At 34.0% G+C, this 113,145-nt stretch overlaps 11 protein-coding genes and 1 pseudogene across 15 annotated transcripts; 5 read left to right on the top strand and 7 right to left on the bottom strand.

The window, feature by feature from the left end:
- Nucleotides 1-251: 251 nt before the first annotated feature.
- On the top strand, nt 252-6,948 carry LOC145597784 (uncharacterized). Its single transcript, XM_081654030.1, has 5 exons — nt 252-2,130; nt 3,120-4,106; nt 4,661-4,886; nt 5,844-5,986; nt 6,416-6,948. The coding sequence occupies exons 1-5, from the start codon at nt 577-579 to the stop codon at nt 6,677-6,679; spliced, it is 3,174 nt and encodes a 1,057-aa protein (XP_081510156.1). The 5' UTR covers nt 252-576; the 3' UTR covers nt 6,680-6,948.
- Nucleotides 6,949-9,085: 2,137 nt separating this feature from the next.
- On the bottom strand, nt 9,086-12,361 carry LOC145598396 (uncharacterized). The gene is made up of 8 exons (XM_081654743.1): nt 11,109-12,361; nt 10,802-10,835; nt 10,466-10,690; nt 10,229-10,318; nt 10,059-10,124; nt 9,884-9,975; nt 9,722-9,769; nt 9,086-9,518 (listed from the first exon to the last, which is right to left on the bottom strand). Exons 1-8 carry the CDS (start codon nt 11,480-11,482, stop codon nt 9,401-9,403), a joined length of 1,047 nt encoding a protein of 348 aa, XP_081510869.1. The 5' UTR covers nt 11,483-12,361; the 3' UTR covers nt 9,086-9,400.
- A 5,550-nt stretch (nt 12,362-17,911) lies between these two features.
- LOC145597804 (uncharacterized) lies at nt 17,912-24,067 on the bottom strand. The gene is made up of 6 exons (XM_081654048.1): nt 23,533-24,067; nt 21,970-22,083; nt 20,018-20,098; nt 18,886-19,058; nt 18,695-18,791; nt 17,912-18,597 (listed from the first exon to the last, which is right to left on the bottom strand). The coding sequence occupies exons 1-6, from the start codon at nt 23,857-23,859 to the stop codon at nt 18,487-18,489; spliced, it is 903 nt and encodes a 300-aa protein (XP_081510174.1). The 5' UTR covers nt 23,860-24,067; the 3' UTR covers nt 17,912-18,486.
- A 9,923-nt stretch (nt 24,068-33,990) lies between these two features.
- Nucleotides 33,991-37,619, top strand: LOC145598505 (E3 ubiquitin-protein ligase BOI-like). Of its 2 annotated transcripts, none has more exons than XM_081654868.1 (4): nt 33,991-34,438; nt 35,214-35,317; nt 36,072-36,430; nt 37,049-37,619. In XM_081654868.1, the coding sequence occupies exons 2-4, from the start codon at nt 35,218-35,220 to the stop codon at nt 37,583-37,585; spliced, it is 996 nt and encodes a 331-aa protein (XP_081510994.1). In that variant the 5' UTR covers nt 33,991-34,438; nt 35,214-35,217; the 3' UTR covers nt 37,586-37,619. The 2 variants fall into 2 exon arrangements, with proteins under 2 accessions (XP_081510994.1, XP_081510995.1); XM_081654869.1 differs by lacking the exon at nt 33,991-34,438 and adding an exon at nt 34,478-34,822.
- Nucleotides 37,620-38,824: 1,205 nt separating this feature from the next.
- LOC145598227 (phosphoenolpyruvate/phosphate translocator 1, chloroplastic-like) lies at nt 38,825-44,254 on the top strand. Its single transcript, XM_081654559.1, has 9 exons — nt 38,825-39,480; nt 40,999-41,121; nt 41,220-41,372; nt 41,548-41,633; nt 41,751-41,835; nt 42,031-42,150; nt 42,249-42,317; nt 43,558-43,687; nt 43,877-44,254. The coding sequence occupies exons 1-9, from the start codon at nt 39,064-39,066 to the stop codon at nt 43,951-43,953; spliced, it is 1,260 nt and encodes a 419-aa protein (XP_081510685.1). The 5' UTR covers nt 38,825-39,063; the 3' UTR covers nt 43,954-44,254.
- Nucleotides 44,255-46,333: 2,079 nt separating this feature from the next.
- LOC145597174 (transcription factor MYB98-like) lies at nt 46,334-51,414 on the bottom strand. Its single transcript, XM_081653330.1, has 3 exons — nt 50,765-51,414; nt 50,213-50,339; nt 46,334-46,924 (listed from the first exon to the last, which is right to left on the bottom strand). Exons 1-3 carry the CDS (start codon nt 51,412-51,414, stop codon nt 46,334-46,336), a joined length of 1,368 nt encoding a protein of 455 aa, XP_081509456.1.
- A 6,489-nt stretch (nt 51,415-57,903) lies between these two features.
- Nucleotides 57,904-62,837, bottom strand: LOC145598030 (GDSL esterase/lipase At5g62930-like). The gene is made up of 6 exons (XM_081654317.1): nt 62,682-62,837; nt 62,470-62,547; nt 61,150-61,290; nt 60,671-60,747; nt 58,336-58,500; nt 57,904-58,213 (listed from the first exon to the last, which is right to left on the bottom strand). Exons 1-6 carry the CDS (start codon nt 62,787-62,789, stop codon nt 58,045-58,047), a joined length of 738 nt encoding a protein of 245 aa, XP_081510443.1. The 5' UTR covers nt 62,790-62,837; the 3' UTR covers nt 57,904-58,044.
- Nucleotides 62,838-70,849: 8,012 nt separating this feature from the next.
- Nucleotides 70,850-77,423, bottom strand: LOC145597488 (putative boron transporter 2). 2 transcript variants are annotated; one of them, XM_081653669.1, is made up of 12 exons: nt 75,917-77,423; nt 75,667-75,749; nt 75,371-75,563; nt 75,140-75,278; nt 74,755-74,920; nt 73,370-73,536; nt 73,057-73,230; nt 72,839-72,934; nt 72,218-72,355; nt 71,811-72,130; nt 71,456-71,726; nt 70,850-71,366 (listed from the first exon to the last, which is right to left on the bottom strand). In XM_081653669.1, the coding sequence occupies exons 1-12, from the start codon at nt 76,018-76,020 to the stop codon at nt 71,055-71,057; spliced, it is 2,163 nt and encodes a 720-aa protein (XP_081509795.1). In that variant the 5' UTR covers nt 76,021-77,423; the 3' UTR covers nt 70,850-71,054. The 2 variants fall into 2 exon arrangements, with proteins under 2 accessions (XP_081509795.1, XP_081509796.1); XM_081653670.1 differs by lacking the exon at nt 75,917-77,423 and having other exon boundaries at nt 75,654-75,748.
- A 5,552-nt stretch (nt 77,424-82,975) lies between these two features.
- LOC145597725 (iron-sulfur cluster assembly protein 1-like) lies at nt 82,976-87,825 on the top strand. Its single transcript, XM_081653966.1, has 3 exons — nt 82,976-83,397; nt 86,508-86,562; nt 87,425-87,825. The coding sequence occupies exons 1-3, from the start codon at nt 83,097-83,099 to the stop codon at nt 87,585-87,587; spliced, it is 519 nt and encodes a 172-aa protein (XP_081510092.1). The 5' UTR covers nt 82,976-83,096; the 3' UTR covers nt 87,588-87,825.
- A 1,576-nt stretch (nt 87,826-89,401) lies between these two features.
- Nucleotides 89,402-99,773, top strand: LOC145597794 (pantothenate kinase 2-like). The gene is made up of 22 exons (XM_081654040.1): nt 89,402-90,082; nt 91,242-91,454; nt 91,658-91,716; nt 92,050-92,166; nt 92,896-93,015; nt 93,101-93,195; nt 93,284-93,377; nt 93,463-93,594; nt 94,114-94,226; nt 94,407-94,599; nt 95,635-95,843; nt 96,046-96,090; nt 96,197-96,245; nt 96,398-96,480; nt 97,305-97,421; nt 97,603-97,666; nt 97,808-97,954; nt 98,146-98,304; nt 98,712-98,795; nt 98,883-99,077; nt 99,311-99,382; nt 99,495-99,773. The coding sequence occupies exons 1-22, from the start codon at nt 89,830-89,832 to the stop codon at nt 99,582-99,584; spliced, it is 2,703 nt and encodes a 900-aa protein (XP_081510166.1). The 5' UTR covers nt 89,402-89,829; the 3' UTR covers nt 99,585-99,773.
- Nucleotides 99,774-100,201: 428 nt separating this feature from the next.
- On the bottom strand, nt 100,202-104,450 carry LOC145597646 (large ribosomal subunit protein bL12c pseudogene; annotated as a pseudogene). Its single transcript, XR_014103380.1, has 2 exons — nt 104,306-104,450; nt 100,202-101,130 (listed from the first exon to the last, which is right to left on the bottom strand). The product of XR_014103380.1 is annotated as a large ribosomal subunit protein bL12c pseudogene (transcript).
- A 2,170-nt stretch (nt 104,451-106,620) lies between these two features.
- LOC145598190 (dof zinc finger protein DOF5.6-like) lies at nt 106,621-109,161 on the bottom strand. 2 transcript variants are annotated; one of them, XM_081654507.1, is made up of 2 exons: nt 108,955-109,161; nt 106,621-108,335 (listed from the first exon to the last, which is right to left on the bottom strand). In XM_081654507.1, exons 1-2 carry the CDS (start codon nt 109,006-109,008, stop codon nt 107,247-107,249), a joined length of 1,143 nt encoding a protein of 380 aa, XP_081510633.1. In that variant the 5' UTR covers nt 109,009-109,161; the 3' UTR covers nt 106,621-107,246. The 2 variants fall into 2 exon arrangements, with proteins under 2 accessions (XP_081510633.1, XP_081510635.1); XM_081654509.1 differs by having other exon boundaries at nt 106,621-108,332.
- Between the last annotated feature and the right edge of the window lie 3,984 nt (nt 109,162-113,145).

Raw genomic sequence — 113,145 nt, 5'->3', positions numbered from 1 at the left:
AATTCAAATTATATTAAACGCATCCAACCCAACACAAGTACACAACCCATTAACTCATTAAGTAACATAGGCCAATCCTCTTTCAAATTCTCCGAACCTAATCTCAACCGACTCGATTGTCATCTCTACTTGTAAGTTAGGCAACCGTAACTCCGTAAGGCCTTTATTCTGTAAGCCCTACACCAAAAGGAAGTGCACTTTACATACGACATACCAATATACCACGATAGTACCAAATTAGCAAGAATTAAATCAATGATTAAACAAATAAACACATTCGCACCATCTTCAGGTTCTCCTCCCCATCATCTCACTCCTTCAAATGTCAAATCTATCGATTGCATCCCCAGGTTATCTTTCTGTCTCAAATTCTCTATATTTCAGGTAATACAATTAAACCCACTTTCTGATTTCAATTATTTTGCTTAACTATACATAAAATAAATTAGGCAGTAGAAGTAGATATACTATAAGAAATTACCAATTCCCAGATTAGTTTAAATCAGGGTATAGCTTTAATTTCTGAATTATATACATGTTGTGTTGAATTTTGGTGAGTTTTAAGTTGAAGATTCAATGGAGAGGGGGCTAATTAGTGATGAAGTCACCTCTCCAGAACAATTGGATGGTGGGTTTCAGAAATCTGATGATGGGGAAATTGGGGATGTGTTATCTCCAGTTTCTTCACAGTATTCATCGTGTGGAGAGTCGGAGTTTGATCGATATTGTAGCGCGAATTCGGTTATGGGGACTCCTAGTGTGTGTAGTTCAATGGGGTTTTACCATGATTCTTTGGATTCTGATTTTGGATCATTCAAGAGTTTGGAGGGTTTTAGTTTGGGTGGTGAGAGGGTTCCTAGAAAGTTTGAGGGGGTTACACGGTCATTGTTATCGAGGGAATCGGGTTTAGGGGATAGTTTGAGTGATGAGTTTTGTAAGTCGAAAGGGGAGGGGGGAGGGTTGAGTCCTGTGGTTGGTGGGGTTAAGGGGAAGATGGAGGATTTGGATAGAGGGGGGACTTCTTCGTCGAGTGGTGGAAATATGCCAGTGTTGGGGGGTAAAGCCGAGCTGAAAGGGGCTAAGGTGTTTGATGGGGAGGTAGGGAATAAAGAAAATTTAGCTGTACTTCTGAAAAATGTGGAGAATGTGCTATTACAAGGAGTTGTTGCTGCAAGAAGTGCTGCTGAGAACTTGTTGGATGATAATCATGCGGATGAAATGGAGGATGAGAGATGCAGAGAACAGGATGAGTCGTCTTCAAGGTATGATCACTCAGAGGGTGAGGATTCTATGTTTAACTATGGTTCGGATGAAGAATCTCAGCATAATGCATATTATGTGAGAAATGTAGTGGATCGTAGTGATGTAGATGCAGGATGTGGGAATTCGGTGCTTATGAACTCGTCTGTGGCTTTTGGATCTAATGACTGGGAAGACTTTGAATTAGATGGAATGGAAAACACGACGCAACTTTCTGATAGTTTTTGGTTGCGGCAGCAATCAAGTGAAAAAGTAACTACTTCTGAAGATTTGACTTTGAGGAGGTCAATATCTAATGAAAATTTTCATTGGCATGAGGAAGAAAGGAATGCAAGGGATGTTGCTACAGACTGCGATGATGTCCTGGAAGTTGATAGATCATCAGACTGTTCTCTTAGTTGTTCGACCACTAATACTCATTCCTCGAAAATTATGGAAGCAGGGGCTACAGGGGGCTCAGGGGACATTTCAAGGTGCAAACAGATTACCAGTAATGATGAACTGGATGAGTATCTTGATAATTGTTCTGTGTACAATGTATTTCAAAAGCCATGTACTCCATTGCATGTTGTGGCAGATACTGAATCCATGCAAGATGAGAAAGAAAGGAAGATCGTGGATAGTACTCGTGATACAAAATGTGGCCATGATGACCACCCAATTCCACAACAATCCTTGATTCCTCTGCCCGATGATGGTGCAGGTGAAGCTTATGATCACGGAGATTATAGGTTGGATGTACTTCAAGGTGCTCAAGTGGAATCTTCTGAGGGATGTGTGTCAAAATCAGCCTTGACGTGGCTTGAGAGTGAAGAGGGGAGGACTCATGGTGACTTAAATCTAAGTGGAGGGCAGACCACAAGCAGCAAGGTATGCCAACTTTGGAAGAGATACAGTTTCTTTTAGTTTTAAGTTTGCTTTGGCTTGACATAGTTGTTTATTTGATGAATGCTGAGTATGTCAGTTGCTCTGATTACATTGCTGTCAGTGGTTTAATAGAATTAGCTCTTTGATAATATCTTATGGTGCATTACTTTCATGAGCAAGGGTATAGACTTCACCAAGTCAGAATGTTTCAGGAATTTTTTTATAAAATCTGACTGTACTTTTAGGTTTTAGCTAATTGATTTATTAGAAAATACACAATATGTGTATGCTTTCTGTTCTTTGAATTTTCTTTCCACAAAGATTTCAGACACTACTGTTGTAAGAACATGATATGTTGCTATTTTGCTATAATTGTTTTCCAATCATCTTTTAGTTATCATCGCTGCCCTAGGAATGTTGACACAAGCCAGCAATTTTTTCCAATTGATGCATATGCCAACTGCCAACCTCAAGTTGCAAAACTACTAACAAACAGAACAGTCCTACTGTTGCGAAGTTTGAAATTCAATTGGCTCTTCTTAATTTGAGTAATAGGAGGGATTTGATTTATCATACTAACACATAAATTTTGTGGACCATGTAATTGATATTATTCAAGTTAATGAATGACGTATGGAATGAATGGATGATATGACTGGGAACTGGTATAGTAATATTTCTGGTGGAGGTAAATAAGCTAATAAGTCATTAAAACATTTTAAGTTAACGATGGCTCATGGCTAGTTTTTCGGTCCTTTCTCCCTCTCTCCTTTTTGTTTGTTTGTTTGGGATAGGGATTCGTTGGTCTTAGTCTTAGAGGTAATCTGATTCTTAGTTCATTAATTTCCCTTTTACAATTCCACTCATCTAAGGATTGGTGTGCTTTATCCAATGATTCTTAGTTACATTTATCTTTGTCATATTATCTTACATTAAAGAGCATTTCTTCCTCACCTGCTGAAATTTAGACTTGAATTGATATTGTTTTATAGGAAAATGATTTGGAGATGAATGCATTTTATGATGATTTTGTACATGAAATGGAAGAGATTTTGTTAGAAACGCGTGAATCTCCTGTGGGGAGGTTGAAGCAGGGAAATATTGAGTTCCAATCTGAGCACTTGTCAACTTTAAGAGATGGTGAATCCATTGCTCGTACTTCTGGTTTTGATGCTGGAAACCCTGGTTTTCGTCATCCACTTAGGATTGATGGGATTGAGGTAGTGGGTGCCAAGCAGGTAAAGGGAGATATTCCCCTTAGTGAAAGACTGGTTGGGGTGAAGGAATACACTGTATACATAATACGGGTTTGGAGTGGCAAAGATCAATGGAAGGTTGAGCGTCGATATCGTGACTTTTATGCACTTTATATTCAGTTAAAAACACTATTTGCTGCTCGAGAATGGAATCTTCCACCTGTGTGGCTTTCTGTTGATAAAGAAACCAGAAAATTCTTTGGTAACACTTCTCCAAATGTCATTGCAGAGAGAAGTACTCTTATCCAAGAATGTTTATGTTCCATTCTCCAATCCAGGTATTGTTCCAGTCCTCCAAATGCTCTGATTTGGTTTCTTTCTCCGCCAGAAGCTCTTCTGAGTTCCTCTCGGTCAAATGATGTGATGCGGCAATCTAATGTGGGTACATACACTGAAAGAGTTCCTAGTTTAGGAAAGACCATATCACTGATAGTTGAAATTCGATCCCACAAGTCCGTAAAAGAGCTTCTGGATACCCAACATTATACATGTGCTGGGTGCCATACACATTTTAGCGATGGTAAGAATCGCATGCTAGGAATTGCGCAGACTTTTGGCTGGGGTAAACCACGACTTTGTGAATATACTGGCCAGCTGTTTTGTTCTTCATGTCATACAAACGAAACTGCAGTTCTGCCAGCCAGAGTTTTACATAACTGGGATTTTACTCCTTACCCAGTTTCTCAGATGGCCAAGTCGTTCCTCGAGTCAATTATTGACAAGGTTAGTTGAGAATTTTTGTACATTTCAACAATATCAATGTTACCCTGCACTTTTGAAGAGGCTCCAATTGAGGTGGGATTTGGAATAAAAAAAGGCTAGGAGAACAACACCTCCCCCCCCCCCCCCCCCCCCCCCCAAAAAAAAAAAAAAAAAAAAAAGAAATAAATCTTACACGTAATTTTTATTTGTCCAAAAATGTTGACCTACAAAATTATGAATTGAGAATGGACTCTTGTGTTTTGTGTTATTGAGTACTTTATCAAGCTTATAGTCTATACTAGAGTGCTTTATGTAGCCTATTCTACAGCAGTTTCTTTATTTCCTCCATTAATTTTCTCCTCACACTGTTTGCTATTTTTCATTGTATCTGCTTATAAAATTGTAAACTTTCTTACTGCTTGATAGAGAATTTGAAATAAAGCTCAGAGATATGTCTGTATTTTTTTGTTGCCGTTGCTTGAGTATCTGCCGCCAGGTTGTTGTTGACAGTTATATTCAACTTATGTATATTCATATTGGGATTTGGGCTGAATGATTTTTTCTTCAATTGGCAGCCTATGTTGTGTGTGAGTGCAGCAAACCCTTTACTCTTTTCTCGTGTCCCTGCACTGCTCCATGTTGTGGGTATTAGGAGGAAAATTGGGGCAATGCTTCCATACATTCGTTGCTCTTTTCGTAGATCTATCTATAGAAGACTTGGATACCGGAAATATCTTCTTGAAAGTAATGACTTTTTTGCACTAAGGGATCTTGATGATCTATCCAAAGGAGCATTTGCAGGTACTTCCACCTTCTTCCCCTCCCCCACCAAAAAAACCCAAGAAATGGGTTCTTGCTGTGAAATTGCAAAATGTGTAATATTATACTGTGATTTCTGAACTGTTTATTACTCAATTGCATTTATCATAATATGTATATTGCATGAGACCATGGGCATTCCAAGCAACATCCTTGTTCTGCATTCTTCTATGTGAATTTTTTGCTTAGGTTTCACTTTTTTCTGGATTCTCAATATTTGGAGTTTTTGAATGATTACTCTGCATCTGACTAAAATTAAAATACGATGGATGTGAGGCATAAGTGTGAGTCTCGGTATAATTTGACATACAAAGTAATTTGAAAATAAAGATTGGTTTGATTGAAAGCTTTAGCATATTCATATTAGCCACCTTGAAGTGTGTATTTCACTTGGAAAGTGGAAACTTGAATTACTCTCTGTGGAAGTTTGGAATGTCTTTTGGGAGTTTTGGGAAGATGTGAAATTCTAGCATTGTAATATTTATGTTTTCTAAATTCTCGACTTGGGTATAACTGCACCTGCCTGATTAAGAAACAAGAATTTGAGATTTTGATTCAGGTCTTTGGTGATAAATTATGAATGTAAGCTCCCAATACTCCATCTCACATGTGTCGAAATTCTATGTGTCTTGTGCATGTTCTTTTCAGTTGTATCATAATTTTACTTCATATATATTTGGGCATGATCTTTCCTTGTGACTTAAGTTACACATTCTGAAAGATAAATTCGTAGTACTACTAAGCCTGTGTTATTTCCAACTTATGGGCTACAGCTGTGTGTGTATAGCTGGATGATTCTCTGATTTTGAAAATTATATTTCTTCTATCCCCCCGCTTTTTGTATGGTTTAATTTTTGCTGCGAGTGACTTTTGATAGAAAGTCTATTATCCTCCCTGCATAACTAAGTTGAGCTGATATTTGACTTTGCACTTATGTAGCACTTCCGGCGATTCTAGAAGCTGTGTCGAAGAAAATCCAGGAACACATCACAGAATTATGCCTTGAGTGCTGCGACCTTGGTGTTCCTTGTGGTGCTCGACAAGTTTGTGATAACCCATCCTCTCTTATCTTTCCTTTTCAGGTATAAATGTTTGTCACACTTTGATTATCCCAAGCAATTTCCCTCAACAACATATTTCCGCACCTGAAATCTCGCTCTTATAAAAAATATAGGGGAAATAAATGTCGATAGTAAACTAAGAGAGGAGCTTATTATCAGCAGATATATCTTTTGATGACCTTTCAACTTTCAAGCATACTTCGATCTGAATATTGCTTTTCCAAATCAGTAGATGGCTTAGTAACACTTATTTAGGACTTGATTGAAAGTATGCTGAGATCTAGCAATGCAAAAATGTAAGAGAGCTATCAATAGATTTGTGTCTTTGACTAGTATAATTGATATCACAAAAGTGAAATGACTTATTACTCTTTTTGAGTGTTCTCCGTATTCTTGTTACGATGACACGATTTCTTACTGTTGCTAGTCATTCTGTAAATTATATTGCAGGAGGAAATTCAGAGATGCAAGTCTTGTAAATCAGTCTTTCATAAGCATTGCCTCAACAAACTCCAGGAGTGCCCATGTGGAGCAGTTCTCAAACCGCTTGTAAACGCTGGCAGAGCTTCAGGATCTTCGTCTCTGTCGGTAAAGATATCTGATCCTAAATCCGGACTCCTTTCACGTATGTTCTCAATGTCGAGACAAGAAAAGGGACTTAAGGATAATGATAATGTGATCTTGATGGGATCGTTCCCGAGCACCTCCCTTTGATCCCTTGTAACTGTAACCTATCACCAGCTTTGTATAAATCTGTTATTCACTAATTTGTAATGTAAAGCTGAAGACGACCCATCATAAAATTTTGATCATTCTTTTGTATAGAAATTGTGGTTGTAATAAGTAGAAAAGTACGTAGTATGAAAGATAGAGAAGTTGGAGCTATATTATTGTAATATTGATACTGAGATTGTGAATCTCATTCCTTAGTGTGATTTTAAGAAGCATGGTTGCTGTATAGTATGAATGAATTCTTCTTTTTATTTTGGCTGTGTCAAATAGTAAGTTTTGGATCCTCTATATCACTTTTTTTTTTTTCCATAGGACTTTAATTGATAATAGACCGAAGATTACCCAACTATTTAAAATGAATGCGTAATTATTCTATTTTTTTTTTATCAATTTGATCCACCAAAATCCTAAGAGTCTCACTTATTTGTAATAACACAAAGAATATGTTGTATTGAGTCACTTACAAAGTCTTTGAAGAGTAACTGAGCTTTTTACTACTACCTCCGTTTCATATTATTTACAACGATTTGACATAAAATAAAGAGGAAATATGTCTAATCGTTGCAAATAATATGAAACGGAGGTAGTATTTGCATAAAGTGTGAATGCTTCTTAAGTAGTTGTATATGTATCAACATTGGGAAAGAAAAATGAAGTACGAAGAAGAAAGAGCGTAGCCACCATTGACATCGTGTCATAAACTTTTACACTGCACTAATTTAGTGTTGCACAATCAAATGATAATGCTCCACTCAACTGGTGAAAGGGAAGCACAATAGAGTAATGCCTTACAGAATCAAAATTAAATTCAATATGATGGTAATACACAATATTCAACAAATTATATTCTTGATATAATGATACTACTAAGTTCTACGTAATACTTAAGCTTTGTTTTCTTTGTTCTAAAGATAAATAAATAAATAAATAAATAAATAAATAAAACCCTTTGTTCTCTTCATCTGAAATAAGATGTTTTGATTAATCAAAAATCAATACGTTATGGTTTGTCACAATATATATTCACAACATTTTTTTTTTTTTATGATAATCTTTACTATTACTACATTACTAATGAGTTGTTATAAATGATCATAGTTATGATCAAACATAATATAGGATCAAAGTTATGCAACTATTTTAATATCGAGATAGTTCTTAATGCGATACGCGTGTACCTTGAATGAAATGTATCATATACACACAACATATCACATTCTAAAACCCTTCAAATATGTCATGATTCCTTCCCTAAGCTAGTTTAGCCATAAACCTTCATGTACATTGTGCATTGCACCCAAAAAAAAAAAAAAAAAAAAAAAAAAAAGCTGTCGGTGATAACTACTATTTAACAGTATAGTAACATGATAAATTAAGCTTCTTTTTTTTCTTTTCTCCTCCATCAACATAACTTTATAAAGCTCAAAACTCTCCAATCTTGACCTATCTTTATTTCCACCACTATATTAATACATGTAAAGCAAAAATTACAGACAATCATATGGCCCATTTACCATCACTTTGGTTACCTCTCCTTAGTCATTACTCACTATAATTTACTCTATCAATATTTCTAATAATGTACTTAATTTCTTATATGTTCAAATTTCCAATCATTTTACCACAAAACATAATTTCCCACATGCTAAAATTTCTAAAATATTGAGTATTCAATTTAATGATATTATCCATATAGATTCGGAATAGAAACACTCATGCGATTTTAGTTAAAACCAACTATTATGATACAGTTCAATTAAACGTTACTTGTACCTTATTATCTTACGCAATCACCAGTCGATAAAATGAAATTAACTTTAAAAAGTAAAGATGCACTCAAATTTTATATTAGTAGTAATTTTATCTAGGAATTTTGGTTGGGCTTTACTCCTTTTAGCATGCCAAATATGCCTTTTCACCCACCACCCACCTGATCATCCTGATGTTTTGACAATATCTTCCTGGCTTTCAGTTATACAAATTTTGAAATGATGAGAATCTTATTTTGTTATTTTTAGTTGGAGACATGATTATTTGAATGCCTAACTTCACCTTACTTACCCCCTTTAACCTTTCTATTTACAGGATTTAACAGTTATAGAATCTGATTCCCCTTTATTTGATCCACTTTTATTAAAAATACAATTCTAGGCTTACAAGTTCCAATAATCCCATATTCCCATGCCTAAAGTTTCAACCATTTATAAAGTATAGTCACCAAATTTGACGCTCCAAATAAAATAAAACAATTGACATTACAAATTATAAATGAGGAAACGGGATTTTGAACATGTAACATATCGAACACAGATCTTCACTCTCACAAATTCGAACATGCAAAAATATTAATGTACATATAAGTAATGTAACCAATTTGAGAATGTGAGTATATATACTTGTAAAATCATCATTTTTGTATATGCAACTTTACACAAAACCTATAATATGGTAACTACAATTGTTACATCCACTATATGTGAATGTTTACTTGATCACAAAGTACCACATTTCTAAAAACAAAACTTGCCAACATTTTATCTAGTATATGTATATCTCCTGATCTGTATACTTAGCTCTGAATTCCTACCTCTCTTAAACAATCGAAACGAACGAAAATTAATGATGTTTTTTTAAAATCTGTTCAAAATCATGAAATCTTTTTCGGGTTTAGGCTGCAATTTTCGACAAACTTTCTTGTCTTGATCACCTAGAGCATTGGTAAGACATAGGAAAATGTTTTGACAAGAGATTATGCTTGAGCTTTGTTATCAAGAAGAAGATGCCATAACATGGGAAATGCATTATTGCCACTGAAGAATACCTGCATTGCACAATTTCAGCTAATTAGATTCTTATAATGGCTTTCTCTCTATCCGGCTTTTTACTAATTCTACTTACGGACATTCTAAAATAGTATATGCGACTTTTCTTATGACTCATGAGGGAGAGAGTGTAGTTTTCAACAGACAAATGACTACAACATTATTGGAATCATGTAGGGGTTAAAGAACAAGGAATTCTTACCATAAAGGGGCGAACGAGGAAGACAAGTCCAAAAATGGATATGGCCACCTGTTTGTATGATTTGAGTGAAAACAAACCATTAGAGAATGAGACACAAAGGGAGGAAACCCGAAAATTATTGCTTCATGAAGAAGCATAACACAACAAAGGAGTAAGGCTTACCAAATAGATATACAAGCATGAAGGACCCATTGGAAAATGACAAAGAATGATGTCCAAAGGATGAAATATGCAATTCGAAACCAAGGAAACCTCTGAGATTGAAAAATTACACAAATTAGTGATCGAATATGTAGCTCATTTTCATTAGAGAATGAGGATATAATGATCAACTTACCAAGCAATTCAACGCGGTATCACCAAGCAGGAAAACAAGGTTGATTGTGTGCATATTAATAATGAACTGCTCATCATAAGATTAGGAAAATAATGTCACATTCTTATCATATAAATTGTAATATTGAATTTAATCTATGCAAAGTTTTAAGCTAGAGATTAGTAGCTCACAAAATTGAGATCATAATTTTTGGTTGCTAGGAATGGAACAATTATGAACCAAAATACACAATCTGTGAGTATCACTGCTCCTGCATTCATCTGCATTACAAAATCATACCATAAATATTTGTTACTTAACTCAATCATTCATACAAATAAAATTATGCAACATAACATAAAATCCCCTGCATCAGAACAGAGCAATAATAATACACCAATTTCTTCTACTTTGATCATTCTTTTTACCTGAAATATAACCTGAAAGACATAGCCCCAGAAACCGGCAGTAGAGCGAGGCTGGTGAAGAACTTGCTGGGTGCTAAAACTGGCCTTAATTGCATTCGGAGTTCCACCATTCGTAGAGACTAAATAACCACCTCTTTCTGCATCAACCCCTTCACTATGAACTCTATCACCACTAATTTTTTGGTGGTAATCATAGCAGCCATACATGGATAGCACTGATCCTAACTACAATCAACAACAAAATTAAAGCTAATTAGCAAAATTATCCAATTTGAATAAATATATGTTAATTAGCAAAATAATCCAATTAGAATGTGGTTCAAGATAATAACCTACCGCAAAATATATGGTAACAAGTGTAAAAGTCCACCTATCAATCATTATAAGAAAAAACATAAAATGAACCCATTAGCATCATCATCATGTAATTAACACCCATTTATAATTACACATTTAAAATCATAATTTGATTAAAAACCCATTAATCATATGCTCAAATTTGCATGGATTCAATTATACACCCCAATATACATTCATGATTTATCATCGCAATTTAATAAAAAAAAACCCATTGTCAGGTACACCCGGGTGTATAATAGAAATCCTCGAGGTGAGGTGAAATGGCATAAAATTAGAAACTTACTGAGTGTAATAGTAGAAAATGGAGCCACCATCAACAATGGCATTGACAATGAGGAGAATTAAGAGCACAAAGAAAGCACAAACTCTGAAAGCTAAAAGCCAACCAGGGTGCATTCCTTTAAGACAAGGCATCCAAACTTCATCTGCATATAAAATTCCTGGCTTTTCTTTTGAATCATCTTCATCCAAATTTGGTTTAGAAGATTTTCTTGGGCCTTCATGTTTTGATATTAGAAATGAGGCAAAAATCATGGAGATTAATACCAAGATTACACATAGCAAAACCCTCCAATTTAGCCAGTACTTTGAAGTTGATGTATCACCTGTAATCACTGGTTCCCAAGTTGCTCTTAGTGTTCCTGACAAAAAACCCATTTTTCTACTACTAATTTTATGTCTTCTACTTCAATTTTATCCAATTTTTTTGTGATTTTATAGGGGGGTTTTGGTACTCTTTTTATGATTTTTTTATTTTTTGAAGAAATCAAATTGGTGGGTGTTGAAATAACCAAGGAAATTTTGGGTTTTTTGATAGCTTACAAGTGAAAGAAATGATTTTTATAGTGTGTTTTTCATTGATTATGGAGAAATTGGCAAAACCCAGGAAAGATTCAGAACAAAAATTGATAAAAATTAGGAAAATTGAAACAAAATCCAAGAACAGAGGAGACTACAAAAGCAGGGGATTGAAAATGGGGGGTCTTTCAATGCCATGAATTTGGAAAGAAGATATTATTAGAGACAAACATTCAACACTTCCCACACTTAACCATGAATGAAGAAAACAAAGCTCTTGAAAACCCCCAAACAAAATTAAAATCAAAAAAAAAAAAATTAACCCCACAAAATCTAGAGAAAAAGCTCAAATTGGGAAATCTAGAACAATGATGAAACTTGACTAGAAAGTTGGTGTTTTTTTGGGGTGTTAAGCAAATTTTATGGGTTATATATGACTAATAAACCAAAACCCTCATTGGTTTAATTGTGAAAATTGAGCAAAGATTCCAAACTTTTAAGAGGGAAATATTTTATTTAATTTTTTTTTGTAATTTTTTGGTGCAAAAAGTTTAAGGATTTACAAAATGAGAGGTTTTTTTAGGGAAATAATATTTGTTTTTGTGTAATATGAAGAAGAAAGAATTAGAATTAGAGAAGAAAAAAGGTCTAAATTGTAAGCAAAGGAAAAGCTAGATACTTGCATGGGATGGAAAGCAAGGCAAAGATGGTCATGTGTAATGTGTGGAAGGGAGATGCTTTGCTTCTTCTTCTTCTTTTGTGTTTTTGGTTAAAAATACAAAAATGAAGACAAGATTTTAAGAAGGGGAATATAAAGGAGGGAATATTGTATAGGAAGATGATGTGCTAAGTGCTAGTATTATGCTTAATCAACAAGCTTTTTCCTTTTTACTATTGTTTGCTACGACTATATAACTCGAAAAAGGTCGACAATAAATTAATACGTAGTAAGCATATTATCGTTAATATACTAGACAATAGGCATTTTATTGTTGACTTTAAATATATTGCAATTTTGAAAATACAGATATTATCACTTGAATTTCATACTACTAGTATTATCAAGACGTGGTATATGTATACTTAATATGTAGTTAGTATAAATGTATAATAAGAAGATTGTAACACATTGTGATTGTCCTATCCTAACCTTAAATGTTTAGTTAGTAATTAGTATTTTGATTAAACTTAAACAAAGTTTACAAAACCAAACTATTCTACTCGTAGCTCATAAGATGTTGCCATGTTGGAGGGAGGTGCCATTGTGCCAATTCATATGCTTGGACCACAAGCTTCTTCCTTTTCAATAAAATTTTTTTTTTTTACAATAGTAAATATTACTCCGTAAAAAAATTTAAAAACATTAAACAATCTATTGTCGCAATCTCCATAAGTTCATGCAGATTAAAAAAAGTACTCTTCAACATATGAACGTCTTGTCACCTTTTTCTTTCTTAAGATGACCAGCCTTAGAAAACTGAGCAAAATTTAGAGGAGAGATAAAGTTTTGGGTGGGGGGACAAATATTCTGTTTTCAATTTGGATTTTGTGCTACTAATAAGCCTTTTAAGATGCTTCTTTTTTACCTTAATATTAAATAATTTACTAAAAAAATATATTCATAATCGTACAAAGTAAGAAAAATAAAATATACTCATATAGATTGCATATCAAAAGTTATAATTGAAAATATAATACATTAATTATTATTCGTGAATTTTAAGAATTGCATATATCATTAATCAAATTATATGAATAATAATTGAAAATAAGTAAAAATGTTCCTTTCACCAAATAAAAAAAAATAAAAATAAAATATTTTTTTAAAAAAAAGGCAAAATTCATAAAATTGAGCAATATTCATGAAATTGTAGTGGTCAAATGTTATGCTGAGATAGCTTTAAATGTATCTGATCAATCAAATATAAGTAGTTAAATAATTGTAGAAAAATGTGTAATGAGTACAACTTTTACAGCATAAATATCATGCATATGCATGACATTTTATTGGGATTCTGGATAATAGTATACATGCATGAGATCCTTTCTATGTTTTGGATCCAAAGGTGAGGATTGGGCTGTCATCTACAAAAGGTCACAGCTTTCATAATTTTATTTTATTTTTTATTTTTATTTTTTTGGACTCTTTCTATGCATTATATTGGCACGTGAATATCAGAATATGTGATGAAGTTGGGTTGTTTTGTGAGGAGACAAAGTGTAAGAGAAATGCGAGTGTGGTACAATAAAGGTCAAAAGCATAGCTGCCATTTACTGCTTCACGCAAGGCATACAACTCTTGCCTAGTTGCCTTGTGTAAGTACAACGAGTATAACCTACGAAGTATAATCCTATACACATATTATTAACGTCTTTTTCATTTTAATTTGTAGGCAGTGTTTAACATTTGACAACCCTTTTTTTTTTCTTTGTGCCTAAGGTATATAGCTAGTTTTTTTTTTTTTTTTTTTTTTTTTTTTTTTTTTTTTTTAAAAAAAAAAAAATTAAAGGTAAGGAGAAAATACCCTGATGACGGCCTGACCGTATCTCAACCATCACGATTTTTTTGGTCCAGTATTAGCGGGTCAGACACTTTGAGAGTGAGGGGGAAGGGTAAGGGATCCCCACCCTTAAAGTGTCCCTAGTGGGGATTGAACCCCCAGCAGCCTGAGGTGACAATCTTACCACTAGACCAAACTTAGCTTAGTAAGGTATATAGGTAGGTGGTTATGAAAGGGTTTACTGCAAATACGCCAAGTAGAACATTGATCGATCACATAACTCAAGATGAGGGAAATTTTATTTAAAATTACCATTTCAGTTCAGAAAATACATATAAGTTCAAGAAATAATTCTTATAAATAGCTCGTTCATCACATTAGATGACAAATCACATGCATCTCTAATCTAACCATAGCATTATTTATTTGTTAGCTGGATGAACAAAACGTGAGCAGAAAGGCAGCTCGTAGATAGACGTTCATACTAGCTCGTGAGTAATTTCCATGCAAGGGATACGTACGTAATATGGCACCAATGCACCATACTATAAAGTCGGTGATTATTGACTTGAAGAAGACCTCATTTATTAATTTTATATTTATATGGAGTTTGTCACTTTCTTAACACGGTTAAGTTTATTGGTTGGCTTCTCTTAGACGCCATAACTAGGCCCCATAACATAACCTAGTTGTATTATATTATAAGCTACTACTAAAAATAGAATATATGTATGTAAATAATAATGAAATTGAACCATATAAATTTGCCATTTTATGTCCTTAATTAGATTCTTAGTTAGGGTGGTAACAGAGATATACAACCATGATCTCAACGAATATTGCAGATTTCATATTTGCATGGTAGGTCCATTATACAAGTATTTTTTTTTTGGTATCTTTGTTTTTACTATTACGTGTATATAGAATAGTAATATGAGTAGGGTTAAAATACTTTTAATATTGTCAAAGTTTAAATGGGGAGTGATTTGAATATTATTAACACAACAATCTTTTATTTTACATTAGCAAAAATTGCAAGACACTATATTGAATAATACTTCGTAATTGATATGAGTTGGACTTGATAGCTAACAACTTAGGGCTGTTCACTTCAGCTTAATTTCAGTTCAGTTCCAATTAGTTCAGTTCAGTTCCTAATTTCCTTCTCTCATAAAATATTCAGTTCAGCTCAGTTCAGTAAATGTGTGAACAAGCCCTTAGTAGTCTAGCTATATCATGTAGATATAAAAGTGTATTTTAAACGAGTACTTTTAAATAATACGTAACCTGTAACTCATTAAATAATAATATTTTTTGTTATGATATTGTCATAAGAACGGGCCGGGGTAAACAAAAAAAATTCCTCAATAATAGTAACAACTAAAAAATGAGTATATTGTTTCTTCAAAAAAAAAAAAAAAAAAAAAAAAGTATATTGTAGTTGTAGAGATTTTCAAAAAAGCTAAAGGATTTTTCTCAAAACTTTTATACATTGTACAGATACAACTAGTACAAAGAATTACGTATAAAGCTAAAGAGTTAAAAGGTCATAAAAGCACTCTTAATCCAAAAAAAAAAAAAAAAAAAAAAGATCAATTAGTCTTCCTAAGCTAGTTCTCTACATTTTTTATTTTATGTTGTTCTCTCAATTATAGACGCATTTAAAGGAGTTTGAAATCAACTTATTTCTCATAAATGATTCAGTAATATATAATTGTAAATGTATAAACTTTTTTTTTTTCAAAATCTTTTGCTAAGTGAAATAAACTAATTAGTCAGCTTAAACTAAATCTATAGAACAGTCATATTTAAACAACATATGCCAATGAGTTAGTATACATTCTTGCATTGAGTATAGACGTATAGTACTATAGTAAGGATAAAACTATAAATCCCGTCTGAATCGTTATTTATCACTACTCTTGTAACTCTCTAATCCCGCCTTATGAGTATATTAGCAAAGCAAATTTTAAAACAACAAAATACTTTTAGATCATACAACTGTTTATGTCCTTTTTTCTGTTGCAACATAGCATGCTTCTAATAAAAGCTAAAGTCGTGTGAGTAAAAGAATGAAGGATGTCGTATTAAATAGAAGAATCTTTGGGTTGTTACGATAATGTGGCAAGTAATGCGTGAAATAACAAACATGAAAACCAACATCCCAACTACTACTTTTTTAAGCAATCCTTCGTTTAGACTCTATTAATCATTAATATTATCCAAATTATTCATTTTCTATGACTGAGGATTATTTGTCCACGCTTGAGAATCTTGTACGTCTCAATTTTCTATTTTAAACCCTAGTTAGTGTAACGGGCATATTACTTCTTCGTGACTGATTGTTACTCCATATTAGTCGATTTAATTACACATTTACACCCTAGTTATTATAAGTCCGAGGTATTAGCAGAAGAGCCATCTATTGCAACTTGTGTCTTAGTACTTGACGCCTTGATGGCTTATTATACGTAGTATATCATTGTCTATATGATTACAGAGGCTTTTGTTTTTTTTTAATATGGAGATTTTATAATAAAATCGAGCTTGCGTTATATTAATTTGATTTACCATTCATTATTTTGCTTAGAACCTAGCAATTGTTAAATTACTCGCATCACTAATTGGAAGTTATTTTAAAACGGAGGTTTTTACTATGTACCATAAGGTATGTACATCATTTTGTTTAAGCTACATGATATAATATTTCACAAGCTTTGAGTTATGGATTTTTTTCACTAATCCGTGTTAAAGGTATCATTAGAGAAGTAATATATACTACGTATTAGAAAATTTAGAAGTTTAAATTAAGGGGGGAAAATAGAGCTGCATGCAAGATGGTTAGGCTAAACAGAAGCTAGCTTGACAGGTTCAGACCCAATTGTTTTTTGGGCCCAAATAAAAAAGCTAGGTTGAGCCTCTTTTAAAGTAATAGCCCAACTTATTAACCTTTTTGATGAAATAGTCAACTGACCACATTGTACCTTGTTTTGTTTTAACTAGGAATCTGTATAATGTAATAGCACACATAAGAGTATAAGACTTTTTTAAAACAATGTATAAATAGAGAAATTTATGCAATAAGATGATAGAAAAATGATCATATAATTATACCGTCGTAAACATATCCAGCCATTGAATAGCAATCGAGCAACGTTCAAAACGATTCGTTTAACTCGCCTACACAAAGGAGTTGAGATCCCAAGTATGTCACCAAGAGAAATGAAAGTAACACGATGTTTATTTTTTATTTTGTTATATATGTTGAATGACATACAAATGAAATGAAGAAGGGCAAAGGAATTTAATCAATTTATGTATGTAAAAAAGACATGGAGTTGGAATGAAGTGAAGTTAGAATTGAAGAAAAATGGAATGTTATTTAGCTGAAAAAAGAGCAAAAATTGAACATGCATGCTAAGTGACAAGGTTCTAACTAATTTCATGTCGTTAAATGATATAGGCAGGTATAAATTGTGTTGCGACTTGGGAGTACTTTCAGGTGGAAATTTTTAGCACGCGCGTAATTTTTGAGACGCAAGCAATAATTATTTTTAAATTAGAATAGAGAGATTACAAAACTTATACTTACGTAGTATTATATAGAGTTGCACATAATACTAAGCATTCTTGTAGTTAGATGGGATACCGGTAATTTTTTGGAGTATGTACGACTTGACTCTTTCCCCCAAAGTGTCTTGACTTTGGTGGGATTAGATTATGCTTAATAAATTTGCTCTATGGTTTTCTTCAAAAAAATAAAAAATAAAAAATAAAAAATAAAATATAAAAATAAAAAAAATAAGTTGTATTTTTTTCCATATGTACCGATTATTCGCATTCATGTAACTATATTACATTTTGCAAACCTTTTAAAAATTTATATTACAGGGCATTCATAAGTAATGCTACATACAAAAGGGCAGAGATGATCGGGTAATTTGCTTGGTTGCAATTTGAACAAGGGTTCAAGGGTTGGTGAAGAAGGAAAGAAGAATTGAACAAAGATGATCGGGTAATTTTTGTGATCTAAATAGCACTTCTATGTAATTACAATTATAAGGAAAGTTTTGGAGACGGGTGGTGTATGCACTATGCAGAATAGGGAAGAGATGACAATATTACTACTGTAATATAAACTGTAAAACTTCCTTCGACGCAACATATACACGACATTGTGACAGTAATTGTGCATTCAATGGCTGCTTCATCTTTCCAGCACTTGTGAGGACATACTCTTCGCTTCTCATTCCGATAACAAGGTCTAACGCGACAAGCTAAACATAATCACTTCATAGAGCTTCAATTATACAAAGTATATGTAGTGAGAAACACTTAGTCCTTTCATTTGAAGCCCTCAGTTCAGAAAGGATCACTATCATCACCAAGTGTGGAGAGCGAAAATGGAGCAATAGCTACATTGAACGTCCTTGATCCTACTTTGTCGATATGAATCATTTCAAAATCACCTTCCTGCAAAGTAATTAAATAACCATCGTATTACATTTCCTAATGGAATACATGTGTATAACTAACGACTTTGAGCCGAATTGCAATAGCAGAATCTCACCATTCTTCCATTAGAAGTAGTTAAAGGGCATGCAGAAGAGTATTCAAAGCCAGTATTTGGAAGTATAACTGGTTGCTCACCAATGACTCCTATACCCCTGGAAGGCAAAGAAAGACATTGTAAGAACAAAGAAGTACACGAATAGACCAGAATAGACGGGAAGTTCTCAAACGTGATAGGAGACAACTCACCAGACATTCTCAATTTTCTCATTTGCATCAGTTATTATCCAATGTCGCCTCAATAATTGTACAGGACGGTCTGAATTGTTAGTTATTCTAATCCTATATGCAAAAAAGTATTGCCCTTTGGAAGGTTGACTACGCCCCTCGATGTAGACACTCCTAACTTGGACACGAATCCCCTAAAATATAACAAAGTAGGCATTAAACTAAGTGATCCAGTTGCACACGAGCTTACTCATGGAAATATCACATAACAATATAAGAGACTGAGCATTCCCCTTCCAAAAGAACAAAGACCAGACAAACAAGCGAGAAAAATAACCCAACAAATAATTATCAGAATACAGCCACTTTCCGGACATAAAACAATTCAATAATTTTCTTTTGTCAACTCATTTTCCTCATACTTCAATTTCCAACACGTACCTAAGGAAATTTATAAAAATTAAACTGACCTCGCATGTAGAGCTATCTTCTTATAGACACTCTGAAATGTAGAAAACTAAGATTTAGCACCCCCAAAGTATTGTCAGTCATCTCACTGACACACCTCACTCATTTTCACCAATCCAAGTCACCTTAAGAATTGCTAATCTTAATTAACATAAACTTACTATCTTAAGTAGCACTTGAAGTTATCTCTTACAAACTGACAGGAATGCTTGGATCAAGGCTTCTTGTTGACAGGCAGGAAAATAAAATATTGATCACTCATTTTATTTGGTATTGTAGTGAGATTATTTTCTGTAGAACTGTAGGTATTTGGTATTCGTACACCTGATATTCAGGGAAGCACCATGAAATCTCCCAATAGTCTACCACACCAACAATAAAGAATAGAAATAAGGCAGGGAGTAGGCATCAACTCCGAGAAAATAATGAGCCACCAGCTGAGATCACAAAGTAGAGGGCGTAAAAGAAGATTATGCACTTCTCTAGCTCTATATCATGTTACAGACATTAAAGCTAAAAGTTCCCAAAATTAAAAGCAAGATCGGCAAAACAGAAACTGCAAGAACTATTAAAAGTAAGCACTAAACTCTCATTTGCTCAAAGTTACAACCGAGGCACAAGCACAACCGCAAAAATGAATTACACCAATACAAAGTATATATAGATATAAAGCCTAGATACGTACCAAAGTAGTAGCATCACTGGAACACTTCAAAAGAGAATGTGGCGAGAGCTCCTTGAGTTCATCCCTATACCTTGCAGCATCCTGTGGATAGTAAAACAATTATTTATGTTACTAGTCAATTTAAAAGTAGAAACAAAACAAGGGTACAGAATAATCAGCTCCCAGGCAATAAATTACAATCATTCAGGAGATGTGCATATAACCAGGACTCCAGGAGTATAGCAAATGCCAATTGCAACAGACTCCTAAAACCTTACATTTGAAACTAAGGTTAGAATGTCAGATCATGTACATCAACATACTCCAATCGGTAACAAACTGTACACTTGAAGAGCTTAGTACTTATGTTCTAAAGTCTGAAGTGAGTAATTAAGCAACAGGAGCATCTAAGAAACCAATGTCTTGTCCGAATCAGCATAAACTATATTCTATTCTGGCATTTCAAATCTAGCAGTTTCAATTTGGGCATGCACATCAACTTGCTTAACCAAGAACAAACGTTAGGACTTAGCAGTTGGTCCTAAAAATCTATTCCAAGTCAAGTTTGGTGAAGTGCTAATATAAGTGAGTGGCTTTATAAGTTCGTAAAATTCTCCCTTTAGAGTGCGGCAAAGAACCAATCTTTTACAGTGTGTTTAGATAATGAAAGGGGAAGGAAAGAAGGGGAGGGAGGTGAAGGGGAGAGAAGATTGATGAGTTTTCCTTCTAAATCTCTCCATTGTTGGAGAGATCAATTTCTTACAATATTCCTCCATTTCTCTCCCCTCTAATTCCCTTCCTTTTTGATTCATTATCCAAATGAAAGATACTCCATCCCTCCATTTCCCTTCCCTTTCATTCCCTCCATTTCCTAAAATCCACACAAAGTGTTAAGGTCCTCCTCCATCTTCCCTCTTAGTAAGGAGCTAGCAGCCCCAGCCTTTCTTACCTTGGTGGAGCTCTCTATTCCTTGTTCTACTGGGTTCTTCACTTTTCGGTACAACAGGAATCCTTCATCAAATTCGATACCAATTTTCAAATAATTGCCTATTTCTTGAGATATTGTTTTGCAGTGAGAATGTCACGGATGCTCATAGTCAGGGTCAAGATCAAGATGTTCAACCAAGTCCTATCAAGGTCTATACAAGGAGGAGGCAAGTCAACCAAGATCAAGGGAGAAAGTTTCAGCAGCAGCAAACACCATTTGGGAAGGTTACAAGCTCCAATTGAGAAGATGACAAAATTAATTAAGAGGAAGAGAAGGAAAAGAAGGCAACTTAGTTTCTTTGTGCTATGTTATGTCTTTCTATTTTAGCTATGTTTCACATGTATGCTTCAAGGTCTCTATGACCACCTTAGTATAAGTAGTGTAAGTGTTAATTTAGAGGGTATCCAGAAATTGAGTGAACACTTGTGAGAGTTGTAGCCTCAAGCTACTAAGGAGAGTGATAGCCTCAAGTTATCGTTTTGTAATTTCCCCGCGATCGTTAATCAATCAAGTTTAAAGCCTTCCTTCCCATTATTATTCGTACAATATTAGCATTAATTTAGTTACAGCAAGTCGGTACATCACAAATATCACAGTGACAATTTCAGTGACAGAACACAGAACCATACTTGTCCAGTTGCCCAGTCAGTTACAACTACATTTCTGTTCTATTCTTGTGCCATGCCTATATATGTACCTAGGATACTATAATATATGGCAAAATCATACATGCATCAAGTTTCAATGCCCATAAGATAGTACTTTGTGCACTATCGCATCAGAATTCTTTGTTAACAGTTCCATTCAATTGATCATTTCAAGTTAATAACTCTAGAATTCTAGATATGCACACGGTAAATTGAACCTAGGTACAATTTTCCAGGGAATTCCCATCCCGGACAAAAAAAAGTGTGAATGAAGGACTGGAAAGGAAAGGGAAAAATAAATAAGTATATAAATAAAAATAAATATAAAAATAGAGCACCTGGAACCTCTCCTCTGCAATAGCATCTTTCAAAAGTCTCCTCAACCGCAAAACTGGCTCTTCATCTTCAAATAATCTCAATGAATCACGTATTCTCGCGGCTTCTTTATAATCCTGAAAGCAGAGCAAGCAGAAATCAAATGTAAAGCCCACAGCAGAGAACTGCTCTTAGTAACGAAGTAAAAACAATGATGAGCCAACTCCTGCAAAAGCTATCCACTCATAATGTATAGTTAGAATGTTAAAGATGGAATGCATGATTTTTTTCACCTCACCCTCTGCCATAAGCCATTTTCTAAAATACATTTTCGAACTCATAAATGTATATTTCTTTGACAAAAATAGTGTTGCATCCATTCATACCAATTCCATACATATACAAGTCAAACAAAACATGAAACTGCACGCATATATGAAGTCTGGCAATGGCTTTCTACCAAAGTGATACAACAATCTACATCCAACTCAAATTTCATTATGCAAACTAGTGATACAAACATATAAACACTCAGAAGTCACAATATTCAACCAAGTCAGGTATCCATCTACAAATCACTGTTTTTGACATTCTTTACTTGAACTTTAAGTTATTCAATTAACAACAATCAATCGATGAGAATGGGAACAAAGGTGCTCCTTCTGAATTTAATGCCCACATACCAGACATATGGCAATATAACATCACATAATTCCCCCATTTTACTTCCACTAAAGGCACTAATTCCATTGCTTCACATCACTTCAACCATAAAAAGGTTAAAAGGCCAAAATCCTTTGTACAACAAAATATACATCCAAATCATTATGCTAATTAGTGTTATCTAGAACCAATTACATACTTTTACCTGTAGTGATCCAAACATATAAATACTTGGAAGTCATAATATTCAACCATGTCAAGTACTTCGTATCTATCAACAAAACACTGGTTTCGACATATGCTTTACTTAAGCTTTAAGTTGTTCAATGAGCAACAATCAATCGATAACAATAGGAACAAAGGTGGTCATTCTGAATTATAATGCCCACATTACCAGACAAATGAATAGATATGGCTATATAAAATCACTTAATTTCCCCATTTTTACCTCCACTAATCCATTGCCTCGCATCACTTCAACCATAAAAAAAAAAAAAAAAAAGCCAAAATCCTTTGTACTCAATTTCACAAGAAAACCATATACTCCGTACAATGAATCGTTTTTCGATATACACAAGTGATCGAAACTCGAAATTATACCATACAGGATAATTAACATTTATATACACATTTCCATCCACTACATAATTAGTAACATTGATCACTCAAGTAGCATCACACGACAAAAAAGGAGCATAAGTTTGCCTTTTGACCTCTTTCCACAATTACATCCATAAAACCTAACAAGTTCCACAAATCAAAAAAAATAAAGCCAATATTTCCCTAAATTTCAAAATTAAAGCCAAATTCAAATAACCACCAAAACCCAATTCCATTAACTCATAATCAACCAAATTACCAATAAAATAATCAATAAATGCAATAAATAAATCATTCAAAAAGTAAATAATTCCATTTTTTACCTCAGACTTGGTTGCAACCTCCATTTGTTGCTTAAGCATGGCATAAGTTTGAGTCCGAGAAAGAAGACCGGGCTGACCCTGATCCTCAACCGGGCCAGGAATCGGGCTTGAACTCGGGCTACTCTCTCCACCTGCATTTCTCTGAGAAGAACAAGCCACTATCCTACAATACCCTCCACTTCTACCTCCAATGGTGGAACAACCCCAACTTTTTCGGGTACCCATTTCATAATCCGACAACCCATTTAAGTTGGTATTTTTTAAATTACATGATTTTTTTGCTACTACCCCAAAATCAGTGAACACTTTCAGACCTAAAGATTGCATTTTTATTATTAATTTTATTGCTAATCTCTCATAAATTAGCGTAATTTTTATAATTATTCTGGCTTTTTGAGGATAGAGTATGTTTTGGGTGATCAAATAGAGGACAAAAAACAGGAAAGAGATTAAGAAATGAAGATAGCGAATTTTTGCAATTTTAACAGAAAGGCCAGAAATGCCGCTTGAATAAATGAACAGGATAGGGTAGTTATCAGTTTTGGAGAATGGAGTTGACTATATTATCCCTGATAGAAGGAAATTTTTGCATCAATTACCCAAAATTATTTATTCTAATCTACCAGTCTATTTATTTGATCTTGATAATCTTGCTTGAATGTTAATCCGTGATTGGTAAAAATGTTGAATGTGATATCTTAAACTTAGGATCAAATATACGAAGTAAAACGGTAGATTATTCTGATAAGCTTAATGGTAAAAGGTTCGATAATCTTGTGCGGGACCAACTCAAATTATTTTGGGGTTTAAGATGAATACGACATAAATTCTATTTATAAGTTCAAAAACATTTGAGAATGTTTGGGTAAGTTTTTATAAATTGCTAAAAGGAGAAGACTTATTCATTATATTGAGCGAATTTTTTATTTTTTTTAGGAATAACCATATGCATCTTAATTTCATGTTCTCACTCTCACATTCATATAAATGAACATGTGCGATGGTTTTACATTTAGGTTAGATTAGTCTGCGGGGTTATTGATCTAGTAATTAATTGATAATGACTCACACATCCCACTTAACAAATTGTTAGCTCTATGAAGTAAATTTGTTATGTTTAACTATTGTTCATTGAACAAATTGTCTAAGCTGATTATGAATTTTTGGGGTAGGACAAAAAGCTCAATTCTACCACAAATAATTTAATTATAAATGGGTATTTTAGACATTGTTTGAGGTATTTGGACTATTTTTGGTGTAATATTATGTTGTGGTCCTTTGGATATGAGGCAAAGCCACATATAAAATGGATTGCAGTGAGATATTTGGCTGGTATGGAAGAGAAGATTCCATGTGTTCACTTCCATATACATTATTCTTTTGTTTTAGAGGCATTTAAGGTTTGAAAGGGGCTATTTCCTTGTGATTCGTTTAAGGGCCTAGGAAATGAGTGATTCTTCAATCTTCATTGTTATATCAACATCTTATAGACTTATACTATAATGTGGTGTGACAAATTGAGAGAAGTTTGTGATTAGTAGCTTTATTAGGTGCATCTTTGTCAACATTAGCTTGCATCAATTTTAAGCCATGTTGATGATGTTGAATTTGATGGATTGATTCCTTTTTTATATATGAATTTGACAAAACACGAAGAATAAAGGATATGATTGGCAAAATTAACTATATATTGTGGTAGATGATGGTTGTGTGAATATTATTAAATGTTGTGGTAGATGCTGGTTGTGTTATTAGCAAATTTAACTTTTAATTTTCGATTGTTAGTGTTTCATACAATAAAAGATCATTTTTAAAAATAAAAAAAAAAAAAAATTATTTACAGCAGTGAAAAAGCATAAAGTTAGACGAGTTATAAATAAATTTTGTTGTTAATGTATATAAACTCTTTCCAAAAATTTACGAATGCAAATGTTATGTCACACAAATTAATTTCATGTATACATGAGTAAATGCTTCAAAGTTCCAAACATCAAACCTAAAAAATGTTTAAAATCCAAGCAATCAAAATAATTCAAATATTGTTTTAAACAAATTAACTTTGTTGTTTCCTGTCAAAAAAAAAAAATTAACTTTGCTGTTTTAAACTTCATAATTAAATGATCGTGACCAATCTACGTACTACAATATTATTACGGTGTCTTCAACCTCCTTTTATCATTGTTTATATGAGTAGTTGTTAAATAAAATAATATATCGTCTATTATGTGTTAAAAAAAACTCATTTTTCCTCATAAGTCATATAATAATTATATATATAATTATAAAATAATCATATAACTCAAATGATTCAAAATAAAATTCTACTTATAACAATTTTGATGATCTCCTGTTATCGTTGTTTATATGGTTATATATACAATAATAGTGATGAAACTTGTTTTTTTCCACAAGAGTCATATAATAATCATATACTCGTAGTTATCAAGGTTTATTCTAACCTAATGAAAAAAAGAGCATCTTCTAAACATGATTAGATAGTTCAACCTCATTAAAAAGTCAATTTGAATGAAGGGATTCCCTTACCTTTAGCCCCACTCTTACAAATTGGTTAGCCCAATAATTTAAATTGGTTGACTTGTAAAAGATTATAGTCCGGTATGATCCTGTATCCAATTAAGGAAAAATAAATAAATAAATAAACAAACAAACGGAGTAGTTGATTGATTATTTAAGGCCCAGCCAAAATGTCTCAGGGCACAAAAGGCCACATAAAAACGGGGTGTGAATCAATTCAAGTCCAGGTGTCCCTTGGTGCTATGGGACCATTGGGCTGATGACAGGCCTACATCATCAACCAACATGTCAACTTGCCAACTATGACATGATCAACAATAAGCCTCAAATAGTTTGGCATATAATCTTGAGGTTGGGCTTGGCATTATAAACGTCATAATCATAATAAAAATTAATTACTGATCTATTAACTATTACTAAAACAAAACATGCTGACATCATTAAGAGACACATGTCACCTTCTTATGAAATTTTTTCCCGCCAAAATTATTTTTGACATCATCATGTTTATTTTCTATATTTTTTCCTCCTAATTTCTAAATATAGTACTTCTTTCAAAATATTAAAAAGAGATTATGATTATATTTTTTCGGATAAAGAATATTGACAGCTATTTTAAACAAATAATAACTAAGCTTTCTAATATTATATCCAGATTTGATAAAATTGTCTTGTTTTAGCATCAAACCAATTATAAGATCACCTAGAACAGGATAAAGTAATACTCCATATTAGCCTTGCTATTTTGACATACATGAATTCATCATAATTTGACAATAGACTTGAAATGGATTCATCTTACTCGATTCAAACGAAATATGTAATGAATCATTGGCTCATTGCCCAAATGCAATGTAAAATGATTTGAACCTAACCCCAAGTAGTACTTGTTTGATATTCCCTATTATATTGCTTTGTACATCCTTCGTTTATATTGCAATTGTATAATACATATATTGTGACTAATCAAACCACGTGTTACTCATTATGTATTAGTAAGAGAATGTGGTCACATAAAGGTAATATATATAAAAGTCAAATTGTTGTAAGTATTTTGAAGTGAAAGAAGCACATGTATAATAGATATGAAAAGTAATTGATTGATTGCATTTGAGGATAAATTAATTACTTTGGAATTCATGTTACTCATACTCGTGGTCCTAGTTGGAAACACCTAATCATATATAATTCACATTATTATAAAATTAGTAAATAGTTTTATTATCAGGATGTTATTTCAATTGTTACATAACGCTTCCCTTAATTTTAAGAGTCTCAATTTTATATCACTAAATTGTGTTGTCTTGCACGTAGGCCTTTTCAAAACAAATATAATGACTAATTGATTATTAGAGCAAAATAATATGTTGAAATAGAATTTAATAATATATTCATATGGATAAAACTTGTTGTGTTGTAATACACTAATACCTCACTAGCCCCAGCTGGGATGTCATAAAAGTTCATTACAAAAGAATATTTTAACTCTAAATACATCTTCCGTGGACAATACACCCTTCATGCCTTCACTATTCTTGAGGATCTATTCTTCCAATCCCCTTGGAAAAATAAACACATATTAGGTGTTATCAATATGAATTCTAATTAGAGACTAAGGGTGTATTCACTTCAGTTTAATTTCAGTTCAGTTCAATTCAGCTCTAATCAGTTCAGTTCAGCTCATTTCAGCTCCTAATTTCATTATCTCATAAAAATATTCATTTAAACTCTATTCAGTTCAATTCAGATCCAATCAGTTTAGTTTAGTTCCAATCAGTTCAGTTCAATAAATGTGAACAGACCCTAACTTCTATGTAATCCACTACTATCTATCTATGTCTATATCAATCTATCTATACTTTATACTTAGTACTTAAAAACACAAACCATCTATACTTAGGGCATGTTCATATTTACTTAATTTCAGTTCAGTTCAGCTCTAATCAGTCCAGTTCAGCTCCAATCGATCAATTCAGTTTCAGCTCCTAATTTCCCTCTCTCATAAAATATTCATTTAAGCTCAGTTCAATTTAGCTCCAATCAGTTGAGTTCAGTTTAGTTTCAATCAGTTCAGCTCAGTTCAGTAAATGTGAACAGGCCCCTTAGTATCACATGTAAACTTTAATTTTCACCAATGTCACATGTCACCTTATTTAACCTTTTTTCTTTTTTTTTTTAAAAAAAAAATCTTCTTTTTCATATTAAACAAAATAAAAATAAAAGCATTAGCTCTAATTCAATACATGTATGAATGTTGTTTGGTTCACTTTCCCCAACTAAAATTTTCTAGAATTACATTCAACGTCCGCCCCTCCTCCTTTATAAACTATTCAATTTCCAATAAGAACATATTATAAATTTAAAATTGATATTGTATATTATAAACAACTAGAAGACTAGTTCAATATAAAAGTGTATGCTAATTTAATATGGTATCAAATCTTGTTTACATTACTATATTTAGCGACTTTATCTACTCAAAAAAAAAGGAAAAAAAAATAGAAATACAATCCGTATTATAGTCTCGTTAACATTATCAATATGATTATTATTTCAATGCAAGCCAAACTAAGCTTGGTGTAATGGAAAGGGTTGTATTTTCTTACCCTTCCCCCTCACCTTTAAAGTGTCTAGCCCGAGCTAGAAGGACTTGTGAGAGGTATTCGAATTGAATAAAACCAAATACTCTCTCAGTTATATATTACTCGCAATAAAAAAATATTTTACAAAGAGTATCTCACAAATAATACCCCTTTGTTGTGATTAATATGTAACGGAAGGATTATATTAACCTGATCGAAAAGGCTGTAAAATCAAAAAAGAGGTAAGAAGTACATGATGGTGTGTTGCGAGAATCGCGGAGACGTTGGAGTAAAATGAAGTTGGTTTTGATGGGGCCAATGTCAATTGTCAATTGCCAATGCCAATGGTGCTGGTTTTATTTGTGCAGGTGATGTTAGTCTTTGACTCTTTTCTTTGCAGAGTAGAGTGTAGTGTACTGGTGTGTCCCAAAGATCAAGGCACACAACGTACGCCAGAATCAAAGCACACCAGCACTTGCTATAACTCATTAAAATATGGACCTACTACAATATATATATATAAAAATTAATAAAAAAAATTAAAAAAAAAATTAAAAAAACGGTAAATTACTCTCTCTGTCCCTTGTTATTTGTCCTACAGTATAACAAATCTCTTTTGTTTTTTTAAGTGCCCTATAGTAATATGATACATATGTTGATGTAAAATTTTGATTGATACGGGTAATATCTCTAATTATCAATAAATATAAATTACAGCAATTAAATATTATTAATTTATTCATTAAGATAATTTTAGCAAGTATTCGCAACATTATAATATTTTTTTCATTTGAATATACTCCTTTCATTTTTTTTTTAATGTTTCCCTCATTTTTACTGACATAATTTTTTTAAATAATAATCGATCTGATTTCGTGTTATTTAAGCCTCTTATTAGAATATTAGATATTTTTATATGGATTGAGGGTCTGTTCTGGTTTACTGAACAAAGCTAAATTAAACTAAACTGAACTGAATTGTTTATGAGAGATGGAAACTAATATTTAATCTGAATTGAACTGAAATTAAGCTGAAAAGAACAGGCTTTGAGTCGATACGAAAGAAAATAGTTGAGATTTATTGTCGGTTATGATATGAAAATTTCAAAAGAGAAAATTTTGAAAAAAAAAATGTGACAAATTAGTGGCCTGTTCTGATTGACTGAACTGAGTTAAACTGAAATGAACTGACTTATTGGAGCTGAACTGAATATGAGTGAAGGAAATTAAAAACTGAGCTGAACTGAACTTATGAGAGTTGAATTGAATTGAAAATAATCTTAAGAGAACAGACCCTTAAAAAGACGACTGTGTTTAAAGGAGTAGGTACTGGAATCTGGATGGCTAGTTGGTGCACAAGCATCAAGTGTGGTGCGACTTACCGTACTGGGTTGATGGGTGACCCCTTTGATCACTCCTGTCAGCTGCCTATTTAATTTATGTAGTACGACTGAGTAGTCAGTCACTTGTATCATTTCATTCTTTTTCCTACTTTCTTGCTTTTCAGTTTCCCTTCCCCTTTCTTTTCTTTAAGTTATTTTCAGGAAATACTTCTCTTTTACTTGACTTTTCTTTTTTTAGCCTACTCTATTTTATTTTAACAAGAAAAAAGGATGCAAGGAAAATGAAGGAAATTATAATCACTGTCACTAACAAAATTAGGTCAAATTAAGCATAGGAGAGTTTAATTAAGTATTCCACGTGTATTGATTAATGAATTATCATTCTTTTATTTCGGAAACTGAAACTCGTATGTTGTTCACTTAAAATTTATTCCATACATACAATAAGTTATTGAAAATGAGATCGATGAGAAGCATAGTTGTTTAGAGAATCTCTAGTGTCTACTCTACAACCCTTAATACAAGGCACTATCGTAGTATTGTGTGGTACTCAATTGTCTCCATATATAATATTGTTTGATTATTACATGTTGCTAATGATGATATATGCTCTATGTTGTCTTGATTGTAGAGAAAATTGATATATGCTTGTCCAATTATGTTGTTTTAAGGGTTGCATATAAAAAACTAAATATGAAACTATAATAAGTACGTGATCACTTAAATTGTTGTAAATATAAGAGTATATGTTAAATATATATATATATTCACTGCTTATCTGTAAGTTATTAACCTTTAAAGGTGCATGTAGAAAGTAGAATAATCGGAGCGATAATCTCTTTTAATTAAGTTGGTAAAAGAAAAGATTATACTAGTAATTGAGATAGATGTTCATGTTCCAAGTTCCAACCGACACCCCACCATACGAAAGAGAAATCAGAAATGAAGCACTAGTGTCCACGCACGCTCCCCCCACCCGCAAAATCATGGAAGGCATAATGAATGACATGAAAATAGATACTACCAACTCTTTATACTACTAACAAGCTTCTCGTGATCTTATTAAGTCAAGAATCACTTTAAGTTGCCCCATTCTTTATATTCAAACCTGCCCCACTCTAAATTCCATCAACTTGCATTGCTCGACGGACTATACATATCGATTTGTTGTAATATACGAGTACTTTCTTGGTCTCCTTTTGTTTACCGAGATATATTTATTGTTTTATTTCTTATCGTATAGAACTAATGAGAAAGAAGCTCGGTGTAATTAATCAGAGTGTGATGAATGCGAGTGTTAGATTATTATGGTCATTTATAGTAGGGGACATTTAAAAAAAAAAAATATCCTAAGAAAATGCGACATTTTTAAAGAGGGGGATGGATGGGGTACTTGTATGCGTGTAGGGCATATTGTTAGGTCAAAAACTAAAAATTCCAGCCCTGTGCTGCCACCCCAGGCCACAATATGAGAAAAATGAAGCAAATACCAGTTAGCATTTAGCAGTTAGGTGAGATATCCAAGTAAAACCAATTTATTCCAAAAATTAAATAGAATTCCTTAAACATATACAAGCATATAAAAGCTAGACGTAAGATAAATATGGAGTTGTATTGTATGTAATTGTAAAACTTTACTACAGCATATATGTACGAGCACACGACTGTAACAAATCGACTTTTATAAAGAATTTTAATTTATCCTGAACTACTACAACTTGCGAAAAATTAAGTTAAGTATAAAACAAGGGACTCAATTCTTGCAAAATGTGGGAAAAGGGGACTCTATTTATTTTATAGAGAGAAAAGGGACTGGGCTAGAATGGGTTTGGGTTTTCGGTGGGTTCTAATTAAATAAGGGAAAGAATTGAGTCCCCTTGGTTAAACAATTGAGTCACTTTGGTCAACTAAAAAAAAGGAGTATGTTTTTTTTTTTTTTTTTTTGGTAAACATTTTAATTTAAGACCACTAAAAAAAAAAGATTTCCTTCCTCTTTTTGGAACAAAAATAAAGCATAAATTACAATACTTTGAATGTTTATTTTCTTCATCATCTTCATTACATCCCGAACTTCTAACTCCACATTTCTCTTTAATTAAAATCATGACCATCTCATAAACTAACTCTGACTCACGTGGACTGTCAACCAACCTACCACCTAATATAATCACACCCATCCACTTGTTTATAGTTTGGGCATATTATTAATCTCATAAAAGGATGCTTGACTTTCTTAGAAACTCTCCTTAATGACCTTCTGTTGCAATATACACTAGGCTTATCGATAATTTTTTTATTTTTTTTTTTAAAAAAAATAATTTAGGGCCCTACAAGCCTTCACTAAAATTACGATGTGTGCTTCTACTACAAATGCAAGACAAATAAGCTACAAACCAGAGAGATGAAGAACATTAAAAAATTATTGAAAGAATTTTTTTTTTTTTGGATAACAAACATTAAAAAAATTTCAAGAACAAAGCTTTTGTATTGCTGTTGTACTTTCTTAATTTCAAACAGCTATATTTTCAAAACAATCAGCAGAAATGATTAATGAAGGGATTGAATTTGTCTGGTTTAATTAAGGCAATAATGAGGGGACTTAATTCTTCTTGGGTTAAAGGTGAGTTAAGTCACCAGAAAAATACCCCCTAACACCAAAAATTTAACCCTAGTCCCCTTTTCCTCTATAAAATAAATAGAGTCCCCTTTCCCCACATTTTGCAAGAATTGAGTCCCCTGTATTATACTTAACTCCATAGATATCGGTATTATTTTTTCCAAATACCAATGGTTAAGTACTTAAGTGTATAACATTGATCACTTGATGAGAGACTTGCCTTAGATTATAAGGCCTCTCCAATTTTACTATTCTAACCAAGGCTATTACGAGTACTATTCAAAAAATATAAAAGTAGTAGAAAGATTGATCGGATTATGTTTTTAAAAAAAAATCACAACCGATGGAGTATAATTTTATGATAGCTAGCTTTATTGCACACCTATTTCATTTAAGAGTTTGTGATTTTCTTTTTGACTTTTTTTTATTTTATTTAATTTTATTGCATTCAAATTGTTTTTCCCATGATGTTGCAATTGACATTGTTTCCAAATCTGTGAAGATTTTGTTCACATTATACATCCAATGGCCTTTCCAACAATTATCAATGGGCTTATGGGCAATCACATGGATTTGTATAGATAATTTTTGGGTTGCTTTGCTATCAAAATAAAGGATAAACCCTACAAGATTGAGTAAAAATAATATAGGATGATGTCCTTCAAAAAGAAAAATTTGTAGGACTGTGAGCACAAAGGGAAATTATTTACTCAATTTCTATTGACTTGTTAAAAAAAAAAAACTTATAAAAACCATCTCAATGTGTATTGTCAAAAAAAAAAAAAAAAACAATTTATGTATGAAAAAACCCTTATAAAAATCATCTCAATGTGTATTTTTATATATGACTTTTCTTCTAAAAAATATTCTTGTTACTTTTTTTTTTTTTAAATACTTACGAAGTTACGAGTATACTTGTTCAAATCAAAGCAAATTAGAAAAATTTAGACCCGACTAGAATAGATTTCCTTAATTTCGTTTGCTTATCTCATATATCTTTAATTTCATATATGTAAAAATTATAAAAATACACGTTGAAACGAATCAATGAGATCCCCTTAATAATTTTATTTTCTTACAACATTGATGATTTGATGCAAAATTAAAACTAAATTTTAATCAAATCAGACAATCTGATCAAATAGAAAAATTCTAACTAAATTAAAAATTCAATTCAAACCACTTTAAATTAGGTGAAAAAAACATAACCTAAAACCAATTACGGTCAAGGTTTTTTCAAGATCAACCAAAGGCGTTTATGACAATTAAATTAAGACGGGCGGGACCATGGGACACCCATCATGTCCAAACGTTTCTCCATAGCAGTTAATTTCTCATTAGACAAGAAAAAAAAACGGATAGTAACTGCAAAAATAGGAAGAAAAATGAAAAGAAAGTTGCACAAATAAAGATTTCATTCAAAAAAAGAGGAGAGAGAAAATTAGATATGGAGCGAATTTGCTTCTTCTCCCTTTCCTCCCGTACTGTGTGTTGTACAACTCGGATTTTCAGTTTTTTTCTTTTTTTTTTTTTTTTTTTTTGGGCACAATCAAAGCCCACTCCCTCTTCCCTCAACTTTTGCTGCTACATTCTGCTACTGCAGACGACAGTTTTATTATAATTTATTTATTTATTTGTTCATGAATTTGTTTAACGTTTTGTTCTCTCTTTTTCCCTGAAATCCTCCCTAAAAATCCAAATGATTCTTTCTCACCTTCCCTAATTTCTCTCTCTTCCGTACTATTTCATCCTTAATACTTTAAACTACTCCTTACCCACTTCTTAAATCATCCATTTTCATCATCATTTGGTTGGTTTTTTCATTTTAAGGTGAACTTTTTCTTCTGTTTTTCTGGGTTTCTATTGAAATTATTGATTTTGGTTGTGTTTTTTGATGAAATTATCTTGTGGGGTTGTTTTGTTTTGATGTTTTTTCTGATGGGTATCTTCTGTTTTCCTGTTTTTTCTCCTTAATCTGATTATGGTCTGATTAATATGATTGTTGGACCATAAATTTTTGGTTTATATTGTTTTGCTTTGATTTCATGTTATGGTGTTATGAAATCCTGCAAATTTCGGAAATTTCATGAACATCATCAACTTTTGCATAAGCTTGATGGGAATGATGGCTTTGAGAATTGTGAGAATGCTTGTGATAAGGGCAATCCTGCATTTTTCTATATTTCTTGAGGTGTTTATTTTCCTGGATTCTTAGTAAGTTTACTTGTTTTTTTGTTGATTGGCTTTTTATTGACCTTAATGAAGTTGTTCATATTTACATTGTTTCATATGATATGTAGTTTTTGTGTTGGATTCATGATATATGCCATGCTTTACTTATTTCATGGTGCTAGATTATAAGCACAATCAAAAGGTAGTGTGCAAATGTGTGGTTTTTCTGATGGAAGGGAGAATGGTGGAGGCTGAGAGTTGTTTGACCAGTACTGTTTTGGGTATTATGTGTTCTTCTGAATGTGGCACATGAATTTGCAAGTAGCTCTTTGTCTTCCATTTGGTGTAATGTCCTTGGAATATATTATAAAATGTGCTGTGTTATGTCCTTAATAATTGAGTTATAATACTAGTTTGGATGGATTTCATGCAGGAGCATGTTTGGAGCTAATGATACTAATCCTATGCTTCCTGTTCATATGGAGGGTGTCCGGATGCCATACCATGCCAATGTAGTGCCATCAATGCAATTGGATGGTCAGTCCTCTTTAGTCGAGTTCTGTTTGCCTGAATGCTTATTGGTGTTCTTTGTAATCGGATTACTAATACTCTAATAGTACTTGTTTATTTGGACTCCTGATATATGTGGTAAAGCGGTTGGGATTTTTGTCTTCTTCGTCTATTGAAGATTTGCTTCTGCTGGTGTTTATGTAGGGAGTTGGTTAAGGAGATAGTGGTTTTCGATAGTTTGCATACTGCCGTTGAGTTAATGCTTGTGTTTTTGATGTGATTTTCTTCATCCATGCTTGCGTATTGGGAGTCAGTGATTGAGTAGTGAGTTGTTTTTGTCAGTTTGCATACTTTGGTTGGGGTGTTGGAGAATGCTTGACAAGTAACCTCTAATGCACAATTATCTTGTAAATCTTGTTGACGATTGACAAGTAACCTACCTCTAAAGCACAATTATCTTGTTGTTGATTGACAAGTAACCTACCTCTAAAGCACAATTTTCTTGTTGTTGATTGACAAGATTGTCACAATTGATTGTGTGTTTGCCCCTGCCTCATAGTTCAGTATAAGAACCAGTGGTTTCCAGTGTGGTTTTGCTGAGGTCGATGTAGTTGGTTGGAAGACTTGCAATGGCTTTTCATATTTTTCATCAGTGTCATTTACTTTTCATTGTCCTGCTCTAAATTAGACTTGCAGTTTTATGAATAGTCCTGTTTTAGTTCTTCTGGCTGTTGCAATTTTGGATTAATACTGGAATGTGTTGCATTGATCTATATGGCAGCTCTCTTTGGCTGTAATGCTGATATAATGAACATGGCTGGGGACAAGAACTTATCCTTTGTGAATCAACCTGAGAAATTAGGAAGGGGTACACCTGTGTTCAGCCAGCATAAGCTTCCTGTGACCTCGTACGACAATTTTTGCCAGAATGAAGCAGGGCAAGCCAGGAATATGTTGAAGCAAATCCCTGTCTCCACTGGGCTCAAGCTTTCATATGGAGAAGAGGAGCACAATTCTTCCATCACATCTGCTGGTGAAGGCGTAGTTGTTAATCTTTCATCGATGCTGTCCCATAATGACAGTCTGCAAACAGAGTTTGTGCGGCAGAGTGATGAATTTGATCAGTATATCAGGATCCAGGTACATTTTGCTATTCATTTGTGTGTATTTAGTGGTTGCCAAATGCTTCAGCTTACACCACATCCCCCTCCCCCCCCAACCTCCTGCGGAAGAAAACTGTCACGTTATCATCTTGCTTCATATTATATTTAGCTGAACATATTGTGTATGTCTATTAAAGTCACAGCGGATGGTATACACTCGTTTTGTCTGGTTGAACAAAGGTAATCCCATCGGATAGTGATATGTAGTTACTCAAGCTATGTGTTTCTTTGATTATTGCATACTGTTACACAATTAATATCAAATGGAAATAATTGACCAGATTTGTTGTGTTATTATTGATTACACAAGTATTATCAGAATATCAGATGAAGACGTTGTTTTCATTAGTTTAGGTGCTTTAGAAACACGCATGTACAATTTTTCGTCAGACCATTTTTTGTTCAAATAATCTGATAGTCTTACCTCTAAGTTTCTAACTGTTAGCCATTTTGAAAATCACATATAAGTTGGTTTGTACTTCAGGTCAGAAATTTTCAAGAACTTGGGTGCTAAGTGCTAGGTTTATGGGAATGCATTATATTAGGTGTTGTGTGACTTGTGTCAACTTATGCCTTATCTTGCCATTCAAAACAGGAGGAAAACATCAAGAAGGGCATTGCAGAACTGAAGCATCGGCACACAGTTTCTTTATTGAACACTCTAGAGAAAGAAGTCAGTCAAAAAATACATGAGAAAGATGTCGAGATAGAGAACTTGAACCAGAGAAACAAGGAGTTGATGGAGAAAATTAGGCAGATAGCTTTGGAAGCTCAGTCGTGGCACTTGAGGGCAAAGCAAAACGAGTCTCTTGTAAATCTCTTAAGAAACAACATCAATCAAGTCGTTCTACAAGGCGCCACCTTGTTGAAGGAAGGTTGTGATGAGAATATGGCAGATGACGCTGTTTCTTGCTGTAATCAGAGTCTTCAAAATCCACCAGCCAACCATCAAAACCAAACCCCCTCAGGGAAAGAGCTGGTGCATTGCAAAGCATGCAAAAGTATGGAGGTTTCTGTTTTGTTGTTACCTTGCCGGCACTTGTGTCTTTGTACAGATTGTGATGTTTTCATTGACTATTGTCCTGTTTGTCGAGTGAAGAAATCAGGAAGCCTACAAGTATACATGTCTTGAAACTGAAAAAAATAGATCGGATGAATTTGTTGATTAACCAATTTATATATAAAAAATTCTTGTAGGATTTTTTCCTTACTGTCTTCTCATATGGCTTTATCGCGGTCTAGATCTTCATTTCGACTGATTTCTGTTTTGCATAAGCAATGAGGAAATACTTCTGGTGGTATCATCTTGTACAAGGATGTATTAAGTATCTTAGGTACAAATACAAGTACTCAAAAGTGAGTGTCTGATTTGGTTCTATTCATCATTTCTTGCTAGTTGAGAGAAATGGAAAAGGGTCTGTTAAGCTGAATAGGGAAGATTGAAGTACTTTTAAGCTACTTCTGTGATGGTTTATATTCGTGTCAATTAACAATTTCAAGGTAGTATTGAGAATTAGATTTGCCCTTAATATATCAAATTTAATTCCCAACAAATATGAGACAAATGACAATAGATTATTTTGGGAAGGTTTTACCATAATAGAAATTGTGTTGTGCATTATGAATTTTTATATTTCGTATTATAGTTGGAAAAAGATAGATGAAACGTGATATTACTAAATGTTCAATAGTTGTTATATTTATAATATACACGGTACTATTCTAGCATAAAATGAATCATTTTTGTAGCATATCATTGAAATTCATCAAGATGCTATGTGTTAATTTTTTTAGGAAAAAGATGCTATGATTTTAAATGAAACAAGTGTAATATTTTCATAATGGAAATACATTTAACATAATATTGTAAAATGTGATCCTTGTTATAAGATACGGAGTATACAAGTATGTCATGTCACTAGATGTTGTGGTGGAGTCCAGATAAAGCCACATTCAGGTTTTTGAGGAGAAAAATGATAATTCTACATTACTTATGCGGAGTAAAATGTTACAAGCTTATTACATTCGAAAAACCACCTTTCTTGTAATCCATAATATCACAAAATATCCTCTAAAATCAGCCAAATTACTTTATTTAGAAGATTACTTCATACTTCTTTTTAATCATAATCGAATGATTAATTATCAAACTGTTTTTTTTTTAAACTCCTAATTTACCCCATTTATTTAACAACATTCTTTTTAATCAAAATCTCCACTCAAACCTTATTTTACTACACACCAACCCACCAAAAAATCCCATCCAACTCCAAACCAAGAAAAAAGTTAGGAGTATATTCCAATTTCCATATTGACAACTCCATTCACCAACCTCAACAAAATAGAACCAAATTCATTTCATTCCTTCTTTCCCTCAAAATTAAGTCAAAATCTTACCAAAATATTTCCAAAAATACATCAATTGATCCCACAAAATTTGGACATTACCAAATTAATTAAATAAATTAAAATAATAATATTATTGTCATAAATAAAAGCACCAATAAAAAAGCAGAATAAACACACCATTTTCCATACTCTCTCACTCCTCTTCGGCGGAGCCTCCAACGCTTGTTCTTGTTCATCTTCGTCTTCCCCAAATCTCCCAAAATGCAGAGTTCTGCAATTTCAATCTCACCTTCAATTTCCCACCTTAAGCCTCTTCAAAACCCTAATTTTCAAAATCGTCGTCTTTTTTCGATCAATTCACTCCCAATTCGACCTTCCGCCGCCATTTCAGCTTCACGAAGATTAACCCTTGTTAGCAGTTTGAGTGATGAGTCCAGTTTCAATCTGAGCCGTCGATCTTCTTCGTCGAGATTTGATGGGTTGGTTTCTTTGCCGTCGTTGAAGGGGAAGAAGCCGTCGGAAAAGGAGGGTGAGAGTGTTGTTGTTAAAGCGACGTCGTTGCCTGAGAGTGCTGATGCTGATGAAGCTCCTAAAGCGATTTCTCGGACTTTGGAGCTTGGGATTTTGTTTGGGCTTTGGTATCTTTTTAATATCTACTTCAATATTTACAACAAGCAGGTTGTTATTTTTCGCCATTTTTGTTTGTTTTTTTTGTTCATCTTTATAAATTTTCTTACAATATGTTGATTTTTGTTTGTTTTTTTGTTCATAATTATAAGTTTGCTTACACTATGTTGATTTTTGTTTGTTTTTTACCTGATCTTTGTCTAGTATATGCTAAAAGTATGAAAATTTAGATTTATTTTGATTGGCCAATAAATTTAATCTAAATATATTATAAAAAAAAGTGAGAAAAACAAAATTAGAATTTGATTAATAAGTAAATTTAAGGTTTGAAGTTGTTGTAATAGAAGGTGAGAAGAAAATGATGTGGAGGTTTAACTGTTTGATTGATTTTTTGTTTTTCCCTTGTAATTTGGGCAATGGAGTCAAATGGTATATGTCATACAGTGATACTAGATTGATGGATTACAAAGCAATTTAGGTAGCAATGATGGGGTTTGTTGATTGTAGCATCGTGTTCGGTGCTGCTCCCATGTGTACATCTTTGATTGTTCTTTAAGTTTTGAAGCTTCTTGATAAGTGCTTAAACCCTGTTTAGGTGTTGGGGTGCTGTGATCATTTAGGTTGTGTAATTAATGAAATATAGGATTAGGATTTAGTCATTGTTTGTGGGAATTTGAGGATGTGGACTGCGCTTATTTTGGAGGATATTTTCTTTGAAGATATGGGGTATTAATGTGTTCATCGTATTGTATTTGGATATTTGAGAGTGCGGTGGAACTGTGGAATTATGTGGAGAGTGTTTGAGGATATGGTGGAGCTGTGAAAGTATGTGGCATTTAAAGTGCAGGAGGCGGGTACAGTAGAGGTAGTGTACCTGTGTAGGTGATGTTTCCTACCGCTTCTTTTGCGTAAGGTGATCAACTGAGGCATCAAATTTTAGTGTTATTGCTCAAATTTTGGAGCATGGGAGTATATTTAAAACTTCAAATTTTGGCATCTTTGCAAATTGTACTCTGCTCTATTGTACTGCCTCTTTTTCATGATCAAGGCACCCTCACCTTTGGAAGTCAGGGATTGATGAGTACTTCGCTTAAGCCACATACCTAAAATTATTAGTGAAAATATAGAGAATTGATTTCAAGTGTTAATCTAATCATAGATATTATTAAAACTTTTGTCAATATATTTTGAGAGAAATTTATGCTCAAAGTTGTCCTTCAGAATTTATGGGTGCCTTGTATCATGAACTGAGGGTGCACTTTACAACAGCCAGGTATTATGGGATTGTTCTACACTAACTCATTAAGTCATTTGGAGTATAGGTTAGATTGCTGCTTTTCAATGAAATAGTTTTCTCTGAGTGAGAGTGCAAGGATGCTTCATTCTGTTTTGCAGACTGTAAGGTGTCTTGTTGCATGTATATAAAATAGGTCTTAGTTTATGTCTCATGGAGAAATGTATTGATCTGAGGCACATAGGTAAACATTGGTACAATGGTACTGTATAAAGCATTGGTTCTCTACTTGCATCAACTTTTGCTTTAATGATGTATGATGTTCTTTCCTGCAGGTTCTCAAGGCATTTCACTACCCCGTGACAGTCACATTGATTCAATTTGCTGTTGGGTCAGTGCTTGTTATCTTCATGTGGATGTTCAATCTGTACAAGAAACCAAAAGTTAGCGCTGGGCAGGTAGTTCATCAGTCTGTTTGTAAAGCTATTCAGGATACTTTTTTTTTGGGCTGCAGTTTGATGATATTTAAAATATTTTTTTTACTGCTCTTTCACAGCTAGCTGCTATCCTGCCATTGGCAGTTGTACATACCCTGGGCAACCTCTTCACCAACATGAGTTTGGGTAAAGTGGCAGTATCATTTACTCACACTATCAAAGCTATGGAGCCATTTTTCTCTGTTTTACTGTCTGCTGCCTTTTTGGGAGAGGTACATTTCACATGATTTTCATATGTTCTTTTTTACATACATAGAATTGTTGAAATGTGGAAGATTCTCTGATGTGTTTGATAAGCCATTGTTCAGCCAGTGGTTGAAGTATTTATTGTGTTTTGCTACTGATTTGGTTTATGTGTGGGTTAATTTTTAATATCCTTCATTGCAGAATCCCACTCCTTGGGTTGTGCTTTCACTTCTTCCCATTGTTGGAGGGGTGGCTCTTGCATCTGTGACTGAAGCCTCTTTTAACTGGTTAGTGAAATAACTTTCTGACAAGATTTTGTGCTTCCTATTTCCAAGGATCCCGCTGGGTTTTCAGCATGAGTATTATCTGAACTATTTGCTTAATATGTTTTTGTATTCATGAAGGGCTGGATTTTGGAGTGCTATGGCTTCTAATGTGACAAACCAATCCCGTAATGTCCTTAGCAAGAAGGTCATGGTAAAGAAAGAGGTAATTCCTTTTATTTTATTTTGTTGTTTCTGGATTGGTTTTTCTGAAAGCTTCATGATGGGGAATGTCTGACCTTTTCCTGTTGCTTGGTAGTTTTCTTTATTTTGCACCATACATACAGCACGTTGATTTTCTTAATCATTTGTTTGATTGTTGTTTGAGAGTTTAAGTTGATTTCAATTATTTTTTTGACAGGAATCAATGGACAATATTACACTCTTCTCCATAATAACAGTAATGTCCTTTATACTTTTAGCCCCAGCGACTATCTTCATGGAAGGTGTCAAATTTACTCCTACATACATTGAAGCTGCTGTAAGTATACCCTTCTGTAGCGCTTCGTTTTTGCCTGTCGGATATTGCAGACTAATCCTCGTTATGTATTTGCTTATACATTTTTTCTGTTTTGGCAGGGATTGAATGTCCAACAACTATATACAAGGTCCTTGCTGGCTGCTCTTTGCTTCCATGCTTACCAGCAGGTAATCCCCCCACCGCACCCCCCCCCCCCCCCCCCGGATGTTCTAATTGTGTTGTTTTTGCTATTGCAGAACATTTTCATTATAAACTGTACTGTTATTTTGAATCTTGACATGCTTTCAGCATCATATCTTTGCAATTCCGTGTCTCAATCTCATGCAATTGATGATTTGTTGTTGCATGCTTATTGTGCTTTTTGTGTCTGTGGAATTAGTTTTACATGGTAGAATGTAGGAGCCTATGCATTGTTTATATATGGGAGCTGTTGTCAGTATCTGCTTGTCCTGTTCTCCATCTCCCTGTAGGGGATTTATTCCCCATACTCCTGCCTCTCTGTATACCAGGAACCTTTCATTGTTGTCAATGATCATAAGAGTGTCATTGCTGCCATTTCCGTCTCTACTTCCTCCAACATTCTCTCCCCACCTTCTTGTTAGTTCAAGCCACACATATTGGCCTAGGCTTTGAAGGGGGCTTAGATGCCAAATCGCAATGCGTGTTGGTGATTGGGATAGGGGTTTTGCATCTAGTGGGTCTTTCCTTCTGCCCTTTGGTGTTTTGTAGTATCTAACTAGTTAGGGTATCTGGTCCAAAAGTTTATTATTTGATTTTTGGAGAAAAAGAACTTTAGAAAGAGTACGCAGAGTATCACTACTTTTTTTGGTCCCTACAATAAAGTATCCCTTTTATTTGTTTGTTTGTTTTATTTTATTTAATTTTACTTTATTTATTTATTTATTTATTTATTTTTAATCGTGGATGTGTACAAGAAGCAAGTGATGACATTCTTTCTTGCAATTTTTTTTGGCAACTTTACAGTCTTTGGTAGTACATTGGTGAAGCCTAATTATAATTTGTAATAAAATTTTCCATTGGGTTAAATTTTCCATTGGGTTAAATGACATGACATTTACTTTAGTGTCAACTTCAAAATTTCTATTTATTTTGTCATCAAACTTGTGAGGGGTGTAGGGCTAGTAGGAAATCTTTTTAATGTTGGAAATCTCTCGTCATTGGCAGTTCTAATTGTTGTACAAAGGAGATTTATCTACTGTATTGATTAACGATAAATGTTGAGTGATCCCCTGGGATAGTTCGTTTGGAAAAGTATTGTGAAGCCAAGTCTCAACGAGGCTAAATTTATACTTGACAAGTTCCAAAGTCTAATCACACCCTGCTTTAGAGAGACTATCAATTGTCTTATTTTGTTGAAATGTCTAATTTTTTGTTTGAATCTTTCAGGTTTCTTACATGATATTGCAAAGGGTTTCCCCTGTTACCCATTCCGTTGGTAACTGTGTGAAGAGGGTGGTTGTCATCACCAGCTCTGTTTTATTCTTCAAGACACCGGTTTCACCTATCAATGCTCTGGGTAAAGTTTTACTTTTTGATGTGTTTATCTTTGTTCCTTTGCCTGTTTACTTTTATAGCAGACACCATAGTTCCATTCACATTCCTCGTTCTTGTTCCTGAAAAAGGCACTTGAGTTTTCCTTTGTCCAAATGTTAATGCAATGGATTTTCCAGTACTTACATGCTCCACTTTTAATTCTTATTTACAGGCACTGGAATTGCACTTGCCGGGGTTTTCTTGTATTCCCGGGTAAAGCGCATCAAGGCAAAGCCAAAGGCAGCTTAATTTTGACTACTGGGAATGGTTATTAACTTTGTCTCATAATTTCTTTAGGCAAAGAATTTCATTTTCCAACTGGAAGGATTAAGTTCTAGGTCAGATTAGGCATTTGAATATCTTCCTAATATTTTCCATTCAAATGCTTACGAGTTGTGTTTGATCGATCATTGAGAATTCTTGAAATTTCTTATTGACAAACAGTCAATCCTGTAGTTTTTGTTATTCTTTTTAAAGTAGTTTTGATATGTAGAGTCCAAGTCTTACATCCCACTATCAATCCTAATCTGTTTTTTGTTTTTCTTGCTTACTCTTTGCAATCTGTTGATATTTAGTTATGTTTGAATGGAGTTTTAATTAATATTTGTATCACTATCATGACAACAGAAAAAGACATAGACCGTATGTTACACTTAATGCAAATCAAAACCTAATCAGGTTATTGGAACGTGTATTATCTGAAGGCCTGAAGTTGTGTACTCGTGTATATGCCTGTAATATATTTACCCCAATTTGTATTTTGTTTTAAGATTTGAGGTATTGCATGTTAGTTTTATTTACCATCTCTTGTTCGTGGAGTCAGATAGACCAAAAGAGGGACTATTTTCTACATGCATGTAGTTCTGAGTATTGTATATTTGAGCAAATCAGCAGGGAAAAAAATAGCATTGGTCGCACCTTGCAAGGTACAACGAGTTTACAGGGCTAACCAACTACTGTCATTAGGCTGCTCTTACCCTGTCATTAGGCTGTTCTTACCCCTGTCATCAGGTTGTTCTTCCCTGAAACTGGGACTATAATCTTTGTTCCCTAAGTTTGAGGTACTGGACGCTAGACGCCTAGATGTCCAGACCACAGGGGGCAGGATTGCAGGAAGCACAATTTGGGCTAGGTTGGTATGGTTTAGGGGCTTTCAAATTTTTGGGTGCTAGTTATCTGTAAGAGGCACTGGGCAGTTGGTTAACAAACTACGTAATACAAGAAATACGAGTAACAAACATACTTCGTATAAGACTACATGACACACACTTTTTTTTTTTTTGGAAAGAAAGACTGCAAGACGCTCTTCATTATGATGATTTTACAAATTAGTATGAAAAAAATTCTCGTACAGTCGTACTACTATAGTACTCTGTATACTAGTTAAATTTTAGTTCCTTCATCTTTTACTTGCTACGTACCTTTGGACACATGGTTTAAAGAAGAAATTATAGTGGTAAACAAATAGCTTAAAATCTTAATATTCCAATTCTTCTCTAATTCAAGCCGTATTTGCTTAGGCCTTGTCAAGGTGGTGCCCGTGGTGGTCAAAGTGGCTATGGGGTAGAGTAGCAAAAGGGAATATGAAACCCAAGAGGGTGTGGGAGGGGTGGGGGGGGGGGGGGGGGGGGTGGGTGGAGAATGAGTGTAGAGGACTTTGGGGGTATAGAGAGATTAAAGAGAATTATTGAATTGGCCTAACAAACATGAAAGGAAATCGGCTCAGTTGATTACCCTACCCTTTCCTAAAGAGCTCGAAACAAACTATCTCTTAGAGGTATATACTATATAGGCAATAAGCCCATATCCCATTATCCTTAGCACCAAAAAGGATAATGAAGATGATTTATTGAGCATCTAATTCTGCGGATTTCTGTCTTTAATTGGCTAATTAGTGCTCCTATCTTGGCTGTGAATGAGGCACTTTGACTCGCTATTAAGTTGGGGGAATAGAGCATAACAAAGTTAACTTATTTATTTAACTTAATTAATATGCAATTAGTGCCACATTTTACATTTTTGACTGATAAATTAACGTGACTTGGTCAAGTAATAATAACATGGGAAAGGCTAATTCAAAGAGGGAATTTAGTATACAAGTGTATTCAAGTGTGTTGAAACAAAAGGTTTAATTGTATTAACTGGATTTAGTGCAGTCTTAAAAGAAAGAATCCTAGTCTCTTAAAAGTGTTACTCATATTTGTTAGTTTAAAGTACTAATTTACTCTGTTGTGTCAATTTTAAATACCAATGCAATAGCTAACATCTTCTAAAAACTTGTGCATAACCTTAAACGATAATTAATATAACCGAAAAAGTATCCCATTACTACTCTTATTTCATAGACTGCATCACAAATTCACAACAATAATCTTTAACAATATTATATATGATATTTTTCAAGACAGCTACAGTCAAGATTCAAGAACCATATAACAGAAATAACAACCAACAATTTATAAAAGTTTCCCACACAAAACAACACAATACCAGTCAACAAGACTATCCCTTAATACATGGTGATCATCAACACCACAAAATTCTAGAAAATACTTATAAAAATAAAAAGTTTTAATACTATTTTTTTTTGACAAAAACAACCCTTAATAATATAACATACTCACTTCATTTAGAGATTAACCTGATTAATCATGTCCACCAAATCAAACTCCATCTTCACACCATGCTGCATCACATTTGGACCAAAATGACCCTGAGATCCATTCACAATCTCAGCCAAGCCCTGCCCATCACTGCCACGGTTGTCGCCGGGTGATCCATAGTCAAGCAGGGAGTCAATGCTGCTCTCCTCAAACATCTGAGCATCAAAGTTGAAGTCAGGAACTTCACTGAAGTCATACTCTGGCTGCACTAGCTCACCCAAGCTCGAGTTCGAGGACCCGCCAGTTGGGTGATCATTTGGTGATTCAGAATTAACAGCAGGAGGATTGGGATAAGCAAGTGGCTTCTTCCTACAACCAGCATTGATTTTTTCAAGAGTTAAGCCTTTGATGTAGTCTTCCAACAGAAAACTGTGATTTGGGTTCTTAGTCTTGCATTTTCTCTTGGAAAATTGCCTTCTTTTGGTTGCATTCCAATGGTTTTTGATGGAGTTTTCAGTCCTTCCTGGTAGCAGCTTTGCAATTTCAGCCCATTTGTTGCCTATCTCTGTATGGGCATTGATCAGGATCCTGTCTTCATCTTCTCTCCACCCGTCTTTCTGTACAAAATTAATATTCACGTGTGTTACTTTAGGATGTCCAGAAAAAGATGTTACGTTTTTTAAAACTATTGTTGGAGTATAAAATTCTGTAAGTTTATTTATGTAATTAATTTGTTAACCTTAGGCCAAACCAAAATCTCTCTGTATATATTGTGAATAATGTTTAATAAGAAACATGGCAAATTATGTCACAAAAAAGTATGTGAATGGTCCAACTAGTACAAAATATGTCCAACTTCGGGTCGGGTTGGTTCGGGTCGGGTCAATTTCAGTATCGGGTCAAGTCCGGGTCAACTCCACTTCGGGTCGAGTATAGTCAAATCGGATCATCTTTGTGTTCAGGTCAATTTCAGGTCACGGGTCGGATTTTTCGGGTCGGGTCAGGATTACCGGCTCTATATTTAACTGAATTGTATACCTTACTAAGAATCTAAGATCGTATCACAAAAAAGTATGTGAATGGTCCAACTACTATATTATAATAGTCGTTTAAAATTATGTCATCATATATTTATATGCTATAATATTAGATCGATATGATCATTATTATTTCCAAAATATAGGGTTATATGTTTTTGGGGTGAAAACTATCATGTTTCCTTATCTTGCTAAGTATGGTGAATCAATGTTTATGTCTCTTGGAATGGGTTTGTTTGTTTGCTTTAAATGCCAACTTAAAAGCTTGTCAACTTTTGCCATTTAAATTAAGTAGAAGTATTTTATATCGTTTTGTAAGGGCACATTTTTTCTATATCGTTTTGTAAGGGCACATTTAAATTTGAATAATATATGTACTTGCATTTTTGTTATTGCTCTTAAGTATGATGTGTCTTAGAAAAATAAGCTTTAGAGGAAAAATAAATGGTAGGAATACTACAAAAAATTAAAATGCTTTTAGCTAGCTCGACGGAAATACATGTGGTTGGCAAAACCAGTCAAAAGTCGGCTGTTAGTATTGGAAACTAAAATGCTTTCGTTTTTTTTAATTCCATTTACGGGTATAATAATATTAATAATAATAATTATAATCTTTTGAGTTTATAATAAATTCCTTTTTATAATAATAATAATAATAATAATCCGTGATAATAATAAAAATTATAAATAATTCTTAAAATAAAATTATAATAATAAAAATCATTTCGACGATTTATACCAATTTATTTGGTTAAAATATTACGGGCATATGGTATGAAATAGTACCTAATCCTTTTTTTTTTAATTTATTTTTACGGTTAAATTATATAGATTAATTCGTTAGTTTACCTTTTCTAATTACTTCTTTTATTAGTGTATCAAAAAGATGTGTTAGAACTTGTAATTATAATATAGAGAGAACAATTTAAATATCAAATCACGTTTGTATTATAATTTTGTCAATATTTATAATACATTTTGTTTTGGTGAAAACTATAACTTCTTTCGTTAATTTTTGTTAATATGTTTTGACTTTTGACATAATTACAAACTCTAATTTGACAATTTTTTTGTATTTAGAAATGATAGAACGTAGTCGTGCATTGATGACAAAAAACATAAATCGTTGAGCTTGTGACAATAGAAACGTGTCAAATATAAAAGAATGAGAAAGTACGTTACTATACAAAAAAAATGGATAAATTTATTATTGTGCATTTACATATTTACATTTAGCCTTAAGATCTATATCATGTAACGATCCAAATTTGTTTGTATTTTAAGGTAACTTTTATGATTATTTTTTCATTAAATGTAAAGGAAGACTAGGTTCATAAATAATATGGCAGTCTTAGGATGTAAAAATAATAATAATAAGGAAGTGTAGTTCACGTTTTTTCAATATTTATTTTTAAATTTTTTCTTTATATTTTTTTTGCTTGTTTGTAAGAATGAAATTATTTAACTTTTACATTATATTATCAATAAGTTCACACTTGGCAATATTAAGGTAGAAACCAGCCACTAATTGGTTCACATGATGATGTGTGCATTTAAAAATTTCATGTGAGATCGTAAAATTGTCACAATAATGTATATTTTCATAATATTAATTTTCGTAAATTTTTACTTTTTGAAGTCATAAATTGTTGAAGTTGTACATTGACAAATGCGATTAAAAAAAAACATGTCAACTAAAAAAAGTATCAAAAGTATTATTTAATTTATTATTGTGCTGTTACATTTAACCTTAAGATCTATATCATTCAACGGTCCATATTTGTTTTTATTTTAAGGTAACTTTTATAATTATTTTTCATTAAATGTAATTATGTAAAGGATGACTCGGCTCATGAATAATATGCCAAGTCTTAGGCTGTAATAACAATAATGAGGAAGGATAGTTCATGTTTTTTTTTAAAAAAAAATAAAATAAAATTGTATAACACTTTTCAATTTATACATTTTATTATCAGTAAGTTGACACTTGGCAGTATATGAATAATTTCTGGCCTCTAATTGGATTACATGATGATGTGTGCATTTTAAATTTCATGTGAGATCTTGTAATCGTCACAATAATGCATATTTACGTAATTTTTACTTTTTGAAGTCGATAATGTATATTTTCGTAATTTTTACTTTTTGAAGCCATAAATTGTTGAACTTTTACATTGACAAATGCGATAAAAAAACTTGTCAACTAAAAAAAGAAAAAGAAAGTATCAAAAAATATGGTATAAATTATTATTGTGTTGTTACATTTAACCTTAAGATCTATATCATTCAACGGTCCAAATTTGTTTTTATTTAAGGTAACTTTTATAATTATTTTTCATTAAATGTAAATTAAAGGATGACTCGGATCATGAATAATATGCTAGTCTTAGGCTGTAATAACAATAATGAGGAAGGATAATTCACGTTTTTTTTAATAATTTTTTTTTAAAACAACTTTTCAGGTTTTACATTTTATTATCAGTAAGTCGACACTTGGCAATATTTGAATAATTTCCGGCCTCTAATTGGATTACATTATGAATTGTGCATTTAAAATGTTTTACTAAATACCAAAATGCAAGGTTGTAAACATAGCATGCATAGATTTATTGCATGTATATTCAAACTGTTTTCCTCTTCTATGCTCTATATAGTAAAATCTTAATTCCCTAAGTTCCCTAGGATACCATTTTTGACACTTGCACTTATTTTTTTTTATGGGTTTGTAACGTTTGTTGGACTAAATAAAAGGCGACATCTTATGTAGGAGGCAACAAATTTAGCATACATTCAAAAAATATAAAATAATAGTACGTAATAAATGATTAATTAATTTTTAGTAAAATAAATGGTGAGGAATTAATTTACCTTAATATCTGGTTTTAAATGATTATGCCATCTCTCGCGACATTGTTTTCCTACTCTCCCATGGAGCAATTGAGCAATCTGAGACCATTTCTTAATGCCATAGCGGTCCACCAACTCAACTAAGAGGCTACATTTGCATGCATAAAAATTCATTAAAAATGATAAAAAAAAAAAATAAATAAATAAATTAAATAAAATTAATACTCGTACCAAGAAAGAATGTATAGAGTTTAAAATTCGTATTCATTTCGTAAAATAAAAGCTATATACATGCGAAAAATCGTAAGACAATTTTATTAAACTGAGAATAATAGATGTGAACTTTTTAAATCGAGTACGTATATTTTTTTCCGTAAAAGTAATTAACGTAATTTTTTTTTTGAACGATAATCAAAAGTAATTTTTTTTTAAAAAATAAATAAATTATGCTTATAACAATTGAATAAAAAAAAATGCACATTTGTTTCAAAATATATGCGTGTATAAAAAAAAAAAAACAAAAACAAAAACAAAAAAAAAACAAAAAACATAAAAAATGTGATTGCTACTAACTCATCCTCTTCCTTAGACCATTGGCCCTTGACTGGAGTAGACTTCTTTTTGCGTTGCTCCCTTCCTCCTTTTCTCACCACGGGTGTCGTAGAGAGACGGTCCGAAACCAAGGTGGTTGTGGTCACCGGAGTTGTGCATGAGACTTCATCTGAAGGCCGATAATTTGTTGGCCCTAAATACTCATAGTAGCTAAAAGGGTTATAGCTTTGAGCATTAGGACTTATCATGTTCATGGGGGTGATTATAGGAGAATGCCCTAAGACACCAATTCCCCCTTCATTTTGATTGATGTTGTCTATGAGAGGAACCAATGCAACATTAGTTGTTGCATGATCCATAAAGGGTTTAGTCTCATAGAAATCAAAATTTGGTACACACTCAAAAGGAGAATTATCATAGGACTCCAAACAATTTTGTTGATGAATGGGGTAAAAGGTATTTTGGTTTGGGGATGATCCATGGAGATCGAGGTTGAGATCGAAATTCTCAAGGGGGTGATGAAGATCTTGGAGGAAATTGGTACCACCCTTTGATAGCAAAGCATTCTCTAAGGTGAATTGATCATCTCTTGGGTTTGAGTGATTATTTTGAGGAATGAATAATGAGGGATTAGGGGAAAACTTTTCCCTAAAATTTGCCTCAAAATCCATCAAAGATGGTGTAAAGGGGTAAGAGAGGGAGGAAGAGAAGGAGCAAAAGGGAGAAAGTTTGGGTTGGTTTCAAGAGTTGGTTTCTACTATGCTCTTTTAATTTCTCTCCTTTCAGCTTAAGGCAGAAGATATATAGAGGTATTTATCTGTTGTGTTAGGATTGAAGAATTGTGACTGTTGATCTCTAATGCATCCAATGGCTTAGCATGCTTGTCATATGTGAACACATTGAGATATCAGAGTGATACTGAATCACTTACAGAGCCTATAGGGATACGGCACGTGGAAAAATGGTCTATATATTGATATTTAAATATAAACAATTGATTACTTTCTATGTTAATAAATGGGATGATATAAATGTAATTTATGTTATGATCACACTAATTTTTATTTTTCCCAGCATTATGGTAATATTGGTCAAAGAGAGACCTTGACGAGATTAATTGCATTATTAAAGTAATTAAGGATGAGCTTTGTTAAAACTGGATGCATTTTTTTATAGCAGTCGTTTGAAATATGTCTATGACAGTATTTTAATGATAAAGCAATATGATCGGTTCATTTTTTAATATTATAAGATGGACCTAGTTAGTCTTTTAATATCTATAACGCAAATATAATTTCTGAAAATTTAATCAAAGAAAAAAAAATTCAAAAAAATATTGATTATTTTTTTTTATAAGAAAAAAAATATATAAAATTAAAATTACATAAATGTAACTAAAATTTAGACAAATAAAAAAATATAGTTAATACTATTTTATATCAAAACTTAAGAAATACGAAGTATATTTTATTACTTGAAGAAAAATAATTCAATTATAAATTGCATAATCATTAAATTATTATGATAGATTGATAGCTATATTTTAATTCACCACTATAAAATTTATACCGATATTGAGGTCGGTCTTTGCCTCTTTACATAGCAACACTAGCTACATCAGTGCAATTATATTTAATTTGCCTCTTTACAATAAAAAATAAAATAATAAAAAAAACGAGCACATTGTTTAAACTATAAAGTACTTTTATTGCTCTCAATTTCCAAAATCCGAGAAGCAAAATCATTATTTGAGTTAGTGCCACAAAACATGAGCATGGAGTTGAGATAAATTACGTATGACATTTAAGTTTTTACTCAAAGAAGTCTACAAAACATTTCATCACGAGTATAATTACAATTTTACCCTTATTTATGAATTTAGTGGGACTTTAGAAAGCTCCTTTTTATAGGGTAGGCAATGGAAAGAATACAGATTGAAGAAGTGAGCACGCACGCATAATAAAGATGGAAATACCATACAAATAAAATTTAATAAATAGAGGTATATTAAATACGAGTACAAACATAAAGTAATATTTCAAGTTTAATAAATGATTTATGTTGTCCCATAACAACTTATTTTCTTTTTTTAATGTCTTTTGTTCCTTTTAAGATTTGAGCCTTCTAAAATAGGAAGCTAACTAGCTAAGCAAAATACTTTTAGAGACGGTTTAAAGTTAATGTCACTTACAATTAAGCAAGCAAAATGTTAGAATTTGTGTGTTTTTTTTTTTTTTAAAGTACAAAATAAATATAAGTACAAAGTTCGTTTTATAGCTAACGAAATAATCTACTCCGGACTAGTATATATAATTATATATACGCACATAAATTTTTAATATTCAAATGCTAGTAGGCTAAAAAAAGGTAATAAATAAAATAAAATTGGTACTCCCTCTGTTTTTTTTCTATGCATCAGTTTGACCGCCACATTTGCTGAGACACTACTTTGACATAAACATCTTTAATTGTGTATTAGTAAAAATTGTAACAAAATTATATTATGAAACTAGACATTATGACGAATCTAGTGATATATAAAACATTTATTCATTTAGAGGTGAAAAAATTAAGTCAACCATGGTATGTGAATAGTGCAATTGTCAAAGTGATGCATAAAAAAAAAACGGAGAGAGTATGTGCTAAATTTGCAACGATTTCGTGAACTCAAGCCTACCATGGACATTTATGATAACATATAATGGTCATATATGGTTCCAAATGACATTATATGACCCTAAGATTTATCCCTTGAGGTCTCAAGATTTTTCGCCACCGGACCCCGTAACCTCATCAATTCCTCAAAAAGCGTGGATAATAGCCTTCAATTTTGGAATTTTTTAACCTTTTTTCGCCCGGAAATAAAAATTGCTGAGTTGTTTACTATAGTCCCTAATATTCTCCGGGAGTCCAATTGGGTGGGTGGAACCATCCAATATGCCTTAAAATGGTCAATTTACCCGTTTCAAACTTGCACCGATTTTGTGAACTTAAGCCTAACACGGACATTTTTGACAACATATAATGGCCATATATGGTTCCAAACGTCATTATATGACCCTAAGATGTATCCCCTAGGGTCTAAAGACTTTTCGCCACCGGACCTCGTAACCTCATAAATTCCTCAAAAAGCGTGGATAATAGCCTTCAATTTTGGAATTTTTTGACCTTTTTTCGCCCGGAAATAAAAATTTGCGAGATGTTTACCATGGTCCCTAATATCCTCCGGGAGTCCAATTGGGTGGGTGGAACCATCCAATATGCCTTAAAACGGTCAATTTACCCGTTCTAAACTTGCACCGATTTCGTGAACTTAAGCCTACCACGGACATTGTTGACAACATATAATGGTCATATATGGTTCCAAACGTCATTATATGACCCTAAGATGTATTCCCTAGGGTGTAAAGACTTTTCGCCACCAGACCCCGTAACCTAAAAAATTCCTCAAAAAACGTGAATAATAGCCTTCAATTTTGGAATTTTTTTACCTTTTTTCGCCCGCAAATAAAAACTGTCGAGATGTTTACCATGGTCCCTAATACCCTCCGAGAGTCCAATTGGGTGAGTGGAACCATCCAATTTGCCTTAAAACGGTCAATTTACTCGTTTTCGTACACGCCTCTTGTATTGGCTATAAGCTTTCATGTGGCCTGTACGTAGCTGGATAATGGTCATACATGGGTCGAAACAATATCATGTGACCCCTGGATGCATCCCGTAATGTTCCGTGAAATTCCGACATCGTGTCCTGACACCTCCTAAATCGCTCCGATTTCGTGTATTATAGCCTTCATATTTTCATCTATATATCATTTTTTTTCACTTGGAGAGATTATGCATCCAAGTACTTTCAAGGTTCTCAAAGGGCTTTGGGAGTCATAAATAGTGCCCGGAAACATATAATTCATCCTTAATCATCATGTCTTAAGGGCCTTGGGAGACAAATAATATTTGATTAGACCCGTCTCAGTTAGCTCGCTTATTTGTAATACTTAAACCTTTTAGTTATATACTTAATTTAACTAAGTCGCTTAATTGTTATACTTAAACCGCCTTTTTAGTTATATCCTTAATTTTCGTATAAAAAAAATAATAATAAAAAAAAAGTTTTATCTTAATTAAATATAAAAACATGCCTATGTTTTTTGCATGGACATTTTCCAACTAACAAATTTTCTTTCTTTTTATATACTCTAACTTCTAGCTATTAAGTAACAAAAGCTATCTTCAGTCTTTCCCATTTTTGGTGTAGGAGAATCCAACATATATTGTTTCATAAATGAGAATACAAGCTTATCGGACACATAATTCTTACTACGAATAAATGTCGAATTTACTAAATTAGGTTGTCATTTTCATGACCACCTTTGTCTTAAATCAGCAAACATGTCAACAAAAATTAATGATCTCATTACATACTTATTGAATCAAATTTAAGAGAAATTAATAATCCCATTGCATACTTATTGAATCAAATTGTAATGAATCCTTTATATTTTCTGACGTTACATACTTACAATTCTATGAACTTCAATGCTCTATATATAGTATCTAAAATGTGACAAATTATATTTTTGAATCACTTTCTTTAAATTGTTTTAAAACATTATAACATTATTTGTAACTTGTTAATGCACAACTTTGAACATATTTATCTTTGAATTCTGTAATTTTTTTTTTTAATAGAGGTATATGGTTATTTTTTTGGGGGTGCAAATTAAATAAAGGTATAAATATTGTTATTGATGTATATAGAAAGTATGCCTTGAACAAAGCTTAGTGATGAATTGAAGAGGATTTAGTATTTGATTTTGTTGGTCATGGTATTTTTTTTTAAAAAAAATACTGCAGAAAATTGATAATTCCTTTGTTTATAAATAATTGAACGCTACTTTAATTAGGACATTCGTCAATGCAAATTTAACCTTAAACATAAATATATTCAATACTTATGTACTAGTTAAACCATGGAAAAAATTATAGTTATGTAGTATAAATTGAGACTAATGCAACATTATATCACACGGTAGCATCTAGATTTCTATACTTCGTAGTTCAAAACTCGAGCCTGGTCCAAAATAGACTGAAAAGCCCACTTTAGTCCGATAAGTCTAACATTATTTTATAGGTTTGGGTACAAGATTTTATGCATAGGTCTGGCCTGATTTTTTATACATCTAAAATGTTGATATGGGAATTAGTCTTGTGCACCTTAGATAGGTGCAACAACATAAAAAAAAAAAAAATAAATAAATAAATAAATAAATTCAACACTACGCTCTACAAAATGAACATTTAGTAAAAAAATATGAACATGAAAAAAAATGAACATTTAATAATAGAAAATGAACACGTAAAAAAAATGAACATTTAATACTTATAATGCATATGTTTCATAATCATATTATTTTTTATTTCTTTAAATTTTTATGTTCATAATTAAATGCATTATATTCATAATAATATTTTATATGTTCATATATAATTTCAAATATTCATAATGTAAATATGTAGTGTTGTTCATGAAATATTAATTAAATCTGTTTATACATAATTTTTTTTTCTTAAAGGTTTATGTTCATATTTTTTTACATATATGTTCACCTTTTAAATGCTTATATTCACTTTAAGAAAACCAATGCTTACGCTCATATTTTGAAATGTTATGTTCACATTCTGAAATGCATAAGATCATATTTTTTTTATACCTATGTTCACTTTCTGAAAAGCTAATGTTCACATCTAAGGGAGCCTATGCATATGTTCAATTTTGCATGATTATGTTCATTGATAAAAAAAAATGCAGAAAATCAAATAAAATTCAATTCGTTAGAATTAAGAAAATCATATACTACCTCCGTTAACATATAGTTGCAACTTTAGAATATTTTATGTCTCTCAAATAATACCCCAAAGTTGCTACTAAATGTTAACGAAGGTAGTAACCTAATCAATCGAAGTTAATCACAAAGTCACCACATAAGATGATAAGAAATCGAAAATCACACATTTTTATGCCTATGTTCACTTTCTGAAAAACTAATGTTCATATTTTTTTATACCTATGTTCACTTTCTGAAAAACTAATGTTCATATTGTGCTGTTGTTACACCTATTTTTAGGTGCATGAGTGTGCACCTAAGAATATGATGTTGTACACCCGGTATCTTTTTTTTTTTTTTTTTTTTTCACCATGAACCCGCTTTATATGAGAAAGTATATCTTAAAGAGATTTAATAAATCAGCTATGTACCTATGTTATCGGAACTACTTGATATGATCTTCGTGGCAGAAGCAATAACTCTTCATCGTGACGTACATTCGAAAAGGGTATTAAAAACCTATCTAGACGATGATCTACTTGTCACAAAGATTGTTTGAGGAATTTGGCTTGTGGCCCACATTATAGATGAAGTCTGGTTCTAACTGATTACTCATTAATTCCAAACTCTGGTTTTAGAATCATTAGGTATTTGTTGTATCCCATCACATTTTTATTTGATGTGCTTGTATTTCACATCAAATTGATGATTGTGAATTTGTGATCATTCTCCCTTACAATTTCTGGCATTGGGCTAATTTACGTATCCGGAAACGCTTGTTGAGTGAAGTGTCGTTGTGTCGATCTACTAGATTGTACGTCTACAAATCACCTTGACCTTATCTAGATAAAAGATTAAGGGTTTTTCTAAGCTATGCACCTATGCCCCTCAGGTAGTTGAGTTTCTAAGATATGCCTATGCCTTTTCATCAACCTCAATTAACTTGTAAACACCCAAGCAAGGTACACTTAATTACTAACAATGAGTTGAGGGACACATCTTAGAAACTTGATTACTTAAGGGGCATAACTTAGAAAAACCCAAATAATAAAGAGTTCTCAAATTCAATTTTCAATTACAAGTTCTAATATGGTCTTATAAGTAAAAATAAGTTCAATTAAGTCTAAATTTTAAAAAGTCGATGGTGCATCATAAAAGTGATGATGTTCTAGATACTATTCAAAGGTGGTGTTGCTTTATAATAATGGCCAAAGTCCTCCCAAAATTGGTAGTATTAAGGAAATTTCAAATTACACACAAGAAAACCATAACTAATTCTCTTTCAACTCACTTATCATCGTCAAGAGCATGGTAAAAATATTCATGATCAGAAGTCGTAGTACTAGAACCTTATAATGGCCTGTACAAAGAATATAACCACGAAATATCCATAAAAACTCCATACGCCTTTCTAATTGATCAGTGAAAAGAAAAATAAAAATTAAAGTTGTTGCAAATGAATGCATAGATATTGCATTATGAACACTGTATGGTAAAAGCTTTTTCAGGGTTCTCTGAATCAATTTCCGAATGATGAGGGAAATCATAAGGCATACTTGGAGCAGATAGACCAGCCTGGTTAAAGACGCTAACCACCTCTTTATACACAACTGCATTGCCTTCGGATGTCAGATGCAACCCATCACTGTCAATGAGAGAAACAATGAAGATCAAATATTTGCCGTATATATTTCAGATATAAATCCTCAATGAAGAGTAAGAGGTGTAAGCACTGGTCAAAAGACAAATTCTAAATGAAACACAGACCTCAAGTATTTTCTTTGCCAGCCCTCATTTTCTTGCATCTTGGACCATAGATTTATGGATGGAATACTCAGTTCCTCCGCTAATGTAATACACTGATTTGCATATTTACCTGCTGTTTCATTTGTTCTTTCCGGAATCTTCATTGCCTTTTCACCATACATCGACCTAGCAGAAAAGTAAAAGTGCTGCTTTCAGATACTCATAAATTTACATGGCAGATACATTTGCACGACTTGAGTATAATAAAATTAAAAATAAAATAATAAAAGTTGAGCCTAGCCGAGGAACAGGAGAAACAAAGCAATACACAGTCCGAAGATATAAAATACACCATTTCACCCTGCATGTTAATGATCAAACCACAATTCAAGATCAAGCCACTAAAATATTAGGAAATTGACGTTATTTCCTTCTTCTACTCTTCTCTCTCCCGTAACTTGGCTTACTTCTGGTAGCCTGGTAGGTCACCACACAAACGAGTCTCATGCAATTAGCCCTTCTTCACAGTCATGTAATCCCTCCATCCCACAATAAATGTTAAATCTTACCTTTTGGAAATTTCCTAATATTTGTCCACTAGCTTTTATTCAACGTCCTGTCTTCCCATATCACCCTTAATTTTCCTTAAAAAGTGGTTCATATAACTTGACATACACCTGATGCCTCAAACAAAATCACACAAATCTATACAAATCAGGGCGTTTTTGGCATGCGCATAAAACAAGACAAGTTATATTTAACTGCTGTTCCAACTACAGATGCAGATAAAATTACCAGCCTTTGGATGGGCTTCTCAAGCATCACTTGTGGCCTTATCCACAGAAAACTAATTGCGGGTTTGGTTCACTAATTGTTCCTGGAATCCATCAGACAATACAAGGATTTCTTCCAATTTTCAACAACATTTCCCACAGCCTCATAAAGAGCCATACAGGTGTAATTCAATCTTTAAAAGTAGCTTCATGTTGCGGACTTCAAAACCAGTTTCATCAATGGCCCAAATGATCACCAATTTTCATTAAATCCTTAAGATTTATCTTAAAAGTCTTTCTGTAATTTTCCATGGGCAACCATGATGTGTCTCCTATAATAAAACTAATGGCCATCATAGAGCCAAAAAATTAGTAGGCCTTCCCTGTTTCCCGTCATTAATGAGTTTGGTAGACATCAAACAATCCAAGAATCATTCAGCTTTACCTTCATCGAGATATTTAATCTAACGTAAGAATCACAATGGTATAAAAAAACCTTCAACATGGGTAATAAGATAGAAAATGGACTCCACACAGCCTTGACAGGCTACACATTGGAGCAAAGGAGGATTCTCTGTGATATATATGGGCATTTTTTAACAGCCAAAGAAAAATCAAACAGTCACCTTAGCATGCAAACTTTTTAGGGTAAGTAACATCTTTAGTCAGATTGGTCATCGATCACAATTCAAATTCCATTGAGACTTTCCCTTGACAACTTGAATACCTGCAACTCTGCAAGGGGCGATTTAAAAGTTTCGAAATGGATTTTGAAGCAAAAACTTCAGATCTAATGTCTTACACTCCCCAACAGGGGAATATCAAGAAGACTTCCTACCATATTTCTTTAGACATTGTATCAAGAAGACTTCCAACCATATAATTTCCAGGACATTAACAGCAGTAAGTACAGCCTACACTTTGACATGATACGAAAAAAAAAGCTAGAGTTCTGTGTTATTTACAACCTTGATAGCCATCATTGGTGAAAACCCCAAAGCAAATCTATAGCTCTATGTTATTAAAAACATAGATAGCCATCATTGTTGAAATTCCCAAAGCAACCATTGCTGCCCATCGAGTCATTGACAGGGTAACACCATTCAACCTATACTCTCCAAAGTAAATGCCTAAACAATTTAATTCCTTACATTGTCAGCATCATCTTCTGTCGAAAGGATTACATATTTGCTCTCAGACTAAGACCCTATAATTTGGCTGCTTAGCCATGGTAGAAGACAGTAACACATTTAAACTACAGATTTACTCAAGTAGTCTAATGTGCCAAATCACAGGTCACAACTATATCGAATGGGCCATTAAAAGGAGTCTCCTTAACGTACCATATCAAAGAAGCAAGATTAGAAGACAAATTTCCTTTTGTCTAAGGTGGGGTCATACGTAAAGGGCTGTCCCTGCTTCTGATAATTATTCTAAAATGGCCATTCTGCTAAAGTAAAATGGCTGCATAAAAGGTCATGTATAGTTTCTGTTATTTCAGAAAACAAGTCTACACCTAGAATTCTAGAAAGGAATGAAATAACAAAAATCTTCACAAAAATGTAGACGATTAGAAGACTTACTGAGCATATTCCATGCGGCCTTCCTCGTCAACGGGAGGGGGAGTTATAAGCACCACTAACATGTTAGGTGAGCATTTCTGCAATTAAATGAGATAGATTATAGAAGTAGACAGTAATAAATCATACATACTAGTTGGATCAAACAAAGGGAAAATAAAGAAGCAACTTTATGAGAATGTCCTAAACAATAAATGACCATTTGACCTGCGTTAATAATTCCCCATCATGGAATTATAAGAACTGACTACTCATTGTAACCTAAAATGATACCTTCTCAGAGGCAAGGATACATTTCTAGTGACAGATGTCACATATCTAAGTACTAAGGAAGATAGCACTATCCCTTCCACACAAATTAGTTAAGACAATCAACTAAAACTTAAAATGCAAGGATGAGTGCTTTCTAAACAGACAAAAGAAAATGAGACCAGCTGACTTGCAACAAATAAGTAAGTTCATCAAAGTTAGGAGAAAATAACCTTCAAGTGAAGAACAATCTTTCTAAGGTTCTCCTTGAACTCCGCAAGAGGAACATGTTGCCTTTCACTATTCCTCCCAAGAAGAGCTGCATCATTAGCTCCAAAGAAAATGGTGGCAGCAGCAGGAGGATTAGCCAAACCCTGCAGGAATAATGGAGGCACAAAAAAATAAAAAATAAAATAATAAATTATGGTCATTATCAAGAATTGAAACAAGTTTTAAGCTCAATCACAAAGTGTAACTACACCTTCAACCAAAGAGTTGGTCGATTAGGAAGCATTATGTATTAGGAGCCACTCCATTTCCCCCATTTAGAGTAACAAACCCCCTTCCCCTTCCCTCTCAAAATCAGCTCATGATTAACTAACACCCACTTTTCACACATATTATTGACTACTCATATTGTTCTATGCTTCTATCTCATCTTAATTCTCATGTATCCATGATAAGTGCTTTACATTCCAACATGAATGTTAACACCCCAGGACTTCATTTTGGGTCAAAAATGTGCAAACTTTACATAAACACTCAATGTTACTAGTGGTAGTGTTACATCTCAACAGAGAGTCAGAGAGCCCAAAACTTATAGACTTATTAAGTTGTGTGCTTCAAAAATAGCATAGTAATTTGGCATCGTTACGTACACAATTCACATTCCAGTATTTCCAAGTCCTCACCACAAGCTCCTACTTTAAGGAACTGCTACTTTCCAAAACCACAACATTTATCAACCAATTGACACAAACACTTTCAATTACACCAAAACCCAAAAAAGATCAAATGACTTTTCCTAATGAGCCCTATTGTCTAAAATTCTCAACCAATTTTAATTATTCTCTAATCTAAAAATACCTATTGACACTTAAACACTTTCAATTACACCAAAACCCAAAAAAGGATAAAGGGTTCATCCAAAAACTCGGTAAGGTTCAATCCTATCATTCGGGTCCAATTATCATAACAAAACTCTTAAATTTGGGCACATTAACATAATTAAAGTCATAAAGTTCAATTCTTTCACTACACTTGTCCTACTCAATAACATGAAAACATAAAATTTAATTTGGGCACATTCAATTGTGTGCAAGTTTTGGACATACCCACATTTTAATGTTTGTAAATAATTTTACTCTTCCAAAATTAATCCTCCTCCTTCACCAACTTCCACCATCATCATTATTACTCTTCTCTATCAAAATTTCCATTTCTTGTTTTAATTAGGTTATTCAAACAAAAATGATCACCACAAAAGATAAAATTAAAATAAAAATTACAAAAAATTAATAGAAACCCAAACTAAATCTGGGTTAAGAACATACCAGTGGAAAAATGTGATGCAAGAGAAACAATGCCCATCTAGTGTTGTACCCACCATAGCCTCGATTCAGTATATCAGCCTACAAAATTAATTCAATAAAAACGATGAAATCTGAAATGTAGAAGACAATGTAGAGAAAAATAACACAATTAAAAATCAGGGAATTGTGCAAGAAATAAGGAAAATTATTGGGAAAGAAAATAAAAATAGAACCTTGCGAGAGAAATTGTCAGCAAGAGCAGAACCCCAGCCATTAGGAGCGAAGGATTGTTGTGTGATGGAATCCCCAAATAGTATGATCTGCGGCCTAATTCCCATCATTTTCACTTCACTTTAATGGAAGTTCAACACAATTTAATGGAACTTGGAACTGTACCGACAATCTCCTACGTGGGTAATGTAACTAATGTCAATGCGTTGATTGGATTAATTGGTTTGAGAGCTCAATTGAACTAAATTGTTTGTTTATGAGAGAAGGAAATTAGAAACTGAGCTGAATTGAACTACAATTTAGCTTAAATAAACAGGCTCTAAATCTATAATACTTACCAAGTAACTCTTGTAACACTAAGTGAGTAACCCCTATAACACTAATCGAGTATAGAGTTGTCAATTCGGGTATTTAAGTCGAGTTTGGGTTGGGTCAAATTAGGTCTCTGGTTAAATCAAGATCAGGTTATGTCGGCTCAATCTAGTTTTAGATCAAGTTTAGGTTCAGGTAGGGTCGATTTCAATTCGAGTTATAACGGTTCGTTCACCTTTTCGGATATAGGTCGGGTTCAATTCGAGTTAAAATCAGATCGGATTCAATTTCAGGTTCGGGTTGTGTTGAGTCGGGTTTGGATGGGTTTACAAGATGGTACATTCGGGTTCGGGTTAGTGTTGAGTCGGGTTCTGGTTCAATTCTAATAAATATCGATGTGGCCAAGTTGAACTATATAATTACGTCTTCCATAATTTGATCAAGCATCAATAAGATTTTATTAGACCTATATACGAGTAATAGAGAACATAAGTTATATAAGCTGAACAAAAGATTTTATTAAATCGGATTGAAGGTTTACAGAATTATACCAGTTATATAAGCTGAATAAAAGACATATAAAATTTTATTAAACCTTCCATGACTCGGGTTTATGTTTTAATTAAGTTGGGTACCAGTTCAGGTCCTGATTGTTTTCGGGTCGGATTAAATCAGTTGACGGTTACTATTAGGTCGAGACAGGTTTGGGTTTAGGCCATAAAATATTGGACCAAATGGGTTTTCGGTTAAGATCAGGTCAGGTTCAAGTCAGGTTACAAGTCACTAGTTTCACCCCATTGTTCGATTACAGGTTTGGTTCAGATTTTTGTCTGTTAAGATCGGGTTCTCGCGTAGGGTCAGTTTTTGATAGCTCTAATTATAATCCACACTTTTTGAGGAAATTTTGAGATTTCGGGCCCAGTGGCAAAAAGTAGTTGAGACCCTAGGCTTGAGTTTACGAAATCAATGCAAGTTGTGAACGGGTAAAATGACCAATTAATGGCATAATAGATGGTTTCATCGACCTAATTGGACACCCGGAGGGTATTAAGGGCCATGGTAAACATCTTGGAAATTTTTAGTTTTGGGCGAAAGAAAGTCAAAAATTTACAAAATTGAAGGCTATATAATCCACTCTTTTTGAGGAAATTTTGAAGTTTCAGGGCCCGGTGGCAAAAAGCCTTGAGACCCTAAGAGATACATCTCGGTATCATATAATTCCATTTGAAACCACATATGATCATTATATGTTGTCATAAACGTCCATTGTAGGCTTGAGTTTACGAAATCACTACAAGTTGTGAACAGGTAAAATGACCGTATAAGGGCATATTGGATGGTTCCACCGACCCAATTGTACTCTCGGAGGGTATTAAGGACCATGGTAAACATCTTGGAATTTTTTAGTTTTTCAGGCAAAAGAATGTCAAAAATTTACAAAATTGAAGGCCATAATCCACGCTTTTTGAGGAAATTTTGAGGTTTCGGGGCACGGTGGCAAAAAGCCTTAAAACCCTAAGGGATACATCCCGGGATCATATAATGCCGTTTGAAATCATATATAATCATTAAATGTTGTCATAAACGTTCGTGGTAGGCTTGAGTTTACGAAATCACTACAAGTTGTGAATGGGTAAAATGGCCATTTAAGATCATATTGGATGGTTCCACCGACCCAATTGTACTCCCAGAGGATATTAGGGACCATGGTAAACATCTTGGAAGTTTTTAGTTTCGGGCGAAAGAAAGTCAAAAATTTACAAAATTGAAGGCTATAATCAACGCTTTTTGAGGAAATTTTGAGGTTTCGGGGCAAGGTGGCGAAAATCCTTGAGACCCTAAGGGATACATCTCGGGGTCATATAATTCCGTTTGAAACCACATATGATCATTATATGTTGTCTTAAACGTCCGTGGTAGGCTTGATTTTACGAAATCACTTCAAGTTGTGAACAGGTAAAATGACCGTTTAAAGGCATATTGGATGGTTCCACCGACCCAATTGGACTCTTGGAGGGTATTATGGACCATGGTAAACATCTTAGCAATTTTTATTTCCGGGCGAAAAAAGGTCAAAAAATTACAAAATTTAAGGCTATAGTCCACGCTTTTTGAGGAAATTTTAAGGTTTCGGGGCACGGTGGCGAAAAGCCTTGAAACTCTAAGGGATATATCTCGGGGTCATATAATGTCGTTTGAAACCATATATGATCATTATATGTTGACATAAACGTCTGTGGTAGGCTTGAGTTTACGAAATCACTACAAGTTTTGAACGGGTAAAATGACCGTTTAAGGGCATACTGGAAGGTTCCACCTACCCAATTGTACTCCCGGGGGGTATTGGGGACCATGGTAAACATCTTGAAAATTTTTAGTTTCGGGCGAAAGAAGGTAAAAAATTACAAAATTGAAGGCTATAATCCATGCTTTTTGAGGAATTTTGTGGTTTCGGGGCCCGGTGGCGAAAAGTCTTGAAACCCTAAGGGATACATCTCGAGGTTATATAATGTCGTTTGAAACCATATATGATCATTATATGTTGTCATAAACGTCCGTGGTAAACTTGGTTTGCGAAATCACTACAAATTGTGAACGAGTAAATTGGATGGTTCCACCTACCCAATTTGACTCCCGAAGGATATTAGGGATCATGATAAACATCTCGGCAATTATTATTTGCGGGCAAAAAAAGATAAAAAATTACAAAGACGAAGGCTATAATCCACGTTTTTTAAGGAAATTTTGAGGTTTCGGGGCCTGGTGGCAAAAATCCTTGAGACCCTAAGGGATACATCTCGGGGTCATATAATTCTGTTTTAAACCACATATAATCATTATATGTTGTCTTAAACGTCCGTGGTAGGCTTGATTTTACAAAATCACTTCAAATTGTGAACGGATAAAAATGACCGTTTAAGGGCATATTGGATGGTTCTACTGACCCAATTGGACTCTTGGAGGGTATTAGGGACAATGATAAACATCTCGGCAATTTTTATTTCTGGGCGAAAAAGGTCAAAAAATTACAAAATTGAAGGCTATAATCCATGCTTTTTGAGGAAATTTTGAGGTTTCGGGGCATGGTGGCTAAAAGCCTTGAAACCTTAAGGGATTCATCTTGGGGTCATATATTGCCTTTTTAAACCATATATGATCATTATATGTTGTCATAAACGTCCGTGGTAGGCATGTGTTTAGGAAATCACTACAAGTTGAGAACGGGTAAAATGACCATTAAGGGTATATTGTATGGTTTCACCGACCCAATTGTACTCTCGGAGGGTATTAGGGACCATGGTAAATATCTTGGAAATTTTTTGTTTCAGGCGAAGGAAGGTCAAAAATTTACAACATTGAAGGCTATAATCCACGCTTTTTGAGGAAATTATGAGGTTTCGAGGCCCGGTGGCGAAAAGTCTTGAGACCCTAAGGGATACATTTTGGGATCATATAATTCCGTTTGAAACCACATATGATCATTATATATTGTCATAAACGTTCGTGGTAAGCTTGATTTTACGAAATCACTTCAACTTTTGAACGGGTAAAATGACCGTTTAAGGGCATATTGGATGGTTTCACCGACCCAATTAGACTTTTGGAGGGTATTAGGGACAATGGTAAACATCTCGGCAATTTTTATTTTCGGCGAAAAAAGGTCAAAAAAAATTACAAAATTGAAGGCTATAATCCACGCTTTTTATGGAAATTTTGAGGTTTTGGGGCCCGGTGGCGAAAAGTGGCAAAATTGAAGCTATATAATCCAACCCATTGTTCGAGTATAAGCTGGGTTTAGATCATTGTCGGTTAAAGTCTGGTCCTCGGGTCGGGTCAGTTTTTGACAGCTTTAAGGTCTCAACACTTTTCGCCACTAGCCCCGAAACTTCAAAAATTCCTCAAAAACTGTGGATTATATAGCCTTCAATTTTGTAATTTTTTTGACCTTTTTTCGCCCGGGAAATAAAAATTGCCGAGATGTTTACCATTGTCCCTAATACCCTCCAAGAGTTCAATTGGGTCGGTGGTTTCATCCAATATGCTTTTAAACGGTCATCTTTATGGATTATCTTATTTGTACAGATTATAAATTATAATTATTAAATCGAAATTAATTTCGGTGACTTATTTTCACTAAACATCTGTGATTGAATCTTGTGAATTGTGGAAGAGATTTTTGGGTTTATGCTTAAGTGGGCATTCTCCCTTCATATGGATCAATCCTCTTATTATCGAGTGGGCTTGGCCTAGAGTGGAAAACAGTTTTGCGGGGATTTCAAAACATTGTCGAAGGTACCATTATTTTTGGATTTTTTTTTCAATATTATGTACTCCATATTAATACAATAAAGTTTGTTCTCTTACAGTCTTATTTTAGGCCATTTCATGTTCTCCAAATTGCTCGAATGAAGATGCTGTAATTTATACTGCATGCAATATCAACACATTATTAATACTAATATCTTTCGTCAACAGAAGCAATGAGTGTATTCACTCAAGTTTAATAAGGTATGAAATAAATTATGAGTAATGGCAAAACTGAAAACTCTTTTCAATGGGATACAATTCATACAGGTATAGAGTCAAATTTGCACATCAAGTAAGAAACTACTTTTTCCTATGTAATGTTCATTTTAGCTTGTTCTTTTAGTATAGAACAAGTCATAAAAAGTATAACAGAGACGGAATTCGACCCTTGAATGTCACTCATAATACTTCTAGCCAACTAATTTAGTTGACGTCAACAACTTGTTTAAATATAAGTCAAATTGGAAAAAAATAAATTATGGAGGTGGCTTATGTGGTATTCTTCCAACTATCTTTTTTAAAAAAAAAAACCTCTTTAGTAGGTCTTGTATACAACGAGTGTATTGTATAAGATAAGCTTAGTTACTTATCAATTAACACAAATATATGATACATACATCTATTGTATGCAAATCTCCTTCACTTTCATGGCGTGTTTCTGTTTTGCAAACCTCACACGAGTTAGTTAAGTATGTCATCAACAATAAGCAAGTACATAAGTTATTTTGTCACAAGGCAACACTATTTCAACTCAACAAGCATTATGTCCTTATAAAGAATATTTTGTGATACAATTTTATCATATATATTAAACCTGTAATCAACAACTATATAAGTGTAATAACTATTGGTAGTGAACGAACACCATAGGAGTATAATGGTTGAAGCTTGAAGGCTTTAAACTCACATCACTCATAAAAAGGCAATTCCTATGGCTAATGGTAACTTATGGCATTCACAAAGTTTAAAACTTTCTATCCTTGGAATACTTTATTTTGGCCAAAACTTTTTCCACAATAGGAAAATAGTTGGCAAAGATTTTTTTTTTTTAAAATTTTATCTTTTTTTCCCACGAAAAAAGCAGCAATAAATCATTGCATGTATTTTGGAGTAGCGCACGTACAAAGGTTAAACAAAAAACATATAAACATGTATACACATGCCTTTTTCACACGTGCACGTCTTGCACACATACCAGCATGAGAACACCATTCCCGATACTTTAGGATGCACATTAGACAAAGACGAAAACTATGAAACCCAATCAACAAGGAAATGGAAATCTAGCAAGAGGAACATAGCTTAAAATAAGTAGCAAACCAAAGATAGGGGTTTATCCTACCTCACTCAAAGAAGAAACCAAAGAATGACAAAAGAAAGACAGTTCACCAAAATAAGCTCAGCAAAGACCCAATAATGGGGCTTCCTTAGTGGTTACCAATCTTTATCACCACATCAGAAAACTATAGAATATAAAGCAATTTATGGTGGGAGCAATGACATACGATGATACAATCATGAATCATATTCCACTATTATGTGTTTCTATAGTACGATGACCCCATTATTTATCTTTTTTGGACATGTCAAGATCTTTAAGATTAATGTGACCCCTCTTTAATTATGTGACCCCTCCTAGATAATGGACCGTTTTGTACGGACCACAATCTTAATCTTAATCCTGCATCATGACAGGATTAATGCACTTCAGTACCTACCAAACCCCCTAGATGAGGGATGATCTAACTTTCCGAGAAAGGGGCCGATGGGAGTAGATTGTAATAACTTTCCCTGCTAGAGAGTGCTGTTGCGGCAAAGCAGTGCACAATTGCTGCAACTGGCAAGATCTGCGGAAGTTTAAAAAGTATGAACGATTGCCTCTAACCGGTCTTAGCTGTTAAAAGAGACTAAAAATTGGATAAGATATATCACAAAACAGAAAGAAAACTGGACTTCTCTAATTATAGCATGAACATCAGTAGGCAGTAGCCACTAGCAAGAAGCTATCAAATTTAAAGGAATTCCAGGACCAGCCATTTACTGGCATCCCCAAAATACAGATTCATGTATCACTCATACTAGATGATAATCTATACGTCAAATCATGGATACTTCAACCAACTACCCTGTATTTATTGGGATCATGTCATCAGATACGAGTATAAAACTGAAGGAACTATGACCACATATACTCTGTACAACTACAATCATACGTTCATACTCCTAGGTGTACCTGCACCCAGGGTGGCACGTGGCATGCAGTTGCACGCGCTGCACATGACATGAGTGAGGGCATACGCCGCAAGTCTACCTATCCTTAAGGTATTGTCCAGGTTCATGTAGAAGTTTGTGTTACAACTACATTGATCACTACTACATGAAATCAATCATTCTAAGGTAAAGACAACTGCAACACATTCACCAGAGAACTATACATTTGTAATCATGCTAGTATCAATAAAACAAACAAACCAAACAGAACAAAATAAAATAAAATTAGGTCAGAAGAGAAAGGAACTCTCAGCACATAGCTAAGATCAGATAGGTGACGGATGCAGTGCATAAATGTCATATTCCATAACATTTGTCCTTTGCTTGTAATCATAGAAGGCTTTGTAGTTGTAGGGCATTTTGTACGCCCTACTCTCATACCTGGATGGAAAAGTTTCCCATGGTGTAGCTCATAGCCATTATTGGATAAATCATTCAGCAACTTGAAGAAATTTCGCCTTCCCAAGCACTCACTACAAAAGGGAACACATAGTCTTAAAGAAAATATCAAAAAAGCATGGAACAAAACAGACAAGTGATGAGTAAAGAGGCGTGATAAGACATGAACAGATTAGGACATGTGTAGGACAATAATTTATCAGATTCACTGATTAGCATACCAACTTGCGGATTCCATGATGATGTTCCGAGTTTCGGGCTCCAAATGTTTTCTCCACCTGGAATTTCTCATTTGTCAGTTCACTGATTATGGAATTCATAAGAGTGCAGATAAATACAGTAACAGCAATAAACAACAGGAAGTACCAATGATTAATTAATTACCTGAGATGCAAGTACTGAGCTCATCCGAGTATTTACCTAACACAAGGAATCTGGTCATAGTGCAATCCATTTCATGATCATGTTCCTCTTAGACTGCAGCATTTTTTAAATCATGTATATGAGAGTAACGATTTAGATATTCAATCAAATCTTTAAATAAATTTAACGTATCTGATAGAAAAACAGAAGCTAATATTCTATTACAGCATCTTCTATCATATCTTCTATCATTATCAATGCTGCTTACAGAGTTTCCAGACAAGAGATCATGTTTTTCTTTACATGATTACATCACAGGAGATCTTTTTAAGAAGTGCTTCTAGTAATACACAATGCATATTTGCGCATTAAAAATGATTGGCAGAGATTCTGATCTGTCAATCTGTGATATGTTATGCTAAAACAATGGTCAGAAATTTTGTAATGCAACTGCCACTCTCATTCTTCAATTCAATGATAGCCAAACAAGAAAAACGTAGGAATTCAGAATTCTTAGTAGAGGTAACTTGATAATTGCTTCTTCATTATCGTAATATTGACTATCCATCATCCTTTTGACACAACATTACAACAGACAATCTACACAAAATGATTGGTTAGAATCAGAATTACTAGCACAAAACATAAATGTATATCTATGTATATTATAGGCCTCTCGAGCACTTTCACAAACAGCTATACTATCAAGGGAAATAGACTTCTTAGCTTGAAGATGAAGCATGACCATTCCTTCCAAGTGGTGAAGGTCGAGAACTGGGAATTTCCATTATCTCAACCCCTTCTGGGCTCATTCCAGGACTTTTCCCCTTCCTTGCTTCAGTATTTCGAGGACTGTATACTCTATGAGACAACCCTGGGCTAGAAGCATGCCTTAAATTCTCTTGGGAAACTGGGGTAGAACTGCTTATCTTTGGACTTTGAATGTGGCGGATTTCACCTCTGCTCCTTGTCATAATATCATCAAGGAATTCTACTGATTCCATCTTAGTCACTGCAGCCTGGGGATCTTGATCCTATGCAGATAGTAATTAGCAAGCAGAACATAAGTGACTGTTCAATTAGTCTGAAAAGGAAATCAGGTAGAAGGATTGGGAGAGCTTACTTCAAATGACATTTTGTAGGAAATGGCAGGTGCCTCTTCGTATTCAGCTGCATCCAGATCCTGAAGATGGGCTCCCTTGAAAAATCTAGGCAAAACATACTGTCTTACTGGGACAAGTAGCATAATCAACAAGGGAAAAAGAACTCCTGCTATTGGGATCCATGTTATGCCAAAACACAGCAACAAGTATACAGTCTGAAAAATCGTGAAGAGTGCAATCGTTTTGAAGGGAACTGTCTCAATGAAAGTTGCATGCTGCTTGTCGAGCAATCTAGAAAATGTCAACAGAAAATAAATGTAAGATAGCAAGGACAATGAAACATTCTGCATGAAAGTTAAAAGTTAAAGGGCATACTTATATCGTCGACCAGGAGCAGTGAAGAGTAACAATATTCTATCCCAACACTGATTTCCAGGTAAGCTTTCAATGGCCATGAAAGCAAAGTATCCCCAAAGAACTGCTGTTGGGATTCTCTTTATGACAGGCATAGCTGCTACACAGCCACCAACCATTACAGCTTGAAGCAAATTGCTGAGGCGTTGTTCTTTTACTTCAATGGGTAAAAGGTCATCTACGTCCTTGTCTACATCAAAAACAGTTTCATCAACCGGTGCGTCAATGCTGCCACCCTCTGAGAACTTCTGAACTGTTGATTCTTTCAACTCCTTAAGTCCCTGTCAGGAGTTCTGAGCTCAACATAAAGGAACCAACACTAATATCCTTATTAATACTAATTAACAAATTTAGGTCAGCTATTTTACCAGAGAAGATGGTATCTGATAGACAAGAGGTGTTTGCATATCTTGGTAAGCGTCTTGCATGTTTCTGTAGAACTGACCCAAGTTTGAATTCTTCTGTATGCTATCTTTTGCTGCGGCTACAAGCTTGTTCCTTAAAAGCTGTTTCAAAAGCCAGTAAATCATCTTAGAATTGCATCTCTTAGATTTGAAAATCTACTTGTATAAATGTGGGAGTTCTACTCATGCATGAGAATATGAGATGCTTGTTGACTTCAGATTCAAAATTAACTGAGGTTTTTGCATAACAGTTGTTTTTGGATCCCAATACTTGGGCAAAAAATTAAGCCATTTACATATATAAACATTTATAGTCGCGTTAATAAAGTACCCTGCGAGTGCCCAACTTGAAGTGATTCTAACTAGTCCTGTATGCTTTATTTGAAAAAATACATAGCAGCCTGTCATTGCACTTGGGGCCATTTTTATTATCCTGCACTCCTGCTAGGCTGCTAGTCCATTTTTCCAGCTTCAGTAGGCAATGGCGTGGATGGGTGGTTACAAAGAAAATGCATTTCATATAAACAGGTTTCAAAAAATGTTTGTAGTAGTATAACTATTAGCCAAGTCATAAGTGAATGATACCCGGTGTTTGAGAGTAGCCAAGCTTCTTGTATGCATGGGAGATTGAGGAATGACTCCATTTGAGGGGGGAATACCAATCAGACCACAGAATATGACCTGTGGAATGTCAATTTGACAAATAATATTAAACTTTATAAAACTTTAAACTAAATTAGACAATCAAATTTTACTTCAAACATCATGAAGAAATTAGATCAAATGCTGGGCTAGTATCTTACCAGAAAACCAAGGAGAAGGAGATCATAATGATAGGAGGAAGGTTTCTTCAGGTTAAACTCCTTTTGTTGAGCCAATTGAGAAGCAACGCTATGATCAAAATAATAGAGGACAGCAATCATGGTGGCTGGGATAAATGCTCCAACAATGTATAATGCAGGCACTTCCAGCATTTCCTGAAAGACAAGAAAGATGTACTTCTTACAAGGATCGGCAGCAAGGAAGCAGAGATAAAAACTATGTCTTCATTCCGTAGGTAACACACACTTTAAGCATCTGTTCTATGAAATATAATATGCAACACACGATAAACACCTTGATGACAGTCCAATTTGAATAAGCACCAGGAGACCATGGATTTGGACTGAAAAGACGCCTAGGAATCCCATCTGGAACATTATGAGTTGGTATGTACGATATAGCAGTCCATACCAGCACCATAAGTGGCACACCATAATCAGCAATTAACCCTCGTAACCAACCTGTTCATTTTGAATCAAGCAAAGATGTAAAGTTTAATATTACATAAAGGTCAAAGTACTTTCCACCAAGCTAAAACACCCTTCTCTATCCATGGTATAAAGAATAGATCCAAAGAATGAACAGTGCGTTTCTGGTGTGGCCAGCCACACGGTGTGGCAAGGTGCCACATTAGTAACCCCTGAAATAACCCCTCTAGTAACCCCCGAAGTAACCCTTGTCTAGTAACCCCCCTCTAGTAACCCTCGAAGTAACCCCTGTCTAGTAACCCCCGAAGTAACCCCTGTCTAGTAACAACCCCCCCCCCAGTAACCCTCGAAGTAACCCCTATCTAGTAACCCCCGAAGTAACCCCTAAAGTAACCGCTCTAGTAACCCTCAAACTAACCCCTGTCTAGTAACCCCCAAAGTAACCCCTGAATTAACCCATCTAGTAATCCTTGAAGTAACCCCTGTCTAGTAACCCCTGAAGTAACCCCTCTAGTAACTCCTAAAATAACCCCTGTCCGACCTAGTAACCCCTAACCGGATCTAGTAACCCTTGGCCGAATCTAGTAATAACCCCTAACCGGATCTAGTAACCCCTGACTTAACCATCAATTCCACCGCTAAAGCCGCCACGAAACCACCAATTCCAACCACCACAACAATCAACCACCACCCATTCCAACCAAAATTACCAGAAGAAACAAACTTAATAAATAATAACCAAATAATTAAAAAGAAAAGGATCAAAACAACTTTATGAGTTTGAAATCAACGACGATCATCAAATCTGGGTAACTATAAATCAATGCTTTTAAACGTAATTTAATGTTCTTGCCACCAAAAAATACAAATAAAGAAATGGACTAAATTATTTAACACAATGTTACTGTAAATAATTGGCCAAACCAATGCTATTATTGATGGGTTGGTTTGGAGCTTTGAGGACCTTCGACAATGGCAAACTTAAAGCTGGTGATTTAAATCTGGGTTGGTTTGGAGCTTTGAGAACCTTCGACGAACAAGAAGACGACGACGGCGAACAAGAAGACGACGGCGAACAAAATCAGTGCTCCGGCAGAAGACGACAGTTAGAGATAGAAAGTTTGAAAGAGAAGATGAGGAGAGAGGAAAGATAGAAATTTTATTTTTTTTTAAAAAAAAAAAAAAGAAATTATGGCTGATCACACGGTGTGGCCAGCCACATATGAAAGTTTGTGAAGAATGAATGTATACCTGCACCATAGCGCCATGATCTAGCTTTACGACTTTTTAATGCAGTTAATAGAAGGCCAAATGACAGAACCAACGCAAACATTCCATTGCCAAAGCGCCAAGAGGGAAGAAATGCAGTCTGATTAGGATTTTCTCTCTCGGGTAAACGGAACTCCTCCACCGCTCCCTACAATGAAAAAATTGGTCGAAATCAACAAAGGTGCTTCCAATTGATTAAAGATAAGTGGGTTTTGTTTTAAAGATGCCCTAGAAAGTCAGAAAGGATCAGTACAGCATTGAACATGTCACAATTCAGAAATTCTGACAGAATGTATATCTATACACTTTAGATTGATGATGCTGTTAGAAAATCAATAAGGAGATATTACAAGCATATCACACTCACACGAATTGCCTGCTGCATGAAGAGCATTGCTATAAGCAGGCCGAACAGCTCACCAGCTATTCGTGTAAATCTATTGATAATAGAGCATGCTCCCAATACAGCCAACAAGAAAAGCAGAAAGGCTGTCCACACACAAACCCTGCATACACAAATACAAACATTTAACAATAATTCAGCAAAGCTCTTCTCATATACTCCATATAGTATAGTTGAGTCTTCAGAACTACCTACCAGGCGGTCCAAGCCAAGTAAAGCTTGTGTCCCAATTCTTTCCTCTCCTTGGCAAAGTTGTACATAAATGTATACATAATAACTGTTGGTTCAGCAACGCCAAGAATAAGCAGTGGTTGTCCTCCAATGATTGAATGGATGATGCCACATATTGCTGTTGATGCTAGAGTATGAACTGCAGTCAAAGATCCATCTGCAACAATAATTCAACAAATCATGTCATTCTAAAGCTTGATTGACACAGCATCAGTAAGGAATGCATTTGTTCTGCGGATAACTTAACAGTATGCCAGTACCAGTAGTTCTTTCCAGCTGTTCCCCAAAAGATATGACTGGAATTGAGGAAGCAAAGAAAACAAAAGTTGTTGGAGCTAAAATCCTGAACCAAGAACATGGGCAGAGTGAATATAAGCTTCCTATTGAGTTATAACTAGCATGTCTTTGATAAGTAGTATACTCAGACAGATCTTGGTTAGAAAAAACTATTAAAAGCTCAAATAAAATGGCACTAGATAGTAACTAATGGCAAAGAATGGTGTTACAAACCTAATTCCAGCACGAAGTCCCCCAGTCCAGTCTTGCTTGTAGCAAAGAAGTCTTGCTTTAAGATCATTCTTAATTCCGCGAAAGGGAACAAAAGTTTCTTCCATGATCGATCAATTACGTCTACAAGCCCCCCCTCCTTCTAAGGATATATTATAATATCCCAACTAGAACAAGGACACTTATGAAAGGACTAAACTCACTCAAAATTATCGAAGTGACTCGAGAGGCAAAAGAATAATCAAGTTTTCATAAGAAAAGATAGGCTCAAGATTATTATGGATAGAAAGCTAATGGTAGGTGATCATTAATCAAGAAGCAAAATATTTGGTTCATCTTGCTCATTGGATGTGATATAAGCGGTGAACTTTACATCTTAATGAACCTAAAACCTATGCTCAAAATAGATTTGGTTAGTTGATATACAGCTATAAATGAATGAAAGAATAGTACTTGATCAAATTGATTTAAGAGCAAACAAGTATATATTGCTTACTTGAGCTCCATAACTATGTAAACAAAGATGACTAACGAGTCGAATCCATAGATATACAAGATAGTAAAATTTAGCGGAATGGACCAGCAAATTCCATCAACTAATATACCAACTAGCGGCTAACTGCAACAGATTTCAGATCCATTCTAAAACTGATACTGATAAATCATCCACAGAAAGCCCTCATCAACAACCACCCACCAAAAAAACACTCAAAAACCAAACAATCAATTACATAATCAAGCTTGATACACTCACTTACACTGCCTCAAGTTCAAGAACACGAGGTTATAGGCAACAAATTTAACGAAACCCTATTATCTCAAACTCAATTAAGAATGGATTATGACAGCTTTGAACAAATGAACATCCCACAAACGAAATGACAACTCAGAAAAGAGAAATTAACGAAACCCCATGACTGAAATACAGCAATAAGGCTGATTGATTAAGGTAAATGGGATCACTCCAAAGTAAAAATTAGCGAAATCCCATGATTATAAACTGCAGAAAGAGTGTTCTAGAGCAAGTTAAGGCAAATGGGCATCACCTAAACAAAAGAAAGACAACTACGAAATCAAATTTAGCGAAAACCCATGATTATAAACTGCAGAAAGAATGTTCCAGAACAAGATTAAGGGCAAATGGGCATCATAAAACAAGTCACAAAATGATAAATTAGCGAGAACCCATGTACGGAAACTGTGTAAAGAAATGATTTTGAAGAGAATTTGGCAACTGGGTACTAAAATTGACTGAAAATGAAGCAGGAAAATTACATTTGACAGCAAAACTGACAAATTAGAAACGGCAATGAAGGCAGAAAAGAACAGGGTAACACAGCTATGCAGGCAATAAATGAGGAGAAAGTGAGAGTGAAAGAGAGAGAGATTTGAGGGAAATGAAATGGGGATGTTTGTGTTTGTGGTGAGAGAAATAATGTGAGCATAAATAAGAAAAGAATTTGAAAGAATTGGGACTTTGAAATTGAGTTTGGAAAAGAGGGGTCAAATTAAACGCAAGCTTATTAGGCGGGGAGAGAGACTGATTGAATTATTAAATTAGAGAGTACTAAGCATAACAGAAAATGCACAACCAATGTGACATCCACTTATTTTTTTATCATTTTTCTTAGGTTTAGCCTTTTGTGTCTAGCCTTTCTAATCACTTGGCTGAATCATTAACAATTTTTTAAACGATGATGTCTATTTTGTACGAAATCATCATCTTGTATTTATAAAGTATGAATGGTGCATTATTGTGGATCGGGTCCATATAAGATTTATGATATTTAACTGGTGTGATATTGTATGATATTGGCAAGAATTGAAAAAGTAAATGATGTTTACGAAACTATCTAGATAAGTAAAGACTTATTCTCTTCAACTTATTTCAGATACTTATTACTTATTCGGTTATTCCTTTATAAATTCATATTAGACTAGATCAGAACTTTTGATTATCATTTACTTATTGTTAAATATCGTTAATTGCGTATTAAATTTTTTTATAAAAATTACATATTTAAAAAGTTCATAATGAGACAAATCTAATAAGATCCATTTTGATAATATTTTTCTTTATAGATTAGTATTACAATGCGGTCAAAGTTTAGTCAAATTGTTAAATCAGATCAGACCAGACCAAATCAGAAAAATTCAGATCAGATCTTAAAAAATTCAGACTAGATTTACTTGTTTCAGGTGAAAGAACAAGTCTTAACATTGATACTTTTTTTTTTAACAAAGATAGTGTCAGGTCTATCACCCTATGTTTATATTGTTTGCAAAGTTTTGCTAGCCTATATATCTTGCCATGAATTCGACTCGTTAATCATCTTTGTCTAGCATAGTTGTAATCCACCTTCTCTTTTTAGAGAGAAGAGAGAAAGAAAGGTGGTACCAATGCTTGAATCCTGGACCTAGACTTCAGAGGTTTCATTCTCTTACCACTAGTCCACAAGGGAAGCTGGTTTGTTGAAGTTTATGAAAAGAACTTACACACTTTTGTTTTGTAATTTTATTAAATAGCTTATTGAAAAGTTCAAAAATCACCTCTTGAAATAATTCATATATATAGTAAACGCCTTTTGAAATTAGGTTGTAGAATATTTAGGGTCTGTTTTCATTGACTGAACTGAGCTGAATTGAACTGAACTTACTAGAGCTAAGCTGAAATGAATATTTTATAAGAGAAGGAAATTAGGAGTTGAATTGAACTGAACTGAACCTATTAGAGCTGAGCTGAACTGAACTGAAAATAATCGTATGAGAATAAACCCTTAAATTAGTTTTTCGTTATTACATAAATTGAAACAACCAACAATTAATAGATATTTACCATAGTAGTTCGTACAATATATCACCCTAGTATTGAGTTTGGGGGGCGGCCAAAGGGCGGGGGATATGCTTATGCGAGTTAGTAGTATTCTTATTGTTTAAAATTCCCAAAGTAAGTAACGGCTACCTACTCCAATCATACTAAACACCGTACTTATTAAAAATATTATCGCATTAATACAAATATATGATGTAATACTTGATCCTCATGCAAAACTATCTTCTAACTTTCGATTTCAGAATTCTTATGGGCTCGTTTAATATTTTAATGAGTTAATGATACGTACATCTCTTTAATGATAATTGATAAGTTGATTTTAGCATAATACAAATAACAGGCTAGCTTAGATAGTTAGTTAGATACGTTTATACACTTCAAACCAACTTATCTTATTACATTGTCATTGTCTTTCTCCACCTCCTTCTCTTTCTTTAATTTGCAATTGGGGTTATTTAATTAAGGTCAAATTATGATCATGCATCTTTGTTTTGAAATAGCAATTTTGTTGTCGATCTATCATTGGGTGTTCAAGGTTTTGTTCTCCTCAATTTATTTCTATTAAACTTAGGGTCTGTTCATATTTACTGAACTGAGCTGAACTGAATTGAACTGAATTGATTGAAGCTGAACTGAACTGAACTGAACTAAACTGAACTGAGCTGAAATGAATATTTTATGTGAGAGGGAAATTAAAGGCCTGTTCACATTTATTGAACTGAGCTGAACTGAACTGATTAGAGCTGAACTGAACTGAACTGAACTGATTGGAACTGAACTGAACTGAACTGAACTGAATTGAGCTGAAATGAATATTTTATGTGAGAGGGAAATTAAGAGCTGAACTGAACTAATTGGAATTGAACTGAACTGAACTGATTAGAGCTGAACTGAACTGAACTGAAATTAAGTAAATGTGAACAGGCCCTAAGAGCTGAACTGAACTGAACTGAACTGATTGGAACTGAACTGAACTGATTGGAGCTGAACTGAATTTAAGTAAATGTGAACAGGCCCTTAGTTTGTTTCCGTTAAAGAAAAAATGGACTTAATCAAAGAATGAGTTGGATTTGTTCCAAACTCGTTACTAGGCTTGAAAAACAACCTATCTAAGCCAATAAATTGACGCCCAGCTCTAATTTAAAACTTATTTTTATTAAACTTTTCTTTTATTAGACTTATTATTTTCATTAGACTTACTTATTTTAAAAAGATTTTTTTTAGCTGACACAAAGAACAAACCCAATTTAGGGCCTGTTTTTGTTCAGCTTAAATTCAGTTCAGTTCAGCTCCAATCAGTTCAGTTCTTAATTTCCTTCTCTCATAAACAATTCATTTCAGCTCTATTCAATTCAGTTTAGGCCCAATCAGTTCAATTGTTTTCATTGAATCAGAACAGGCCAGAGTATTATTATTGCCACTATTGTGGGCCCTACGCTTAAAATTTGGTCAACTATTATTTATGTCTACACCATAACATATGTTTGGTACCTTCTAAAACACTCAAAGTCAAAACAACATTGTTAAACTCATAAATTAGTGTTTATATCATATAGGATATACGTAGTAAATATAAAAATAAAATGAGGCAATGCATACAGAGAGACTTGTTCAAGTTGAATTCTTTTTCTAATATCTAAAAAAAACATGTCATCGAAGTATAAGTATGAGACATAGACATGTTGCATGAAGATAAGATTGACAAAAATACGTACACGAATAACACAATGTGCACATATATCTATGCATAGTTTAGGTCTTAGGCCCTCTTAGCCATTACATCTTTCAAAATTTGCAACTCAAAATCTAGTTTAACCTCGATAAAGAAACCTCTAAGGATAAATAAAAGATTTTTTTGGAATTGTTTAAGATGTTGTAAACTTTTTTTTCTCCGTGATTGACTGAACTGAACTGAATTGAACTTATTGGAACTGAACTGAATTTTTTATGAGAGAAGGAAATTAAGAACTGAACTGAACTGAAAATAAACTGAAGGAACATACCCTAAATATAAACATGAATTGTTTTAGTAATTTCTTGGTACTAAAAAGAAATTAAATGTGAGAATTTGATATGATGATGGACAACCACTCCTTGTTGGTTAAAAAAAAGCTATTTTTATGGCCGTGGAAGCCACAGTATGGTATCTTATTGAGCATGTACAATTCGTTTAATTTGATAACTGGTTATAAATAATGGTAATAGAAATAAGACATGATCACAAAACCAAAACCGTGGACCCGTGGTTCAATATAATGACAAAGAACCTAACTACTCTACGTACGTCAAGTGTATACCTATTTGCATCTCCCTTTTCTCAAAGAGGATTTAATTAAATTCAAGCATACATGCATAATAATCAAGATTATTATAATCAAGCTTATGTAAGTCCGATGGGCAAAGTGAATAGTTTATGATAAATTAATTAAATTGGTGCTATAAGTGGGAAACATTAAAGACCACAAGCTTGTTGATAGTTTTTGGAGGTACATACGTATAACAGATCGATATGATAATGATTTATGAATTGAATTAAATGAAACCTAATATTCTCATCTTCATCAACTTGTACTGTAAAAGTGGACTACCTTAACTTAGTTTATCTTGAAGATAAGAGGACTAAAAGTGTATTGGTGCAAATCCCATCTAACCATCTAATCTATCAAATTTTAAAGAGCATATGATAAACATTAAGCCCATGCAATTTCATCTAATAATTGATATTATGCATGAACCTAAAACTTTTATGATGCATATATAAGACAAGCCAACTACTTATATTGAGGTTCTTCTAATCTTCTTACATCATTCTTGTTTTTTTGGTAGGTTTCATACCTTATTGTTATCGATTGTTTAATGAGTGATTATACATGATTACATCTTAAATATAATACTTTTTTCATTCCACAAATATTGCATCATAGAGGGACAAGAAATTTGATAGGAGAAGGAGAAAGGAAAAATGACAAAAGTACGTGTCCATATTGCAAAGAATTACTCTAATTAAAATGAAGTATATGCTAGAATTTACTCTGGATGTAGTCGGAGCTAAGCTCCGGTGAACCGGATGGAGCAAACTCAAAAGTATATGCAATGAATAATATGCAAGTGGGGTGAGAACACTTCATATTTCACATGCATTATAATAAGGGTGTATTGGTAAATGTATAAGGCAAAAGTTTCATAAAAGAGAGATGGTGCAAAAAATATGATACGAACCAAATATTTTCTAATAAGGTAAACAGTGTAATATTTGTGTAATGAAATTAAAGAAGTAATCAATTTATTAACTTAAAAAAAAAAGTAATCAATTTATTATTTTAAATAAATACATATGGTCGTGAATGTACCTATAGGTGATCATGGACCAAGTTTGCAAACAAATGTTATGTTTCAGGTCAAGCAATCGTGTTGGCCTTGCTGAGCCAAAATGCATGTCTAAATCAAGTTTTTTGCCTAGTTGAGCTATGTTTCAAAATACTTTTAGGTTTATTCTAGAATTGACTTTTGAGCCTAGTTGAGTTTTGGTTCAATTTTTTTTTTTTTTTTTTTTGGATTACCTAAAGCCTTATTTTAGATCAAACCTTGCGTGAATATCTCACTCAATACACTTAACTTTTGATATAATATTTGTCAAAAACTAGCAAATTTTCTTTTAAAATACCATTAATTATTGCACCGAGAAACTAATAGTAATGAAACCTTGACAGTTAGAGATAGATTTGAATTTATGATCTCCAACTTTAGGAAGGCCTTACACAAGGTTGATGCCAAAGACTCTTCTTCTATCCTAGTTAAAAAAGGACTTGATAAGGTCTAGTATATAGGTTTTGTGGTCTCATTTTTCCTTTCGTAGAGCTTAACCTATTTTTCTTTTATATGAAAAAAATCATTAACAAATCATATATACTCCTTCAATAACTAGTTTAGATAAAACAAATTCAAACTTTCTCCAAACAACTACTTTAACAGCTACCTCTAATAATTACTAGCAGACCACTAACATCAACTCTAACTTCTAACATCCACCTACATTGCTATCGTATTCAAATACTTTTACAACAACTAATTTTACCAAACACATATCGACCCAAATTTAATCTACCAATGCCTACATAGATTTAACAAAATTCCAATTTCCACAACTCCAAATATTTGGGCAACATTTAGACACTTGTAACAATATCCACAACCCTCAACACACCGCCAAATTTCCTTATTCTTCCAAACAACCGACTTACAAATATCTTCTTCTATATCCACCCAAAAACCCCAAATTTCTCTCCTCCACTCTTCTTTCCACCATTTTTCAATCGACAAAATCTTGCACAAACCCTAATTCCTGAAAAAATGTTGCGTCAAACTTGCAAGAAGATCCTCGCGAACACCCAATTGCAGCCCCAGCTGCGCGCATCATCGTTGGGAATCGCGCGCCATTACCATGAAAGGGTGGTCGATCACTACAACAACCCTAGAAATGTTGGGTCTTTCGATAATAACGACCCAGATGTGGGAACGGGTCTTGTTGGTGCTCCTGCTTGTGGGGATGTTATGAAGCTTCAAATTAGGGTTGATGATAAAACTGGGAAGATTGTTGATGCTCGTTTTAAGACCTTTGGTTGTGGTTCTGCTATTGCTTCTTCTTCTGTTGGTATGTTCAATTTCATGATTTGGGTGTTTTGTTTCTTGATTTGAGCTAATTTGGGTTGAATTTGTTGGGATTATTAGCTTGATAAATGTTCGTTTTTTTTTTTTTTTTTTTTTTTTTTTCCTATGTAGTTTTATACTTGATTGTTTATGATGTTATGTTCAAAGATTGATTTATGCTAGTTATTGACTTATTGTAGATTTAGCTTATTTGAGATTCAATTAGATATTTGGTTTGCTGTGTTGAATTGTTTTCTAGGAACCTGGCAAGGGATATATATCATTTGTAAATGGTAACCCTTATACTTATGGTTGCTTCTTTCATAATGATTTTCGGGAGTTATATCTGTAAATCGTTGTCGTGTTGATTGAGGCTTGGTATTCATAGCTATTCCCATGGATTTACTCTGTACTAGTAAATTTCCTGTGGAAGTTCCTCGTGATTTGTTAGCTAGTTTGACATAGAATTTTATTGTGGGGATTGAAATTTAGGTTTGTGAGGTGACTTTCTTAGACATCTTAGTCTCTTATGCTTTGTTTGGATAGGAAACAAGGAAGGAAAGGAAGGGAAGGGATAGAAGAGGAAACGTAGAGAGAAGAAAGGGAGGGGGAGGTGAGCTCCATTTTCCCTCCAAATCTCTCCAAATTTGGAGGGATTATGCTTATTAAAGAGGGAAAATGGATCCCTCCCTCTCCTTTCCCTTCCTTCCCCCAATCCTTTATCCAAACAAGAGAGTTTGTCCTCCTCCTTTTCTCTTTCTTTCTTTCCCTTCCATTTCCTTCTATCCAAACAAGGTGTTAGTGATTTATTAGGTTAGTGGGATTTCTTGTGGAAGTTCCTTGTGATTTCTTAGCTAGTTTGACATAGAATTTTATTGTGGAGATTGAAAATTAGGTTGGTGAGGCGACTTTCTTAGAGCTCTTAATCTCTTAGTGATTATGATTATCTCTAATTACCGAGTGTGGCATTGCTTGACAATTGCTATATTTGCCAACCATTGCTCATATCTTCCTTCATTATTTCCTTTTAAGATATGTTGAAACAAAGGGGAAATAGTGCTCTATGTTGTATCATATACACAACTAAGAGAACCAGCTAGCTCTGTCTTAACTCTTGAGTGGCATTTCACCCCGTAGTAATCAGTCACAGCTACATGAATGTGTAGCAAGCAGCACTTTAGGAGTTAGGATGGCATAACATCAAAGTTGAGGGAAGGTTCAAGCAGGGTAGTCTAGATAGCAAAGAGTGGACATCAAGGTGCCAATCTAGTTACATGGATTCGGGAACGGGTGTCGGACACAGACACGTGTCCAAGTGTCCGATCCGGCAAGTTTCAAAATTTTAGAACATGGGGACTCTGTCCGATATTTGGACATGGGTACGGGGACACGTCAATACGCCATTTAAATTTATATAAATAAATTATATATTACAAAAGCTTTAAATTTTTCATTATGTCTACCCCTAATTTTTTTTTTAATTATTTCCTCGGTAAATTCTTCTAATGAATGGCAATCTTCTTATCTCCATCTTTTCTATATTAATGGTGGTTTTCGAACAAAATATATTTTTCTTTCATGTTTCTTCTCTTTTTCCCTCTCCTCTCTTAATGGAAGAGTCCAAGTGCACGGTGAAGGACCGGACACATGTTTCCGTGAAGTGTCGTGTCGGCACGGACACTTCGCGATATTAGCCGTGTCCGATTAACATAGGTGCCAATCCTTCTCGTTGATGTAAACTCTTGGACAATATCCCTAATTTAATAGAGGCAATATCCCTATTTAATCTCATTGATGGCAAATAGGGACTATATCCCTATTTTAATCTTTTTCTATTCACACCTTGTAGCTTGTACTACAAAAGTCGGCTACCGGGGTGTTCCTGTGTGCTGTGTCCACCAATTATCTCTTGATAGAAAGAATTTTGGTTCCATGGCTTTAGTTTTGCATTTGCACAAAAAGGACTGAGTTCTGGAGATAATGTTAGATGCTACAAATTTTTTTATAAGTCTATCACTTGAGGATTGCTCACTGATCCTAAACAATTGAGCAGCTAGTTGTCACGAACATTAATGTATAAGTAGTTTAGGGCTTGCTCAGTTTGTTTGTGTATTGAAGATGGATTTTATACTATCACACTCGTGGACATCCAATCTATTTGCTTTGTGCTGTTGTGCATGTCCTTATTTTTTAAGAAGAGCTGAATCTGGGCCAGATGTTGAGTTGTCCCTACAGTTGCTTTATATAAGGAATATAGTGGGTTTTGTATGCCACAATTGATAGAGATGTTCATATCCGAGCTTGCAGTTGAATATGTGATGTGCTAGGATTTTAAATATTTAGAAATGTCCTGGAGGAACCCACATAGGCTGATTTACTACATGCTTAGCTTTATGAGAAGTTAGAATGTTAGAGAGTTATGCTTGGCTACTTCAAAATGCAAGGGAATCTTCAGAAGTTGGAATTTTGCAATATTTATGCTTTTAGGCTTTTAGCTAGTTGATAATTACTATGAATTGCAAGGCTTGATTGGGCCATATCTGTGCTAAGGATATAATACTGTTTACTTTGGAACTACTCTTATATTAATTTTGGCTGTTAAAGTTTGAAACTACCTTAGCAGCCTTAGACCTAGGAATTTGTTACTCAGGAGTTTATCTTTGCTGTTTGTAGCCTATGGTGCCTTGCCATTGAGAAATAAATAGAGAATTAGAGAGTTAAAATAATGGGTGCATTTGGCACAATCCTCCTTGGTTGTCATCTTAGTTAAAAGAGGCATTATTGTATCTGTCTGGTTATCCTTTATATTTGAGGTCTACTATCTTCTGAATATGTATATTGAGAGTTGTAATGGGTGGCAACATATAGAATTTTTGTAGAGAAGGCTCAAATGCATTGAGCTTCATGTGGATTAAGAAGCTAGAATTTTAGAGGTCAATTCTTCCCTTAAATGCTGTCTTAGTTTGTAAGTGAATGTTTTTTCCTCTGTGAGCAAGAGTTGCTGTGTCTAAGTCTATTTGCTTTATTGATTACTGTGTCTTTTGGAGCTTTACAAGTTGTTTGCATATATATAAATATTCTGACTGGTGACTTGTTTTGTCTCTTTTTCATCAGCTACCGAGTGGGTCAAAGGGCAACAAATGGAGGATGTGGTGTCAATAAAAAACACGTAAGTTGCTTTTCAGTTATAATATTGATCTGACATAGTTGATCAATTTACTTGGTATTTATTCTGATCATATTAGACTTCTTGTCTTATGTAAAGTGTTATCTGCTTATCGGCTGTATTTGTGTGGAGTGAGACCCTTTTTTTTTCCTTTTGTCTGGCTGACATTAGGGGGTGAAGGTGATATATTTGAACTTGGTTGTTCTTTTGATTCTTATATACCACTTCCATTCAGTACCTTTAATCCCTCATATAAGCATTACAATCATCACTGTCCCAGATATAATGGATGACCTATTGTGGTGGCTATCGACTGTGATGGTGTGATACATTAAATTCCATCATTAAGAATTTCTGTTTATAGATTAAGATGTTTCTGATCCAAATGTTTCAGTAAACTGCCGTTTATTTCCCTCACCCCCTTTAAGTAGTGCACTAGTAAGCCTTGGAAAAACCTCTTGCAGGTCCTGTTCATAGATTTGTAGTATTGATATGGCTGTGATGGGTGTAGTATTAATATGCCAGGTTTGTGGTGTTGCAGCATGCAATTTCATGACATATGTATGCTGCAGAATCATAATTTGATAATTTATGCTTATATTTTTAGAAGAATAACATCTATGTAACTTGGCATGCTAGAAAACATTGTTTGATACTTCATGATCTTTTAGTCAAGTTTTCAGTCAAGTTTTCCATGTAGCCTAAACATGCAGTCATATACTATGACTAGACCTCAATATGTAAAATACCATGTGATGCAACATTTGCCTGATTTTCTATGTATGGGAAATTGAGAACTCAGTTTGGTGATCTACAATTATATGTTGTGGTTTGTGGATGTCTTAATTGAAATGGTTGATTACAGGGAAATTGCAAAACATTTGTCTCTCCCACCAGTGAAATTGCATTGCAGTATGCTTGCTGAAGACGCAATCAAAGCAGCAGTTAAAGACTACACAGCAAAGCGTGCAAAGTTGAATGGTAGCAGCACAGAGGCTGCATCCAGCGAGAAGGCCGCTGAGGCTTGAAGTGGATGCATTCATTTCAGAGTTACTGCTAGAGTGCTAGTATAATATGATAACCACCTTGTACTAATAAATGGTTGTACCAGCATTAGTTGGGTATACTTTGGGCATGGTTGTCTTCAAGACCTGAACTATTTACCTTACGCCTATGTAAATTAATTTTGCTGTCACTGATTGTCTTGTCCAAATTTTTTTTTTCCCCTTTTTGATGATAATGAAGAAAAACACATTTGGAACTGAAGATTTGTATCATTGTGAGAGTTGCTCGTGTGATGTTTGATTAACCTGCAACATGAAATAACTTTGTAATTGGATCTTGTATTGTGCTTGGCAAATTCTTTATCTGTCTACTTCGGTGTAGCGGCACTCCAAAATTCAGGATTTGCTGTCAACCTGGTATGGTTAGCCTCTTGGTGATCATTCCATACAAGCTGTGAAAATTGCTATTGCTGGAATTCAATCAATTATCCTTTTTCAAAAAAATAAAAATAAAATGTCATTAAGCATAACTCCTATGTACACTGTAAGTCTGTAAATGAGAATTCAGATTTCCCAAGTTCCAAGCTTCCAAGTTCCAACACAAAACTAGTTTTTGTGCCATAATTTTGTGTATTTTTTATATCAAGTATATTCATAGACTGAAATATTTTGATTTTAACATTATTTACATACTCAACCTTTCTTAAGATTCGGTAGAAAAATGGATTGGAAAAGAATTTATGGAAGATAATAGCAAGAATGATTGTTTGTATAATTTGTATTTGAAACATATCACATCTTTGACCTGTGTGAATACTTAGGAGAATATTATCTTTTACTTAATATCCCTTTACAAGGATATTACTCCTTTTCCTTGCCTAGTGTTTTGACGACCATGAGCTAGCTACTAACAGAATCACAAGATGCTTTTAAGAAAGCAATTAGAGCACCTCCAATGACCAATGGCAAAGGTATAATATTTTGTATCTTCATTTTCATATTAACTTTTAAAGTTACTACACTTTTCAGATATTGAAGTGCTTTAATGTCTAATTATGGGTGAAACTCAGGGTCTGTTCTCTTCAGCTTACTTTCAGTTCAATTCAGTTCAGTTCTTAATTTCCTTCTCTCAAAAACAGTTCAATTCAGCTTAGCCCAGTTCAGTATTCAGAACAGCTCTTGTCACCGCCACCAATACCGTCAACTGACGCCCACTACTAACGTCATTTTCAACAAGTACCACTACACTCTCTCGGTCTCTTACCAACATACGCCACTTCCATCAACCAACATTTAACCTTCCGATGATCAAATCCTTATATTGTCAACTTATGCAGGCGGACACGCCGGAGGTATGTGAGTAATGTGACTGTTCCTCAATTTTGAATCATCTATTCTTTAACATTTGAAAAGTCTTTAAAGGCAATGTGTGGGGGGCTAGAAGAATACAATAAAAACCTTAGTCTTATTGCATGCTTGATAACTTTGATCATAATCGTTGACCACCAAAACACGACCAAACTATAAAACAAATAATTAATATTTTCAATAAGTGATGTATTTACCTAAACTCTTGGCCTATAGGCCCTATGGATTTAACATGCCACTACATGTATAATAGTACATACGGAGTAAAAAATACTATTCAGATAACTTATACTTTAATGGTACAATATAATTGTATACAAAAATGTACCATTGAGGGAAAATATACCACCAAATCCAGATTATTCTCCCATAAACATGGCAAATACATAGGCCCTAAGCGTCTAAATACACTACTCCATATGACGTAATACTCCACTACTCCGCGCTTATTTTGCAATATCCATCACTCATCAATAATTCTGACATTACTGTGTACTGTGAAGTCATTGATTTCTACAGTAAAGTTGGAGACTTTTCTCAAACTCAAACACCCATTTATTCACCATTCACCTCCATACAATTCAATTCAAAGCCCCATTTTTCAAAATTGGGCAAAAAATTTAAGAACTCATCGGATCATCCCATAATCCATTTTCATAACCAGTGACTTAATCAATACTACTATATGAATAAGTAATTCATAAAGTTTTGAAATTTTGAGTATTTGACCCAGATAAATTTATGGGTATTTCTTGAAACAGGACAAAGTCTTGAAAGTGTGAATTACCCCAGAAAAATTATTGGTGGGGGTTAGAGGGGAGTTGGGGTTGGTTGGTGGGAGAAGAGAGAGAGAAAGAGAGCAAGTTTATTGGGAAACTTACAAGTATAAAATTCAGTGATGGCTGATTTAATCAAAAACCCAGTTGACAGTATAAAACCAGTGATTGAAGATAGAACTTCAACTAAAATTGAGGAGAGAGAATCGGAAATGGCTCCTCCGGCTGCCGGAAGTTCGATTCATCGGTCGGGTTCACGGCCGCAGCTTGACCTTAGTGGTGCTGCTATTCAAGGCAATTTTGAGGAGAAAGACCCAACTATTTTGCTGCCTAATCAATCTGATGATATTTCACATTTGGCTTTAGACATTGGAGGTGAATTCTAATTTTTCAATTTTTTTGTGGAATTATTGGTTTTTTTAATGTGGGATTTTGATGGGGTGATGTGAAAGTTTGTAAATTTGTGGATTTTTTAAGTTGTTTGTGTTAGTCTTGAGCTTGATTGCTGAGATTTTCTTATGGATTTTGACTTTTTGAGTTGGTAGGAAATGGTTGTGGGATGTCACATTGATCATTTTTTGAGTGCTAGCTTTGTAGGATCTTAGTGTGCTTCTTGGTGTTGATCTTAGTTTGTTGTGTTGCATGTTGATTAGTTGATGGGAAGTGTGATCAGATTATGTGTAGGTTAGGCTGAAGTATTGTGGCCAAATTAAACGGCCAATGTAGTAATACTAGTTGAAGTGTATATCATGTATCAAGGATAAGGATATGAACTGGAGTTGTCTCTTGTCTGCATGTAAGTGGAATTGGTTGTTTAATGTGGAATTGGCTGTTTAGTGTGGAAAGGTAGTGAGTGGATTTTATCAGGATCTCGTGCTTAGATTAGGTGCATTGTTGTATTTGATGTTTGGATCTTGCAACCCTTTCCCCAGAACAATATATATGTTGTAAGGGCCTTGATTGAGGACCAAGTGAAAGAGAGTTGCATTTATTTCATTTCTTTGGAGGGGTATCTTTGTTAAGTTTAAAGTATTTAGCTCAAATTTTTCATTGTGTTGTCTTTCTGAAATGTAGTGTTGATGAATGATGATACTTAACTGCTTCCAATCCAAATCTGAAACTTCTATAATCTACTCCGCTATATTGGCCAAGTATTTGAAAGAAAGGTCTATGTCTATTTGAGGAACAGGGTCCACTTTTGGTACACTAAAGTGGGCATGCACTTAAATCACTGCTACATCAAAGGGTTTGCTTTAGGTTGCAACCACCAAAATGAAACCATGGCCGAAGCTTTTTTGCATGAATTTTCAAGCTTAGATAGAATATCTTATTCAGTTGGATCCTATAGATAGATAAAGTTTGGCTGCATGTTATCTTTAATTCTTTCCATTATGATAATTGACATTCCTTTTATTTACTGGTCACTATTCTTGTATTAACTTGATCCTTCTCCATTGCATTCATCTATTTTGATTTTAAAGGTCCAGCTCACTAAAATGACCAATTGGGAACTTATTTTTTGTTGGTGTGCCAGGATCCCTCATCAAGCTTGTCTATTTTTCAAGACATGAGAATAAATCAGCTGAAGATAAGCGTAAGAGGTCAATGAAGCAGAGATTTGGAATTTCTAATGGTAATAGGAGAAGCTATCCAATACTTGGTGGAAGACTTCATTTTGTAAAATTTGAAACTGCTAAGATAAATGAGTGTCTGGACTTCATCAAGTCAAAGCAACTACACTGTGGAGGTATTTGATTATATTAAGCATGGTTCCCTCCTTTTTTTTTCTTTTGTTTTTCTTTGAGTGTGTGTCCTTAACACTGCAGTGACTTTATTCAACTTTGTTTACTCGTGATTTTGTTGGAGGCCTTGGAGCTGCTGTAAATTTTGTTCACTATGTACTGAAAGATGTATTAGTTATTATATTTAAATGTTTCCCTTATGACGCAGGGATGGTTGCTCGTTGTTGGCCTACTGATGCCTTGTCAAATGAAAATGTTGTAGTCAAGGTAAATGCAGTTTTCGATTTGTCTTCAAAAGTACTAGGTATAAGAATTCACATTAGCTTATTAAGGATGTTGCACCTGTAGATTTGTATGATCCTTTTTTAAGGAGGCTATAAGTGGTTGAGTTGTGGAATTTCTTCATAACCAAGCCTCAAATTTCTTTCTTATCGTCTCTTATACTCGTAGACAAATAACAAGATAATTTGATTCTCAACAATGATCGGCGATTTATGTTCTTTCATAAACCCTTTTTATTTAAATTACTTCAGCTCTTCATTCATCGACTTAGTGATATTTGTATATAATAATCTCATATTTGCTTGCATATGGGTGAAGGCCACAGGAGGTGGAGCATACAAATTTACAGACCTGTTTAAAGATAGACTTGGTGTTAGTCTTGACAAGGAGGATGAGATGGATTGTCTTGTTGCTGGAGCGAATTTTTTGCTCAAGGTGAACATTTAGTTGCTTTTATTTCTAATAACTCTATAGTTATAAATCTTGTTGCCAATGATATGTATTTGCGTGAAGTATAGATTATATGGGTAACGTGAGCAATAAGATTTGTCTTTGCATATTCTATATAATTTAGATGGTTTGGTCACCCTTGTTCTGTTTCAGTGTAACTTATGGTTATTGCCTTATTGGACAATGGAAGGTCATTATCCCCTGTATAAGCATGTGCATAGCCAGCTTGTTCCAATATAGGGGTAGGAAGAATAGTAAAGAAAGGAAATCATTCACATGGTTTTATGTGAATATTTTAGATCCGGAACCCATGTCATGGTTACCATCAAATAGGAGTAGTTGATATAAATCTATGGTTAGATACTAAGATGTTATAAATTGAAAAAAAGTACATAACTAGTTATAACTAGTTGTCTCAAGTAGGTGAAGTGCAATTATGTAGTTTCATGATTTTACTTAATAATTTATGTTGTGTTAAACATATTGTTATGATTTGCATACTTATGTTCCTGTTTGCTCAATAAAAAGAAAGGGGTACTTGGCATGCAAGTGTCTATCGGTGCATGATATCCCCCTTGTATGTGTGAAATTAGAATTCCATCATGATTTTAGGTTTATGAAAATATTTTTTTTATTGAGATAATTATATTGGATTAACATGGTTCTATCAAGATCCAAGAGTATGTACTCTGAGTGTTTTGGTTTTCTGCATAGGCAATTCGTCACGAGGCCTTTACGCATATGGAGGGTCAGAAAGAGTTCGTGCAGATAGATCAAAATGATTTATTTCCTTACCTTCTTGTAAACATTGGATCTGGTGTTAGTATGATAAAGGTAAAGCCAATTTGAATAGACTACATTTTATTTAAAGCGTAATGTCTCATAACAATAGATATGTTCTGATCTGGAATTGATATAGGTCGATGGTGATGGGAAGTTCGAACGTGTAAGTGGTACAAATGTCGGAGGTGGTACATATTGGGGTTTAGGGAAGCTGTTGACCCAGTGCAAGAGGTCATATTGGGTGTACTTTTTTTCACTTTTCAAGTTTCTTCTCTTTATATGAAAATTTTCCTAACCTTTTAATTTCCTCTTACTACAGCTTCGATGAGCTTCTGGAGTTGAGCCAACGTGGAGATAATAGAACCATAGACATGCTTGTTGGGGATATTTATGGTGGTATGGATTATTCCAAGGTAACATTAAGGTGTTCAGTATCTAACTGATGTGTTATCTGATATTGGTACTTACCTTTCACTGATTTACATCTTATATTCACAGATTGGTCTATCTGCATCAACAATTGCTTCTAGTTTTGGCAAGACAATTTCTGAAAACAAGGAGCTTGAAGATTATAGACCTGAAGATATATCTCTTTCACTCCTGCGAATGATTTCATATAACATTGGGCAGGTAAGTTAGAGAGATCATTGAATAAGGAATTAAGGATATGGATATCTTGAACTGAGAATGCTGTGATGGCTTGAAAGTAATGATGTAGGATTTGCCTTTTCCTCTACAAACGATGGATTAGTTAAATCTTAAAATAGTTGCACTTATGAGGTCAACTGTGTGAAGGTTATGAACAGATATCTATATTAAATGTCCGATCAGAAAAGCTATACAGTGGCATAACTCCTTGAGTCCTTGTCTGTAATAGTGACCTCAGTTTTCATTTTATTCCCTCACTTGGAATATCTGGTGTCCTGCATTTGTTCTTTGAGCTTGCTTGACCACTGATTATGATTCTCGGGCTATTTCTTTTAATGCTGGTGAATAACTTCTTGGTTGAATAAATCTATAATAATTGTGAACCCCTTCATTCATAGAGTTTTAAAGTTTGGTTACAATTCTAGACAGCTTTACATAGATATCGCTGAACTTTTGCTTTCCTTAGTAACTGAATATCGTACTATGTGTGGTAATTTTCAGATAGCTTACTTAAATGCTCTTCGCTTTGGCCTCAAACGCATATTCTTTGGAGGCTTTTTCATCAGAGGACATGCATATACAATGGATACTATCTCCTTTGCTGTTCAGTTTTGGTGAGTAACTTAATATTGCTTTACTACTTCAGATTTCAGAATGATGACTGTCTACTTACTTAGGCCATCTCCTCTTACTGTCTTACCTGGCCATAGGCAGGAGCCTCATGTGAGGCATGAGGGTGAAGTTTCATGTATGGCATGGTCATTTCGATAATTCCATTTATGATTTTCATCTAGGTCTAAAGGCGATGCGAAAGCGATGTTCTTGAGGCATGAAGGATTTCTTGGAGCTTTGGGCGCATTTATGAGTTATGAAAAACACGGTCTTGATGATGTGATGGTCCATCAATTGGTGGAACGGTTTCCTATGGGTGCACCATATGTTGGAGGAAAGATCCATGGCCCGCCTTTGGGAGATTTAAATGAGAAGGTAATAAAAGAATGCAATAAATTCTGTGAGCCTATAGCATCTTATGCTTGGTCATGCCAATTTTTCCTATCTCATGCTGAAGCAGTTGCAATCCTTGGTGATATTGTGTGATGAACTCACTACCTCACTGACTATACTTACGCAAAACAGAGACAAGAACACAAGCAAAACACACAAACAAGGAAATAAGATTGAAAGGTTGATGATTGATTGATTGAAAGATAACGGTAGCTTCAGCCTACCACTCTCCAAAAGTATCTTTAGGATACTACTCTCTATTACAATTGTCTAATCTCATGCCCTTCCCTCTAAGACAAACATTCTTATATATACAAGCTTAGGCTACATTGCCCTTAATTGCTTTTGTCTCATTCTACTGCTACTTCCTGCTTTACTGTCAAATTGCTCCACTACTAGGTGTGTTGGTGTTGCTCCCCTCCCCTTCTGAAATTGCAGAACTTAACTACCCTTGTCCTCATGTGGTGGAGGTGCTAAAGTGTTGGCTGCTTTCCCCTTCCGTTGATAGTACAACTTGATTGGCGGTTTAGGCTTAGGAATTGGAAAGCTGGTTTGGTCTATTACATATTGGAAGTAATCTATTAGGTGTACCACCTTATGTTCTAATACATTTTATTTTGCCACATTATTTGTATTTATAAATAACTATGTAGGCTGTAAGATTGGGCATAATCTTGATCTCAACCCACATGACTAAGTCGGTAGACCCTTAGAACTTAATCCTTAATACTATCATTATTTCAAGATTAGAGTTCAGTTGTTAGCAGATAACTTCCTGGAAGCAATCTTTATACGTTTTCTCTTAAATTTTTGTTGGGAGTTGAGCCTTTGAATGTGGGTGTATAGAGTGTATAGATACACTTTTAAAATAAAGCGAATCTGATTAGAATGATTTTGCCACTTTTAAATGAACTCTTTTGCTGTATTGTTCCTTGTAGTATACATGAAATATTATGAACTTAAATTCTTAGAATTTCTCCTTTAGCTTTTAACACTTTCTGGGCTTCAAAATTGCAGATATCATGGATGGAAAAATTTGTACAGAAAGGAACTGAAATTATTGCTCCTGTTCCCCTGATTCCTCCTGGAACAACTGGACTTGGGGGCTTTGAAGTTCCTTTATCACGAGGAGATACTCTGCGTTCTGATGCAAGCAGCTTGAACGTTGGAGTTTTGCACCTTGTTCCTACTTTGGATGTGTTCCCTTTGTTGGCGGACTCAAAAATGTAGGAGTAATCTTTAAGTCATCTTTGCTGCTGCTGAGTCAATGTTGATCCTATACTTCTAAAAAAAAATAGAAATATTTTGTGGAAGTTGATTTTTACTTAGAAATTTTGACTCCGTATGGCTTGTTTGTGCTTCATGCCATAAAAATTAATTACGAAGTATATAAATTTGCACTGAATATATTCTATAATATTTGTGCAGGTATGAACCTAACACCATTGATCTCTCGGAACATGGTGAGCTAGAGTAAGTAATGTGCTATAAAACCCTTCTAATCTGGTCTATCGATCCAGATAACATCTAAAAATTTTGTGTAGTATGCTCATATCGCTTTTTATTGCTTGTATTGTAGGTATTGGCTTACAGTGCTGTCTGAGCATCTACCAGATCTTGTTGACAAGGTAAGTGGTTATAGTTGTTAACTGGCCTTTATATACCTAATGTCTGCTGTCATTAGGATTCAGGGTCATTAATTTTATTTTTTCCTCTAGATTGACAAAGAATTTTTTTGTCTCATTATTTTCTGATTACCATTTTTAATGTTTGTTCGTAGGCTGTGGCAAGTGAAGGAGGTACTGATGATGCTAAAAGAAGGGGTGATGCTTTTTCTCGTGCATTTTCTGCCCACTTGGCCAGGTGAATATATTGAATGTGCACTGGTATACAAGTGGAGTCATATATATCTACTCTGGTCTCAAACTTGTGCATCAGGTGCTCCCCTCATGACGAGGGTCTCCTGTTGTTCCTTTTTTATTTACCCTATTTATATTTAAATAACTAGCGAAATGCATGTTATTTTTAGATTGCTTCCATGAATTTGATACTTTATAGCAGAAATTTTTAAAATGGTTCTGTATGTTGGATGAATCTCGTAGGATATGAGTCTTTGGTTAAGCTTTTGTTGGAGAGCACAACTTCGGTTGGCAAGTTTCTTAGTTTCTATTGACACCGACACTGAAACTACTGATACTGATGTCAGTGTTCTGTTCATCCCCCCTGCCCAGGAACTTTTAATGTCACTAGAAAGGAAATATCTGTAATCACATGTTACACTCAACCAATTAAATTTTATAGCAATTAAAAAGGAATAAAAATTAATGCGGAAAAAAGCTTCAAGCTTGTGTAAACTGATTGCTTATGGTCTTGTAACTAGGAACACAATTTTAGCTGACTTTTGAATTTTTCATGTTGAACTGGATGAGTTGAGTTGCTTTTGGATCTTTAACTATAACCATTTTCAGTCATATCTGGCTCGATTGTTACTATTGTTGCTTATTGTATGATTAGTATGCCAATATGCTCTCCAATGTTGTTCTTGAACACCTTCTCATAGCAGAAATTTCTGTCTTTAGCCACCTGGTAGGTACTTAATTATTAGTCATTACTTGTATATTCCAAGATTGATGGTTCTCAAATACTGAAGATTAAATCTGACAGTTTTATTTGTGAACTCCTAATAGGTTGATGGAAGAGCCTGCTGCTTATGGGAAGTTAGGACTTGCAAATCTTCTGGAACTGAGGGAGGAATGCTTGAGGGAATTTCAGTTTAATGATGCATATAGAAGCATAAAGCAAAGGTACCCGCATTCGTACTTTATCGTATAGAAGCAAAAACATAGTAAGGTTAATGAATGGGAATTTAAGAGCATCTAATTGTCTTACTTAACTATTGTCATCAACCTAATGATTATAATATTGCTCAGACCAATGTCAAATGCTTTCTTTTATAAATCTTAATTATGCATTCATGTTTTGTAGGGAAAATGAGGCTTCCCTTGCTGTTTTACCTGACCTTCTTATGGAGCTTGACAGCATGTCTGAGGTATGTGTGAGTCTTTGTTGTTTTCATGTTCAAACGTCATAGAACAAGAACAAGAGCATCTGTGGTTTTCATATAATGGTAATATCAATGAGCGTTTACTTTTGCTCTAGATCTTTATATACAATTCTCTTATTTATGCAGGAGGATAGACTGTTTACCTTGATTGAGGGAGTCCTTGCAGCAAACATTTTTGATTGGGGATCTCGTGCATGTGTGGACCTCTATCACAAAGGGACAATTATTGAGATTTATAGAATGAGTCGGAAAAAGATGCAAAGACCATGGCGGGTAAGTGTACTAATATGATTTTGATCATAGTGTTTTTGTTTGTTTGTTTGTTTGTTTGTTTTTTCTTTTTTCTTTTTTTTTTCTTTTTTTCAAATTTCTACACCGCATTGTATCATTCCTCACTTTATGGGCTTAGTCCTTGGATTGTTTTCCACTGTCCTGTCTGTTAATGATTTGATCTCATGTATCAGGTGGATGATTTTGATATGTTCAAGGAAAGTATGCTTGGATCAAGTGGCAAAAAGCCACCACCTCATAAACGGGCATTGCTGTTTGTAGATAATTCTGGTGCTGACGTTGTCTTAGGGATGCTTCCCCTTGCTAGAGAGCTTCTTCGACGTGGAACTGAAGTAAGTGTGATTGTAGGCTCTTGTAAATAACATGTACATTCGATATTTAGAGATGATAAGTCTGTAAAAAAAATAAAAAAAAACAAAAAAAACACCTAAGCTGATGTAAGTTAATGAAGATCATTGTATTGCGTTTTTAGCCTTTATTTATCCTTCTTTCTTTTAACTTTCTGTTAATGTTGGTATCAAGTACTGAAGCTCTTCATTCTTAAGCCAAACTGAATGTATAAAATGATTTTCTCACTTTTTCACTATAATTTTCATATTCATTATGTTGGACGTTTTAATATGATTCCCATATCTACTCTTTTTCTCTCTTAAGTATTTGATGGCCTGTCCGACTAAAAATTGTTTCTTCCTTATGCCTTTACATCTAACTGTTAGTTGGTACGGTGATTTCTTTGCAGGTTGTCCTGGTAGCAAACTCACTCCCTGCTCTTAATGATGTGACTGCCATGGAGCTTCCTGACATTGTTGCAGAGGCAGCAAAGGTATGTTTTTAATCTCGTGTTTGTTTTGAGCATGAGGTTCACTGTGCGTGTTCTAAATGAATTCATGTTTCAATTTTCTATTCCTAGAATTGTGATATTCTCCGAAGAGCAGCTGAAGCTGGTGGGCTTCTTGTGGATGCAATGATAAATGTCCAAGAATGTTCTAAAGAAGAATTGCCTTCCGTTCCCCTGATGGTTGTTGAAAATGGATGTGGAAGTCCATGCATCGACTTACGACAAGTGAGCTCTGAGGTAGCTGCTGCTGCCAAAGATGCTGATTTGGTATGTTTACTGCACTACTTTTAGAGAGATTTTTTAGTTGATTCATAATTTTTTACATTGTTGTGTTAGTTCTTAATTGAATGATGAGATGCATTTCATACAAGTTAGAAATCAAAGCTCGAGCTCGACTAATATTACCACTTGCTAGTTCAAATAACAAAGAAGAATAAATATAAATAAAACAGTGAATGCGAACGCAAATCATATGAATGATGTATGTTTGTGGCGTGCAGGTAATTTTGGAAGGCATGGGCCGAGCTATTCATACTAATTTCAATGCTAAGTTCAAATGTGATGCTCTGAAGGTGAGCATTGTAACCCTGCTTCTTACAAAGTTTTCATGAATAGAGGAATTACATACCCCCATTTCCTTTTTGAACCATTATTAAGTTAATATTATATAATATTGTTTCGCAGCTTGCCATGGTGAAGAACCAGAGATTGGCAGAGAAATTACTGAAGGGAAACATTTACGACTGTGTCTGCAGATTTGAACCAGCAAGTTGAAATGACAAACTTCTGTTCGAATAATGAATTGCGTACTGAAGCGTTCTGTAGAGCTAGAACATTGAGATTTCATGTAGATGTCCAAACTTTTTGGTTTAAAAAACATGAAATTGTGAATTATTTGATGTACATATTTGTTGGATGTAAATTTGACATAGCCCATAAAAGTGAATTTTGCTTTCAATACAATTATGAATAATGTGTAGTTAAATTGAGCGTAATTGAGATTATAAAAATCAAACTAGCTAAAGTTGGAATTCATAACGTCATATTGATTTTAATTTATTAAACATCTCCATTTTTCATTTTTTTTTTTTTTTTTTTTGACAAAAGCAAAGTACAACCGTCCCCTCCCTTCCGGCTTCCCACACCCCATGTGGTGGTTTGGAGGTGGGGGAAGACAAGGGTGGCGGTTTTGAGGGTTGGGGATGGGAGGGGGTTCTTTGGTTGTGAGCTTTTTGGAGCAAAAAGAGCAAGTAAAAATAATTCTCTGAATTACAGACAAAAATAATATTAGAGCACTTGTTGGAGCAAAAAACTAATAAGTGCCAAACCTGTTCTCAAGGGTACTGATCATCTTCTTCTTAGTTCTTAATTCTTATTGTTAAAGTCAGGACTTGTTGGAGCAAAAATATCAATAATATTCAGAACTTAGAAGAAAATCCCAGTTACAAAGCACAATGGACTACAGCACAACTAACCAACATCATTAAGTCCCATAGAAAAATATGCCAAACTATTAATCTCTTCATTTCTCGTAGTAGCCGGAATAATTGCTGTCTATTAGAACTATTTAGAAGCGTAAAAAACACCAGAAGCTCCTGAAACCTATCCATTAGTTTCATGGGTTTTGCTTTCTGACTTAGTTCTGTTTCACTCCATAATTGCAGATCCTCCAGCAGCCTTTATTTTCTCAATTATGCCTGCTGCCTCTTCTTTTGTGAGCCCCTGTTTAAGTACTACCGGTGCCTTTTCCACTAGCTCTTTGGCTTCCTTCAGTCCTAGACTGGTCAACGCCCTGACTTCCTTAATCACCTTAAGTTTGGAAGTAGCATCAAACTTCTCCAACTTCACGTCGAATGCAGTTTTTTCTTCCTTTTTCTCCTCAGCCTGAGTGTTGGTTCCAGCAGCTGCAGCACCCAAGTCTAAGCCTTCTGTTGAAATCTTCTCCAATTTAGGATGTTTGAGTATCTCTCTGAGTGCTGGACCGATTTGAGCTCGTTCTTCAGCCGTTAGGGTAATTATTTGCTCTGCTAACTGATTGACTTTTTCCGATGGTGCTGGTCTTGATCCATATGGGTCGTAGACTGAGGGATATTTGTACTTCTTAGGCTTGGTCTTCTGAGCTACGTCAGTTTGCAGACAGCGAGTTTGAGATAAGATATACTTTTTTTCAAATATAGACCGTACATGTAAGTTCCTTAAATGCTTAATGAAATGCATATTCCACCAGAGAATTAGATAACGCAAGAAAAATTCTTCACAATAAAAAAAGCTGCCTCTTGGGAAGTACAAGCACAGCTGATCTTGATTAATATCCTCTAACCTGAGAAGGAACAACGGAAAACATAAGGACACAATATCACAAGTACAATTATAAGTCATGGAAAAGATAAGAAGAGATTAGTAGGCATTCCATTTTAAAGTGTTCACAGACTTGTCTAGCAGCAAACTAAAAATGTTCCCAACTTAAAAACTAATGAAGTTTCAGATTCAGCTAGAGTTCAGGCCAAACAACTGCAGGCCCAAGGCTCGGCTCAAGCAAGAACAGAAGTACTTTTTTATTTATGTGTGTGTTTTTATTTCGTTTCCCCCAAATTATGTCTTTTTCATTCAGATACAGCAAAAGTAAAGATAATTCCTAGTTTCCTGCTTCCTGCTTTTGATTTTAAATCTTTTAATGTCTCCAGATAATAAAATCATAAACATCAAAGCCTCAAAGGCATCATATGTTCCAATTAGTTCAAATATCCCTAGAGAGAAATGACAACTTAAAAAGAATTCTTCCCTAGTTCAAAGAATTAAAGCCTCAAAGGTACGAAAAATAAGAGGAAAGATGCTCTCTGTTCAGGGCAAAGACAGTGGCGACAAAGTCACTATCATAGTGGTGTTAAATCTAAGCAGACGCAAGGCATAGATAATTATAAGCTGTTTCTTTGCCAAGCTCGTAGGTTGTAGGCCATTCACAAATGATCAGCATATATGGCACTTTTTAGATTGGGAAAAAGAGTACAAACTCTTGGGTTGTGCAAAGTCAATGTTCACCTCGTCAAAGATGTAGCCTGGTAATGCAAATGTAAAGAAGCAAATAAATATAAAATAGAATGAGGTATAAGCCTCCTACAAATGCAATCAGACGTTCCCCTCCACCACTTGGCTAGTGCAAAGTTAATTTTGATGCAGCTGTATACTGTAAAGGATCAAAAGTATGGATTAGGCCTCACCAAATGAAACGAGATAAGAGATATTTTAGTGATTGTTTGCAAGATGAACTTGGGTACACCACTGATCAGAGAACCCTCCTAAACCTCTGCTTATAGAAGCAAGAAGCAGAACCAGATTATGTTGCCTTCAATATAATACACTGCAAATTACCAGCTTCAATTTCTCTCCTAAGATCGACATCCACACAAACTTTTCCACATTTTTAAACAAAATCTCCCCATAAGCCTCTAACATAAGATTGACTTCCTCCCAAAAAGAAATTTAAGGATCTTTTTACCATTGCCAAACACCACTTTAAGTAGTTGAAGGCTTAAACTGAACAAAAAGGAACATATAGGCCAACATCAATCGTTGAGTAAAGAGGGGTATCACGCATTGAATAGGCAACAGTGAACTTCAAATCATCTATACTTCAAACTTTAGCTATAACAAACAAAGCAGGATCCGTTTTACATATATTGACCCTCTTCATCGCATAGTGACCCTTAAACAAACTAAACACCCTTTTCAGATCTAGTGATCTTTTTGTATCAAAGCAACTCTATTCTCAGTATTCTGCCTAAAGTGACCCTCCAACTAAGAAGGGTCACTCTATCTCAAAATTTTAGGAAAAGTAACATCCGGTGACCTTTTTGTAGTTAAATCACATTATCATTAAATACACAAAGATACCAAGGTTGCAACAGATGTCATCTGCTTTATGCATCTATTGTGACCATAATTGTCATCAAGCATTGTTGAGAGCAGTGTTACCTAATTCATTAACTAAACCCCCCCCCCCCCCCCCCCCACCCCTAAACATGCGAATTGGGACAAGGTCCACTTTTGGGCTAGTTTAACACAATCACTCAGCAAATTGTGTTTCTAGTATCCCTCAGTGTACCACAACATTGGTAACATTGGTTGAGAGCAATCTCTTTGTATTAGACTAAATAATACTTAAAATAAAATCTCTGACAAACAAATGTTTACCTAGAAAGCACACGCAAGGGAATGTTGCAAACCATACACAAAGTATAATTTTCATAGCCATACAATAAAAGCCCCAAAGAACTACTAACTAGTAACCGTAACATTATTAGTTTTTTTTTTTTTTTTTTTTTTTTTTTTTTTTTTTTGAATAAGTAACATTATTAGTTGGAATTATAGGTAGTTAGTAGGAATGTCACATCAAAAACTCATAGATCACAAATTTTTCACCATTAGCAGCAAGCCATATAAATGCCCCTTTTGAATCGGAAATTACACAGCAAGAAAAGCAAACAGCAGTCGGCATATCAAAGAGCAAAATTGGACAGACGATCCAACATTCTCACATAATTAGATAGAAACAAAATCATAGCCTTTATCATTACCATCAATCAATAAAAAAAAAAAGTAACCCCCATTTTAGCCAACTCAAATTCCTATAGCAGGTTCGAGGTTCTACAGCATAACAATGGGGCATCCACTTTCTTCCTCTCCAAATCCCCCAATGCTTGCCACATATCATCACCATCACCCACACTATACTCGACACACACCTCTTCTCAAAGATCTCATAAGTCACACCACTCTACCAACAACCTTACTCCCATAGTCCCATGCAACGAACACCATTTGGAGAGCTCAGAGCAGGAAAATTCCAATTAATTTGCATTGATCATAAATGGAAACGAAGATAGATTCTTGAAAATTAAACCTCTGGAATAACTTAATTAGCAACATAAAACACAAATCGCACAAAAAGAATCACTAAAAATAACAGTAAGCTATCGTTTTACGAAGGGAAATTTAGTTCTATCGGAAAATAAAATTCGAAAAGATCCAAGTTGCGAGGCTCTTTACACCTAAAAGAAACTAAATTCAACACCCAAATCACCAATTCACAAACACCATTATAATCCAATCTGCTTTAATTAGCTTGCATTCATCCACACATAACCCAGTTTCTAAAACACTCTCCCATCCAAAATATCAGTAAATAAATTCTTGAAAACTTATTGAACCCAGTTTCTAATTGACAATCACTCGTCTAATTGTAAATTAAAATAAAGTTACAGATTACCAAATGAATTTACAGATATACCTAATGTTATTTGGGCTCCATTTTCATAGTTCCGTCCTAGCATCAAAGGGTTTTGCAACAGATTATCAAATATTGTTCTCGCTTAATGAATAGAAAAATTCTAGGATTGAAGTAAATTAACCTAAGAGAAACCCTAAATTGAAGTAAATTATCGATTTTCACAGATTGTGAAATTGATTTCCATGATAGAATCAACAAATTAAAATACCTGAGAAGCTGCTTCAATGGAGGAGAGAAAGCTCACTATCAGCTTCAACGGAGAATTCAGATTACGCTTCAATGGTGAATAGATTGAGAGAAAGAGGGAAGGGTGCCCGTGAAAATGCTCCAATATTCTTCAGTCCGTAATTCACTTTGAGCAGTAAAATTCATTTACTACGGCCATGTTCATTTACTGAAATGAATATTTAGGAAATTAGGAACCGAATTGAACTAAACTTGAGGGCTTGTTCTCATTGACTAAACTGAACTGAACTTAACTTAACTCAGCTGAACTGAACTGAACTGAACTCAGCTGAACTGAACTGAACTGAACTGAAATGAATATTTTATAAGAGAAGGAAATTAGGAGCTGAACTGAACTGAACTGAATTTCAACGTAAGAGAACAGACCCTTAAGCTGAAGAGAACCGGTCCTCTGTATTCAGTATTTTTTATAGTTGAAAAAAAATAATCATATAGTCTCTCCATTTCTAAATAATGTATAATATTTTTAAGATACGGAAAGAGTATGTATCTTCACGGGCTGAAAGCTTGTTCATATAGTAGTTAATAACACTCGTACAATAAATTGCTACTACTATGTACAATAGGCACTTCTACAATTACATTTTGCACTTCTCTTAGTATTTTTGGGGATTCCTATACTTCATCTTATTCATTTTATTTTCTAAGAACTTTTTGTCTATTTAATCAAATACACTCACTAAACCATTTTATTCACTACTCCGTATTGTTTGTATCAGCTAAATTAAAACTTGTACAAATGGCTATGAATCAAAAATGACAAAGTGTTGCACCAAAATGTATGAAACACTAAAATTCCAATTATTTGAAATGTTTTACATCAAATATACAAAGTAATACAGATATATGAATTTTGAATAATGTTGTTCTACTCCTCATATTTTTCTTTTTTTTTTAATGCTTGTTCCTACTCCATTTGTCGTAAATTATTTGCCTCATTTAAATTTCATTATTAGATGTGTGAAAACTCAAAATAGTTGCTTCATTTTTTTCATGCATGCAATGTCAACTTTTTTTTAATCTCCATTTATGTTTTAGAGGCCCTTTTTCACTTTGACAAAAACTCATTTGAAGCAAATAAATCGAATTATGGAAGTAACTCGATCTCTTAAAATGTTATTTTGTGAAAAAATGGTTATGCACTCAAGTAATGTCTGCCATGTTTGGTAATGAGACTTATGACATCCCAAATTAAATCTATATCTCAAATTCCCTTAAAACCAGTCTATAATTGTTCAAAGACTCAAAATTTCATCAACAAATCTGCAATGTTTGAATTGAGAAGTAACAAAATAATTGTACTCCTGCATAGTTGCATAATTAAACTCACAACAGCTTCTATTTAGCATAATAAGCAAGGTTCAATTATTTTTAATTTTTGTTAAATTACTACCTCCGTTACAGGTTATGTGCAACGATTTGACATAAAGCAGAGAGGGAAAATGTCTAATCGTTGCACATGACCTGTAACGGAGGTAGTAACAACTAACTTAACTTATTATGATTCAAAACTCAAAAGGAAATCATGTAATTCGTCCCAAATGATTATGATTTCAAGTGGATCTATAGGCTGGGGGTTGTCTTTTGACCCTTTGGCCCAACTAAATCACTTTTTGGCATTATCTTCTAGCATGCTAGAAAGAGAGAAATTAATGGTTTACAAAACCCAAGATATTTCATAGATCAAACCTACAGTTGTACAGTACAGGACCATTTACAAAATTTGCGCAAATACTACATTTTTCTGGATTTAAAGTGTTTTTGTAATCACATGTTATTATGCTTTTGTACTCCTCATCAGAATTTTACTTTCTTCTTTCTGAAATTCTTGCTTTTTTTCTCTTTTTAATTTCCCAGGTTTCAAATTCTAACCACATTTAGGTCAAGTTACTTTTGTAATTTAATTAATTATGTGTTTTGTTGTAGTAGTTCTCATCATTATCATGTTCTCGGCGAAAAGAAAATAAAGGTTGCATATAGTATGCCAAGTACAAAATTATAATAACGGTATTTCCACCGTCCCATGTACCCTGTCCGTTTCTTTAAGATATATTTGTCAACACACACCTTTAATCATCAATACTTTAATTTTAATCATCCACTAGCAAATAATTTCAAAACTAAACATTTAAATATACATATATACTTATTTATCAATAATTTTATTTAAAAATATGATCAAATTAAGATATTGTGATTACATACACTCAATCAAAATGAGTCAAATATTGTGAGATGGAAAGAATATGCCATGTAATGTTGGTGCATGAATTTAAATTGAGTATTAAAATATACAATATATATTTCACATATGTATATATGATATGCCCTCGTGTGACAAACAAATCCCAACAACCTAAGTTTGTCTTCCGATCCAACCAATCTAAGGTAGACAACAAAATTGAATAAAAGCAAATTACATCAACATGGACTAATAATACTACTCTAGCTAAGGCATGCTATTCTAGTGTACTCCCTTTTTGACTTAATGAAGCTCCCATAAGTCTCATTCACATTATCATGACGTTTTCTTGCTATTCAAATTGGAGTACAACCATAACGACCTAGACCACGTCTATATTACATGCATTTCATTAACCTTGCTCTTGAAAAAACTCGAGTTTACATTGTTACCGGATCGGGTTAATCAATACTATATTAAAAAAAAAAAAAAAAAAAAAAAAACCTAATTACGCTGTAAAGCGTTTTAAGGACAAATATTGATCATAATATTCTCAACATACATGAAAGTAGAGTCCATCATGATTGTTTTTTTTAGACAGGTCATCGTAAGTAATAGCTATAACGATATTAAAGATTGAGTATGTAAAAGTTAAGTACGACGTATTACTAAGATACTCATCACAGAGCGCCCTATCGTATGCAAAGCTCCCTTGGTGTAGCTAGACTAATGAATTAGTGGTAGGAGATTGAAAACCACCACCCATCAAGCCGGTCCACGAGCCAAGACTAGCACCATTACCATTCATGTTGTACCCAAAAGATGAGTCCTTGGCACCATTATGATCACTAGTTGTAGTAGTAGTAGTGGTAGCAACACAACCTTGGTCTTGCCAATCAAGGGACAAAAGCTTAGGGTTAGGCTTAACATCTACCCCACTTTGATGATGATGATGATGATCATTGTTCCCATCATATGGGAGCAACAATCTTTGATCCATGAAGCTAATTCCTGAACTTCCATCATGATGATGATTATGCATATCATTAGTATTAGACACTCCAAAAGGTGATGAATTAGAAGAATAAATACCACCAAAAGTATTAGTAGTATTATTACCATTATACCCTCCAAATCCACCCATTAGACCAAATTGTTCATTTGTATTAGTATTGCCCCCCATAAAATCATGCCCTCTACTTCCTCCTCCTACTAAACCCTCATACTTGCTTTCCATGAAATCTATTGGCCTCATTAGACCTCCACCCTCCATGAAACCACCCCCACCGGCGAGGCTCATTTGCGCGCCGATAAGGTTAGCAAGGTGAGGAGGGAATTGCACTTCATGAGGGAATGAGAGGTGGAGGTCAATAGGGTTGTTAGGGCTCGAGTTGGGTCCAAGGATGGAGTTACCACCACCATGATGAAGATGGACATTCAAGGGTTGGTTTTGTTGGTCATTGTTGGATTTTTTCGAGCTCGATTTCTTGTTGTTCTTTCTACAACCACCTCCAACAGGGATGTTCCTTAGGGTTCCTCCCTTAGTCCAATACCTCCTACAAGTCTTGCAGAAGTACCTAGGCTGTGAGAGGCTGTAGTTGTTGTAGTAACAAAATTTGGTGTGAGTTGAGTCACACCTTGGGCATTTCAGGTGTTGGTCATGTGGTGGCCTTAGCCTTCTCTCCATTAAAGGCGGTCCCGCCCTCGACGAGCATGCTGCTGCTAGCATACACTCTGTTGTTGTTGTTCCTCCTGATGGCGAGGAGGATGAGTCTAGCCCTGTTGATATTTCCTCCGACATTGTGCCCTGCTACATTCATATAGCATATTGAGTACCGAGTTTACAATATGAATATTTAATGTCTCACAAATAATAACTCTTTGTTGCAAATAATAAGAAACTAACAGAATATACATTTACGACTTTACAAGTATTTAGGTGAATGCGACTTATTTACATAAACTGATAAACTACAACCATTTAAAGCTCAGTATATTAAGTACAAGAGCAATGTTATTACAGTGGATGTAACACATATGGGAAAACAGCATAAATCACACCAACATTTAAAAATTGAGTACTAATTATTCCATTAAGTAAAATTCAGCTGTTAAGTAACCTTCCTATTCACCTTGCACTCCCTCTTTAGAATAACAAGAAAATTTAATTAACAAGTTTAATTATACTAAATAAATAGATGTATAATGTAAATTAAATGTAGCATAACATAAATACATAATAATTGAGATTTCAAATTTCTTCATATCATCAACATCTTTAAACAATGCATAGAGAAATTAACACAACATTTAAAAAGGTGAAAATGTAGGTGATTTATTAATTGACTATGTTAATTACCATATAGTATTGGTTAATTATAAAAATAAGCAGAAAAGATTATGCATGAATAAAAATGAAATGTATATACCTGAAGCCAGTCAGATGAATCCATGCAAACTTGCAAAGAAGAATGCGCCATCATCAAATAATAATTACTTATAAAAGATATATGTAATCTCTCAAATTTTGAAATTAACCAAATTATTAAAGATTGATTGGTGAATATATATAGTAGGACAGTAATAAGAAATAGTTAGAGAGAGAAAATTGAAGAAGAAGTATAGAAAGAGAAAGAAAGAAGAAGAAGAAGTGAGGAAAGGTGGGAGGTATTGAGTGGGTTTGGTCGTGAATAAGAAGGAAGAAAAAGGTGAGGTTTTGGGGTTAACATCATCATTATGGCCCACTTAACTATCCTTATATTAGCTGGTCCATTTTTCATGTATTATGTACTTGTATAGTTGTATTATATATTCTCATCAATCATGATAATTTTAGTAGTTTTCAAATATATTTCGTGTAATTTATTCCATGATCTTATACACTACGACTACAAATCTACAATTATAACGTTTCTCTCTTGGCTTGCTCTATAGTTCTTTCGGTACATGCATGTTATAGTGCATTATAATCGGTTTCTTTACTTAGTCTCTATCTAATGAAGCTAATCGAGCTGCTAATTGAATTAAATTAATGTAGGTGGATGGTTTTTCATATATAGCTCGACTTGTAATATGATCTTCAATATTGTTTTATACAATGGATGATTATGATTAAAAATTAGAAGGGCTAATTAAGATTTTATCTTTATTCAAAAGTTTAAGTAATTTTCATAAATCATCATCAATATCGATCATACAGTAGTGTAGGTTTACAAGCAATAAAGTGATACTAAGTGCAATCTGCTACAGTATATGCAATTTAATGGGAGGATGCTCAAAGTAAATGCGTTTACTAAACGGATTTTACATGAAATATGTACTCTTAAGGTAAGTTAGTTTTGTAATGTAATCCAGGCCAGCTCTGTCCACACTTTGTAAGGGCGACACATAGGTTAGGGCATGTTCTCATTTACTGAACTAAGCAGAACTGATCTAAACTGAACTAAATTGTTTATGAGAGATGGAAATTAGGAATTGAATTGTTTATGAGAGAAGGAAATTATGAGTTGAACTGAACTGATATCAAGCTGAAGAGAACATGCCCTTAATCCCTCATGCAATGAGACGAGACACCTAATGTATCTCTTTTCTTATACAAGTATTCAAAAAGAAAAAAAGATAGAATATGTACCCCGACTATACCCTTATAATGGTATAACATGCACATTCTACAGCATGAGGGAATGAACACATGAGGTAACAATATGGTTTTGATCACTAAACAAAAAATGACAATTATTCAATGTTAATTACTTCTAATTGCTCTGCTCTAAGTAGTCACAAAATGCATCTTTTCTAGACATTCAAAATCAACACTTTCTCATTGATTATATAAGCCAATTAATATTAAATTAAACAATCACTAAATTTACTTTATACTCCTCTGTTTCATAAAGTTCTTCTCATTTACATATCATTCATATACTCTGAACCTTAAATAAATTTGATAATACTACGTAGCAAGTTTTTATAAACTACTCCCTCAAATTTTTTTTGTTTTAATATTTTACATTTGAAACATAATATGCCAATTTGCCATCAAGTATTTTCAAAGTACCCCACTAAGCAGGGTCCAAAGACATGCAAATTAGGTGGTAATGATAGATATGCTCCTGTGAGTGTCCCAGATTGAGTAGCCCCTCTAGGGACCTTAAACTACGGTGTTCTTGGAAGCGTCGGCGGTGTGACATCTTTTTTGCTGGGCCCACTATTTCTTGTCCCTGTCCCAAATAATTCTGGTCTATCTATAATCTCTTGGGTCCCACTCTCTTACATCACCTTGACTCACCTTTGTTATTTTTTTGACGGCTGGGATGTCTTCATTATTACTTCCAGTGTGAAGTTCATTCGTACGATTATTAACTTCACATCACACCATACCACTATCTATCCAATTTAACTACACGACATAGAAGTATCGTTCACAGATTACACACACATTAGCAAAATTATTCTTTGGTTTTTGGACGACGGAGTAATGTTCTTATGTGTTCTTATGTTAGACAAATGTGTTTACAAAGTTTATGAAAAAAAAAAAAAAAAAAAAATTATTTTTCAATAATGTTTCCATATTTTGACTCGTATTCAAACTCAATTGTTTCATGTCTTACAAATTAGATCACACGGAATGTACTAATGCATTGAAATAGTAACACGTTTAGAGTGGTTTGAAAATAAAAGAACATTATTCATATCTTAGTGTTACATGTTATTTATTCACAATGTATAAGTTATGTGCATTACTCACAAATACAATACACAAGTCAATGTTTAAGGAAATGATGTGCATTTAGACATTATGATATTGAGCATGAGATTACTCCGCTTCACCGTAATTCTAAGCTTTATACTTTGTATTACGAGTAAAAATATCATAAAAAACAAACATATGGATCCCTAGCTAGGTGAATATAACTTCACGTTAATTTTTCTACGGTAAAGAATAATCATGTGTAGATTGTAGATTATATACATGACAGTTATCTAGATTCATCTTTATACGGATTTTATAGTTTTACGAAGTATTCTGTATAAATTAAAATGTTAAGATGGACGTTAATAATCATCTTCATGTGTATCGGAAAAATTACATTTACCTATCTATTAATCCAATATACTTGATTACTTTTAATTATGTCTTACTTACAAAAACTACATTGGTGTTAAGAATTTAAGAGTGCGATTGTTTTAAGGCCCTGTTCTCTTACGTTGAAATTCGGTTCAGCTCAGTTCAGTTCAATTCAGCTCCGCTCCTAATTTCTTTCTCTTATAAAATATTCATTCAGTTCAGCTGAGTTCAGTCAATGAAAACAAGTCCTAAGTTTATGGTTTAAATTTGTACTCGTAGACATAAAATTTATCGTTCATAGGCTTATCCGAAAAAAAAAAAGGGGAAAGAAATTTTAATTTGGTGGTCGTTGTCTGACGTGACCTCAGCAAACGCATCCAAGAAGAGAGAGAATATATTTATCTGATGGGCTCCTCGTTCTTCGATAAAGAAACAGAGCCCAAATGACCGACCCAGGAGGGCCCAATCTTGTGGGGTCCTCATGGTCGCTTCTTACAAGCAAGGGATATATTCTCTCTTAAATCACGTGCCTTTCCACTTCTCTCTATTAACACGTGATTGGCTCTCCAATTTTTCAACTACCAGAATCAACCATTAGTTCATGTACGTAAGAAAATATGCAAATATGTAAATGGTGACGATAGCAAGTTAACACCCATAAGTTTATAGTATTTCAAGAAAAATTAAAATGAATATCAAATAATTTTCCATTTTTTAACCTGTCAAATTAAGCCTTATTAATTGAATTATAATTATACGGAGTAATTGTTATACTTCATTTTATACGCGGTCGAATTTAGCCTTGTTAATCCCTTAATTGTACAAGTGAATAACGCAAAATTAAGGTGTGTATTTTAAAATGTATCTGTATGTGAATTCTAGTTAATCGAACTAGCTAGTTTGGGAATTTAAATCATTTAGCAAGTTTACTTAAGTATACTATTTACAAATGTATATATGTAGGATAATGTATTAGGGGAGCGGGTATGTCTGACATAAAGAATATAAAGTTACGAGCATACAAAAGTTATAATTTTAGTCAATTTAATTTCCAACTTTTCTTTCTTCAAAATAATCAAATGTGACACAAATTCTTATTAATCAAAAGAATGGTTGTTACAAATAATTTAGGGAGGGATCAAACTAGCTTCTTTGAGGAAGGGTATCCTTAATTAACAAGATAATTATGTGACAGCTATTTAACAAATTAACAAGCTAAGATAAAAATAATATAAGGTTAAAAAAAAAATAAAGGTCTAAAGTAGTATGCGTCAAGGCATTTTGGTTGAAAATTCTCTCTTGTGGTCATTAAGAAATAGTTTTAGCTAGATTACTAAAAAAACATGATATTGATCGCTTAACAAAAAAGGCAAAGGCACATTAAGCAAACTAATAACAGGTTGAAAAAGGCCAATCAGATCTTGATGTGATGATCAAAATTCAAATTTTTTATAAGTAAAGCACACATTTTGATAGAGTAACTTAATCAATAAATAATAAACATTATCATTCACAAGATTCCAAGTAACATAATAAAAAATTAAAGCCAATG

Source organism: Chenopodium album, chromosome 20 (genome assembly GCF_948465745.1).
Source record: "Chenopodium album chromosome 20, dcCheAlbu1.1, whole genome shotgun sequence".
Taxonomy (NCBI): domain Eukaryota; kingdom Viridiplantae; phylum Streptophyta; class Magnoliopsida; order Caryophyllales; family Amaranthaceae; genus Chenopodium; species Chenopodium album.
Note: the sequence above shows the minus strand (reverse complement) of the source record. Positions and strands in the feature narration are given on the sequence as shown.

Excerpts from the sequence above, each read along its gene's own strand:
- LOC145597784 (XM_081654030.1), top strand. The coding sequence starts at position 577 with ATGGAGAGGGGGCTAATTAGTGATGAAGTCACCTCTCCAGAACAATTG. Across the intron at positions 2,131-3,119 it reads GGCAGACCACAAGCAGCAAG|GAAAATGATTTGGAGATGAA; the intron begins GTATGCCAACTT and ends ATTGTTTTATAG. Across the intron at positions 5,987-6,415 it reads CTCTTATCTTTCCTTTTCAG|GAGGAAATTCAGAGATGCAA; the intron begins GTATAAATGTTT and ends ATTATATTGCAG.
- LOC145598396 (XM_081654743.1), bottom strand. The coding sequence starts at position 11,482 with ATGGGTTTTTTGTCAGGAACACTAAGAGCAACTTGGGAACCAGTGATT. Across the intron at positions 10,691-10,801 it reads TTGTTACCATATATTTTGCG|TTAGGATCAGTGCTATCCAT; the intron begins GTAGGTTATTAT and ends TGTTGATTGTAG. Across the intron at positions 9,770-9,883 it reads CATGCTTGTATATCTATTTG|GTGGCCATATCCATTTTTGG; the intron begins GTAAGCCTTACT and ends TCATACAAACAG.
- LOC145597804 (XM_081654048.1), bottom strand. The coding sequence starts at position 23,859 with ATGCAATCTTTAGGTCTGAAAGTGTTCACTGATTTTGGGGTAGTAGCA. Across the intron at positions 19,059-20,017 it reads CCAGTGATGCTACTACTTTG|GGGATTCGTGTCCAAGTTAG; the intron begins GTACGTATCTAG and ends GTTATATTTTAG. Across the intron at positions 18,792-18,885 it reads GAGAAAATTGAGAATGTCTG|GGGTATAGGAGTCATTGGTG; the intron begins GTGAGTTGTCTC and ends TTTGCCTTCCAG.
- LOC145598505 (XM_081654868.1), top strand. The coding sequence starts at position 35,218 with ATGTTTGGAGCTAATGATACTAATCCTATGCTTCCTGTTCATATGGAG. Across the intron at positions 35,318-36,071 it reads GCCATCAATGCAATTGGATG|CTCTCTTTGGCTGTAATGCT; the intron begins GTCAGTCCTCTT and ends TCTATATGGCAG. Across the intron at positions 36,431-37,048 it reads ATCAGTATATCAGGATCCAG|GAGGAAAACATCAAGAAGGG; the intron begins GTACATTTTGCT and ends CATTCAAAACAG.
- LOC145598227 (XM_081654559.1), top strand. The coding sequence starts at position 39,064 with ATGCAGAGTTCTGCAATTTCAATCTCACCTTCAATTTCCCACCTTAAG. Across the intron at positions 39,481-40,998 it reads TCAATATTTACAACAAGCAG|GTTCTCAAGGCATTTCACTA; the intron begins GTTGTTATTTTT and ends TCTTTCCTGCAG. Across the intron at positions 42,318-43,557 it reads GCTTCCATGCTTACCAGCAG|GTTTCTTACATGATATTGCA; the intron begins GTAATCCCCCCA and ends TGAATCTTTCAG.
- LOC145597174 (XM_081653330.1), bottom strand. The coding sequence starts at position 51,414 with ATGGATTTTGAGGCAAATTTTAGGGAAAAGTTTTCCCCTAATCCCTCA. Across the intron at positions 50,340-50,764 it reads TGGTCTAAGGAAGAGGATGA|CCTCTTAGTTGAGTTGGTGG; the intron begins GTTAGTAGCAAT and ends ATGCAAATGTAG. Across the intron at positions 46,925-50,212 it reads ATTTAAAACCAGATATTAAG|AAAGACGGGTGGAGAGAAGA; the intron begins GTAAATTAATTC and ends AATTTTGTACAG.
- LOC145598030 (XM_081654317.1), bottom strand. The coding sequence starts at position 62,789 with ATGATGGGAATTAGGCCGCAGATCATACTATTTGGGGATTCCATCACA. Across the intron at positions 62,548-62,681 it reads CTGACAATTTCTCTCGCAAG|GCTGATATACTGAATCGAGG; the intron begins GTTCTATTTTTA and ends TTAATTTTGTAG. Across the intron at positions 58,214-58,335 it reads TGGCAAAGAAAATACTTGAG|TGATGGGTTGCATCTGACAT; the intron begins GTCTGTGTTTCA and ends TCTCATTGACAG.
- LOC145597488 (XM_081653669.1), bottom strand. The coding sequence starts at position 76,020 with ATGGAAGAAACTTTTGTTCCCTTTCGCGGAATTAAGAATGATCTTAAA. Across the intron at positions 75,564-75,666 it reads ACAGCTGGAAAGAACTACTG|ATGGATCTTTGACTGCAGTT; the intron begins GTACTGGCATAC and ends TTATTGTTGCAG. Across the intron at positions 72,131-72,217 it reads ATCAGATACCATCTTCTCTG|GGACTTAAGGAGTTGAAAGA; the intron begins GTAAAATAGCTG and ends AACTCCTGACAG.
- LOC145597725 (XM_081653966.1), top strand. The coding sequence starts at position 83,097 with ATGTTGCGTCAAACTTGCAAGAAGATCCTCGCGAACACCCAATTGCAG. Across the intron at positions 83,398-86,507 it reads TATTGCTTCTTCTTCTGTTG|CTACCGAGTGGGTCAAAGGG; the intron begins GTATGTTCAATT and ends CTTTTTCATCAG. Across the intron at positions 86,563-87,424 it reads GTGGTGTCAATAAAAAACAC|GGAAATTGCAAAACATTTGT; the intron begins GTAAGTTGCTTT and ends GGTTGATTACAG.
- LOC145597794 (XM_081654040.1), top strand. The coding sequence starts at position 89,830 with ATGGCTGATTTAATCAAAAACCCAGTTGACAGTATAAAACCAGTGATT. Across the intron at positions 92,167-92,895 it reads GAGCGAATTTTTTGCTCAAG|GCAATTCGTCACGAGGCCTT; the intron begins GTGAACATTTAG and ends TTTTCTGCATAG. Across the intron at positions 93,595-94,113 it reads TTTCATATAACATTGGGCAG|ATAGCTTACTTAAATGCTCT; the intron begins GTAAGTTAGAGA and ends GGTAATTTTCAG.
- LOC145598190 (XM_081654507.1), bottom strand. The coding sequence starts at position 109,008 with ATGATGGCGCATTCTTCTTTGCAAGTTTGCATGGATTCATCTGACTGG. Across the intron at positions 108,336-108,954 it reads ATTCATCTGACTGGCTTCAG|CAGGGCACAATGTCGGAGGA; the intron begins GTATATACATTT and ends ATATGAATGTAG.